Here is a 123,112-nt window from a genome sequence, read left to right as displayed (position 1 = left end):
AACTTTTTATAATGACAGTTTCAATAATTTATATTTATATTATTTTTAATATATTTGCATTTTTATATGTATATACTGTGGGCACACCTGACTTCTGTAGATGTCGGCGGGCCGCATAAAACACTCCGGCGGGCCGTATGTGGCCCGCGGTCCGTAATTTGCCCACCCCTGTTCTAGACAAAAAATAATGACATGATTGATTCAAATTAATTGATGCAATGTCACTCAATATAAAGTAAAATATTTACTTGTTTTTTTTTTTACATTTTCTCTCAATGTAGGTAGATTTTTTTAATGTCATGATCTCTAAGGAACATCCTAAACTTGACTGACACATAGGAGAGTGCTGGGCTAAAGTACATCACAATGTGACTTTGGTTCTAGACCTCTATGTGAAGTTCGTAGTAGGACATAATTTACAGAAGTGAAAAACAGTGAGTCGACGCAGGGAGGCCCCCACATTTCAAAATAATATTTTTATAACAAAATATACATATTAAAAGAAAGAAAATAAGGGTAATGAGTAATGAGGTTATATTATTATAATTTATAATGTCGTAACTCTACATTACCATTTAGACAGCCATGTCGTAATTTTACATTACCATTTAGACAGCCATGTCGTAACTCTACACTAGAATTTAGACAGCCATGTCGTAACTCTACACTAGAATTTAGTCAGCCATGTCGTAACTCTACACTAGAATTTAGACAGCCATGTCGTAACTCTACACTAGAATTTAGTCAGCCATGTCGTAACTCTACACTAGAATTTAGACAGCCATGTCGTAACTCTACACTAGAATTTAGTCAGCCATGTCGTAACTCTACACTAGAATTTAGACAGCCATGTCGTAACTCTACACTAGAATTTAGACAGCCATGTCGTAACTCTACACTACTATTTAGACAGCCATGTCGTAACTCTACACTAGCATTTAGTCAGCCATGTCGTTACTCTACACTACTATTTAGACAGCCATATCGTTACTCTACACTAGAATTTAGACAGCCATGTCGTAACTCTACACTACTATTTAGACAGCCATGTCGTTACTCTACACTAGCATTTAGTCAGCCATGTCGTAATTCTACCCTAGCATTTAGACAGCCATATCGTTACTCTACACTACTATTTAGACAGCCATGTCGTTACTCTACACTACCATTTAGACAGCCATATCGTTACTCTACACTACCATTTAGACAGCCATATCGTTACTCTACACTACCATTTAGACAGCCATATCGTTACTCTACACTACCATTTAGACAGCCATATCGTTACTCTACACTACTATTTAGACAGCCATATCGTTACTCTACACTACTATTTAGACAGCCATATCGTAACTCTACACTAGCATTTAGACAGCCATGTCGTAACTCTACACTACTATTTAGACAGCCATGTCGTAACTCTACACTACTATTTAGACAGCCATGTCGTAACTCTACACTACTATTTAGACAGCCATGTCGTAACTCTACACTACTATTTAGACAGCCATGACGTAACTCTACACTACTATTTAGACAGCCATGTCGTAACTCTACACTACTATTTAGACAGCCATGTCGTAACTCTACACTACTATTTAGACAGCCATATCGTTACTCTACACTACTATTTAGACAGCCATATCGTTACTCTACACTACTATTTAGACAGCCATATCGTTACTCTACACTACTATTTAGACAGCCATATCGTTACTCTACACTACCATTTAGACAGCCATATCGTTACTCTACACTACTATTTAGACAGCCATATCGTTACTCTACACTACTATTTAGACAGCCATGTCGTAACTCTACACTACTATTTAGACAGCCATGTCGTAACTCTACACTACTATTTAGACAGCCATGTCGTAACTCTACACTACTATTTAGACAGCCATGTCGTAACTCTACACTACTATTTAGACAGCCATGACGTAACTCTACACTAGAATTTAGTCAGCCATGTCGTAACTCTACACTAGAATTTAGTCAGCCATGTCGTAACTCTACACTAGAATTTAGACAGCCATGTCGTAACTCTACACTAGAATTTAGACAGCCATGTCGTAACTCTACACTAGCCAAGGCCTGACTCAAACGCTGCCCGAAACCTGGCTCCATGTCAGCATACAATACAGTAGAGATCTAGTGGGGAACAAAGAATAGGAACAGAAGATGGCTACTGTGATAATGGTGATATGTAGGCTAAAGCAAAAGTGTTTGTCTAGTAGTGTTTTCCAAACTGTGATCCGCGGAACCCTGGTGTTCCGCGAGGTCTGAATAGTCGTTCCACAAACTACTGGAATAATTAAATAATTGGTCACCACGTGAATTAATCTCTCTAAAAAATAAGCAAAGTGTTCCGCTAAATAGTCCGAAAGTGCGAAATGTTCCGTTAAGGAAAAGGTTTGGCAAACATTGGTCTAGTAATAACTATTCAAACTGGTGATACAGATTTTTAAAAGTTACAATTTATTATCTGGTGAGTACTTTGTAATCAGTTGAGCTTATACGTTAGTGCTTATGCGATCAAGTAGCCACTACGCAAGTAATTCGTGAAAGAAGCTTTTTGATGTTAACATTTATAAAGAATACAAAAACATTTGATATTCTCGATGTTGCTAAAAGCGTTCTTCAAGGAAACTATTTGGCACAAACACAAACATAAAGGAGGCTCCTCCGATGTCTTGAATGGGGATATCACATATATATGTTTGTATAGTACAAAGAACTTCTCACGTGACATAGCATTTTAAAGTGCAATGTTTTGCTTTTATTCATCTTTCAAATTCAGATAAGATAAAACAAAAATATATTCAATACAAATTATTTAAGTTTTTTAAGATTTCGTTGGTATTGTATTTTTTGTAACAGATATTTCACCAGCCTACCGACTCGACATTGATAAATGAAATACTTTACGTAATACTTGCTACGTTACGCAAGCTTACGCTTTTTTATCGACTCATTCTTCAACTTTACGAGAACAACTATAAATGGATGCCCATGATAAGCCCTCCCTTTTTTGGGATGGATTGTATGCTAATGCCAGGATCGATTATGACTCCCAGTGCGCCCCTGAGAGGTACTGTTATACGTTTCGGGCGTTCCTTCAGAACTGAAGATAAAGTACGTCCTTAGCCCGCACCTCCAACAGAACGTCAGGGGGGGGGGGGGTGGCAGCTGTGAGGGTTCGAACTCTGGATCATAGGTATAAAAGTCCGCCGCGCTTACCTCACGAGCTGCAGCCAGGCTTGTAGTAAATGTTCGTATTAATGTTCAAGGTATCAAAGATATCCTTGAGGCCAGTTGTCACCACCCCTCTGGGTAATTGTTAAAGCTTCCGCACGGTGTTGATTCTTGGCAATATGTCTAGTGTAGATCTGATTGGAAGTAACGCTGAACTAAACTACTTCAGTAACACCGGCGAAAGGCCGAAACAATCAAATATGTAGTCGACGCTGATATGTTGTTCTATAAAGATATTTAATACTCAAGAAGGGAATCGTCCGATGTCAATAATGTCGTACTCAAGTCTACTACTCTACAAGAAGCGTCTTCCTTTTAGCGTCACTTAGAGCGTTCTTATTTTTTAAAGATCTGTCACGTCACTTGTCGCTAATTAAAACTTTCCCCTTATTCCCGAAACAAATAACTAATTCCTAATCATGTCATAACAACTCCTCCCCCTCCCGCTAAAAAAAATTGCCTGTCAATTTTTCAATCTACTGTCTTAGTCTTACAATGTGCAAGGACCAAAATGTAGGGAAACATAAAAGACAACACAACTTGAGTCTTGATTGCGATTTCAACTTCTCTTTCTGTGTCCACAATCAAGTTCCTCTGAACACATATTTCCCTCAAGTGTCACTAACTGATACTGTCCAATGTGATGTGTCATAGGTGACCGCAGACATAGTTCGTTTGCGCTGACACTATAGGTGTGTCTATCTATACTTCATCACATCACGTTCCAGAGGTTACACCGCTTTCCCTCACACGTCAGGACAGATAATTTACCTAATATGACAAATTCATATTTATCAATACTCGTTCTCCCACTATACACCTAACGTTCTTTCGGGCATTTACAAGTGTATTTTATTTCCTCTCTCCACTTACTTGTCCCCGATGTCGTCCTTGTCTTCCGCAAACGGTTGGATTTTCTTTTTCATCCATGCGGCGCTACTATGGCTTTCTATGTTGGCACTATTGTTGCTGTTTCCTTCGGTGGGCACACTTACACCAGCCTCTATCCTCATCTGTTCAACTTGAATTCTCACTTTTCTGTCCGCCTCTTCTTTCTTCTCCCTCTCTACACGTTCCGCCTCTCTAACCTTCTCCCGTTCTACACGGTCTGCCTCTTCTTTTTCTCTGGCTCTCTCAGCTTCTCTGACTCGTTCCCGCTCTCTGCGGTCTGCCTCTTCTTTTTCTTTTTCTCTGGCTCTTTCAGCTTCTCTGACTCGTTCCCGCTCTCTGCGGTCTGTTTCTCTTATCCTCTCCTTCTCTAAGCGTTCTGTTTCTGCCGCCACCATCTGCTGCACATAGGCGGCCAGTTCTTTGCCGCGTAGTTCCAGTTCTGTCTTGGCCTCTTGGATTAGCTTTTTCCTAAACTCTTCTAGGTCGTACCCTGGAGCAGTTGCCATATTACCTTTATGTTACTTTACCTCGCTTTTTATTTAAATTGTCTTACACAAAAGCCTAATAGCTTCTATTACCTATGTTCTATAAATCAAATTATCTTTTGAGCGTATCCTCGCTCCGCGGCTTCCTAATATCTCTTAATTCAAATGAATTAAATTCGTCACTCTACCCTTGGAGTCTAGACTACCAACTCCGACTTATAATAACTTCTGTACTTTCCAAGATACACTTAGTATCCTTGGTACCAGTGTGTAGGCTACACTCTGACCCGACTGAATACGCCGTGCGACACACGCACACTCAAGTGACTACGTGTTACTTACACGAGTCGCCGGTAAATAGACCAACCTGTCTATTTACAAATACTAAAATTACAAATGGGCAATCAGGCTTCACCTCGATTGTTCCCCAGATCTAGTCTAGATCTTAGTTACTTCTTACCTGCTTACACAGCCAGGAGTGTATATAACTTACTCATACAAATAAACTATGAAAATAAACTTAAATACGATAAACACCAAACTATAGATCTAGTTCTAATAAATGAGACTTTCGTCTGACAGTAAGACTTAAGACGGGAGTATTGCAAACAATTAATACACAACGTTGCTACAACAAAAAAAATGCTTAACTAAATGATTCACATTCACATACAGGACGAATTAACAGCTAAACGTATTTCTGGACCTCTTGCTATATTACACCTAATTTTAAGGATATCCCCAATCCACCACGATTTAACCTGGTAGTGATAATCTAGCGAGTGGTCACTTCCCTACAGACTCTAATTAATCTAAGGAGAAAGTAGTTAAATAACACTTGACTTATCTGTCTAAGAAGCGGCGATAACTCCACAGTCAGTCTCGGGTCCACTCTTCCTACGCTAATGTCTGTCCCGGCGGCAAGTCTCACGGCGATGTCTTCCCTAGCGGTGAGATAAGGACAGCGAACGTTTCGGCTCTCCAAGGTTCTTCGGTACTGGTCTGCAACGGCTCCGGTTCTTCGGTGGTACGGCGTCTGGTTCTGGTTCACGGTGATCTGTCGTCTGGCTCAGGTTCGTCGGTGACGTAGAGTCTGGTTCCGGTTGCTGGTTCCAAGGCAGGTACGGTGGTTCCAGGTGGTCGTCTGTCCAAAGTGAAACTGGAACGGTCCAACAGTTGACACAGCGACAAAGTCAAAGTCCAGTGCTAAAATACCGGCTATCTGGCTATCTAACGTGTAGCACAGATTCAGCCGAGACGTAGATCAAATTAGCACTACTGTACTTAAGTGCCGTAGGCAGTAAGATGGCTCCTACGTCAAAAGTTCTTTGACGTGACCTCAACGGTCGATCTTGGCCTTGCAAAGGTGACCTTCACGTTCGTTCTCAAGATGCCGGGCAGGCGATATCTCTTCAATACGGCTTCGACAGGACGGTTTTCTTCCCTTCCACAAACTGTAGCCTTCTCGATACCGAACTACAGGCTTCAATACGATGCCCCAACGTATGGGCGTTTACAAATTACAAATGTAGATCTAGATCTATATTTCGTTACCTCCTAGGTCTACGAGTCCAGGATCTCACTGGCTTTCCTTCGCCGACGTGGCTGTATAATCAGGGTCTAGCTGCAGACTAGGCCGATGACGTAACTTCTGCCTCCTCCTAACAGAGGGCTTCTATCCTTCTGGATGTTGCTGCCAGTGAGCTCCGAGTCTGGGGTCGCCACGTTGTTAAAGCTTCCGCACGGTGTTGATTCTTGGCAATATGTCTAGTGTAGATCTGACTGGAAGTAACGCTGAACTAAACTACTTCGGTAACACCGGCGAAAGGCCGAAACAATCAAATATGTAGTCGACGCTGATATGTTGTTCTATAAAGATATTTAATACTCAAGAAGGGAATCGTCCGATGTCAATAATGTCGTACTCAAGTCTACTACTCTACAAGAAGCGTCTTCCTTTTAGCGTCACTTAGAGCGTTCTTATTTTTTAAAGATCTGTCACGTCACTTGTCGCTAATTAAAACTTTCCCCTTATTCCCGAAACAAATAACTAATTCCTAATCATGTCATAACAACTATCACCATTGGGAACGTTAATAATAATAGTAATAATAATAATAGTAATAACAGGGGCGTAGCTAAGGATTTGGGATCCCGGGGGGCTTGACCACTTTAGATGCCCCTGCATTTTGATATATGACATCATGACATGATAAGGATGTAATATTTAATGTAAAATTTCAGATACTCATTTGTGGATCCCTTAAGTGGGGGCCCAGGAGGATTTTCAAATTTGGACCCCTCCCCCCACTCTAGCTACGCCAGTGAGTTATAATAATAGTAACAATAAATTAATAATACAACTAGTAATAATAAAAATGTAAATTATACTAGTTCTCTGGGTCCTGGCACTACCAGGATAGAGTGATTTAGAAATTAAATTGGATTCTGCATCTACGGTAGTTGTAGATCTAATCTAAGTGTCTTTGGATTCTAGATGAGTTTGCTTTCAAAGTTATTTTTAGAAATAAGGTCCATCAAGTGAAAGATTGCAATTAACGTCTTGTTAACCTCATTTACTTATAAATTTGTTTCGTCACAACTTTTTAAAAATATTTCCTTATGATCGATTATGAGTAAAATAAGAAAAAGAAGGTTGGAGGCTTGGAGCAGGCTTTTTTTTTTTTTTTTTTATATTTCATAGGACCAAATAAAACTTGACCCTCGTTCTCTCGCTTGGCAAGAAACTTCCTGTCCAGACGTTCGAAAAAAAACAGACAGACATCTTGCAATCACGCAGACGTTACTAAGGTAACCATGTCGGCGTCCGCAACACCTAAGGGAAATCCCGCTGTCAAAGCAGCTGTTGACGGCTCTTGTCCCCGTAATCTTATATTTAGACAATGGATCGTGAAAATAACGTTTTGTCATCAAAGTCGGAAGAAAATAGACCAATCTTGGTCATTGAATGAAGAACACTTGAAATAATCAAAAGAGATCGTCTATATTTAGACAAATATTTACGTAATGTCATTTGTAACAATTGTCCGAGTTCTGCTTCACAATTCCCGTCACACACTAAACCTTGCACTGAGGCTTACATATTTTAAGATAATTGATAATTATTTTCCAGTTCTTTTGAGGTAGATAGAACTAGGTAATCTATAGTGTTATATAGAAATACAGACTGTGGGTGGCGTGATGACATAGAGGTCAATACGAGGAAAGCGTAAAAAAGGACGTCCTCGTATAACTTGGCGCCCGGGCATCGTGCCCCTCTCTCACTACGCCTCTGAGTTCTTGTAGTTTCATGATTGCCAGATGTCTTTCTGCTGATCTTTGCACAATCATTAATGTAGTTTAGTTTTTTTTTTTTTATTTTCAAAACATTCCTGGAGTTTACACTTGCTGTTCAGCAACAGACAAATAAACTTAAGATACTGTACCAAATCTTCAAGTCTACATTTGACGATACTCAAAGTCTGAATTTAAGTTTATTTATTAATTGAATACAAAGAAACATTTAAGTCGAGTGCTGTAATTCTAGCTGAAGCCAAGCGACATAATATGTTCCAAGAAATCTTTTTTTTTTCTCGTTCTTTGACGTCATTCCGAACAAAAGACTTATTTAGACTCGATCCTGCCTCACCGTTCTATCACTGCCGCTATCTGAAACCTTGTGCTACCTGGTGTCCACTGCTTTGAGGTCCTCCATGAAAGTGTGGCGCCAAGTTATACGAGAAAGTCGTTGTTTACGCTTTCCTCGTATTGGCCTCCATGTCATTGCAACTCTTTGTATGCTGAGCGGAGGACATGTCCCGCAAACCTTATGCGACGCTCATTAAGTGGTCGACTCCCGGTCTGACATAGGTTTTTCCAAGGATGTCCAGCCGTTATGACTCAAGCCCTTTTAAATGTTGGGTCAGTTTAACGCACTGGTTCAGGGTTCTTATGTTCCATGTACCGAGTAGGGTCAGTTTCTTTGCATTGAAGGGCTTGAAATGTATCGGGCATTAGACGTCCTGTTGGATTTGATCCAATATCCTCTTCGGGGAGATGGCCGTCCTCGACGCATGCAAAATTATCTTTTTGATCAAAAGACGTTAACCAAATTTTATTTTAAGATGATTAAATAACCAGAGTTTTCATTGTGTGACCGATTAGCTAGTGATTTTTTTTCAAAGATATTTTACCTTTACTTTTCCTATTCCTTAGGCTGTTGGACCGTTGGGGCACCATGCAAGATTTGTCAACCGTCTTTCTCCATTCTTTTCCTTGGAACCTCTTTCAATGGCAGGCCTGCCCATTCTTTTATGTTGTTTTCCCATCACTTTCTCTGTCTGCCTTTTCTTCTTTTTCCTGGTACTGTTACTGAAGGAAGGTCTTTGCTAGCCCGGGAGACCTTGTAATGTGGCCATAGATTTTTAGCTTGCGTTGCGTTTTTTTACGATAGTTAGCAGGGCATAATGGGGTCCAATCGCTGCAGTAACCCTGTCTTAAATCTCTAGGTTTGTGATGCGGTCTTTAAATGTGATACCTAAGATCCTTCTGTAGCATCTCAATTCAATTGCTAGGATCCTCCTCAATAGCTCTGCAGTCAGCGTCCAAGACTCACAAGCATATAAGAATGTGGACATGACCAGGGAGCGCATCAGTCCGATTTTGGTGCCGATGGGTATGCCTTTGTCTTTCCATATCATTTTAATTTTTGAAAGTGCTGCTGATATAGGACTACATAAACTGTCATAGTTCTAGAAAAATTGTTACAGCCATGTTTTAAATACAATAACTTGTTATTTCCACCGATCTTTTTCCACCGATCAAGGGAGTGTATGCAAGCTAATAGAAGAGTCAATAATACTTTCTGTAGATGTTGGCAAGTAAGTGGCTTTCCATTGGGCTTCATTAAGCTCAAAAATCCATATATTAGTTTGTGCTCTTTGTTATTTCTCACGGCATCTTGGAGACTTTAACTTATAGACCACACTATTTGTTAACATCGCTATAGGGGGCCATATAAAAGAAATTATTATGTTTGAACCAAATGACTATTCATTCTTTGGCACTGCCTAGTGATGGGCAAAAGTTAACTAAAAAGTTGCTAACTTTTAGTTTAACTAAAAAAAAATAGTTAAGGCCAAAGTTTAATTAAAAAAAAATAGTTTAGTTAAAATCCTAGTTTAATTAATTTTTTTTAGTTACAAACTAAAAAGTTTAATTACAAATTTTACAAACTTTTTTTTAACATACATACCAATAAATATTTAGATCTATGTAATTCTGAGAATATATATTATATAATGAATGACAGAGAGGAGAATAAACTAGATGGTGCACAGGTCACTAGAAAGCCTTTTGACCTTTACCCTATAATGGTCGCTATTCCCGCCAATTCAAGGTATTTGAAAGGCGAGAAAAATAAACGTGTTCATTATATTTCTAGCAAGTTTCGCTGCTTGATAAATCCTGATTACTCCTTGCTTCTATAGATCTACATTTTGTTGCTTTTTATTAAACACCAGTGTGTACCTGTATAGCTGCAGGCAAAGAATTTTGCTTTACTATAGATCTAAAAGAATTGTCGACTCTTTTTATTTTAAAACTTTTTACTAGATAGATCTAAAGTTAGAGTCTAGTGATGTCTAGTCTATTAGTATTAGTCTATTACTACAATTAGATCTATAAACATAATAGTCTATATTTAATTATTTTAGTCTTAAGTAGAGTCTAACTCTTAGTAGTCTTAGTCTTAGATCTATGATAGATCTATAGCCTAATATTAATGACTATAATAGGCCTACTAATAATAGTCGTCACTATACTAGATCTAATACTAAATTAACTAAATTTTACTAAATCTAGAATAGATCTACATCTACTTCTATTATAATTATACTTATAGATCTATCTACTATCTAAAGTATATAGATTTAAATACCCATATCTAGTTATAGGTCTAATCATAATTATAATAATCTAAAATCTCTAGATAGATCTAGAGTTACTAAGATATCTACTAGACTCTATTTAGATCTAGTAGTAGTAGTAGTAACTAGTATTTCATAAATTATTTTTAGATTAAAATATTAATTATTTGATCTGGCTCTAGATCTAATTCTAGATCCAGATTATATAAATCTGATCATTTCGTTTGTAGAAGATATTAGATCCAGAATATTCTAGAGTTAGTTAGTGAGTCAACATGCAATTTTATCATTACTTCTAAAAAGGTAACTTATATTAGAACTTGGACAATTACTTCTAATTTCTTTCTATAATACTAATAATAGTATCATTCTAGTCTAATCTAGTGATTCTATTAAGATCTACATCTATCCCATAAAGACATTTAAATCTTTTTTCATGTGCACAAACTAATGTTTATTACATTTTGCGAAAGAGATTGGTTCTTGTTTGTATTTTTCATGTTTGGCTGTTTCGTCCTTAAAAAAGGTTAAAATAGTTAGTAAAAGTTTAACTAAAGTTTCTTAGTTTAGTTTAACTAATTTTTTCAATTTGTGATTAACTAAAAGTTTAATTACTTTTTTTTAGTTCAAACTTAGTTTTAGTTTAACTAAAAAAAATTAGTTTAGTTCCCATCACTAGCACTGCCAGAGTTGAGTTTCGTTAAAGAGAAACAAAAATCATTGTAGTCCCTTTATCAGTGTCCACTGAGGAATTTTCTGGATGTGGCAGGTCTGCAGCAGTACCGCCCTCTGACAGGCAACGAGAATCTTATTGTTATTATTGAGTAAGCCTACTCTTTAGACTATTATATATGCTTTAGACCACAGACCTATATATATTATACCTAGACTGGAAAACTGAAACAAATTCTTATCCGATGATGATCTGATCACAGATCTATAGATTGTTAGTTACGTAGCTCTTTTTCAGGCTATAAAGGAAGTCGCCACGAATCTAGGAAAATTGATCTTTTCTAAGAAAAGTAGGCCCAATGATCTTTAGTTTTCAAATTTTAGAAATAATGTAATCCCATTTTTCGAATTTTAAATAGAATGGGCTATTAATCACAGAACTATATTTTCACGCAAATCTATGATATAAAGTCATTTCTTGTTCGTTTCCATTGAGATAACATTTTTAAAATCCTATATCGAAATAATTTAAGCCTGTTGATTTTAATCATCTTATCATCATAGATTGTACATTTAAATAGATTGACTACCTAGATATTTCTAGATCTAGATTATGTCCATTCTAAATATAACATATATAGGTCTGTGCTTTAGACAAATGTACTGAAACTTCCAAATCGAAACAAAAATTGTGTACCATTTCATATATATATAGAGAGAGAAGTAAAATGTTAAAGACTGCAAGACGTTTTGTTATAAGAAGCTCTGGACATTTTCAACTGAAATAAGCTCTGAACATTCAGAAATGACAAATGCTCAGTCCTGGAAGTTCTGAACTGAAATAAGCTCTGAACAAATGCTCAGAGCGATATGTAAAATAAACTCTAAATATCCAACACCGACATTCACGGCTCAGCGCCATGAATAGTAATTATGGGCCAGCATTCCTTGTAGAAACTCTTTGAGCATGTTTGTAGTGCATCGCTTATGTTGGCCTCCTTCCAAAGCAATGGAAAAAAAAATTCGCTTTGGGAGTCGATTACTAGAGAGTACTTTATCTCTAAGTTTAGGTTTTCATATTTTTTTCCGTTTTTCTTAGATTGTGGATTTATTATTATTATTATTACTATGCTAAAAACAAACGAATATTCATTCTCCGGCACTGCCAGGGTCGAACTTCGTTAAAGAAAAACAAAATTCATTGTAGTCTCCCTTTATCAGTGTCCACTGAAGAATTTTCTGGCAGGTCTGCAGCAGTACCGCCCTTTGACAGGCAACGAAAATCTTCTTAGGGACGTTAAGGGCCTTGAAGGTATCTGTAAGGTCAATTGCTATTAACCCTCCCCCCCCCCCAACCCTCGGTTGATATAACAACAGGGTGTATTGTTATTTTAGATAACTCAAACGCATAAGCTTCAAGCCTAGGTTCCCATATTTTCTTTGTTTTTCCATTTCAGTTTTCCTTATATTATGAGACAGTGGTACGGCGATGTTAATAATAATAATATTATTAATTGTAGTAGAAGTAGTAGTTGTTGTATAAAACATGTTTCAAATTCTCTACCACTGCAAGATCAAGACTCATTAAATGGAACAAGGGAAATAATTCTTTGTAGTCCCCTTTTGTAAGGCTGTTATTTCGTAGTTTAAAAAAATGTTTGTTTGTAAAATGTTTTACATGTTTCGGATGTTCCTTCAGAGTTGAAGATAGTTTACTTCCTAGTCCAAACCTCCCGCAGGACGACGGGGGATGCCAGCGGGCAGGGTTTGAACCCTCGACCGTCGATAAATCCGAACGACAGTCCAGCGCGCAAACCGCACGACAGGCAGCCATCGAGGACTCATCACTCATAAACTTATTATCATCATTTTGTATCTTGATTGTAAGTTCTATTTGATAACGCTGCTTTTATTTATTTTAAATCACTTAGGCTAGGGTACTAGTCCTGATTTTAGCTACACCTGAAAAGACTTGCGCCCACGAAAAGTGTAATTATACAGAGGAGCCACTTGACTTAAATAACATAGGTAAGTAATAAAAGTAAAGCTCCCCTTTCAGACCACGATCTTAAGGTAATTGTTGTTAAGTCTCTCTCGTCCCCTCCCGCTCTCTCTCTCGGTCACTCCATGTATGTACGTGTGATTTGGGTTTAATAATCGGGGGCAAAAACTTAAGAAAAATGTAAACCAATTACTACCATTGTGGTTGCTTCCCTTATTTTAAAAAAATATTTATTTATTTTTTGTTTAATATAATAATAATGTTTAATATAAATAGAAAAAAAAAACAAAAAAAAAAAAAAACAACAAGATTACAAAGAGAGTTTGTGTTACACAAACTCAGAGGCGGCCCCCGTCGAAGTCGGATCCCTGTCGGATCTGCATATTCGCAAATAATATTCAAGAGGTGATTTAATTTTGATGGTCAAAAGTAATAATGTTTCAAAGATTCATTTGCCGTAAATTTAAATTTAATTAAATAAAAATTAGTAGATTAGTTTTACTATATTATAACATTGCAATATTGATCAAAACGTTTGGAAATGAAAATCTAAACTATTTTTTACACTTTTAAGTTTAGAAATTGAAATTCTACATCTTAATCTAGTCTATTTTAGTCTAAACTAGATCTAGAAATTCTAGATCTAGACTTTAAAATAATTTTAATTAGAATATAAATCCAGATCTAGATATACTGTAATAAAAATCTAGATCTAGTTTAAAAAATCTAGATTAGATCTAAATCAAGATATCATTCCTTTTTTAAATGCAATTCACATAACGAGGCTTAATAAACATTACTATACCGAGTTCTTTTAGCATTTCATTTGAAGAATTAATTCCATATAACGTCAGAGGGAAAAAATAACACTACGTCACACGGCCTAGCTAGAATAAAAATCGCCTTCATCAATTTTAGCCATTTATCGAGTGTTCATAGACATTGGTGCACCGAGTGCGTTCTTTTAGCATTTCTTTTAAAGAATTCATTCCATATGACGTCAAAGGACAAAAAAACACTACGTCACACGGCTTAGTTAGACTAAAATATTATGTTTATTAATTAGAAGAGGGAGTTCAAACAATTATTTGGCGTTAGTAGATTTTTAAATAAATTCGGAAATTTCTGGCGACGATTTGTAAGAAACAAAATCCGAAACATTCTTTATCGATTACAAAACTTCTATGTTATGTTTCAGCAAGAAAATTAAATGTCTAAAAAGTAATTTTCAGTAATCAATTCTAGTAAATTACTTTTTTTTAAAGCCCTGAACAACCTATTGTCGATATTTTTAAAATTTTGTTTAAAGATGAAAATACGGAACAATTTGATATTGATAACCAAATTATAGTGACGCATTGACAAATAATATAATTTAAGTGTAATATTAGTAAATTATGCGATTTCAAACAATCATTGGGCATAATTCATGTTTTATAAAACAATATCCGGAACATTTTTACACTTAATGAAATATAAGTCAGTATAGAGATTTTGATTTAGCATTAATATGCTATTTACATAAAAAACGGAACAAGATATTATTGATAATGTGTTTTTCCAACGTTTAAGCATGGAAATTGAATGTAATATAAGTTAGAAGAGCAAACAAACATTTGTTGGCGTTGATTAGTTTTGCACAAAAAAATCCGGAACACTCAATTTTAGATACTTAAAACTATTGAGATGTTACGGGAGGAACATTAAAGGGTAAATCAGATTTTCAATAGCTTTTAGAGTTCTAGTTTTTTTTAATCTAATCGTGACGGACAGACCGACCAACAGACAAAACGCACAAAAATAATCTTCTTTTATTCGGATGGGGGTACTAAACAAAAAATAAATAAAATCAGATTTAAAAAAAAAAGTTTAAGGAATTGGTTTAGCACCTGATCATGTTGCGACGTTACGCTACTGCACGAAAATCGCTGCAAAAAAAAAAAAGTCCATTTAAAAAAAAATGTGCGTGATATTTACATACAAAATGCATTATTAGCCTTTATAAACAAACATAAATGTTTTCTTTTAATTTTAGAAGCTAGTTGACCAGAAAAAAAACATCTTTAACTATTATTTATATTTGTTGTAAACATTTCCTGCACATTTTAAAAATATATTTGACTTAGTGATACTGAAAATACAAAAGAATAGTCCATCATTGATTGCATATTGTAACATTGCCTCCCTTACATTTACGTAATTGTTTTAGAATTGGTGTATTTTTAAGAAAAAATCGCTTGCATAATTAATTTTATAAATTAAACGGTTTGCTTTTAGAAAACCAAAAGTAGCCATTGCACCTAAACTTTTCAAGCCGCATTTAATGATGAAATAATATTTTTCATATCTCTTCTAGTTTTCGAGATCTGAGTGTGACAGACGGACAGACGGACATTTTGCACAAACCTAATAGCGGCTTTTTCCCCTTACGGGGCCCGCTAAAAATGGAACTAAAAATTTGTAGTTGTAGCCCTTTATATTGGTAAAGTCTATTATAGGCAAGGCGAAGGTTTCCTGGGAGTAAGGTCTATTTCTTCTTGTAAATGTGTGACACATTATTCAATCTCCAGAACGTTAGCGAAGTATCGTCAGAAATTTTATATAATATGTTTTATATAAAATAACATATATTTATATATCTTTTGTTAGGTAGCCTACTGTAATTAATTAGTTATATATTTCCTTATTTTACATTTTATAAATAGATAATGAACTTCAAGATCTTGGTGAAGCATAATACTTAATAGATCTAAATTATAATCAATTAGTCTATAATTTTAATAATTACACATTTATCGATTTCAATAGCCTAAAGATCTATAAGTGAATATTGGCATATAGAAATCTAGATCTATGCGTACATGTATATCATGGGCGTAGCCAGGATTTTTTTTTGGGGGGGGGGTTGTATTTCTGGTATTGAAAGCCAACTAAATGCATATTCTGAGGTACCTACTGTGCATTATATTTCTATTAAAAAGTTATATTTCAAAAACCTAATGTGCTATATTCTTACTGACTTAGACCCTCCCGCGCCGTTCGGCGCATTTGCTGGCAAGCTGTTTCCACAAAAATCTGTCACTGGCAATGTCTGAAGCCTCTTCCCACCTGCTCTGAGGACCCCCATGAAAGTGTGGCGCCAAATTGTACTAGGATGTCATCGCAACTCTTATTGTGCGTAATTCATTTTGTAGGAGAACATGTCCCGCAAACATCATGCGACGCTCTGTCACAACCTTACTAAGGGGTCGACTCCCATTTCGGCATAGGATTTCCTTGATTTAGACCCGATCTCTATAACTGACTCCTAAAATCCGTCTTAGCCATCTTTGTAGAGACACATTTAGTGCTTTTCAATTTGATTTTTTAATTCAAAACCACATTTAGCTAGGGTCATAGAATTTGGTGACTGTAGTTTGCTTTAGAAATAATATTGAAGAGAGACTCTTTCAACCTAAAAACGCTCTGTAGGGGGATTTTAAACTCCTTATTAGCTTGGCTACGCTCAAAGAATTTTAGTGTGTAATTTTCTTTTTTTTTTTTTATATTGAAGAGGTATTTTTTAGCATCAGACCCCTCTGAAGGGAAATTTAAACTAAAAAAAAAAAAAACAAATAGGCTTGGCTACGCTCATAGCATTTTGATTGCGAAATTTTTTATTTTTTTTTTAAATTTTGAAGATTTATTTTTTAGCTTCAAACCACGCTTTAAACTAAAAAAAAAAAAACTTTGGCTATGCTCGTAGCATTTTGAGTGCGTAATTTGCTTTTTTTTTTTATATTGAAGAGGTATTTTTAGCTTCAAACCCAGCTGAAGAGGGGTTTAAACTCAAAACCCCTTTGGCTACTCTCATATAATTTTGAGTGTGTAATTTGCTTTTTTTATATTGAAGAGGGGTATATCGTAAAATTTTAAGTGGGGTTTAAAATCAAAATCTTCATTAGATGTGCTCTTGGAATTTTTGGGTTGTCGTTTGCATTTTGTTTTTGTTTTATAGAAGAGGGGGATTTAAACTTAAAACCTCCTGTAGGGGATTTTAAACTTAAAACCCCCTGGTAGGGGTTTTCAAACTCAAGGCCCCTGGTAGGGGGTTTTAAACTCAAAACACCTGGTAGGGGATTTTAAACTTTAAACCCCCCCCCCCTGGTAGGGGGTTTTAAACTCAAAACCCCCTTGGCTGTGCTAGATCAAGTGAATGTTTAGTTTTAAAATTTCACTTAAAATAAACAAAATTAAAGCAAAAGATCAGTCACTAAACTCCGACCCCCCCCCCCCCCCCCCCGACGGGGCCGGGTTTGAACCCTAAAATTTCCCTCGACTTTCTCTCCCCCTCCTCCCCCTGCTACGCCCATGATGTAAATACAAATTAATCTATATACTCTGTTATAGGATACATGTAAAATTAATTTAAATTAAAAAGACTGTGATCTAGAATGGATCAAGTAGATCTACAATCTACAATTTAATAATCTTGGAGTTTGTTAGAGTTATCTAACTTGACGACACTGATCTTTTATTGTAAAAAATATTTAAATGTGAATGAACTAGATCTAGATCTATCTATCTATCTATCTAGATCTAGATCTAGACTAGATTCTAGGAAAGGGAAAGTTAGATTCTCTAGATCTAGAGTCTACACTAATCTAGAGGCTACATTATTTAGATTCTATCTAATCTATGCCCTAGATTGAATACAAGACTACTAGATAACTAGACTCTAGTAAGTCTCTACTAATCTATAGATATCTAGATCTATATTAGATCTATAGATTAATTAATTAAAGGTAATTTCCGCATTATGATTTTTAGCTATGTGTATCATGTATGCTATACTTAACTTATACTAGATTGAATACAAGACTACTAGATAACTAGACTCTACTATAGATATCTAGATCTATATTAGATCTATAGATTAATTAATTAAAGGTAATTTCCGCATTATGATTTTTAGCTATGTGTATCATGTATGCTATACTTAACTTATACTAGATTGAATACAAGACTACTAGATAACTAGACTCTACTATAGATATCTAGATCTAGATCTATATTAGATCTATAGATTAATTAATTAAAGGTAATTTCCGCATTATGATTTTTAGCTATGTGTATCATGTATGCTATACTTAACTTATACTTTAAGTATAGACTATACTATCAGGCTGATAATCAGCAGACTCTCAGCAGAGCTATCTTATACTAACTTATAGTATAATATACTAGAGTAGTTTATGCTATTCGGACACCTATAGCCCCAAATTTGAAAGTTTGACTTTGACAGCGCATTATTTGACAATCACACAATGGTTCGACATAGAAAAGAAAATGAAGTATCAAAATCTTCTGTAGTTTAAGGAGAATATGAATGACTACTTATATTTGTACCCCTAACCTATATTTGTTATTATATTTAAGGTCAAAGAGAATGTGTGTTTTCATTCAATTCATTAATTCTGACAAATTTGACCCACATTATTTGATTCCGGACACCATTAAATTATTTATTTCGGACAGTCTCTATATTTAGGCCTCAATAAACTCAGATTTTAATTCTTTACTAACATTAACTAAATTTTAAGATCCCCAGGCATAACCCTTCACATTAAATCATTAAGATGTATTGTAATTATGCATAAATACGAACACAAAAAGTAAAAATATGAACACACTTATTCTACCAAAATTAGGTCTATTAGTGACCTCTATACTGACTTTTAGATTTATTTTATGTTTGAATTGTTTGCATGATTAGATGTGTGTTGAATGTTTGTGTTTTTTGTTTATTAATTTAATACATTTCTAATACAGATGTCAGATGATCTTTTGTAGTATAGTACATGTTAGGATAGCCATTCTTGCCTAACTGAATCCTCTATATTCTCTCTATATAAATCTAGATCTATCTAGTAGGTCTAGATCTAAGCATTTAACTTCATTCAATGTACAAAGCTCACTCCAAACATTTGCCCATTTATTCTCTATTAAAAAAAACAACAACAAACGAACAAATATAATATAAGATCATTTTTATTCATGTCCAAAACTGGCTGTCCGAAATAAATTTTGGTAAGAAAATCGTAATTTAATTCGGACACCCTATTAATTTTTTATTTGTATGGAATCATACAACTTGGCTTATAAATCAAATAAATCAGCTCCAAAAACAGAATAAATATTGCCGGACTCATTAGTATAGACTTAGCCAATCAAAAAATATAGTCTTAACCCTAGGAAGAGGTAAAGTCATCCGGGCAACATAGGAAAAAACAACAACCTGACTAACAAATTTGAAATTCGTTTTTCTTACATAAAAAGACAGCTAATTGGAAGGAAATCAGGTCAGAATCATTGGAAAATGGACAAGCACATTATACAGTGCGCTAGTTTTATAATAAATATTAAAATAATTATTTAATGACCACAAAAGCATCGAATGTCTGAATTCATGTAATGTCAGAAATAAATAAACTACTATAAATAGTATCTAGACTAGATGTAGAATGTAGATCTAAACCTAGACTGTAGATCTAGATCTATATAGATAGAATAATGAAATCTATTCTAGGCTAAGATTACTAAGAAATATTTGTATCTTGTTATATATAGCTTTCATGAATCCTATCAGACTATCACCTTTTTTAAATAAATGAATTAAATGTGATGAAAATTACACACTTTAAAATGAAAGCATCATCATTTGAAAAAAAAATGTACTGAAATTATCTGATAGTAGTGATAGTTGATAGGATTCAGGATAAATTTATTCTATGGTAAATAATCTAAATCTAGATTCTTAGACACTTTAGTCTTTACTGACTTTACTTTAGACTTTAGTTTAGTACTTTAGTCAGTTTAGTTTTAGACTTTACTCTAGAGATTATTCTAGATTCGTAGAGATCTAAACTGTCTAAATCTAAAATAAAAACGAGTCTATAAGAAATAATAATAGATTATAGAAATAGATCTAGATTCTAGATAGAATTCTAGATCTAGATCTATAAATAGTATAAATTATTATAAAATATAGAGATCTAGAATAGATCTATCTAGAATCTAGACATTATAGATTAAATATAGATTAATATAGATATCTAGGTTTTTTAGTATTTAAAGTTTTATAGTAACAGTGACTACTACTACAGCTAGATGACTAGGTATAGATTATAGTCTATGATTATGATCTAATCTAGTACTAGATGAAGATCTCTTGTAGATTTTAGTAGCTAAGTAAAGTTAAAGTACTAATATTACTAATAGTAGACTTACTAAGACTCTTAGTACTCTTACTCTTAGTGCCAGGTATCTAGAATATAAAATCTACTAGATTAACTAGATCTAGACTCTACTAGAAAAGTTATAATTATAATATCTAGTATCTATCTAGATATCTAAGAGTGTAATATAAGTTATTGGACTAGATATGGTCTAGATCTAGGATCTAGGTCAGCGGTTCTGAACCTTTTTGGCTTGGTGACCCCTTTTTACAATTCTCCACTATGCAGCGACCCCAGGCCCAAGCATAAGAAATCGTAACATTAATCCTAATGTAAATATCCGATTATATGTATTGCCAAAGTTTTATGTTTAATTACAAAACATACGTCAAATGTATTGCTCTTTATAATTAGATTACAAATATATTAGATTGTATCTTTGACTTTCATTTGTTTACATATTTATTTCTTATTCACCATATTTGTGTTGCATACTTATGTGACAATTTTAAAAGTATGACAGAACAATAGGCTGACTATGCCATGTTTTTTTATTGAATAACTCCAATGATAGGCCAATTAAAACAATTTATTTAACTCTTAAATCATTAATGCTGTACATTTAGAAATTCCCAAACCTTATAGTCCTTTCAAGAATGTGATTGTCCTTTCAAAACTGATGTTGGCTCTAGATCTAAGTCTAGTTCTCAAGCCTAATTTACATTTATTTATTCTTTACTTTGAAAAATTATAACAGTCAAACTAGAGTTTTCCCCATGTGGCCAACATGCTAGTAATTCTTTTCTCAGCGATATACATCAACTTTTAAATTTATAAGAAAAATTTTAGAGCCATTTTTGATATCAGCGTTCCATGTTTCTTGAAGTTCTGACTTGAATAGTGGTACTGTAAAAAATTAACTAGATCTAGGTTAAACAACACCTAAGACTACTAACAGATCTAGATGGGTTAGGTTTAGACATGATCACTAGACTATCCGACCATGGTGTCGTTAAAATAATTAATATGAATACATTAAAAAATCTCTAAAGATAATCTATAAGTAAAGTTTTCCTTTCAGACCTTGTGAACTTTGTGGCAAATGATGTAAAGGTCATCTGTTTTTGTGGCCAACAGTTAACAATAGTGAAATTTGGCCAGCACAATGACCAACCGCCTTTACTTTTCCCCAACTAATGTAAGGTACCAGTTAGAGCTGGATGGAGTCAGAGGCACCTAAAGATCCAAAAATTCCCAGTCTTCAGGATTCAAACCCTGGATCTCCAGTTTGGAAGCAAAGCAGTTAACCATTCAGCGGTGCCTCCAAGATAATCTATGGTCATTCATTATATCTCAGAAATGGGAAAGAATAGATCCATAACAAGAATTTACTTGACCCATAATGAAACTAAAGCAACATTCTAAATTAATACTCTGCATCAGCATTCTTACTTCCAGGTGACAAAGAATACATTTTAATTTAAACCAAGCCAAAATTTAGCCATAGCCGTGAGAAATATGAGCTAACAGGACAGTGGCCTGTCCTGCACTGTGCTATAATAGCTTTCTTAGGCCTGGGCAGCCTCCACATGGGAAAGTGCAGTCCTAGACTCCACTAGCTTTTGGGACTTGTCCCAGCACTAAAATTTATTTGGACTTCTCTAAGGTATTAGGCAAAGTTACCACCATAGCTTTCTAAAAAAAAAAAAGGAAAAATATCTTGATATTATTGGTCAATTACACCAATGAATTCAGGAATTCCAAAAAGGTTAAGGTGTAAACTGTAATGATAAATAGTTTCAAATCAACATCAATAAAAGTAAACTCTGTTGTAGATCAAGGAATAGCATTAGGTCCATTACTGTTTCTAATTTATATTTATAAGTAAGCTATCTAATTGAATTAAAAGTTAATGCTGTTTACAGATTGTTGCACAATATATAGAAAAAAAAAGGTACTGTAATTTTCAAATGATCATACAGAAATGTTATCAAATTGGAGAATGTCTTTCCACCTTGTAAAATACCAATTATTATGGGCAATTATAAAAAATAACAAGGAAAAAAAACAACACTTTTTTTTATCTTATTCAGTTAAACAGACTTAAAAACTCAGAAAGCCCAGGCGTTATAATAAATGTAATGTAATGTCATAAAAGAAAAGTTGTATATATATAATTGACCATTGGTGGACAATGGTTATGCTTGCCCTGGGTGTTGCAAAAAATATAGGTCACAGCTGGGTGTGTGTAGCCATTGGAAATACTGCATTCCTCGTTAATCTTTGGACTCTAAGACAAGCCTTATTGTATATATATATTTATATGTTGTTGTTAAGGAAGTAAACAAAGCACTAGGACAGGGTTTTCCAAACTTTCATTTGGGCCTTCCTTAGCTAGCTAGGGACCCAGGCGAATGCTGTAGTGGAGTGCGAAAGGGCTTTTAGAATAAAATGGAAAATAAAAGAAACTTAATTGTAGCACAATTTGGCATAAATATTTTCAATATGTTTAGAATCGAAATTACATATTAAATGTTTATTAAAGCTAGAAGGTCTAGCTTACAGTGCTCCCCCAGCGAGGTTCGGGGACTGTGCTCAGGCGCCAAGCATTTTGAGCTTCAGAACTCATTTTTTCTCATCATAACATCATCTTCGTGTTAAGTAAAATGTCTTGTCTGGACCTTTTTATTTTTTACCATTCTGTTATAAATTAAAAAAGAACCACGTTAGCAGAGACATTTTGAAATGCTTTCTTCAAAAAGTTCTTAGTATATAATGATACAGATGCCTCTCACAACAATGGTATACCTTATGAAAAATGTGCTTATTAGAAGATGTCATGGCATTTAAAATATTTGAATCTGTTAAAAATTGTTTATAATGTAATTTTACTTAATATTCGAGCATGGATTGATAGCTACAATGAAAATACAACTTTTTTCCTTGCTTCTTGAAAAAGAAATTGACCAGCTCTGCCCCCCCCCTTTTTTTTTTCTTCTCTGGACATCCCCCCCCTCCCCCCCTTTGTAATTACTGGGGAACGACTTTCTACAGTTTGAGAAAAGTTGCATTAAGGTTTATTAAAAGTGTTACAAATCAAACAAAATTTTTTTTTAGAGAAATGCTTTTTAGAGTATGCTGTTCATAGAACTAACTTAAAATAAATGGGAGTCTGATAAATTTAACATATAGATATCATACAGTTTAAGTTTTTTATATTAAACATCATACTTTCTGTATATATAAAATTTATCTATTATCTATAATATCTTTTATCCATCTGTTCAATTACAAGTTTAGCTTATATTTAAATGCAATATTTTTTTCATTACAAGAGCCTAGCTATTCTTGTTAAAGAATTGCTAATCTCAGCTTTGTTTCTTTGCCAGAGAATATGCCTTGTTGTGAGTTTTTTTTTTTCAAAGAAGTAGAATTCATGCTTCCAAATGTGGCCATCCAATTACTTTCTTCATCAGATTTCAACAACACACCATAGATAAGACCATATATATTCTGTTCAAATCTTTAGTAAAAATCTAAAGTTCCATGTGGATTTGATTGAAAAACTTACAGGGTGGTAGATATTTTCTCTATACTCTTCCATGACTTTTAAGTTGATAATATGTTCACTAATTGTAATGAAAGTAAGAAATAGCGATATTTTAGAAAATTTCCTATGCATTTTTTTAACATTATAAGCTTCACATGGGCCTGAGATAATGTTTTAAAAAATATAAAATTTTAATAGAGAAGCCTTCATGCAATCAACCCCTAAAAAAATGTATTCAATATGTAGTTGTGAACTAAGCAGAGGTGGGCATTAAGCCAGTGATAAAGCACACAATCAGACTTATGATAACATGGTTTTACTGATAATGTTAATGGCCTCAAAAGGAGACCATTGCTGGGGACATAGTAAAAGTGTCAACACAGTACATCTACTTTGCTACAGATATCAAAGTAAGAAAACTCTTGATCACACAGCTACTTCACATAGGGAGTTATTTACCTTTACATCTTATAGTGTAGTGAAAAGGAAGAAATCATATCATCAAATATCTAAAACTATGGAGATCAAACTGTTTCGCATCTCCCGTAACATTAAAAAAGCATTGTGTATTTTTTTAATATGCATGTCAAGGTTAGTTAATTTGTATTAATGAGCAACGCCTTGTACATAAATATAAGATTGTTGAAAATATAATTGAATATTGTTGATGTTAAATTTTATATCCTCTATCTAAATGTGGTGTTGTTGTTTTTTCCCCAGTTTTTTAATTATCAGGATATTTTTCTGTGCAAAACTGCCAATTGATGCTCACAGTGGATATATTCATGCACAGCTAACTTGTTTTGTTAGAACACAACCTATTATGTCCATAAACGCTGTAAGTATATATACTTTAAATATATCTGTGATGTTGTCTGCTAGTTTTTTAGAGAAATGGGAATTTTTTTTTTGTCTATAGTCAGAATAACATGAAAAAGTCTGCAATACTTCACCTTATGCTATTGATAGTATGATCATTTAAACCAGTTATGCCCAAACTACTGCCCTTGGGCCATATCTGGCCCATGATGCAGTGCTATCTGGCCCTTTAAAACTTCTGCCTCCATTACATAATGAGCCATGTGAAATGTATGTGGCCCACAGACCAGAAATGGTTGGCATCACTGATTTAAACTTCAATAATTATCTTGTACATTTCTTAGCTTAAGGTTTGTAAAGGTAACAAATTATCTTATTTTCTAAGTCAGTGATGTCCAACCTAATTCGATCTGCGGGCCCTTTTAATTTTCGATATTCTTGTTATGGGCCATATGACCGAAAACGTACAAAACAAAATGAAACTGACCTGAAACAATTTTATTAGAAACTTGTGGATCTAGTACTTAATTAATTAATGTGATATTGGAAGTCTATCTTTTTTTTTTAATGCCTTGGAAACTGGCTTCATTTCTCTACTTAAAATGTGAGCTACATTATAGATAGCTTTACCAAATACTCATTTTCTTGTTTCTTTTTGCTTAATATTCCCATCAATCCATCCAATTTCTAGGCATTTATTAAAAATCTTTTATTCGCGGCTCAAACCAAGAATGTCTTCATGTTTTTTTTTTTATAATCCGTTTATATGTTGTTTTTTTTAAACAAAAAAATATGTTTGCTCCATGCTCCAAAAGAAAAGTAAAGTTCACTTTTCCTGGTAGATTCTAAATTCAGAGTTCACTTGTAGTTTCTTCAAGCACCCCATTTCATAAGGCATAAGCCTAAAACTTTTAAATGTCATAGTATAAATCCATCAGAGAAAAAGTCAGAGCCTAAACGTAGGTAAAGATACATTTTTCAACCTTTTTTTTTCAGGAAAAAAAAAGGGCATTTTCTACACTTTGTAAGTTTACTGACATTTCAGCGGGCTGTATTTTGGGCATCACTGTTCTAAGTGTATATATTTCTTTACCACCTTGTGCCATCAACACCTATTACCACACATAGGTGTCAGCTCATCAATACAGTCAAAATTTGTACAATAACTTGACTAAAAGCCCTTTAGTGACAAAGGGCTGAGACTTATTCAGAAATTGAGCAGTGTATTTTAATGTCTCCATGTCCCCATACAATGAATAACCTGTAGTTGAATTTGAACCAGTCCTTTCTCTCCTCAACACCTTGTCTAGGACATTTTCCCAAAATCTGGTCTTTTGTTTCTTCATCCTTCTGCAATGGTGACATTGTGCCGCTCTCCATGGATCTCTCCAAGTGCACACCAATTGGGCCATGATAGACTCTTAACTGGGCTAAGACAGTCTGTTTTTTTAAACAAAGCTTACATCAACTCACTTTGTTTGTCTGGTAAAAAGTTTGTACATGTTATTTCTCCCATACCCAATCTTGGATCAATCTGAAATTTTGCACAGTTATTTAGAACTTTTACTTGCCAACATAAAAATCAATTTAAAAAATTAGTCAAATAGTTAATTAACTATTGGTAATTGACTATTTTGTTGGTAATTAACTATTTTGTTTGGTATCTCGAACTAGGAAAAGAAATTGCACTTGACTGATATTGTGGTATAAGTTAAATTAGTCCCCTTTATTATTTGTAGAAAGAAAAATGTGTAAATAACTGAAAAACCTATTTTCATAAGCAGCTCCCTGGCACATTGGTTACCATATTGGTTTAGGGAGGCTGATGAGGCCTTAACCCTCCAGTTATTCAGGTCGCAACCTTTTTTTTTTTTTTTTACAAATCTTGTATCAACTCATCTGTCTGTAAAAGGTTTGTACATGTTATTTCAATAATTTCTCCCACAAGCAATCTCGGATCAAGCTGAAATTTTGCATAATTATATCTTTCACCTGACAACACAAGATTCAATAAAAAAAAATCCTATTAGTTGATTAACTATTGGTAATAAATAATTTTGTTTGGTATCTCGAACAAGGGAAAGAAATAGAAATTGACTGAAGTGGTGGTAGAAGCTGAATTAGTCCCCTTTATAGGTCGTCATCTATGTCTTAGTGAACACAAACCTGAAAAATAATATGAGACTATAGAAACAATAGATAGCTTCCATGTTCCCTCTCCACTAGCACAGTGGTTACTTTGTTTGCTTGAGAAGTCTGAGAAGACTTGAGCCATGAGTTTGAATTCAAGTTGTTCCCCCCTTTTTTTTTTTAATTTATAAATGCTTTTTTTTATTGTAGTCTAGATCTATTACAAATTTAATTACGATTGATCCAAACTAAATTAATACAACTATGCATAACATACGTTTTTTTTTTTTAGAAAAAAAATTTTTAAAAACATTTTCTTGTTTTATAAATACATTTAAAAAGCGATCACCCAGATACCCCCTTCTTTCTGCCCCTACCCCTTTCCAACTGGTCCAGACAAGTGATACTGTGAAAGCTAAAAGCATGAAATTGCGCTAAAAAAAACCAATTGGTACAATTACATGACTGATCCAAACTAATTGATACAACTACACTTAATATAAGCTTTTTTTTTATTTTTTATGTTGCTTGTTCTGCATCAGTTCTTATTTTAATTGCTCTGCATCATTGTGATCTTGTCTCTTTATCTGCCTCTATAATTCCTTGCCTTTTTTGTGCAGTACCAGGATATGGCAGAAATTCTGGTTAAGGTTTCAGAATGTTTTGGTGACAAGATCATTATTTCTTATAGTCCAAAGTTCAGCCATTTCTTTGTTTAATATTAAAAAATAAAGCTTTATAAATGTATCTCTAAATTATGAATGCTAAGATACACTTTCTTAAATGCCTAAATGTTCAAAGTTGTCCATAAAACTAAAATAAATTATATTGTAATTGAAGCAGAGCTAGTAGAGCTAGTACCCTTGACCTACTAAACACTTAATCTTTTCACTAAAGTCTAATTGATTCTATAACGCTAAATTTTATTTGTCATTAACTCTTGTCAATGAGAGTTCGGTGGCATCAGATAGAGTCAAAGGAAGTAATTTCTGTATCATTAAAAGCTAGCTTTTGTAAAATAAAAAAAAATAAAATAAAAAGTATCTTATACAAATTGTTGTTAAAACTCCTAATGAAAATGTATACAATATGTCATTGTAATAGTAATGTTAGACTTATAATAAAAAGTTTATGAAATGCACATGAAATTATGACCAATGTTCTATTTAACACTCATATAGGCTTCTTGTTTGTTACTAAAAATTAAAATTAAAAATAATTTTTGTAGAAAACTCTGGTTCCGTATTCAGTTTTTGAAATCTTTATCATTGGGTCATTAATATACCACAGATACGAATTATTCTTTAATAGATTTAATATTCGTGTGCAGGTCACAACTAGGTTTTCAGAATGAGCACTCATCCCTAATCTTTGGAATCGAAGACATTGCCATTATTATTATTATTATTCATGTTCTACCATTACAAATCCATTTTATTAATGTCTGTTTTCTCTCACCTTTACTAAACTCTGCCGGGTGTTTTTCTATTACCAAACAACTCTGCCAGGTGTTTTTCTATTACCAAACAACTCTGCCAGGTGTTTTTCTATTACCAAACAACTCTGCCAGATGTTTTTCTATTACCAAACAACTCTGCCAGGTGTTTTTCTATTACCAAACAAGTCTGTCAGGTGTTTTTCTATTACCAAACAACTCTGCCAGGTGTTTTTCCATTACCAAAGAACTCTGCCAGGTGTTTTTCTATTACCAAACAAGTCTGTCAGGTGTTTTTCTATTACCAAACAACTCTGCCAGGTGTTTTTCCATTACCAAAGAACTCTGCCAGGTGTTTTTCTATTACCAAACAAGTCTGTCAGGTGTTTTTCTATTACCAAACAACTCTGCCAGGTGTTTTTCTATTACCAAACAACTCTGCCAGGTGTTTTTCTATTACCAAACAACTCTGCCAGGTGTTTTTCTATTACCAAACAACTCTGCCGGGTGTTTTTCTATTACCAAACAACTCTGCCAGGTGTTTTTCTATTACCAAACAACTCTGCCAGTTGTTTTTTACATTTTTTCTTAAGAGAACTTTTGATATTTGAAGCTTCCTCCCCAGTTCATGATTCTGTGTGGAATCAGTAGCCATTATTTCAAAGTTTGTATTTCCACACAATTTAATGCATCACTGTGGGAGTGTCAAGTACAAATACAGTAATTCTGTTTGTGTCATTGTATTAGATTCAAACAAAGACTGGAATATATGTGTAACATTTGTTGGTCTTCACAAATCATAGCCAGAATCTTTTTTGTTTTTATAAACATGAAACAAATCTTGGACAATTTTTTGAAAAAAAAAAATTCCTACCATATAATATGTTTTAAAATGTCTATTTTTATTTCATTGCGGGAAAAAACAAACCTCTATTGTTTTATTTTGAGATTTTACTTTGTTAAAATAATTTCAATAGCAGCCCTTTTGCAACATTTGTACACAGCCAATTTATCACCTAACAGAAAGATATGACAGTTTGATTGGCCTAATTTTTATCAGGTCAATTATCAGCTTAGTAATCATAATTATTTTAGAACATACATCTGTCAGGAGTAACTTATTTGTGTTTTTCAGAGTTGATTGGGGCTGTAAAGAAAAGCCATTTGATCTTGAACACAAGCATACTTCTGTAGCAAAGTTAATTTTGTTGAGATATTTTCCTTTTCAATTTTCCAGCTTTTGCTTTTGTTTTCTTTAGGGATAGCTCAAAGATCTAGTATTGTCATTTTATTGGTTGTGGGCTGTGACATTTAGGTCATAAAAACTAAAAGCACTATTTAAAATCTAAATTCAAAATCACATTTATCATGCTAGAATATTTTCCTGCAAGCAAACCATTTTCTTTTTTAAATATGACAACAGTATTACATATACGAACTTACTACATACAAAACATTAACATTTTTATTTGTTTTTTTTTAAATTAGATGATTGTTGTTACCAGTCATTGACTTGTAGCACCAAACTGCTGGTAGACAAGTAAACCATTGTAGGCGTATTATATCTTAATTAATAAACTTGAAACAAGTATTTTCATTCTGAGCCTTACTAGATAACTTTATTAAGAATGTAGACTAAATCAACTTGTGATAAAATGAATTAGATGTAGTAGCCTTAGTAATAATATTTTTTTAAACAAAATCTAACTCACTGCAATAACACAACCTGTCAGTCTCACGTTCTGGAATCGTCTGTCCTAAATAAGACCAAATGACAACACTGCCATCTATGTAGCATCATACACAACCAATCGCTAACTTCCTCCCACGTCACCATAGAAACACACACACTCCATAACAATAAGGTGAATAGTTGTTTTTTTTTTTTTTTTGGGGGGGGGGGGGGGGGGGTTATTTAGAAGGACATAAATAAAAGTCTAATTGTTAAAAAAAAATTGTTATGTTGTATAGTAAAAACGTTTATCTAAAAATAATGTGATTAGACGTTCTATGCTGCAACAGCTCCCATACTAATGGTAGATACGGAGGTGGACCATTATGCGAGTTCGACTGATCAGCAGACATCACCTCTTTCCTTCATTTTCAAGCGAGTTATGTTGGTTGTGAGTGGTTGAATTAAAGAAAGACCTCGGCTCCATTCCTCGTCTGTTGGACATTAGAGCATACTTTCCAGACTTAAGAGTCAGCCAAACCTGTTCCACTGGCGGATCCAGAACTTTTGAGTGTGGGGGGGCGATTTTTTTCCAAACCCTAACCCTAATGCCCAGTAAACCCTAACCCTATGCATAAACGTGCGTATATATATATATATATATATATATATATATATATATATATATATATATATATATATATATGAGAATTTTTAAAAAGCAGCATTTCTCAACCTTTGGTGAAAAACAAAACAACTGGGGCATCGCTATAAGCTTTTCAAGTGGGGTTCGGGGCGACGACAAAAGCGTTTTCTTGCTTTTTTTACTGCAGAAAAGTATTCTCCTGACATTTACAGCTTATTATTCATCAATGGAGTTCGGGGCGAAGCCCCGACGACAAAAGCGTTTTCTTGCTTTTTTCACTGCAGAAAAGTATTCTCCTGACATTTGCAGCTCATTATTCATCAGTGGAGTTCGGGGGCGAAGCCCCCCCCCCCCCCCCCCCCCCCCCCCCGCCAAAAGCGTTTTCTTGCATTCTTCACTGTAGAAACGCATTCTCCTGACATCTACAACTCATTATTTATCAAAGGAGTTCGGGGCGAAGCCCCGACACCAAAAGTGTTTTATTGCATTATTCATTGCAGTAACGCATTCTCCTGACATGTACAGCTCATTATTCATCAATGGAGTTCGTTGCGAAGCCCCGCCGCCAAAAGAGTTTTCTTGCATACTTCACAGAAGAAACGTATTCTCCTGACCTAAAACTCATTATTCATACTATTAAAAAGGACCTTTTGAATAATGTTGTACTTGAAAAATATTCTAATATGAATTTATAGGCCCTTAATACATTGCAAAAAATCCGATTTGTTCCTTGAAAAGATAAGATACCCCACATATTTAGATTTTGGCTTTGAGGATCTCCGCCGAAAAAAAATTATTCGATAAATAATATTCAATAAAATTAAAGTATAAATTGTGAGTTATAGTCCCAAATTTATTTAACTAGAAAAATATCAGATTGAGTAAAGGTTAGAAAAAGGCGACTATGAAAAAATGATTTGGTTTAGAACTCATCTCAATCGTGACTCTTATACTGAAAAATTTCGTTTGAATTCTAATTTTTTGAATGCAAAGTCTTTCTTAAAATAGTTATGATAAATTCATGTGAAATTACATAAACTCTGTCTGGAAATGGGAGGGGCGGTAGAGTGAAAACGATTAATCCTCGCTCCTTTAATAATTTCTGCTAAAGATTGCATTTTGCATTAAAGAATAGGGGTGTGGCGACTCGATATAAATATTTAATTTATAGTATATATAAATTATATTAGTGACAGATGTTTTTGTTTTGTAATTTCCTAACTGTAATACAAAAAGAAAAAGTATTGGTTTGTCCGATGGGGGAAAGGCGATTGCATGAATCGCCCCTCCCACCTGGTACAACCCGTTTTCATTTAAATTTTACTAATGATAAAATTTGAGATTAGAGTGTGGTACTACATAATATACAATGAGTCCACATATCAATATGTAGTTTATATTATATAGATATTAAACTAATTTTGTTCACAAACTATGATTCTCCATAAAAATAGGACCGCCCCCCCACTCAGAGGGCTAGAGTGGGAAGGGCAGTACATGCAATTTCCCCCTCCCCCAACCTCACCGAAACGGCCAAGATACAAGAAGGCGAGCGACATAATATAAATCTATATATTAATTCAACTAATTTTGTTCACAAACTATGATTTCTCCATTAAAGTAGGACCGCCCCCCCTCAAAAGGTTTAGGTGGGAAGGGCAGTAGAGATAAAGTGGCAAACAGGGAACGACATAATACAAAGATCGGTTAAAATATCAATAACAAGTTTTAATCACATAGATATTTAATTGATTCTGTTAGCAAGCTGTGATTTCTACAAAGAAATTGGACCGCCCCCCCCCCCACTCGAAAGACTATGGGGGGGGGGGGGGCGGGATTGATACCATCGCCCCCTCCCGACCCCACCAAATCGGCCAACATACTAGAAGGGGGGGGGGCGAAATAATCTAAAAATAGGTTGAAATATAAATAATTAGTATATATTATTAACATTAGTAATGAATTCGTATACCAATTGTGTGAATTCTATACTAAAATTCGTCCGCTTGCTTGTGTGTGTGTTTTTTGTTGACTTTTTGACTCGTTCGCTTAAGACGCCACTGTGTCTTGCACACATTCTTTCTCTAGTCTTGTTCAGTAATATGTGACTGAGGGGCAAAAACCGATTGGCTCGAGCTCAAATCCCATCTCAAACTGAGCTGAGTGCCTAAAGGCAGCATGAAAAGCTCCCAGATAACCCCTCCACCACATGGTTTACAAAAAAAATAAGTACCGTAATTACAAAAAAAAAAAAACTTACATAAATAAACTGGTATATCACTATTGTTTCAAAATCGTCACCACAATACTCACAGATTGTTCTACAAACCATTAATTATCAATGTATACAAACTAACTATTGCAGTAGATATACTTATAATGGCAACAGAAAATTAATTAATAAATATACAACTTTATTTCAATCAATAATCATTATAACACTCACACGCTTAAAAGAAACACCTTTAAAAAATACAAACCACCCTAGAAATTACCGTGGCCTAAAGAATGTTGGTGAGAGGACAGGTTTGTATTTTAGACGCAACTCAATGATTATCGACCTACGTGTATATTATTTGGAATTGCGAAGTTTATTTCTTTTAACCTGGAACTTCCCTGACTTATTGAACAGTTCAGTGTGGTAGTCAAATGATTGACAATTCAGCTTTCGAAAAGTCCCAATAACGCACCTGACCCTTCCAGTTACAAGGATGTTTCGGCATGGCTGATGACTCTTTGTCCACATCACCAAACATCGTGATCCGATGACTTTTGATGATCCTGTTTTGTGATACTTGAGAATGTTATGTTAATGGCGGTCAAGGTTGTAAAATCTCCATGTTTGAACTAGTGTATCTACAGTGTTAAATAGGGAAACAGGTTCTTGACGAACTCTTTGTTTATTGTTAGTGATGCTTGATTAAAGTACTTGAGTCTCTGAAATCTGAATTTAGTCATGAAAAGCTAAGTGATAGCCCGAATCGTTTCTATTTCATTCAACTGTTACAAAATTTCAATACCAATACCTTTTTTAGCGACATCTGTATGGGGGGGGGGGGGAAGGAAACGTGACTTTTTTTTTTAAGCGTTCACATTTAGGCCTCGAAATCAAAAGTCTGAGAAATCCAAAGCGATAATGAACATCTCATTTCACCGTCGCCCGTTGGTTCTCTGTGAAAACTCGGCGTTACAGTACCACCTCATCGTGGTCGCCGAGTGAACACTCCGCTCTCCTGGGGTGGCCAAGGGTACTGGTTGCTTGCTGCTGATGAATGAGCAGCCGGCAAGTGTAAAAGGCAATCAAAGGGTTATTGTCCAGCCCCCCCCCCCCCCTCCCGTGGGGCCCTGGGCAACGGTGAGTAAGAGACCTAACGGGATCTCCGAAAAGCGTATAGCGCTGGACACCAACTCGAGGGTTGGTCGGGTTCTCCTGGGACCCGGCTGATTCGCGGGTCTCTCTTTGGGCAAAGACTGGACTGACTGGCGCGGCCTTAACGGGCTGTGTCGGCGGACTGGTTGGCGCTCACGAGCTAGGTTCTAACTAGCGCGTTCCCTGGTGCGCTAGTGGAGGAATTCGCCGCGAAAAATGGTAGTTCCAATACTGGGAATGTCAAAAAACGTGCCACCCCACTCCTGCCCTGCAGGAAACTTAAGCCGAATGGCTAAGTTTCTTGCCAGAGCACTACGGGAGGATTAGTCCTTCCTGCTCTGTTTTTTCAATAGGAGTTCATCTCAGGTTCTGTGAAAACGAACCCTTCTGTTGTTGACATTCGGTATGCATGTCTACACACATCATTTTAAAATAAAATAAAAAATTGGTTTTGTTCAATGTTTTAAAGTGGTCTAGGAGCTTACCAAAGGAGGGAGTAATTCAACATTTTTGGTTCTTGTGATGTTTTGATATTTATAAAACAATTGCATTAATAAAATTCCAAATATCTATTCGTAGGCGCAACATCTACTTGCTGTGTTAGTTTTGCATGTTTGTATGCACACCCTTTTTAACTTCTTAAACCAATGTTTAAAAGAGACTTCATGTTAATCCGCAACTGTTTTGGGTGGCGTTCGTGTATTTGTGACGTAACGTGTGAGCATAATCTAACCACATGGACGCCTATGAGTTTGTGTGTAACTAAACTCCCTTTATTATTATTTTATTTCTTGAAGTCAAAAGAGTTCGATGTCTTAATTACAACATGTCTGACCAGATTCCAACAGATTTCTGTTTGATCTAGCTGCGTATATCCTTCTCTTGTGAATTGTCAGGACTTGGCTGTTAGTTTAAGAGGGTTGGAACGAGGCTATGCATTTAAATTAGTTAGGTCATTGAAATGAAAGGTCAATCACCAGGAAATTGTTTCTAGTAGAATAAGACGACTAAAATGTGTGTGTGTTTTTATAGAATTACAAAAAATGAAATTATTAGTGACAAGGTTGACAGTTATTCCCCCTCCCCCACCCCCACTTTAACCGGATGTTCTAGATAGCTGGGGAATTCCCCCGTTGATTTTCTCATTGTCACATGGGGGAATAGAGGGCAAAGAGAGCGTTATGAACGGAAATCAAAGCTTTAATCCTCTCACCAGAGGTAAGACTACTGCGGCCCACTCGAATAGGTAATGAGGCCCAATCCAATAATACTAATAATCTTTATTATCCTTGCGGACATTAGTTTTACACTTGTGCATTCCGAAGAACAGTACGGGATTAGAGCAAACATTTGTACACAAGATCTAACGTACATGGCCCAGCTTCTCTTGAACATTACATGCGACCATTCACAACTGTAAGTTACATGTTTGTTCAATCATTTATTGGCCAAAGGAACACAAACGTTTCTGTGATCGGTGTCTTATATCTTCACGTTAATAAAACGTCATCTACGCTCTGACTTGAATAGAAACATTGTTCTGAAATCCGAGAACTGTTAGAAGACTCGACTGATGCACATCCCTTTTCCTAGAGCTGAGCTAATTATCAACTGAATAATCAGTGTTCGTTATCTTGACTTTGTGCAAAGATTGACTGCCCTATGTAACAGAAACAGTACAGACTGGCTGTAATAACTTACATAATGGAAATACAAGATGTTATTATCTGAACACTCGGTTTCCATACCAAAGTACTTTAACCCATATCGTGTTGGCTTGGTTGAAAATCATTAGATCTAGCTGTCTATTTTTGAAAGGAGGCCTTGTTGTTATAACCCTCCTTGTTAGTGTATCAATACATTGCGGAAAGACAGGAAGTGAGAGAGATAGAGCTTGGGAGTAAGAAGGAAAATAACTCCAGAGAGAGAGAGAGATATAATAAGGATGTAAATTGAAACTAAAAACAATTAGGGTTTAATACTTATCTAAGTTGTTTTGTTTTTTTTTTAACTAGATATCTATGTGGAAAATAGGATCACTACCCAACAGATCATGTGCTGATGGTCGCTGTGTTCTAATAATATTCATCGCGACTCATCCATGTATGTTGCGTGAATCAGGCCCTGGAAAATAACGTTCCCATTAGCCCACTTTACACATTGTTTTCTTTCTGTATTGGATATGGCACCTAGAAGTCTGTACTGCATACGTTCTGGTCGCGGCAACTTTCACTTCTTCATTCGAGAGAACGTACGGAACGTGTACATTTGGCGACTAGGTGTTTCAGTTTGAAGGTGTTTAAAGCTTGAGGGTGTTTCAGTTTGAAGATGTTTAAAGCTTGAGGGTGTTTCAGTTTGAAGGTGTTTCAGTTTGAAGGTGTTTAAGCTTAAAAGAGATTTTGGTAGATCAAGTTTGTGCTGTTCACGTGTTACGAAAGGTGATAGGAATTATCAGACATCCGTTGGATCTCTTTCGTTCAGCTCTAACAGTTTGGTGCATGCTTTGTTTCGTGTGTGGTGCCTGTGTGGGCTCTGAGGATTCTGTAGAAACGGATGCCTCTAGTTTGAGTTCCGGCGTCTCATCTCTGGGATTCCCCGGACACGATGTGAGTAGACTTGAGAAGTGTGGACTAAATGACGTTGTCTCTTGGCTCACTTCATGCATCGGTCGCTCATTCAGCATGACCAACGTGAGCAGATTGCACCTCGGGGCTCTGTTGTGTACGTTCGATGTTTGAGCGTAAGTGTTTTTTTTTTTGTTTTTTTTTATTTTGTTCTGTTTTCTCAAAGTTCAAATGATTCTATCAACTGTCTCACTGTAAACAAGTACGCAGTATGTTTCTGTATATCCGTGACATCAAGGTCTAGATTGTTACTGTTGATGAAGACGAAGGCCAATATTTTAATCACCTCAGTCTTTTCATTTGATGTTTGTTTTTGAACTATGCTTTTATTTATATTGATACAAATAGTTTCATAAAAAAAATAATTTAGTCATGATAATAAAAGGGAAAGCAATGCGTTGATATTAGCGAGTATCTTACACATCTTTAGTGGACGTTTGTATGCGCAGAAGGAAACCCATAAATAACAATGTTATCGTGAAAGTCTCTAATCTACAGCCAAGTCTTTTGTGACTTGTCGATTCTTCAGCACATGTTTTAAATGTATCAAAGTGTGAGACATTCCTGCCGTCAATTATTTTTGTAACCGCTCTAACAATTGGATCCCATGTGGGGGAGTTTCGATAAATTCTATAAATATAAAACTTGTTGGTGTTAACAGAATATAGAAGTATAGGTAAGCCATGTGAATTAAATAGAATATTTTTGTATTTACAATTTGTAGAGAGATAGGTTGCCCCACCATGCGTCTAATAGCGCTTGGGGAGGGTGGGGTAAGTAGTACTAAAAATCAAATAAAGCTTTTCTCGTTTGCTGCAAAGTAATTTTGATTTTAAAGTTTGCAAAACATGAATCTTTGACTATGAAGTGCTTCAGTTTATGTATCTATTTCTTTCCACATTTCTCCCAATCTTTATTTTAGACGTTTTTCTTTGTGTTCCGTTATGTCCCCAACATTTCTCTATATCGCTCTCTGGTCTTTTTCTTTATTTTATTGCTTAAAAAAGATGGACCTCATTCACCAATCGTAAACAAAACAACATTTACCCACGTGATAATATTGATAAAACAACGAAAAAAAAAACGTATCACGTCACAGCCTGTGTGTATTATGTAATTTGTATAGAAGAAATAGAGAATCACGTGGCTAAATGTTGTCTGTTTACGATTGGTGAATGAGGTCCTAGTGGATGAAGTCCATGAAAGACAAATATGCCTAGCTTCCTTAGTACTTGTATACAAGCATCAACCCTAGTGGTTCGTGTAGTGTCAAGTGTTGATGGATAGAAAAGGAAGTGTTTCATTGTTTCCATTTTTCTGATGTAATTTTCTAGGAAATGTACAAATGAACTCTGTCCGCTTTTGTTTCTATAACCAATCGTTAGATTTCCTCTGCACACGCCACTAAAAGCGTCATCTGGGCGACTCTTTTATTACATCTGGATATTTTTTTGTTTTCTCACTTTAACTACGCCTCGCAGACTCTTATCAATTATTGGGAAGAAAAGGAGGAGGGGGGGGGGGGACGAACTTTTGAGTACTGGTTCGGTCATGGTTGAGTCGGACTTCGACCCAAGTTATAAACGTGAGAGCTCCTTCTGAATGACACGCTCCTGCTGAACAAGAAGAAGATTTCTATCTCCAGCACAAAGTGAACACATTGCTTTCTACGTTTCTAGTAGAGTCCCTTCGTGATCACGTTTGGTTGGCCAGTTTAGTTTTTACCATTCCTCCTATTAGCTTTCAAACTGGCTGGACGGGTGTCTCGAAAACGGCTCTTATTTTTTTTTAATTTTATTTATTTGTTTAAAAAAATAAGAGCCGTTTTCGAAATTTAAAAGATTATAGATAATTTTTGAGAAAAATAACAACGTAGTGAAACAAAGCTTAATTAATGGAAAAGACACTAACTATTGCCATTTATTTAAAAAGTGGGCAGGGTTTACCCCCTTTCTGTCATGTAAATTAAAATTAATTGATTAACTAATTGGTTAATTTGTGGATTTATTCGTGTATTCTCATCGACTGTGAATAGTTATGCAAAATTTCAACTTAATCCTAGAATAGGAAGTTGTAGAAAACAACGTCCAAACGTAATGAGGGAATTTAATCCATACAGTCACATTAAGTAGCAGTTATTCCCCTTATTTCGATATCAAACAAAATAATTAACCACAAATAATTGATTAACTAATTGGTTACTTTTTCTTTTCATTGATTCATGTCTTGTCAGGTTCAATGAATAATTGTGCCAAGTATCAACTTGATCCGAGAATGGAAAATGGGAGAAAAACATGTCAAAACTTTTTACCAGACAGAGTGAGCTGATATAAGATTTGAAAAAAAAAACATGTCAAAACTTTTTACCAGTCAGAGTGAGCTGATATAAGATTTGAAAAAAAAAACATGTCAAAACTTTTTACCAGTCAGAGTGAGCTGATATTTGAACAAAAAAAATGCACGTAAGCCTGCATGAACATTTAGCGCACCGTGTTACGTTGATATAATGTTCCAGTCCTCATGCCCTTTTAAAAGCATTAGCTGGACTGTTACTAGAAGAACTAGATGCTATGCTCACTGGAAAGACTTCTTGCAATAATGAAGCATCAGAAGACATCCATAGAATCAGATATCATTGGCCATCATCAGCTTCATAAAGGAGGAATTGATTTAAAAATAAACTTTTTGAAATTTTTCTTGCTTTATCATCAATCCTGCTCATGATATTTCTGACATGACCAACGCATCATTTTTTTACTCAGAACCGGACACAACAGAATGAAACAACATATGTTCCGGAAGCTAAAAGGCGGGACTAGCGAAACCTGCCCTTGTGGAGCATCATCAGAGACTGCTTACCAGCTTAGCTTCTACAAAGCTGCTTACTCTACCAAGAGGCCAGAACAAGACTCTGCCCCCAAAACCCTCCTATAAAAAAAATATACTAAGAACTGCCTGATCAGGAAACCACTGCGCGAGTCATCTCAGGTATAGGATTACTGATCTGAAGCCTCCGACATGGAAAATGAGAACGAAGAAGAAGAAATAATGTTTCTCTGCTGGTATATATTTCAAACGTGATCAAAATTAACTTTATTATCGATGTTGTTTTAGCCCAGATACACTGAACGCTGGATCTCACAGCTCTAACAGAAACGATCGGAAACTTGGAATTTAAAAGTAGCCTGTTTTTTTTTGTTGTTGTTTTATGTAATATGTGATGTAGTTGTTAATTACCTCTGACCTCTGCTCATTAGAGCTAATGAGTCACATACCACCATGCTTATACAATTCAGACTTACACTATTGTGAATGGGTATTGGATGTGCTGACATCCTATTTATCTAACCTTGTGCAGAAAGCCAGCACACTACACATTAACTCATGTATAGGCCCACTACGAGCTGTTTGGAGGTCAAAGTTTGAGACGGGACATATCACTGGAGTGGATATTGATACTTACCGTGGCACTGTTGTCATTCTGTGAAGTCTTGTACGGTCTAGAGAGCGAGTCTGTTAACTGAAGTGAGTTCATTTGTTGATCTTTCAGTTGGATCGCTTGTTGTTTTGTACATCTTTGTCTAGGTTTCATTTAGGGAGTAAGTCATAGCAAGCATGTTGAAAGAATTCCTTGGATAGTGCCAAGAACAATGTTACACTTTGTACCGTTGTTGTTGGCGTAGTAAGTGGTCATGTTGACACTTCTTGGGTGACTGCCTACCAACACTCAGCCCAGTATTTTTTTTTCTGTAGTCTTCTTTCCTTGTAGTCTGGTTTTTTCTTAATAAGGCCATAGAAACCAGACGGCATGGGAGAGAAAAAAAAACCCCGTCTTCTGAGCTCCTTTGGCATTACAACCTTCTTCACTGTAATTTTTGTGTAACTAGGAAACACTGAACTTAAGCCAAAAAAAAAAAAAAAGACAAACAAACAGGAATCTAAATGTCTATGCAGAATCAAAGTTTAATGAAACACTAAAACCCTATACACAATTTAAAAATATGGCCAAAAAAAAAAAGTCATTATCACTATGAAAAATCATTCTAAAACTCGTATAAGCCATCAAAACTTCTGTATGAATGTAGCCTTTACCTTTATACGTCATCAAACTTCTGTGGGAATGTAGCTGTCACCCTTATTTAGAAGTCAACATTCCTTCATTCTTTAGTATGAAGGTAGCCTTCTTGGGTATGAATGTAGCCTTCACCCTTGTGACCACAACTTGGATATATATGAATGTAGCCTTCACCTTTGTTAGTGACCACAACTTGGATATGAAGGTAGCCTTCACCTTTGTAAGTGACCACAACTTGGATATGACTGTAGCCTTCACCCTTGTGACCACAACTTGGATATGAATGTAGCCTTCACCTTTGTAAGTGACCACAACTTGGATATGAATGTAGCCTTCACCTTTGTAAGTGACCACAACTTGGATATGAATGTAGCCTTCACCTTTGTAAGTGACCACAACTTGGATATGAATGTAGCCTTCACCCTTGTGACCACAACTTGGATATGAATGTAGCCTTCACCTTTGTAAGTGACCACAACTTGGATATGAATGTAACCTTCACCTTTGTAAGTAACCACAACTTGGATATGAATGTAGCCTTCACCTTTGTAAGTGACCACAACTTGGATATGAATGTAGCCTTCACCTTTGTTAGTGACCACAACTTGGATATGAATGTAGCCTTCACCTTTGTAAGTGACCACAACTTGGATATAAATGTAGCCTTCACCCTTGTGACCACAACTTGGATATGAATGTAGCCTTCACCTTTGTAAGTGACCACAACTTGGATATGAATGTAACCTTCACCTTTGTAAGTAACCACAACTTGGATATGAATGTAGCCTTCACCTTTGTAAGTGACCACAACTTGGATATGAATGTAGCCTTCACCTTTGTTAGTGACCACAACTTGGATTTGAATGTAGCCTTCACCTTTGTAAGTAACCACAACTTGGATATGAATGTAGCCTTCACCTTTGTAAGTGACCACAACTTGGATATAAATGTAGCCTTCACCCTTGTGACCACAACTTGGATATGAATGTAGCCTTCACCTTTGTAAGTGACCACAACTTGGATATGAATGTAACCTTCACCTTTGTAAGTAACCACAACTTGGATATGAATGTAGCCTTCACCTTTGTAAGTGACCACAACTTGGATATGAATGTAGCCTTCACCTTTGTTAGTGACCACAACTTGGATATGAATGTAGCCTTCACCTTTGTAAGTGACCACAACTTGGATATAAATGTAGCCTTCACCCTTGTGACCACAACTTGGATATGAATGTAGCCTTCACCTTTGTAAGTGACCACAACTTGGATATGAATGTAACCTTCACCTTTGTAAGTAACCACAACTTGGATATGAATGTAGCCTTCACCTTTGTAAGTGACCACAACTTGGATATGAATGTAGCCTTCACCTTTGTTAGTGACCACAACTTGGATTTGAATGTAGCCTTCACCTTTGTAAGTAACCACAACTTGGATATGAATGTAGCCTTCACCTTTGTAAGTGACCACAACTTGGATATGAATGTAGCCTTCACCTTTATAAGTGACCACAACTTGGATATGAATGTAACCTTCACCTTTGTAAGTGACCACAAATTGGATATGAATGTAACCTTCACGCTTGTGACCACAACTTGGATATTAATGTAACCTTCACCCTTTGTAAATTAACACAACCTAGGTGTTAATGTAGCCTTCACCTTTGTGAGTGACCACAACTTAGGTATGTGAATGTAGCCTTCAAACTTGTAAGTCACCACAACTTAGGTATGAATGTAGCCTTCACCTTTATTAAGTGACCACAACTTGAGTTCCATTGGATCTCTGACCATTACAGTTATTGTATTGTTTAACCCTGAAGTTTCTTCCCCCAGTATGATCAGCCTGAGACATTGCCTTTTCCTCAAGATTTACTGACTTAGAAGTCTGTGTTTTTGTTTTGTTGCTGTTTAATATTTGTCCATCATTGTTTATGTTAATAGTTTAGTTTTTGTCTTATCAAAATTCTTTTTTTTTTAGCAGGATGTGAGGCTTGTAGATAGTGACAGGGATCAACAAGCCAAGGAGGCAGGCCATTTGATCTACAGCAGTATACGCAGTGACACTGATAGCAGTGTTGTGTAAGTATAGTTTATAGTAGCAAGGGTTTAAAAAAAAACAACCTTTGTATTATATTATAAATTACAGATGTCCTATGGGTATTCATGTGTTAAGTGCTAATCTAGTCATGCATGTTAATTAGAGACTTAAAATATTCTAAGTCATTCAATTTCCTGGTTGATTCAGGCAAAATATTTCATGCTCTAATTGCACTAGGTAAAAAGCACTGAAAAGAATTGGTACTACCATCTGGAATAAGAAAATTGCCTTTATCTTTGTGTCTCTGAGTATTTAATTTAATTTTTTTGTTTTTGTATTTGTATGTTATTGTTTAGTGTTTTACTTTACTTTTTAGCCTTGTGTCCTAGAGTGTCTCTTTGTTTTACTAAGGTGCCACTGTAATCAAATGTTAATATTTAATTTTTATAAACCTCAAGGTTCTATTTAGTGTTATTAACATTCCTCTATGTAAGTCAGAACTTCATGGAACTTGCAATGCTGATCTGTATAGAGCTTTAAAAAGAATTACTAGCTCGTTGGCCTGATGTGGAAAACTCTAGTTTGACCATTATAATTTTTCAAAGTAAAAAATAAATAAATGTAAATTTGACTTGAGAACTAGCCTAAGATCTAGAGCCCACATAAATTTGACTTGAGAACTAGCCTAAGATCTAGAGCCCACATCAGTTTTGAAAGAACTATTGCATTCTTGAAAGGACTACCGCGTTCTGGAATTTCGGAATGTAAGACATTTTTTAATCAACAGTTAAATAAATAAATGTTTAGGAAAATTGCGTACATTGTCTTCTAAATTTAGATTTAAAGACCTGTCATTGGAATTATTCAACAAAAATAAACGTGGCGTAGTCAGCCGTGGTGTACTAATAACTAAGTTGTTTATTAAATTTCAAGTTGCTTAAAGTTCATTGATAGATTACCTAAGCTGTGCTTATATTTTTGCTTTTATTTTTACATAAATCTAATAAAGATTCTAGATCTAGTTAAAGCTTTAAACAATTATTTATTGTACCTAACTAAACATGGGTCAATAAACAAAATACCCTATTAATTAATAATTGGTAATTAATTATTTTGTTTGATGTTCAATAAGGGAAATTACTTGTACATTATTGATAGATATAGTTTTTAAAGGTGGAGCTCTTCCCCTTTAGATAAGTTTTGTTGGTTTTTTTTAAAGGGTTTTTTAAAAATTTGCTTGTTTTTATGAATTAGGTTAAAATATTTGATCAGTCTTCACTTTTTTTCTTAGTTCAAACATATGACAGTAACAGCAAGGATTCATTATATTTAACTTGGTGATTTGCTGGTTCTATTTGTACTCTATAGTCTACTATAGACTCAATCCTTTGAACCCATAAAAACTTATCAATATATTGAAAGAGTAGACCATTCTCTTCCTCATTGTATCAAGTCTAAAAATGAATTATTTTTTTAAGTTAATGAAAGAAGCTAAAGGAGAAGTAACTCCAACCATGAATTATTTAATAGAATTGTTTCTTGTTTTCCTTGCACAGAACATTACCAACCAATAGCCATCCAGCCAGAATGCCTCCTCCTGTACCAGAGGTCAGATCAGAGAGATACTCACTGGGTCAAGGCCGGATGTCAACTGTCAGGAGGACCTTCTGCCTTTTTGTGTTGTTTGACCTGATACTGACCTTTATATTGTGGGTCATTTATACACAGGTAAATTGACAAATCTGTTGAAGTTATTTCAGGGGATACTTTTGATTGCTAATTTTGTAATTATTCTAATTCTTTACATGCTTTATCATTTGGAAAATTTGTGTTGCCAATTCTGTGGGTTTTGTTACCAGTTTGTAGATTCGAATGATTAGGGTTTGGCACATGTTTGGAAGAGTATTACTAAATAACTAAATTTTAAAAAGTAGTTATACATATTGATAACAATAACAGAAAGACAACTTAACTTTTTTTTTGTTATTGAAAGCTTTTTTAAACCATTGGTTGTTTACTTATCATATTAAACAAAATACTTTCATAGGTTTACTACGATAAGATGATTGTTTAAAAAATATTGAGAATATATTAAGTTTAAAAAAGTCTTCAAACATGAACATTAAAAACTAACAATCTTTGATAGCAGTCTAGAATTTTCTTTTAATTCAAACATTTAATGGAATTTTGCAGCTGATTGGACTGGATGGCTACAAGGCCTTTGATGATCAAGTATTACATTATGATTTTAAGTTCTCCCTTTTTGACTCAGTGGTAAGACTTTTTTTTTAATAAGGCTTCACATTATCAGCATCTTAGTTTATAAAAATGTTTTAAACTTATTAACATTGAGATTAACATAGTCAGCATAAAGTTAAAGTTCAACTGCTGAAATACTAGATACTAGGGAAATAAGTGAATTAGGCCAAACCAATTCAAATATTGGCTTAGCGGTTCAATATTTCCTCATAAGGAATGTTTATTATTTCCCTTAGAGAGTCTTCACTTTTGTCCTTTCATCATCTTTTTTTTTCTCCCATGTTGTGCTTTGCAGATGTTGGCTGTGTATAGATTTACTCTCTTGTTATTGGCCTATGCTTTATTTAAGCTACAGCATTGGTGGGTGATAGCTGTAAGTATTAAGATGTGGTTTACAGTGATGTAGCTATTGAGAGTCTATATGTTGTAGACCCAAATCCAATAGTTTAAATGAGTCTGAATTGTGATTTAATGTAACAATTCTGTAATAACAACAGTATTAAATTATTTTTTTTTCACACTTTTTTTTTTAAATAAAGAAATAGAAGACTTAGTAACCTTATTATTTTTGCATTGTATAGATTTCTGAGTATAAATAATGCTCAAGATCTTAATGCAGTAATATTGACTTTTCAAAAATCTTATAATAAAAAAAAAGTAGTTTTATATAGTAGAAAACTTTAGAGTAAATTTTAAAAAGACACACAGAACTCATGATGCATTTTTACAAATTCATATGGATAAAGAAAATATTAATTTAACTTTCTTTGTTCCAGATAACTACAGCCACCACGTGTGCAGTACTAATAGCCAAAATTTTTGTATTTGATGTAAGTTGAAATCCTAGTGCATCATATATCTTTAAAATAAATGTTAGTTTTTTTACATCTGTCATGTTATTAGAGGCTTTAACTAACTACTGTTCATGTTGGACAACTGTAGGACTTCAGTATCTGGAATGTGGTCAGACCAATGCACCTTATGAATTTTCCTTAGACAGCGTAGGTGGAAGGAGTTTAGTTTTTGATGTGGCCGGAATATAAGGTCCAGGACTCTGATGCATGTAAGAGTGAAGGGAGGACTACAGCACTGTAGACTTTCAGTTTTGTGGATATGCTGAGTCCTCTCTGTTGCCACAGTAAAAACGTCCTAGTTTCAATGGGCGGGACATGTAATCCGCATGCCAGACATCGCCTTCCCATACGATTTATGTTCAGGGAGCTGTGTGTAGGAAAGTGCTCCCATGGGGGTCAATATAAGGGCTATAAAGACACTCTTAAGAGCTTCTTATATAGTTCCTCCTTCGTAATCGAAGATGAGCACATTTCTCATATCGCTATGAACTCGAAGATGACTGTAAAATCATATATATGACTAACTACAGTGAAAATTGTTTCATTATGGTGAAAATGTTTTTGTTATAGTGAACTGCATTGTTTTCAAAACTATTGAAAGTTTGTTGTAATCCAATAATTCTGAAAGAAAAAATTTTTGGATTTTTCATTAACCCTTAAAACGCGTGTGGTAGATTAGCCTTTAAATATCAAAAATTGTAATTCCAATTTTTATGCACTCATTGTTAAACAGCTCAGCACTTTAAGGGTTAAACAAAATGTTTCTAGATCTATTTTTAGATTGAAAAGCATTAAAATGGCAAAAGAGAAAAATCCTAAATTTGAAAACCATCACTGTGAAATTATTATTTATTTATATTCTAATTTTCTAGCTGAAAGTATTGCGTGTCTTTATTTATTCTACGTTTTAAGTTATTAAGTTTTCTAAAGTGGATTTGTATTCTTTAAATTTTATTCATGGATCCCTGGCATACACTTGAATGTTTTGTCAATAGAATTTCATCAAGGATTACTACAATGTAATATCCATATTAAGTCAGAAATTGTGTAAGAAGAATATTGAACTTGAAAAAAAAATTAATAAATGGTTTCAATTTTTGAAAATTTCTATCTTAAAATTATTTAATTATTATTTTAAAATCAGTTGTTGTTACCTGAAAGTTAAGGCTTTTACTATTTTTCTTACTTGAATATAGAATCAACTGATTATCTGCCTTTTTTGTCCTCAGTTTCAAGGTTCTAAAACCAACAATAATCCTTTGAGCTATTGCCTGATTATAATTTCTTTTGTTCTGGCTTGGGCTGAAACATGGTTTTTGGACTTTAAAGTCCTCCCTCAAGAACAGAAGGCTTTAGATAGGCTTCGTCTATCAAGTGCACGTAGGTCTTTTGATCCCTATTTAGACTTTCTTTTGAAAGTGAAAACAATTATTGACATAAGATTTAAGTGTTTTAAAAGCCAAGTTCATTCTGCATAGCAGACAAGTAAATTGATAAAAAAGATTTTGTTAAAGTTTTACATTTTTAATTCTTGTCTATTTTAATTAGAAAATAGTAACTACATATAGAAATGTATTGTACCTAACAAAACATGAATCAATAAACAATATTATTCAATCAGTCAATTAATTAATGGTGATTATTTTGTTTGATATTGAATAAGGGAAATAACTTGTACATTATTAGTAGATATAGTTTTAGGAACGGAGCTCTTTCCCTTTAGATAAGCTTTGTTGTTGTTTTTTTTTTTTGAAAAAAGGGTTTTTATAATTTGCTTGTTTGAGATTTATCTTGATCAGCATGGAAAGGTAGCACAGAAGCCCTTTTCCCAGATTCACTCTCCTCATATCCAGAAAGAGATTAAGCCAGAATGCTCTAAGCATGTTAAGTAACAACCAATCGGGTGTGCTGTAAATAAAATATTTTAAGGAAATATTACATTTTTGTAATTGAGGTCAGCACATAATATATAGTTGAAATTTATCCAGAATCAAATTTTTAATATTTTTTTTACTAAACTCAGGTTCATTAAACATTATAGATAATGTGGGTGTTCATTTTGACCTTTTTGTACAGCAAACTATGGATCTATTTATATTCCTGTCCAAGCAAGTGGTCTCCGTCCTGATGACATGCAATCTCTCATCACTGAAGACAACCAGTTCTACTCACCTGTTGAATCACCTGCAGGTCAGAAGTTAATATTATAACTAGAAATGTGTTTAATAGATTTAGTAAGATAAGTTTTTATAGAAACTGGAAGTAGAAATAGTAAATTATGGCACAAGAATATAAGGAACAACTAAATTATATTACTAGAAGAAGAGTTACTAAAATAAAAAGGGGAAATTAAGCTTATTGGCTAATCAGTCATTATATAGTTGACCCTTGATAGTCCGACACTCTCAGCGGCAATGTATGCTTCTGCTGCACATGTGTGTCAAGTATGTCTTGACGGGCCAATCTTGCTTCCTCTCGTGTTAAGTGGTGATACATTCATGGTTGTCTTTCTGTGATTACTTTTAGACAGTTTAATGGACACATTTTTTTAGTGTTTAGATTTTGAATGTTGGCAATCTAAAGTTGACAAATGTAAATTGGAAATTATTCAGAGGTATGACTGAGGGGTAACTCCCACTGCTATGTTAGATTAGATTTTTGGCAATTGTCGAGTTACCATTTATGACATTATGAGTAATAGGTAGAAAATAGAACAATCTGTGAAATCCATATAAGACCATAACTCCTTCTCTCCTAACTGACGATACCAGCGTTGATTCCACCAGAATGTGGTAAATAATTACGGAGAGAAATAGTTTAAAAAAAACAATTATGATGAGATAAAATATTGTTGATCCTGTCAAGTTTGTAATAGATCTTAATTTTTAATTAAAACCAATACATTGTATTATTTGATAAATTTCACCTCACTAGATAATTATTTTAAAAAAGAATATACTTATTATCCTGGAGGAGCTTTCTCTTACAATATTCCATGTTACTCTGAAACATGATATAAACATTTAGACAACAGTCTCACTCTAACTTTACAGTTTACAATAGCAGTTGATTTTATTTAATAATTTAAGATCCACTAATAAATACATTCTATGAATATTGAATGTTAAATGTAATTAGCTTGTTGCCTCTACCCTAATCTTACTCCCATTCTCAGATTCTGATGCTGAGGAAGAGCCACAGGGAGTGACCAAAGGGGACAGGACTTCTGAGTACCTGAGTGCCCAGTCTTCCAAACAACCAACCAGACAGGCAAGCGCTGTGTCCATAAACTCTCAAACTATTGAGGTAGAGGGCGTTGGGTGGTCTCCCTCTTCCATGATTGCCTCCCCTCAGTCCTGCTTGGTACCATCCTAGCCCAGGAGTTTCAACTATCATTTCCAAATTAGTAGTTGTTATGTTTAAAAATCATTTTATATATTTGGGCATCATAATTAAAATTTTAAAAAAAGGTTAACTTCCAATGAAGGCTGTAAGATTATAAAAGTAATTAGTACAGTTGACAATTTATTTTCCAATTTTTGTTTGGATGAAATAATTGTGGTCAATCGTATTATTCCTAATTCACTTCCAATGAAAGGTAATACCTGGCATAGTGTGGAGGTGAAATAAATTGTATTATCTCAGTATTTCATCCAATTTGAACAGGACTATGTAAACTCAATCAGCTCATAGTCTAGTATAAATCAATAAAAGTCATAACAACTTTCTTATATAATCTCTATGATTATACCAAAGTTCTTGTTTTCCTTTTTTATAAAGAGTATTACACCCTCATTAAGAAGCCCAATGACCTAATTTTTTTATTTTTTTTTTCTCAATTTGGCTTTTTTTTTTCCTTTTCAAAATGTGTTTTCCCCTTCCTTGAAATAAAAATAATATTGAATTGTAAGAACCAATGTATAAACATTTGGTACCTTACCTCTGTTAGCTGTGACAACTATTACTTAAGTCATTCACAATTTAACCCTTAAAAATGATTTTTCTTTTACAAGTGGTAGCAAGAGATAACATCAGATAGTCAGAAATGTTGGACCCACTAAATTAATAATATACCCTTTTTTTTTTTCTGGAGTGAGCTAGGGGACTTAAATTATATATGGCCTAAGCTCCCTTGCCCACCTTTTATTCTCCCCTGATTGCCTCCTCCCTAAAAAAAATTTTTCAAGGTATTTCCAAGCTGGCCTAGAGTCTATTGCCCAGACCGGCCCAGAGTCTATTGCCCAGACTGGCCTTAAGTCTACTGCTTGGGTGGCCCGGAGTCTATTGCCTAGGCTTGCCCAGATGGTATTGCCTGGGCTGGCCCCTGGTCCATAATCTTCTGCCTAGTTTTACATGGGAATGCATTACATTTATTCCCTACTTTAATTTTCTCACATCATTTGATAAGAACGTGCTGGAGGATATGAATGGTCATTTCGATTGATTCTTTTGTTGTCTCTATTTTTCTAACATCATCTAATGCTTTGCAAATATAGTTTGAAGATTTGAAATTAAATTAAATTAGTATTTAGTGTAACTGTATTTTATCAAATAGATAACTGCCAACTTTAACCATGAACCATATTGATATTCTCAATCTAAATTATCATTGCTAAAGTCTTTTCTTTGAACATCGACCTGAATTTTTTTTTGTATTGGTCCCTTAGAATCTGTCATTTGAGAACCATTGTGGTAAGTCGGTGTTCCTCAAACAAATTCTAAATATAGAATGTCAGAGTCAGGCGAAGAACGGGATCACATGATGGTGTCATAACGTTTGTGGGTCACAGGGTCATTGGTTTTGGTTCGGTAAAGTCACTGGCTGATCCTGTCTTACCGTTATGGCTCCAATCTACGCGCGTATCAATAACACTGAGACGATATCTGTGAATAAACGCAACTAGGCTTGGGTACTGCCCCCTAATTTCTGGACAATGATATTCACGTTGATTTCTTGGTAACATCTGTCGATTTGTGAGCTGGTATATCTAGTCATGCCAACAGTTGATATTAACAAAGAGCCCTTTGTCTCACTTTAGAGTTGTTTGACTTTCAACACACTCTCGGGCTAGGCCATACTGTCGAACTGAGTCTATCAATACCTCAAAGGTCACAATCTGTAACTCTTTGTAAATCGAATTTTTAACTAGGCGTGCTAATCAGTCTGTGGCTATACTAAATTTGTGTTTGAAGTCTTCTGTCAGGGGCGACACCTGAATGGTTAATGATATATTATGGTGTTACAGTAAATATCGGATGTTAGTAAAGAAAGGGTTCCTAAAAAAAATGTTTCCTCTGACATTGATTGCATTGCTGTTTCCTCTGACATTGATTGCATTGCTGTTTCCTCTGACATTGATTGCATTGCTGCACTTCTCTCCGGCTTGTCTTTTCCTCGCCTTTAATGACGCCATTGAATCATCTCTCCTTCGAGTCCATGTTTTGTATGTGGGCTAACAAACGAGTATAGTAAGGGCGTTTGACTGTATCCGTACAACAAAGATAATCCAAGATTTCCTAGACATGACTAAAAATGAACACATTTCTAATAAGAGCTAGACTAGCTCACAGCCACACGACCACTTACATTTTCCAGTTCCGCTGTACAGATAAGTATGTTGTATATTGTATATCAAACAGAGTTCTCAGGGCCGGATTCAGGTGTGTGGGGGCCCCGGGGCAAGATTTTTGTGGAGACCCCTACACTCTTTCGAAATCTTTAATAAAGATCCACTAATGAATAAAAGAACTTATATCTAAAAGCTTCGCATATTTTATAAGAAAGAAGTAGAGTTCTTGCTGATTGGAGCCCCATTTATTTTTTATTCTAACAAATATTTAATATGCATATTTTAGTTTTTATAAAGGTGTATATGGTAGAGTTTGTGTAGGGTAAGACCATTGGTTGACTCAGTGCCGTAAATCCGGAGCTGTATCGGTATTTACATATTCCGAGCATGCTACAACTACAAAACTCAAACTCACTTCTTAATCACGAAAGATTTAAATTGTTAGCAAGACTTAAAGTGTTAGCGTCAAAAAAATGAGAACAAAATACTTTAAAGTTTCTGACACGTCTAAATTCCGATTCATTTTTCTCGTTTGTGGAGTTCCCTTTCTTGTGGAGTCCCCGGGGCTATTTCCCCCTGCCCCCCCCCCCCCTTAAATCCGGCCATGATAGTAATGAATATTTTAATAGCTCATTACTACACACTAGACTTCTCTTCTTGGAAAACTTAAATGCCTTGATTCAGTGTTTCTGTGCACCCCAGCTTGACCGTGATGTCATCAATCACGGCTAAGTACTACGTACTGAGTGTAGAATCACGGCTAAGTACTACGTACTGAGTGTAGAATCATGGCTACGTACTGAGTGTAGAGTGATACAGTCCACTGTGTAAACAAGTAATGGTCAAGATGTAGAGCAAAGGCTTGATTATTGTCAGTTTTTCCAGTTTCTTTCTCTTATTTGTCCTTTGTGTGTTCTCAGCTCGTCTACCCAGATCTAGCTCCAAAATACCCCCCCCCCAACAAAATGTACATGTAGGAGAAATATATTTTGTTACGATCTTTTCTTTCTATGTTTGGTTCTGATCCTCTCTGCCGCGTTGTCAAAAAAAAAATGGAAGACTCAATCTTGCAATAAACAAACACAATACTTTGTTGTTGATGTCAAAGGTACGTGTATTTGTCAACATTCCAAACACAGATAAAGAAAGACATTGTCAAGTCTTACTTTTCCCCTTTCTTTCCGTAATACCATCAAAAACGTCTTTGTAGGACATCGATCACTTGTACATATTGGACAATACCATTCTCAATTGATCTACACAGACGTAAAGGATTGACGTAATAAAGAGATAGAATGTAAAGACTAAGTCAAGATGTTACCAACCGTAATCCCACAGGACTGTCTCTAGTTTATTTCAATGGAAAGGTTTACATCTTTGCAATTCTGAATCCTATTTTTTTTTTACTCTACAAATATACAAGTATTGCTTTAAAAATACTTTATTGGTTACATATTTCTATTTAAGCTTTCTAATTAAGACTGCGGCATTTTGGGAAAATACCGAAAATAAAATACAAAGGTTTGTTAGGGCTTGCGGTTTTTCGCGAATAGCGGCGGTCAGGTTACGTATTTGTCAAAAAGAGTTCTTCTAGGACTAGGAGGTAAAAAGAACCTGTGTACGAAATTTGATGCGGATACGTACGATAGTTTAACGAGATCTCGTGATAGACCTGTGGTGTTTTCGAATATATATATAGATTATAAAAACACTCTTTGTTCAGTACGTCTGTAGAATTGTCGCGTGTGATGTCTCAATACTCATTTCAACAAAAAAAAAGTATTCATAATTTGGGTTTTTCACAACATTGGTTGAGGTCTCAGACTGACAAAACGAAGCTAATCTATCGTCACAATAACAATGCTCCATTTCTATCTCTTTTTATCTGTCTGTCTGTCTGTCTATCTATCTATCTATCTATCTATCTGTTTATCTAATCTTTCTGTCTGTCTGTCGTGATGTTTGTTTAGCTATCTATCTGACTATAATATCTGTATTTCTGTCTGTCACTCTCTTAATTTTATTAGCATCTGTAATCTGTCTGTTTCTTAGTCCATATTTCTGTCTTTATTTTAAAAGTGTCGGTAGTTCTAATATTTTACTATTTCATCGTCGTTTTTTTTAATCGTTAAATCTTTTTTTTTACTTTGGGTGGATGTTATATGAATACTTATGAGTGTTATCCCTTATTGTGACTCTTCTACCGCATTAAATACAAACAGATACAAAAGACCGATCTGGCTAAGTGCTTTTTGGCACAACATCTAGACACTATCGTGTCAGTCAAAATTATAGGAGCTCAATCTGGTCTCCAGTGTAAATCATCCAAAGTACAGAGATTATTTTTTTTTTAGTAAACTAGGTTTTTGTCCGACTTGTTTCATTTTAACTATTTCCCCCTCCCCTCCTTCCCGGCCCTGAGCTGGACGCAAGGAGGTTTTCAAGTAAAAAATTTTCATTGCATCGCTTTTTTATCAAGGTTTTTTCATAAGGCGATTTTATGGTCTACCTTTTAATCTGCACAGGAGTTATGGCACTTGCGGGCTTCTGTTAGATTCTGTTGAATCATTGACGTCATATTTTGCACTTAGATTACTGAAATTGAAAGTGTTTGTGGGGGGGGGGGGGTGACCACAGTGACGTAACACTTTGTGAATGAACATGTAGCTGGTGTGGAGAGTTCATCCATAGAAGCCATGTTCTCTTTGACCTTGCTTACTGGTTTCTTGTCCTGCTCTTTGAAAGTCTCTGGGGACTGAGCGTATGCTTATGATACAACTTTCAAATGGTAGGTTGATGAGTTATAATTGAGTTTCTGTTTCTGTCCATCTGTCCGCTGTTAGCTCTGCCTCCGTTCATTATGAACACCATGAAACCCTGCGGCTGTGAGCTATGTCCATACATACAAGCCTAGAACATGAGGCTGCCAAGACCTGTCGACATTGAATACGGCTCTAGTCTGGGCCAGTCAAAAAGAATTATGAGAAAAGTTTTCCACTTTCTCTTCGTATGGGGGGCACCGGAGGGTCGAAGTTAGGCCCGAACCGTGCTAAGTAAGAACCAGCGGGACATTGACCCATTCTGCAATTGGCTATAATAACTTGTTCAGGTTCAGGCCTGTGTAGCCTTCCAGCACGGGAAGGTCCAGTCGGGCGAAGGACGATTGGGACAAGGATTAGATAGAGAGATAACTGGTTCATGGCCGACACAGAGGCTGTCCTTGTACGGGGACAAGGCGACCTTAAGACTCACTGCTCGCTTCCTCGCACGTGCTCTAAGGGAGGTAATTCTCAGCATGTTGTTCGTTGTTAATGGGGTTTCTGACTCTGTCCTGTCGGGGCACCCCGTGTGTCTGGGAGCATAAGAAGCTCATCCAGTGACGTAACCGGTGCATCAATTCATTGACGTCTGGCTTAATGTTCACAAGGCCTGTCCATCTAGCGCGACATTTGTGTAACAGCGTATAGTGGGCTGAAAAGGCCTGGACTGATACCTACTAACTAACTGCAATTTGAACTTCCTGACTCGATCTAATAGGAATGTATAGTGTGTCTGCTTCACTCAAGTGAGAATAAACCAAGATTTATTTTTAGAATAGATATAGATTATAGATCTATGCTTCACAACCTTTTAAACGTGACTTTTTGAAGTCTTCTGTGGTGAACTAGTCATTCCAGTCAGATCGCCCGTTTCTTGGGTTACATCAACGCTAAGTATTCTTAAGACGACATTTTGTCCATTTAGAAGCTCAACTCTAGAACTTTGGACTTTTTTTTTTTTGGGTCGGTGCATGTGTACCCTATATCCAGTTCAAAGCCCAAACACATTCGGATTTGTCCGCGTGTGTAAACGTTTAAAATGACATAAAACTTTTAATTCCAATTTTTTTAACGTGTGGACTATTCTGTCGCCATGGAGATATGGAAATAGTACCATACCGTGAAGAATGCTGGGAATTAATTACGTGGAAGTCACGTCGGCAGTAAGATTTTTACAATGTAGATTTATAATAATTTTTTTTTTAGTGTGGGTGCTTATTAAGTTGTTTTTTTTTTTTTAAAGAATCATTTGCATCATAGAAATGAATTATTATTCGTTCACTGGCACGTCAGGGTCGAGATTTACAAAAGAAAACTAAAACTCATTGTAGTCCTCTAAACGTAATATTATTGTCTTTGTGGACGTGACCTTCAAAACGTTGGGTTTGTGACTGCGTTTGTTAGGCTTGGACTTGAAGTTTCATGTTTAAAGTACTACTAACAACTTAGTCAAAGTCTTAGTCTTTCATTTTTACAAAGTATTTATCAACTCACTCTTGTTCAAATCTGGTACACGTTATTTCTCCCACTTCGAAATCTCGTATCAAGTTGAACCTTTGCAGTAATTCATTGTCCCTAACAAAACATGAATCAATTTAAAAAGTAACCAATTGTTGAATAATTATAATTTTTTAGAAAAGGGGAGATAAATCGTGCAGTAATGAGATATTGTAGTAATTTATTCTGTTCTTTTCCTTACCTAAACTTTGCATTTAAAAAATATTCCGAGTTCAGTGATGGGTCGTCGCAATGCTCGAGATCTAATATGTTTACAAACTCTGGTTCTATCCCATTCCCATATATAGGCAAAAATGTTGGGGAAAAAAAGGGGGGGGTTACACTACTGGCTTTGTTTCAGAGACATAGAGCTCGGTCTCAGTTCAATATCGAAGTAACCGAACACCGTAAGAGACCTTGGAGTGGTGCGGGAATAATTTCGTATTTGAAGACTCGGCCTTACGTAACTGCACGCCGTTGCAATCCTTCGTAATAAAAGTCGTTTTGGTGACAAGGGGAACAACTAGACGTTCTGTGTGCCTGCGTGTTTCTGTGTAACTTCTGTAAGCGAGCTTGGTGAGGACTGACACTTGATTGAGATCCAGATTTCTTTATAGCTTAAGATCCACAGTCCTATGTTTGTGATGGAACGTTTGATTTTAATAAGATGGCCTACAGAAACTCTCGTGTGCTTTAGGTACATTAGGAATCAATTGCGTGCTAGGCCTTGAGATCATCTTCAAGGGGTCACGTGTTAGTTCATATTTGTTCCGTTTTCAACTTGTCTTAATCTTCGTAGTCCGGGGGGGGGGGGGGGGAGTTATTTGATCTTTGACCACCCCCTCTCCTCAGCACACAGCTTCCACAATGTGTTCCCAGCCATTGTTTATTATATCGGTATGGGCCTAACGTAGTGTGCTATTGTTGTACGGGTTACTGTAGGCTTGAATGATTACTGGAATAGGTTTCAGAATAGGCCTACTAGGAATGACGAATTACAGTGCAGTTGATTACTACATTACTACAACTACTTGTCAGCAAACTTACCACAATAAAGAACATATAGAGCGATGTCTTTTCATAGTTTCAATGCAAACCGGTCGAACTGTCTGAGTCTTTATCTTCAATGGTTGAAGAATGTCAGCTATTTAGTTTATTATCTACTTACTTTAAAATGTTTTTTTTATGAGCTGTTCTACTTCTAATACATCACACTATTGCATAAGATCCCCGTCTAAACATTCTTTGGGATATCAAAAACTTCTATTAGTTTTTAAGTTTAAATCACTAGGGTGGCTCCTTACTTTGATAAATTCATACATGTTGTCATAATTCTATTTGGCTGATTGTCTTTCATTCATACATGTTGTCATAATTCTATTTGGGTGATTGTCTTTCATTCATACATGTTGTCATAATTCTATTTGGCAGATTGTCTTTCATTCATACATGTTGTCATAATTCTATTTGGCTGATTGTCTTTCATTCATACATGTTGTCATAATTCTATTTGGCTGATTGTCTTTCATTCATACATGTTGTCATAATTCTATTTGGCTGATTGTCTTTCATTCATACATGTTGTCATAATTCTATTTGGCTGATTGTCTTTCATTCATACATGTTGCCATAATTCTATTTGGCTGATTGTCTTTCATTCATACATGTTGCCATAATTCTATTTGGCTGATTGTCTTTCATTCATGCATGTACTCAAACTTCTATTTGCTGATTGTCTTTCATTCACACATGTCAGTTCTATTGGTGACCCCCACCGATCCATTGTGTGCTTGCCCACTGGGCCAGTCCGCCTCTGCTAATCACCATTGACAGCTTTAGAGTTATGTATGTTATAGGTATGTTCTCTATAAATGTATATTTGAATTTAAAAAGTGAAAGTGGCTCTGTTCACAAATAGTAACTAGTTACAAATCAGAAGATCTTCTTGACAAAGTGTATAGTGTGCAATATAGAGATCTTTATTGTAGTTTTTAGTTGGTATAGATCAATACAGTATTTTATATTTTTAAGCCCTTTTTTCCTCCATAGTAAAATATGACATTGCATAATTTTTCGCCTTTTTTTCCCCTTGTTTTTATTTCTCCTGAACATACAGAGTTACATGCAGTACAACATACAGAGTTACATGCAGTACAACATACAGAGTTACATGCAGTACAACATACAGAGTTACATGCAGTACAACATACAGAGTTACATGCAGTACAACATACAGAGTTACATACAGTACAACATACAGAGTTACATGCAGTACAACATACAGAGTTACATGCAGTACAACATACAGAGTTACATGCAGTACAACATACAGAGTTACATGCAGTACAACATACAGAGTTACATGCAGTACAACATACAGAGTTACATGCAGTACAACATACAGAGTTACATGCAGTACAACATACAGAGTTACATGCAGTACAACATACAGAGTTACATGCAGTACAACATACAGAGTTACATGCAGTACAACATACAGAGTTACATGCAGTACAACATACAGAGTTACATGCAGTACAACATACAGAGTTACATGCAGTACAACATACAGAGTTACATGCAGTACAACATACAGAGTTACATGCAGTACAACATACAGAGTTACATGCAGTACAACATACAGAGTTACATGCAGTACAACATACAGAGTTACATGCAGTACAACATACAGAGTTACATGCAGTACAATGTACAGAGTTACATGCAGTACAACATACAGAGTTACATGCAGTACAACATACAGAGTTACATGCAGTACAACTTCAGAGTTACATGCAGTACAACATACAGAGTTACATGCAGTACAACATACAGAGTTACATGCAGTACAACATACAGAGTTACATGCAGTACAACTTCAGAGTTACATGCAGTACAACATACAGAGTTACATGCAGTACAATGTACAGAGTTACATGCAGTACAACATACAGAGTTACATGCAGTACAACATACAGAGTTACATGCAGTACAACTTCAGAGTTACATGCAGTACAACATACAGAGTTACATGCAGTACAACATACAGAGTTACATGCAGTACAACATACAGAGTTACATGCAGTACAATGTACAGAGTTACATGCAGTACAACATACAGAGTTACATGCAGTACAACATACAGAGTTACATGCAGTACAACATACAGAGTTACATGCAGTACAATGTACAGAGTTACATGCAGTACAACATACAGAGTTACATGCAGTACAACATACAGAGTTACATGCAGTACAACATACAGAGTTACATGCAGTACAATGTACAGAGTTACATGCAGTACAACATACAGAGTTACATGCAGTACAACATACAGAGTTACATGCAGTACAACATACAGAGTTACATGCAGTACAACATACAGAGTTACATGCAGTACAACATACAGAGTTACATGCAGTACAACATACAGAGTTACATGCAGTACAACATACAGAGTTACATGCAGTACAACATACAGAGTTACATGCAGTACAACATACAGAGTTACATGCAGTACAACATACAGAGTTACATGCAGTACAACGTACAGAGTTACATGCAGTACAATGTACAGAGTTACATGCAGTACAACATACAGAGTTACATGCAGTACAACATACAGAGTTACATGCAGTACAACATACAGAGTTACATGCAGTACAACATACAGAGTTACATGCAGTACAACATACAGAGTTACATGCAGTACAACGTACAGAGTTACATGCAGTACAACATACAGAGTTACATGCAGTACAACATACAGAGTTACATGCAGTACAACATACAGAGTTACATGCAGTACAACATACAGAGTTACATGCAGTACAACATACAGAGTTACATGCAGTACAACATACAGAGTTACATGCAGTACAACATACAGAGTTACATGCAGTACAACATACAGAGTTACATGCAGTACAACATACAGAGTTACATGCAGTACAACATACAGAGTTACATGCAGTACAACATACAGAGTTACATGCAGTACAACATACAGAGTTACATGCAGTACAACATACAGAGTTACATGCAGTACAACATACAGAGTTACATGCAGTACAACATACAGAGTTACATGCAGTACAACATACAGAGTTACATGCAGTACAACATACAGAGTTACATGCAGTACAACATACAGAGTTACATGCAGTACAACGTACAGAGTTACATGCAGTACAATGTACAGAGTTACATGCAGTACAACATACAGAGTTACATGCAGTACAACATACAGAGTTACATGCAGTACAACATACAGAGTTACATGCAGTACAACATACAGAGTTACATGCAGTACAACGTACAGAGTTACATGCAGTACAATGTACAGAGTTACATGCAGTACAACATACAGAGTTACATGCAGTACAACATACAGAGTTACATGCAGTACAACATACAGAGTTACATGCAGTACAACGTACAGAGTTACATGCAGTACAACATACAGAGTTACATGCAGTACAACATACAGAGTTACATGCAGTACAACATACAGAGTTACATGCAGTACAACATACAGAGTTACATGCAGTACAACATACAGAGTTACATGCAGTACAACATACAGAGTTACATGCAGTACAATGTACAGAGTTACATGCAGTACAACATACAGAGTTACATGCAGTACAACATACAGAGTTACATGCAGTACAACATACAGAGTTACATGCAGTACAACATACAGAGTTACATGCAGTACAACATACAGAGTTACATGCAGTACAACATACAGAGTTACATGCAGTACAACATACAGAGTTACATGCAGTACAACATACAGAGTTACATGCAGTACAACATACAGAGTTACATGCAGTACAACATACAGAGTTACATGCAGTACAACATACAGAGTTACATGCAGTACAACATACAGAGTTACATGCAGTACAACATACAGAGTTACATGCAGTACAACATACAGAGTTACATGCAGTACAACATACAGAGTTACATGCAGTACAACATACAGAGTTACATGCAGTACAACATACAGAGTTACATGCAGTACAACATACAGAGTTACATACAGTACAACATACAGAGTTACATACAGTACAACATACAGAGTTACATGCAGTACAACATACAGAGTTACATACAGTACAACATACAGAGTTACATGCAGTACAACATACAGAGTTACATGCAGTACAATGTATTGTTTCCTAGTGTTGCCATTTAAACACTACATTAATAAGTAAATCTTTTAAACTTTGGGAAGTCTTTGGGGCTAGTGAGCTATAACCTATTTCTGCATTTATACTTACTTGGATGAGTCAATTGGATTATGAAAACAAATTGAACCATTACATCAGAGTTTGACTTTGCTGGCTACACAAGGTTTTAGTCACAACAGTTTTATGGGTCACCACCAATTCTGTAACATGTAAATTAAGCATTTTAAAAAGTTAAAAAAGAAGAAAAAAAAGCCCTTTTGTTTAATTACAACTTTAAAAAGAGAGTCTAATGATAACTTTTATTTGTGATGCTTGTGCCTTGTATTGACATTTTGATGGTCCAAATTTTAAGTCACCCTGTCCCCTTGTCATCCTCTAGACAGTGGTCAATGTGAGACAAAACTTTTTTTCAATTGTGACATTCATGCATTTATCAGAAAAACAGGTTTCTTACACTTATGTCATCATGTGTGGACATCATTATAACATTTCTTCATGGACAATGGATTTAGAGCAGGGTGGGCTCAAGGCTAGAAATGTAGTCCTGTCCTAAAGCCTTGAGCCAACTATTGCTTGGACCTCAGATCCTTTGTTTAGTAGAAATTACCTTGACCACCAGATCCTGAAATCTTTTTTAAAATTAATTATTGTACTTCTTGAAATGCCTTATTGCTGTGCATGTGTTTAGACTTGTTGACTTTATAGTTTAGTGTTATATTCTGACATATATGTGGGTGTTTAAACTTGTTGACTTTATAGTTTAGTGTTATATTCTGACATATATGTGGGTGTTTAGACTTGTTGACTTTTATGTTGATTGCTATGTTGTCTCCAGGAGAGTGAGTACATGAAGCTAGCCAAACATTCCTGGGAGGTGCTGTGGACTTATCTGAACAGCCCAGAGTCAGACTGGACAGTAGAGACTGGTGTTGATGAGATGACAGGAGTTGTACACAGCAAGAGGGTGAAAGGAGTGGGCAAAGTGTTTAGATTGAAGGTTGGTCCTTCACAACTACATACAATTAAACATATTGAAGCCTCTGAATCTGATTTATTTCATCTTTGTATTGTGTATGTGCTATGTCTTTGTGCCTTTTAATTTATAGATTTTTTTCTGCTTTAATAGTTTAATTTCTATGTCAAAAAACATGGTTATACTGGTAACATATTTCATATCTCATTGTAAATGCTATATTCATTTCATATTTGGTAAATGAAAGATTATTGTGCACATGTATTAAAATAGAGAGTAGTTATATCTAAAACAGAGTAGTTTTATCCCAATCTGAGAAACTTATGATCTGCTTGATCAAGTGTTTAACTTTTATTTTCTCAATCCCCAGGGTATTGTAGACCTGCCATTCAAACAGTTATACGAGGAGTTGACATTCAAACCAGAGCAACAGCCAAGGTGGAACAAAGCTCTTAAAGAAAGTAGGGTAAGTATTGGTTGTTTGTTTGGAATAGTTAGTTGGTAAATGTTTGGAATAGTTAGTTGGTAAATGTTTGGAATAGTTAGTTGGTGAATGTTTGGAATAGTTAGTTGGTAAATGTTTGGAATAGTTAGTTGATAAATGTTTGGAATAGTTAGTTGGTGAATGTTTGGAATAGTTTGGTGGTGATTGTTTGGAATAGTTAGTTGGTAAATGTTTGGAATAGTTAGTTGGTAAATGTAATTTGCAAAAACCTGTGTCACAGTTAGTTGTTTGAAATAGGTATCTAGTATATTGTGTGGCTAATACAATGCCTTTATTTCTAGATTGAAACCCAATGACATAATGTCAAAGCATAGGCCAAGGGTTGTTGAAATATGAAAGTGCTGAACAGTTGAAGGATGTAGAATATTGAATATTTTAATAGCACAATACTTAAATCACAAACACTCAAAGTGATCAAGTCGTAAATGCACACTATTAATGTAAATGCACACTATTAATGTAAATGCACACTATTAATGTAAATGCACACTATTAATGTAAATGCACACTATTAATGTAAATGCACACTATTAATAAACTAAAATATAATTTCACAAAAAAAAAAAAAGTCAGGTTAACAAGTAAATGACTATATTGGACTCAACTGAACTGAATTTTCTCTCTTCTTAGTTATTTATATTCTTAGTTTGGTTTTGAAAAAAAAACATCAATACTTGTGAATATTCCAGACACTAAAGTAAAACAAAACTTTAACTATTTAATTTTGTGTGCCATAACCTGAACTGTTTTTAGCCTTGAGCCCACACTGCTCTAAATCCATTGCATTGTTAAGAATGATGAGTAAGATAATGTATGAATTTGTGACAATATTCAAAACAAGACACTCTATGTAATTAGTACTTGGAGTATGTTCATTTTGTATGCTTGAGTCTTCAAGGAAGTTTTCTTGTACTTTTTTAACAAATAATTTATACTGCATCATATATTTTTTTATATAAATGGTTGGCCTCTTCTGTCTTGTTCCCTTTAGGTCCTTCAAGTTGTGGATGACCACACAGATGTACTGTACAATATTGCTGCAGAGATTGCAGGCGGAGTCATCACCAGCAGGGATTTTGTCAGTTTGAGGTCGTGGGGTCAGCGTGATGGTATCTATCTAGGTGCTGGCATGGCAGTCACCCATCCAGACATGCCGCCTCAAAAGAGCTATGTTAGGTCTGTATCATTAAAAAATGGGGGAATTATTTTCATTAGCTTTGTGGGCTAGTTCTATAAAATACTGTATTGCCTCCAGCATGCACAAAGTATTTTTAAAGTGATTATTGGGTAGTGCAGGCCAATGCCACTCTTTAATTAGTTTTAAGGGGGTGTAAACAAACTTAATATTCTATGATTGTGTACCAATGAAGGCATTAATAATGTTATGGGTTAAAGAAAAGTTTTATGAACAAGAAATAAATGAATATTGAATTTCTTAATTATAGTTTCAGGATTTTCTAAGATATACATGTCTAGCATCATATTTTAAACATCTGGCATTAAATCTGAAAACAAAACAATTTGTTAAAAATAAATGTTGATATATTTTCTCAGTCTACATGTGTATTTAACCTTATAGTGACCAGTGTTCTTTATTCTTTCTCCACCTCCCACACCTGTCCCTTCTCTATTATCTGGTTCAGTAAGATACATTTACTTCCTACTTGTTTCACTTTATCTCTCCCAGTACTAAACATTCTTAGATAAAATTCAAACCTTAAGACGATAGCACCATTTTTGGCGGAAAAATCTTTCATTCCGAAATATGAGAAATGCAAAAGTACTATGCATAAAAAGTACATAAAAAAGCTAGAAAACTGAAACTCTGAACAATTTTTTTCATAAGCATTTCACTTGCTTAAAATGTTGACCCTAAAATATCCTACTCGAAAACATCCTGTCTAATTGAAATCTAATAGACAACAGTAACAAAAAAAATACAAGACAGTAAACACTACATGATGCTCCTGCCCTCTTGAAAAAACAAACCAAACTTGATCTTGTTCTCTACACCAGCCACCAACAAGTTACACTTACTACCTTAGGTAATATTTACAAAATTGATTATATGTTTTGTTTTTTCTGATTTGACATCAACTTTTTCTGGAGCCAATTGAGGCAACAAAACCAAATTTTAAGTGCTTTTGATTTCTATCAGTCCTTAGATTTATTCAGTAGAACAAAAGAGACTGCATTTCATAATAATAATCTTTATAATCCGTAAGGAAATTTGTCTTACAATTTGTGCATTACACCAAACAAAACATTATAACTATATAAAACAATAATGTACATTCACATCAGACTCACTCATAATTTACATGTGAAAAGTTTATCAGTTTCTATTTAATGATTTGATTGCCAGGGTAACCAAAAAGTTTTTGTGTCTGTTTGTCTTTGCTATCGGTGTCTTATAGCTTTTTTGTGATGGTAAAATCTTGTGCTTATTAATTTTGAATCTTGAGTAGATCAACATCATAACTAAAATGTATCTGATCTTAGCCTGCATCGTAATGTCAATGAAATCCTCATGTACAAGTGCAGTACATTTTGTTTTTTAACTTCCCACACCAATCCAAGTCTTCAGTACACTGACATTTTTTTTTACTTTTTAAATAAATGAAGTGATGTACTTTTTGTCTTTTTTTTTTAATGTCTTTTTTTTTATTATTATTTCAGGGGTACAAATGGAGTTGGTGGCTGGGTATATAAAAGTTACCAAGGAGACCCCAAGAAAACATTATTTTTCTGGTTTATGAACACAGATATAAAAGTAAGTGATCAGTTTTGTGATGTTGAAGTAGTCTTGTAGTGCTTCTGTGAAAAAGTGATTGCACATGTAGTACCAGTATTTAGAACAAGTATATGTTCATTGTGGTGATTAATAGGCCTGATGTTAGATGGTGGCCCATGGAAAAGTAGCCCACCTCCTATATACAGCCATATATAAACATGGACTGTAACAGTTCATAGACATGGAAGGTGCATGTCCATAAATTATCAATAACCTGGACACTGCTTATTCTTCATGGAAAAATATTGATAGAAAGGGGATACCCTTGGCTTCATCTTTTCAGAGTGAGGGTCCTAGATATGCAAGGCATGCTACTTTTCCATGGGCCAACCTGTAAAAAGAGAAAATATCACCTCAAACAGCAAACAACAAAATAATTAAAACTAATTATTGTAGTCAGCATCATCACCAAGATCAAGCATTTCAACACCATTGTTAAACCAATTCTACTGTATGAAGCAGAAATCTGGACAACCATCTTCGCCTCAGTGAAAAAAAATCAAGGTATATATATCAATACCTGCCTCAGGAAGATTCTCATTATCTCAAATGAGGAACAGTGGTAAAGAACAAAGTAGCAGCCTATTGATGTAGATATCCTTCAGAGATATTGAAGGTGGATAGGCTACACTTTTCGCAAGCCTGCATCCAACATTACAATGCAAGCCCTCCCCCTGGAACCCCCAAGGAAAGAGGAAGAGGGGATGGCAGAGGAATACATGGCACTGTTATTTGGAAGCAGATACCAAGCAAATGGGCAAGATGTGGGGTCAGCTGTAGAGACTCGCCCAGAACTGAGATGCCTGGATGAAGCTTGTTGGTGGCCAATGACCCAGATAGAACCCCAGGCAGAAATGAGATGAAATGAGTGTAGTAAGAATAGAATTAGATGGCTCTTTACAATTTTTATTTTTAAAAAAACGACAAGAATTCTGTCTGTTTTATGTTTCTCTGATGTCATCTCTTATTCATGTTTATGAGTGTTGTTCTACTGTACTACACAATTCAAACTAAAGGGAAGTATACATAAAAAGATGCAGTTTAAGGATGAAGCTTGCTTGCACCTAATTTGCCTTCCATATTTTCTTGCTTAGATAGTGATATCCATTAATCAGTGTTGACTTGTATTTAGAGCCTGTAGTGTAGTTTATGTTTAATATCTTTTATATTTTCTTTTACCTTTTTATTATTTTTTTGTCTTTCTGTTCAGTCCACTTTAGTTTATACTAATTAGTCTTGTTCTGAAAATGTAACCTACGTAACAAATCTGAAATTATCAAACCTGGGACGAAATGGTGGCAGATACTTACCAGTCTTGCCACTTGGGCTCAATTATATATAGACCATTGTAATAAGTCTGTTGAAGGGGTACCACACTAGATCTGTCGACTGTCTTTCTTCATTCCTCTCTGTCTGTTGCCTTGGATAGAATTTCATTCTTTTAATGTTGTCTTCCAATCCCTAAGTTATTGAAAAAACAAATAATTCAAATCAGACAGGATTTTTTACTTGGATTTTAGGAAATATCTGACCTTCGTCTCAAATTGAAGCCTGATGCTTGATGAGAAAAATAAAACAGTAGATCATGCTGTGTTCATGAGGTCCTAGTTAGATGGGCCAATGACTTTTATTTACCAGCAACCTAACAAAATTTTTACTTCAGACAAACTTTAGGATTGCGTTCTCTTAAGACTGGCTAGACAGTGTTATAATCTTTTTACAAATTATTTCTGGTTACACTGTAGTGTGGTGGATGAGTGGTAAAACATTTGGCTTCCGAACTGAGGGATCCTGGGTTCGAATCTTGGATTTTTAATTTCAGGATATTAAGGGCTCCTCTGAGTCCACCCAGCTCTTAAGCAATGGGTACCTGACATTAGTTAAGGGAAGTAAATGTGATTGTTTGTTGGGGTTAGGGTTACTGGCCACTTGACACCCTTGTTAATTTTGGGTCACGGAAGCAGATGACCTTTACATCATCTGCCCCATAGATCACTAAGGGAACTTACTATTTTCTTTACTGTATTACAAAATCTCAAAATTAATATCCTTTAAGTGTATTGTAAGTCGACTAGCCAGATAAATTTAAAGACGACTTTGTATTTGCATCTAAATCATGTTTTTTTTTAAATATCATTTCCAGGGCTGGTTTCCTCAAGCATTGATTGATGCCAACATGGCCAAAGTGTTAATGGATTTCTTAAATGACCTGCGAGCCCATGTGAAAGATATGTCACCAAGCTCCTAGCCGTCAGCCTGTGTGTGTGTGTGTGATAGCTATTTTAAAATTATTCAACTATTTATTTGAAGGACTTGTTGACTGACTCTGTGATGTTCTTTGACACTTCTTCCCTTAAGGGAAATAACTGCACATCTTCAGCATCAGAACTAAGGGTTGGTACTGAAAACTTGGCTGTAATACAAAAACTGTAAAGTGCTCAACTAAAAAAAATATTTTCCTGAGATAGATTTTCATCAATAACACATATGAAGGCAGCACTTTTTTTTTTCAGGGGCTTTCAATAAAATGAGGTAATTAGTAGGAACTCTTCTGAGCAATGAATTGTTTTTCCACACTTCTATAATGTGGTTGCTTAGCTACCCTTTAGTATATCCAAAATATCATTCTTATATGTGATAGGACACATTAATTATGTTACAGTACATTTCTAAGACATCTTTCACAAAGGTTATTATTTTTTTCTCGTTATTTAACTTCATCTGTAGCTCTCTAAGCAAGCTTTTCTTATGGGATCAACCATTCTTTTATTGAGATGTTTCTCTGTGGTAAATACATATCTCTCTTTTTTAGGGTCCTGCACCAAAGGGTTAATTTAGTTTCCCATACATGGTTGTGTACTAATTGCAATTAGTAAACCAATAATTATTCATCTAATGAATACTTTGCCCACAATTTCTATGCCGAATACTTTTTCTTTTAAGGAAACATAGACTGTTTTTATTTGGAGCATATGTTGACATTTTATTGCTTAATTAGAACAATATTAAAGATATATGTACCCTATACTTAAGGTTATAGCTACTGGATACATTATTTGCTCATTAAAATATGATGTTAACATCACAGCACATCAAACAGAATGAGCCTAATCCTTATAAGGAGAGTTTCTTTTAGATTTATTTGCGTTTTTTTCTGTATTGTTTTTGAGCATCTACAAAATAAAATGCAGTTATTTACCATATAATTATTTATGTTTATCATCAGGTCCTTAGTTAGACTAAGTGTCCGCCAGCATAAGTTCCATCTTCACTGTGTGCAATGCTAGGTTTTAAAAATTGATTTGCGATAAAGTTGTATTTTTGTTCCATCTCACTGGAGGTGGCTCTGTTGTTTTATTTTTACTTTGTATAACTACTTTTGAAACATAATAATTGCTTGCTGACAACAGTAGACAATCTTGAAGTCCTATTGATGCTTTGTATTTGTTGTTCTCTTGAAAATGGCATTGGTTATATTCTTTTTAAATAGGAAGCTGTGAGAAATAATTGACTTTTGTTGCAGGTCACAGTAAGTAGTGGAGAGTATCTAGAAAAAAAATGAAACTTTGTATGTCTATTTTGTATTTTAATTCTTCTGTTTTTGTAAACATTTGTTTTTAGCTCTTAAGTTTGTGTGTTGGCTTTTGTTTCCCTGGTCTTTCACTGCTCTAAATATGAATGCCATCACTCATCATTTGTTGTTTATGATGCAGCCTGTTGATATCTGCTGCTGTTGTCTAAATACATTCATACATTTCATATTGAACTTCTAGGCTCATGTTTCATGTCAGTTTAATTTTTTAAAAATTTTCTTTCTTTGCCTTTCCTTAGCATTTGTACTAGAGTAAGAAATTTTATTATATGATATATAATGTTACTTTTAAATTGATGTATTTGTTTTGAAAGTTTCACCATTTTAATTATTATATAGAACAAAAAAAAATACTTTTATTTCATTCTTTAGAGTGTTTTTAAAATATGTATTGTCAATCATATTGTTTTTGTTGTTTGTGCATTGAAAAAAAAATGTTTTTGTAAATATATACACATTTTTGATAGGTTTACACTTTTCAAAAGTTGGACTTTGCTGAGTGAAAAATTGAAATGCTATGCTAATTTTATTTTTTCAGAATTATGTACATTTTTAGTATATTAATAAATTTTTAAGCAGTTAATTTTTTAAAAGTCTGTTAGACATACAATATATATAATATTACTTTATTTTATGGCCTTTAATTTTTTTTTAATGGTCAAAATCCCAATCTTCACCAGAATTCAAATCCCCAGTTTGGAAGCAAAGCACTTTACTACACAGCCCTCATAAAACAAAGACATATATTCAAAAGCTGTTTTGGATAGCTACCAGAAATAAAGCTTTTAAGAATGGCAGGCATCCTTTCTTGTACATCCCCCTTGACCTGATCCTTTTGGAGCTTTGCAAATTTTGGTAAGAGGCACACATACTCTACATACATATACAAACTTGTGTGGACTCTTGTAGTCTATAGACTGGTATACAAGTCAGAAGTGTCTAGCTTGTTGGTAGAATCTTCTTGAGTCACAGTTTCTAAGATACTCCTGTAGTCTACAGACTCAAACAAGATGCTGAGAGGAGTTTTGATCACATAAAGCGATGACATAGTTTTGATTTTTTTTCTGCATAATCGATTTTAGAGTTTGTTTTTCAATTGTCTGTTAAAATAAATACATTGTTCAAGATATAAATACAAAATGTGATGCTAAGTGCTGAGACAATGAATAGATGCGTACAAATATGAAATATGAAGCATAGTTTTGATTTTTTTTCTGCATAATCGATTTTAGAGTTTGTTTTTCAATTGTTTGTTAAAATAAATACATTGTTCAAGATATAAATACAAAATGTGATGCTAAGTGCTGAGACAATGAATAGATGCGTACAAATATGAAATATGAAGCCTGGTTAAAGACATTATGAAAGTATATTTTGAGTTATTAGTCCTATACTATATATGTGATTGTACTGACTTGTGTTGTATTCATTTTGAAGCAAAATACAAATGTATAGGAACTAACAGAGTTCCTTGGGCTTATTTGGAACATTTGAATGTTTGTGCTTTAAAATGTTTTTTTTATATCTATGAGACTAGGTTTACTTAATGTTTTATTACTTATTATATGTTAAGTAAAGCTTGATACTACTACAAAATGATGTGAACAGCTATATATATATATTGAATATATATTGTACACTGATATAAAGCTAGAACATGCATTAAATTTTGTTTTATTCTCAATACAATGTACATTCTTGCTTCTTTATCATGTTTCTTTCTCTCATGAATTTGAACAAAAGAAAGTGTTTTATAGGTTGTGTCTGTAGTGAACACCTGTATCTTAAGGAATGCTCAATTCTCTGACATCTGTAAGCTCAAAGTTTTTCTTCATTTCATCTATTGTCATTTCTTTTTTAAATTGATGACCATTGTTTTATAGTTCATATTATATGTATATATAAATAATATCATACCTGAAAATCAAGCTATGTTCATAATGAACAGTATGTACGTTAAAGATATACACAAGTCTTTGAATGCCATCAAGTATACAGACTTTCACTTGATTTAGAGAGAATCCATCCATTTTTTGTTTTATGCCAATCATAACTGACAGAGATTGTTTAATGATTAAATCATAAGATTTTTTACAATCGTAAAGCTTTTTGAAATTTGAATGTATACAATTATTTAGATATTTCATGAGTGTGTCCTTTTTGTTGAATTGTCAGAATGTAATTTAGACCACACAGGGAAAAAAACAGTTTGTTCTCTTTTTTTTTAAAACTTTGAAACAAACAAAATTTGGGTAATCATTTTTATTGTAATTATTTATTTTTATTTCAATAATGATATTGTGTAAATATATTTTTCATTTAACATAAATAGTTTCAAAACCTGACTACTAAATCTAAGTATGTAGTCAGTGGAACAATGAATTCATTTTTTGAACCAAAAGTGAATGTGGTCATCATATGGACATGTGTGTTAGATGTGGTCTTCTTATGAACATTTGTGTTAGATGTGGTCTTCATTTGAGCATGTTTTATATGTGGTCTTCTTATGAACATCTGTTATGTGTGGTCTTCATATGAACATTTGTTATGTGTGGTCTTCATATGAACATCTGTTATGTGTGGTCTTCATATGAACATTTGTTATGTGTGGTCTTCATATGAACATTTTGTTATGTGTGGTCTTCATATAAACATCTGTTATGTGTGGTCTTCATATGATCATTTGTTATGTGTGGTCTTCATATAAACATCTGTTATATGTGGTCTTCATATGGAAACCTGTTTGTGAGTCATTTTAAACTTTGACAAAAAAAAATGTTTTTTTTAGTTTTTTTTTTAAATAAATATGAAATGCTTGTTTTTCCAGTAATATAAATTGTAAGTTTTTGTTATAAATATAAACTGCAAGCTTGACTTAATAAAATAAAATGAAAGTTTTATTGTTTAAAAAAAAATGTTTTGTTATATTTCTATACTCTGTAAGCTAGCAACTCGCACAAGTTGAAAGTAATTTAAACAGGCAAAAATTTTTTTAAATCCTTAAAAAAAAAACAAAGCTTATCTAAGGGAAAAAACTCTGCACTCACAACTATATCTCTCAATAATGTAGATGTTCTTCCCTTATTTGATATTACATAAAATAATTAATTACATGTGATTAATTGACTAATTTTTTTTTTTATTGATTCATGTCTTGTCTATGCCAATAAATAATTGTGCAAAGTATCAAGTTGATCCGAGAATGGGTGTGGAAGAAATTATGTGTATACAATTTTTACCAGACAGACAGAGTTGATATAAGCTTTTTAATATAAAGAAATTATTCAGATGATCTTATTAACAAATTATACTGAAACCAGTTAAGTAGCATGCAAAATCTTACTTTGTAGTAGTCAGACATGAAGCACATTTCTCATTTCCTATGAAATCTAAGATGGCTTTAGAGTTCAATCCTCGTTTTAAAAAGCCAGCCACTTTCATGGCATGTGTAGATTTAATCTGAGACAATCTTGGACGCTGACTGCAGAGCTAGAGAGGAGGATCCTAGCAATGGAATTGAGATGCTACAGAAGGATCCTAGATATCACATTAACATATCGCTTCACAAACCAAGTCATTAGCAACAGGGTTTCTGAGGCTTATGGAACCCACGATGACCTGCTAACTATCCTAAAAAACACAAGCTAAAAATCTATGGCCATATTACAAGATCTTCGGGGGCTCGCAAAGACCTTCCTTCAGGGAACAGTACCAGGTAAAAGAAGAAGAGGCAGACATATAGCGATGGATGGACAACCTAAAAGAATGGATGGACCTGCCATTGAAAGAGGTTCTAACTAATGCAAAAGACAGACGAATGGAGAAAGACGGTCGACGAATCTTGCATGGTGCCCCAACGGTCCAACAGACTAAGGTTTAATCTACTACAGATATGCCTGCTTGTAAGATCAGCGTTCTTTGCTTTTAGTTGATCTTCTCGCCTCTTATCCTGACTTCACGCCATGAAGAGCGATCGAGAACTATCGCTTCCCTGTCGTGAATGCCAATCTCATACTTCTTATGGATGTCTTTGCTTGTGTTGCTGAGAGCGTATTTGTATTACAATGTGTTTATCTTCTATTTTTAACACCTGATACTTCAAGTGGCTGCCTTGCTGCAAGTGTAAAACTTGTTTCAGTATTTATTTGACCCCCTTTTTCCTAACAGAAGTTATGCTCGAAAAGTTTCACATTTTTCAGAAAACTGGGAACTTAAAAAAATAATTTTAGTGCGCAATGGTTAGAACCATATTTTATGTCTATGGTTAGAACCATAGACTTATATATAGGCCTACTATATCTAGACTAAACATGGATACTTTTTAACACTACAAAAAATGTCGTGAAAATCTTTTTGAAAAGTTGGATCAAGGCGTTGTTTTGTAAAGTAGCTGAAAGAAGTAATGTATTTTTTTCAAGCCTAACCTACGTAACATGTAATTTAATTTTTAGATCTAGATCTAGTAATTGAACATCAAAAATAAGAGTACTCTCGTCTCATAATTATTATTTTACAATTTTTAGATACATAATCTAGAAAGATCTAGGTAATCAATCTATTTAAATGTACATAAGATGATTTAAATCAACATGAATTATTTCGATCTAGGATTTTTAAAACATTATCTCAAAGAAAGACAACATGAAATGGCTTCATATATTTGCGTGAATATCCGAGATGATAGGGTGTGAGTCGATCAGTCACAACCCTCAGTTTGAGAAACAATCACATAGAATGTCATAAAACATGATAAACTGATGAAAACGCTTTTTTTCTCTGACAAAGGAAACAAAATCTATGCAGTGTATCGTGTCACTAAACCTCCTACTCAATATATCTAGAAAGTTTTCGGTAGGTCTATTTAGTGCACTAAGTGACTAACCATAGGGTTGGGCAGAGAAGAATGTGAATGTTAATTGGAAGTATTCTAATTTCATGAACGTTTTCTCGGAGGTTCTCGCGAATCTATTTAAGTCCAAACATTGATGTCAAGTGTAGGGGGGACGGGCAACACTGACATTCACCACCCGTATACTACAATGACATCTCTCAATTATACGTGGCAATCATACGACAAAACAGGATCCAGTTTCAGTCAGCGCAGACGCATGCAGCTCAAACAAATCCATAACAAAATTATTCAGACTTAGGGCAGATAGAATTTTAGGACAGTGAAGAAAGAAAAAAAAAAAGACCGACGATAGACACAAGTGATGACCATACAGACAGACAAATAAATGACAGACAGATAATAGACAGACAGACAATGAAAAGACAGTCAGATAGAAGACATACAGACGATAGACATACAGACGATGTACAGACAGATAGACAGACAAACAGAAGACATGCAGACGATGAACAGACAGATAGAAGACATGCAGACGATGGACAGACAGACACATAGACAGACAGATAGAAGACATAAAGACAATGATTAGAAAGACAGATAAAAGACAGACAGACAGATTGAAGACATACGGACGTTAAACTGACACACGGATAGACAGACAGAAGGATAGAAGACATACAGACGATTAACAGATAGACAGATATATAGAAGACTTACAGACGATTGATAGACAGACAGATAAATACAGACACTAGACTGGCAGACAGATAGACAAATAGATAGAAGACATACATACGATAGACAGACAAATAGACAGACAAACAAATAGACAGACAGATAAATACAGACACTAGACTGGCAAACAGATAGACAAATAGATAGAAGACATACATACGATAGACAGACAAATAGACAGACAGATAAATACAGACACTAGACTGGCAGACAGATAGACAAATAGATAGAAGACATACATACGATAGACAGACAAATAGACAGACAAACAAATAGACAGACAGATAAATACAGACACTAGACTGGCAGACAGATAGACAAATAGATAGAAGACATACATACGATAGACAGACAAATAGACAGACAGATAAATACAGACACTAGACTGGCAGACAGATAGAAGACATACATACGATAGACAGACAAACAAATAAACAGACAGATAAATACAGACACTAGACTAGCAGACAGATAGACAAATAGATAGACAGATAAATACAGACACTAGACTGGCAGACAGATAGACAAATAGATAGAAGACATACATACGATAGACAGACAAATAGACAGACAAATAGACAGACAAAAAATAGACAGACAGATAAATACAGACACTAGTCTGGCAGACAGATAGACAAATAGATAGAAGACATGCATACGATAGACAGACAAATAGACAGACAGACAAATAAACAGACAGATAAATACAGACACTAGACTAGCAGACAGATAGACAAATAGATAGAAGACATACATACGATAGACAGACAAATAGACAGACAGACAAATAGACAGACAGATAAATACAGACACTATACTGGCAGACAGATAGACAAATAGATAGAAGACATACATACGATAGACAGACAAATAGACAGACAGATAACATACAGACAGATAGAAGACATACAGACCATGGACTGACAGAAAGAAGACCTACAGACGATAGACAGACAGATAGAAGACATACAGACGATGGACTGACAGACAGATAGTAAGACAGACAGACCGAACAGTAGGCTCACAATCACTACTGAACAATTCTAGCACGCACTCCAGGACACGAGAATATGCAATGGACGTAAATAACTTCTCTTTTCTCTTTGTAATTCATAAGATTTAGAAGACAGAAGACAAACATACTAGACAGACGACCGACAGAAAAACAGTAATCAGAAAGAAGACGAAAAGATTGATAATGGACAGACCATAGACCTATATATTATACTAGACATATATTACCCGCGGCCTGCGGGTCTTAATTTGCGTATCACTGTCAAATAAGCAAATTCACGAGTCACTGACTGTTTTGTAATCAATTAAACGAAATGATAATGTTATAAGTAAAGCGAATGCGTGAATGTAAAAATAGTATGAATGAAGCTATCAAAATAGCTAATCGACCTAACTCCATTTTTTCAAATAAAAATATTTGCTTGTAAGCCTATATAATATATTTATAATATATGGCTCCTTTTGTCTCGAAAGGCAATGGATGCGCCCAAATGAGTCACTGGTTTTGGCTTAATCTTGAGACGGGGCAGAATCTGGTGTGGCTAATCAAGCCAATTCTAGAACGGCAGACTTTGCCACAATTCGTACATGTGTATGCCTCTGATTTAGGGCTAGCAGACAGGACAGCTTTCTTTTTATCCCTCTTGATTAAAGCCGCTTCAATTCTTTTGTTCTCAGCAAGGGTTGTCCCAGCACGCACAGTCTGTCTCCATGCACTCCGGTCTTTGGCTATGTTTTCCCACATACTTTCGCTGATGCCTGAGGCTCTCATGTCTCGCTTGCAGACATCTCTATATGTTAGTCTTGGGCGGCCCTTGGGTCTGACTCCTTCCACAAGCTCAGCATATAAGATATCTTTCGGGATTCTGCCATCTGGCATGCGGGTGACATGTCCGAGCCAGCGTAATCTTCTTTGTGTCAGGAGAGCATACATGCTGTTCATATTGGCCAATCTTAAAACTTCCTGATTGGAGACATGGTCCCTCCAAGAGATGCCCATTATGCGTCTCAGGCAGCGCAAGTGGAAACTATTCAATCTGTGCTCTTGGTACATGTATGTTGACCAGCTCTCACTGCCATAAAGGAGAGTGCTCACAACACAGGCGTTGTAGACTAGGATTTTGGTCGCTGTGGTCAATTTACCATTTTCCCAGACGCGCTTGGAGAGTTTTGCCAATGCTGTGGTAGCTTTTCCTATCCTTTTTGTCAGCTCAATGTCTAAGTCTAGGCTACTGACAATTGTTGAACCCAAGTAGGTAAATTCCTGCACCACTGAAAGGGTGTGGTTCCCAATTTGTATTATAGGTATTTCTGCGACGTCTTGTGCCAGGATTTCGGTCTTGGAGAGACTTATAGTAAGGCTAAACTCTTGACAAGCAGCTGCTAAGGCGTTCACTAGCTTCTGTAGACCTCCTTGTGAGTGAGATACGAGTGCCGCGTCATCGGCAAACAGCAGCTCCCTTATCAAGATACGACGCCTTTTCGTTTTGGCTTTAAGACGTGCCAGGTTAAAGAGCCTTCCATCGGATCTGCTATGGATGTATATTCCGTCTTCCAGGGATTTAAAAGCACTGGATAGTACGACTGAGAAGAAGATGCCAAATAGTGTAGGGGCCAGTACACATCCTTGTTTGACACCGCTCTTAATGGAGAATGGCCTGGAGGAAGAACTTTCAAACTGAACGGTGCCCTGCATATTTTCGTGAAAAGCTGACACTAGTTTTCTTAACTTATTTGGGCAGCCGATTCTCTCTAGTACAGCAAACAGACCGCTTCTGCTAACAAGGTCAAAGGCCTTGGTCAAATCAATAAATGCTATGAAGAGGGGCTGCTTTTGTTCTCTGCTCTTCTCCTGTAGCTGCCGAAGAGAGAAAATCATATCTGTTGTAGATCTACCTGCCCTAAAGCCACACTGCGACTCTGGATAAACACGATCTGCCAGGATCTGTAATCGCTTTAGTAATACTCTAGCAAAAGCCTTTCCGACTATGCTAAGCAGTGAGATGCCTCTGTAATTGTTACAATCAGAGCGGTCGCCTTTATTTTTATAAATTGTAACAATGTTGGAGTCTTTCAATTCCTGGGGGACCATTCCTTGTTCCCAGCACAAGCTTAGCAGTTCATGGAGTGGTTTGATTAGGGCATGTTTTCCAGCCTGAATTACTTCAGCAGGAATGCCATCTCCTCCGGGTGTTTTCCCATGTGCAAGCATGTCAATGGCAATGCTCAGCTCCTTTACTTTACTTCAGAACAAAACCACAGCACTGTGTCTCATGGAGGCACCCTAGGTCTGGGCACTGGCACCAGCTGGATATGATACTGACACGAAAAAAGGACATTGGAAATATACTGCTGACACGTAGCTACCAAAGCGCGGATTGTGATACTATCATACTTTAGTGTCCTGCCGGACAAGACTGCTGCCAACTAAGATCCACACATCACAGGGAAAAAGAAAATCACGCCTGAATACTACTAGCACAAAAAATCCTGATCTTTGCACAGAATTTGAGAACAAATTAGAGGAAGCTTTTAAAAACTTCTCTGTGACTGAGGTAGAAAAAAGCTGGACGTTTATGCGTGATACAATCTACCAAACATCATCACTGGTCTTTGGAAACAAAACCAAGAAAAGCGAAGACTGGTTTGAAGCTAGTCTACCAGAAATGGAAACTGCCACTACGAACAAGAGAGCAGCCATGCTAATCTACAAGAAGGATCCCACCCCAAGCAACTTAAAAAGGCTCAGAGCTGCACGTAACAATGCCCAAAGAGTAGCGAGACAATGTGCTAACAAATACTGGCAGGAGCTATGCGAAGATATTCAATCTTGTGCCGACTGTGGTAACATAAGAGGACTATATGAGGGCACGAGAAAAGCCTTTGGACCTCACACCAGCAAGTGTGCTCCGCTCAAGTCAAAAGATGGCTCAATCATCAGCGATCGTGCGCTGCAAATGGAACGATGGGTTGAACACTATGCAGAACTCTACCAGATTGAAAACGCCATCTCACCAAATGCTGTTTCCAACTTCCCATCACTTCCAGTTTTGACGGAATTAGATTTATAATAATAATAATAATAATAATAATAATAATAATAATAATAATAATAATAATAATAATAATCTTTATTATCCGTAAGGAAATTTGTCTTACAATGTGTGCATTACACCAAACAAAAAACATTATAACTATAAGAAACCAAAGTGTACATTCACACCAGACTCACTCATAATTTGATTAAGATATGAAATAAATAGACTTAATTTTGTATGTTCATGTGTTAAAGTATAAAGTAGATCTTGAGGTAGACATAGATCTAGAATCTAGATCTAGACTATAATATATAAGTCTACTAGCCTGACATTACCCGCGGCCTGCGGGTCTAAGTTTGTGTTTACTAATCTAGTGGATTGGATTTAGATGTATGTTAAACTTAGCTAATGATCCTTTCAAGTTTTTTTCTCTTTCGCTACGAAAATAAAATTAGTTTTCGAAAATGGGTTCACCCAAAGCCGATACATTCATATCTATTAAAAACGAAAAGAGCGATAGCTTTGTTAAATGAATGGGATTATAAAGTGAACAATTAAACGAAATAATTTTTAGTACGCGATTCATGAATGAATATAGATCTAGGTCTATCTCAACTCGGCTTCGCAGCTTTCGTAAACGAATGTAGTCTATTAAAAATGCTTTAGAAAACCAAATTTGAATGCTTATTTGATCAAAATAGGAAATGAATGGACCATAATTAGTAGTATAGTATAAAACTATATGTGCTAAGAGAAGTTTTATCATCTTAGAGTTGAATTAGAGTTTTAGATCTAGGGATGGGATTATAAAGTAAACAATTAAACGAATTAATTTTTAGTAAGCGATTCATTACGGTATTGTCTAATGAAAGAATGTTTGTCAGGAAATCTACAGTCACAGATATAACGAACTAATTAATTCAAAAAATGCTTTTGAAACACAAAATTGAAGGTTAATTTATTATATAATAAAATCAATGGATCTTCTTTTGTATTTTCATGTGTCAAAGTAAAAAACTATCTGCGCAAAGTGTATTTCTAAAAATTAGATCTAGGTCTAAATCCTTTCGATCTTTTCTATGTCAACATTGTAGACATGGCCTAGATCCATAAAATACTATAGCTGTATTAGAATTGGACAACTTTTTTTTTTAGGGTCTTAAGTTTGTTTTAGGGCTACAATACATACACTAAGGTCTAAGTTGGTACCTAAGAAACATTCCTGCCAAGTTTTATCAAGATTGGTCAAGCGGTTTTGATGTCTATAAGTAACATACATACATACACCTCACATTCTACTTTATAGTATAGATGGTTAGAACATTTTCACTCCATAAAATAGCACGCTATGCACGACATTGTACCTCAATTGAACTTTTAATAATCGTGATATTTGCTTGCCGAATGTAAACAAGAAACAGTTTAGAAACTGAACATCTTGAAGTTTAAAAAAAAATACCACAGAATATTAATTCTACCATGATTACTTAAATTTTTCTTATCGAAAATGCTACCTACGTATACACCTGTCACTAGCAGCTACACATGGCCTAGATCTAATTCGTTTGCGAAGTCCAATACTTACGCTTTCCCTTTTAATCCTCGTTTTGGATACCAGCAGCCACAGCCCCAGGCATCATTTATTCCCCGTCTAGCTATTCCCCCGTATCTACGTCCCAATGCAGATTATGACCGGATGGGCAGGTACATTAGAAAACCTACAAACCAAAGCGTCCCAATGGACTTGCCAACTAAGATGACGGAAGCGGCCGTGTCGCAGAGAGTGCCAGCAGCCAAGCAGACTCAAGAACATGACTGCACCTTGTGTCAAGAACTTGTGGATAACTCACAGCCAGGGATTTTCTACTCACAGTTGAGATATTCCCCATGGATGCCAAATAAAACTGTTAAAAACGCAGCTATGAAGTCAAGGGTAAGTAGACTGTGCGGTCCAATGCAACAACAGATTCATAAAGTTTAGAATCTGGGAATGAAAGATCTCTTTCCCTCTCTTTATCTTATTTTCTTATCTTATAAATTACAGATGTTCCTTCTAAACAGAATATAATTACGTCATATCCATGTGTTCTTATGTAAGTTTTGTCCACTAAAATTCGCCTGCACCCACCAGGAAGAGGGATCGGTCGAATGACCTTGAATGGCACAATGGAAAAAAGAACACTTGCACAAATTAGTCCTAGCCTATGGAATAAGAAATGTATCTTTGTGTCATTCATTCTGAGTATTTTATTAACGGCCCCCGAATGGGGAAAAGACGCTATTAGTTTTGTGTGGAATGTCTGTCCGTCCGTCCCGTTTAGATCTCGTAAACTAGAAAAGATAGTAAACATTCGACATCATAATATCTCAATTTTCAAAGTTCTGATGTAACGGCTACTTTTTTCTTTTCTGAAAGCGAAAAATCTAATTTTTTAAATCACTTATGCAAGCAGCTTTTTCATAAAAAATACACCACTTTTACAACTATTCACTATTAATAGGAACAAACACTAGAGGCTCTTTAGTAAGGGAGATGACCATAGACCATATTTTCAACACATTTATGAAAATGGTTTTAGATTTTTTTTATCAAAAATTTTTTTTTACAAATTTATTGCTTAATTAAAGTAAGTTCTGTAATACTAACTATTACATTTACACATCAAATGTTTACTTTTTTTAAAGAGAAAAAAATTATTTTGTGTGCATATAAGTTAGACATAATTTAAAACAACAATAATAAGTAGTTTTCTTATTATCGCGTGAACTGCAGTGATGCCAATGACGTGCAAATACTCAACTAAAGGAATTATTATTTTTTTTACGGAAATGTTTTTTTTTCTTGTGGATTTGACCCTTTACAAAACAATTAGATATTCATTATAAGACATTATTAGGCCAGGTTTACATCCAACTTCACATTCACAGTCACCTATCCTTTGGTCTGCTATACCGCAGGGGCACCACATAAGATCTGTCAACCTTCTTTCTCCATTCTTCTCTGTCATTTGTCTTTGATAAAATTTCATTCTGATATTCTTTCTTAAAATATTGAAACCTGCCTTTTTACCTGCCTGGGTGGACCACTTCGGGGGCCGATTTTGAGTTTGTGTTTCCACACAAACTGTTTTTGTAACCTTGTTTGATTGTATTTCTGTATTTGCAAATTATGGTTTGTTGTTTATGTATTAGTCCCTATTGCTACTTTACATTTTAGTCTGTCCTAAAGTGTCACTAAAAAAATGTTGTGATTTTGCTAAAACTCTCTCTCTCTCTCTCTATCTCTTTCTCTGCAAGATCTTACTTCGAATCCCGGTGAGACATGTATTTTGACTTAAAGAGTTTTACAACGCCACTGTGTCCGCCCAACTCTAAAGGCTACACGACTTACGTCGAGAAAGCATAGGTAGTATGTTGTTATGCTGGCCACATGATACCCAAGTTAACCGTCTGCCATAGAACATCTGTCAAAATAAAAATTAAGGTCTGGAATGTGTATCTTTATAAGGTTATAAGCCTACCTTATATCATAGATATTTACCTTCAACCTAAGTCTTGGGTGTTTCTACCTACGTTTAAAAAAAAACACAAAGTCTATTGGCGATGTATTGTTTATTAATTAATCAATTTATTTATTTTGTTTTTTCATCAGGCGCCATGTGTAGTCATGTGTCATACCAAAGAAAGAAAAGGTCAGAAAAAAATTGTTTGGCTTAACTAATCGTTTTAATATTCAATTATCTGTAGTAAATAAATATTAAATGTCATTGTAACCAAGATCTATATGTAGCCGAGATCTGTGTGTACCCTAGATTTATATTTATGTAACCTAAATCTATTGTGATCAACATATGTAAGAAAAAATTAAGTTAATTAACAGAGTGGACGCCCGTAGGAGAGAAAAAAAAGTTCCCCTTTCAGACCTTGTGGTCTTTATGGCAGATGATGTCATCTGTTTTTGTGGCCTACGGTTAACAAGGGTGTCATGTGGCCAGCACCTTTACTTTTCCCAACTAATGTCAGGTACCCATTAGAGCTGGGTGGACTCAGAGGCGCCGAAAGATCCCGAAATTAAAAATCCAAGTGTCCACCAGGATTCGAACCTTGGATCCCCGTTCGGAAGACTAGCGCATTACCGCTCAGCAACTGCGCCACTAGGAGAACAAACAAATGCTTACAAAAAGAAAACTTATCATGAATAACATGAAGCAATGCGACCCCAAATAGAAGGATGTGCCCTCATTTAGCTGGACGTCTGCTAAGCGAAAAAGTAGTATAGCAAGGTACTCATGGGCCCGGGTTCAAAAATAGGATGGAAGCCTCCTCCCCTCCCGTAGTGTTGTAAAAAAAATCGAGTTACCTTGTCATCCATCAGTAGATGTACAAAAAGGCATTCCAGTGTAGGAACTACCTTAAACCAGTAATCTAACAAATAGCTTTAATACGTGATCTAAATTCAATATATGTAAATTCTTACAAACATTATTTTCGATTTATTTTTCATGTGGGCTCCAAATACTCCTTGTGCCCTGGCCCAATGAGTCTTATCACGCCATTGTTGCTACGCCATTTTATCAACCATTCTCTTCTCTCCCAAGAGATCTTTTTTTTTTTTTGTATGCAATTTCAGATCTTTTACTTCGTGTGTATCTGATGTTGTTAGTCAAACTGGTATTATGCTTGATATTCTGTACAGTTTTTCAATTTGGGTAAGTAGTCAAGGTCAGAAACACGCTTGTATTTCGAAGTAGCGCTTAAGTAGGCCTACTTTCAATTTTATCAGACATATGCATTTGGTGTATATTTTGGTTTTCTATAGTTATCATGTTTTGTTTGGTGTAATGCATAAATTGTAACACACGTTTCCATATGGATATTAAAGATTATTATTATTATTAAATAAAATATTATATTATAATGCTTTTTTTCTGACACCATAAATTCTATATGATTTAAAAAAAAAAAGAAAAGATTAATGTTACCTTTCATGCGATAGTAAGACTGCGCTATAAATAGCGATGCTCTAGTGAATTTGTGAATGGATTACTTACTGTTCGGCAGCTAGACTGGAGGGGAAATGAAAAGGAGGGCTGCAGGAGGGTACGACCGTATTCAAAATGAAATCATCTCAGCAGGCTTAAAGGAGGAAAATATAAAAAAGGTAACATTCAGAAAGCTTTGAAGACCAACTCAGAGCACCTGGCAGCAGATGGTTTTCAACAGAAACAGCTGGAGTTTTTAAAAGTCACGTGAGACACTTTTGAGACCAAAAAGAAAACTACTAGGCGTACACGACGGAGAGAAAAACTGAAAATCAGCCCAAAGCGAGGATGACCACTTTTGTCATCTCGTGGTCTGAAGGCTTTTCGAAGGGGGTTAGTGCCTCCTCGTGTGGCTGGTGAGATCTATATGAGCCCGGAAAGTTCGGCTGCACACTGGGCAGGTTAATCCAGCTGGAGCTAGTGTCGTTGGCCTTGTTTTTTTTTTCTCTGACGTTATTATATGCCAGCGCTGTTCTCTTGTCGTTTGCAATTTGTGCTCCAGTTTTCACAGCGCGACGCCATGATGTTCTATCTCCCATATATATTTGTCTGTCTCTCTCTTTCTCTCTCTCTATGTCGTCTCTCTTTAGATAGATGGATGGATGGACGGACGGGCAACTGACATAGTTGATTGATTTAGAGATAGATAGATAGATAGATAGATAGATAGATAGATAGATAGATAAACAGATAGATGGATGGATGGATGGATGGATGGATGGGTGGGTGGGTGGGTTGGTGGATGGGCGGACGGACGGACGGACGGACGGACGGACGGACGGACAGACAGACAGACAGACAGTCAGACAGACAGACAGACAGACAGACAGACAGACAGATAGACAGACAGACAGACAGATAGATAGATAGATAGATAGATAGATAGATAGATAGATAGATAGATAGATAGATAGATAGATAGATAGATAGATAGATAGATAGATAAATAGATAGATAGATAGATAGATAGATGGATGGATGGATGGATGGATGGATGGATGGGTGGGTGGGTGGGTGGGTTGGTGGATGGGCGGACGGACGGACGGACGGACGGACAGACAGACAGACAGACAGTCAGACAGACAGACAGACAGACAGACAGACAGACAGACAGATAGACAGACAGACAGACAGACAGACAGACAGATAGATAGATAGATAGATAGATAGATAGATAGATAGACTATTATATTATTATTAGGCCTATAATGTTTTCTTTAGTATATAACGTTTTACATGCCCCAATGGCATGCTCAGTGCACTTTAGTCCATTCTCATTTAAGGTCATGTGTTGGTGGGAGGGGTATCAGGTTTCCGTGCTAAGGTTTCAGTTAAAACTTATGAACTTTAAATTTTAACATCCATCATAATGCATTTTTTTTAAATATATTATCATCATTATTTAAAACAAATTATTTGGTATTAGGATGAAGTCAGAAGTGACAGAATTGAAAAATGAATATCCCTGGTTAGTATGGATGCCCATGTAAGTGTCACTATTAAATGTATATTTAAATATCAAATATATTTTAGGAAAATAGCCCACCTTACTCTGCTGGAGCAAATGGTTGTCGTTAAGCGATGCCCGGCTATCAGAAGTATGACTGATCCCCTTTTTTTTCAGAAATTAAATTTACATGATTATAATATAATGTGTTTTCAATGACAACTTTTTTTTTTACTGACGAACCCGTATCAAAGCTTTCACACATGAACAGAGATTTTCTTAAAATGAAGGCAATCTTTTTGGTGCATCCGGTGTACAGACTATGGAAGTATTGATAGACAAGAATAATTGTGTGTGTGCCTTCTTGAAGCGCTGTAGAATACATTGAAAATCAGATGAGTAAACAAAGAGACCATAACTTTGGATAACCCTTAATCAGATTATCTTCAAAAGAGACTAAACATGTGTCAGCAACCATGGCTGAGACGAATCCTAATAATAAGATAACGAGATCATGTGCCCAATTGAGAAAACGTTTACCACATGGGGACTTCCCCTACCCAATGAAGTTGTGATAATAGCAGGACCAGATACGAAACACGTTCCCTAAAGACAGCCATGACATGAATGCAGACAAGAGGAAAACGAAACTAGGGCCGTCCCAGTCGAAGAAAGTACCATGGCGGTGCCCCTCCTTGTAGACCTAAAATCCGATGGCACCAGCTGGGATGTTGCTTGTGAGAGACCTCTGTGGTAAAGAGCTAGCCACCCAATTCTTCAAACGTAAGTCTAAGAAACTCATAAACTCATTGGTGATTAGCCTGCTTTTGCTCTGCAATAATCATTGAGTTGTATGACATGCTCTGACTTAAAAAACAAACATCTGCAATGCACATGAAGGATTAAGAAGTAATCAAAAAGTTTCCAGGTTGAAGGGAACTTGCTCACCTGTGTTAAGCGCTTGGAGAACTACTGAAGCAACAAACAACAAAAAAAAAAGTACAGACCTTCATCAACAGATGTCAGAAAAATATCTTTAAAATACACTGGTACTACAAAGTAAAAAACACCCAAATGTGGGAGATGTGTGGACAGAAAAATATAGAGCTGCAGATCTTAGAGAGGAAGTGGAGATGGATTGGTCACACCTTTAGAAAAGATACCAACAACAGAGCTAGATAGGCCTTAGAGTGGAACCCCCCCCCCCTCTCCCAGAGAACAAGACGTAGAGGAAGACCGAAAAGAACATGGAAACGCAGTATACTAGATGAAGCCGAAAGGACAGGAAAGAGCTGGGAAGCCATTAAAAAAAACTAGCAAGAGACCGTGGAGAGTGGCGTGTTTTTACTCAGGCCCTATGTTCCACGAGGAACTCAGATGATGATGATTATGTTAAACACTGTTCATCTTTCCGAAGAAAATGCATTTATGCAGCTCAGACACTGCTTCCCCCCCCCCCTCCCCTGACTTGAAACTGAAATGGTTGATTCATCCCCGATAGATTAAAGAAGGAACAAAGTCAATTAATCGTCAAGTATTTGTATACCTTTCAGAATAATCTATAGTTTTTGCTGTTTATTCTTCACCTTTTCACCGGAAAGAGTCATCAAATACCGAGCTGTTAGCTATTTGATGATAGTAGCCATTGTGAGTACATTCTAGACATACATAGCCTCTATGTATTATTTGTATTATTTAATACATAGTTATTGTTTTTGAACTAATGGTACTTTTACTTTACACTGATATGGTCGAGGTTCGTTAAAGTAAAAGCGAAATTGACTGTTGTCCTCTTTTTAAAAAAGAATCCACTGAAATATTTTCTTATTGTACGTCAAGTCTACAGCAGTACCACCCCTCTGACTGGAAACACACATTTTCTCAAGGCTACGAAGATATCAATCTGGGGTAATCAGGTATGCTATCATCACAGCTATTTTTTCAATGCCTCGAAGATTTCAATCAGGGGTAATCATCCGAGATCACGAGAAGCCGAGGTCCAAGTTTTTGTGTAGCAGTTCATGTGGCTTAAGATGGCTTACTGTGTTCGGGAGTGTTCATTGTTCTTAAGAGATTTGCTGTTAAGGGCATACATGACTTTCTAATGCAGTGTTTTTGATGGCAAAGTTAATATGCAACTCGCTCCAAAATTCTAGAAGAGTGTTTTTGAATCGTGCTTTTCGTTACTCTCTAGCTAAAAAGAGAAAGTTTTATCTGAAAGCTGGATTTATCCATTCTGTGAATTTACAAGACAGTTTGACCGACAGATCTGATGTTTTAGTTCTTTTTTAAAATCATTTATTATCTTTTTATCCTTTTTAGATCTAATTTATCTTATTAAATTGTTTTATTTTGCAGACATACTCCATTTGTCTTGGAGCAGGGTCTTTGGCTATGTAAGTGAAAATGTCACTAGTTTTATGCATACTATAAAGTCCTTTTGGTTTGAGTTTTACCTTATATCATTTGTTATCGTGCACAAAGTACGATGCTAACACTAAAATGACTTATAACGTTACAGTCGATCTATAATTTGATATTATTTTATGATACATTACGGTTCAGATAACAATCGCTATAAATATTTAAAAAAATGTTTCCTTAGTTTGAAAAAAAAAAGTCTTTAGAATAATTTGTCAAATATCTTTAAACTACGATACCGAGCATGGGCGTAGCCATGGGGGGGGGTCTTGGCGTACACCCCCCCCCCCGAAATGGGGGGGGGGTCGGAGTTTAATGACTAATTTGTAATTTTGGTTATTTTAGGTGAAATTTTAACACTAAAACATCACTTCCCTAGCACAGTCAAGGGGGGTTTTGAGTTTAAAAACCCCTACCAGGGGTTTTGAGGGGTTTTGAGTTTGAAACCCCTACCAGGGGTTTTTTAGTCTAAAAACCTTCTACCAGGGGTTTTGAGTTTAAAACCTTCTACCAGGGGGTTTTTGAGTTTGGAAACCCCTACCAGGGGGGTTTGAGTTTGAAACCCCCTACCAGGGGATTTTGCATTTAAATCCCTCTTCTATAAAACAAAAAAAGTGCAAACAACAATCTCCAAATTCCAAGAGCACATCTGAGGAAGATTCTTATTTTAAACCCCTCTCCAAAATTTACGATAAACCCCTCTTCAATATAAAAAAATAAATTACACTCTCAAAATTGTATGAGCGTAGCCAAAGGGATTTTGAGTTTAAACCCCTCTTCAGCTGGGTTTGAAGCTAAAAATACCTATTCAATATAAAAAAAAGCAAATTATGCACTCAAAATAATATGAGCATAGCCATAGCGGGGTTTGAAGCTAAAAAATAAATCTTTAAAATTAAAAAATAACAAATTTCGCAATCAAAATGCTATGAGCGTAGCCAAGCCTTGAGTTTAAATTTTCCAGGTGTTTGATGTAAAAAAAATACCTCTTCAAAATAAAATTAAAAAAAACAACAACTCCAGATATATATATTAGTTTAACCCTCCCCTCCCCCACTTAACAGATGATTTTGACGATAAAACATCCCTTTTCGATATAACAACTTAAGCAAAATAGTCACCTAATTCCAATATCGTAGTCAAGAGAAGTTACACATGTCTACCAGTGGCTGGGCTCCATTGATAAAGTGCAATGAAATTGAAAAGCACTAAATGTGTCTCTACAAAGATGGCTAAGACGGATTTTAGGAGTCAGTTATAGAGTTTGGGTCTAAATCAAGGAAATCCTATGCAGAAGTGGGAGTCGACCCCTTAGTAAGGTTGTCACAGAGCGTCGCATGAGGTTTGCGGGACATGTTCTCCGACAAAATGCATTACGCATAATAAGAGTTGCGATGACATCCTAGTACAACTTGGCGCCACACTTTCATGGAGGTCCTCAGAGCAGATGGGAAGAGACTTTAGACATTGCTAGTGACAGATTTTTGTGGAAACAGCTTGACAGCAAATGCGCCGAACGGTGCGGGAGGGTCTAAGTCAGTAAGAATAGCACATTATGTTTTTGAAATAAAACTTTTTAATAGCAAAATAATGCACTGTAGGTATATTGGAATGTGCATTTAGTTGTCTTTCAATACCAGAAATAGTGCTTGGAGGTAGCCCCGCCGTGGGGAAGCTCTCGCGGCTCCCCCCAGACCCCTTGCTGGCAAGGGCGAGAATTCTACAATTTTTTCACTAACTCCAGGAAGAACCTATTCAAGGGCACAATAAACGTCTTCCAAACGAATGAAGGGTCAGATTAATTATGTACACACACACACACACACACATCCGTCCATACAAACATATATATGTATAAAATTTTCGGGGGTGGGGGGGGTGGGGGGGTTGGGGGGAATTTTTTTCCTGGCTACGCCTATGATACCGAGTAACATTAGATCTAGAATCTAGATAAATGTGTTTCATAAATTCCAAACAATCTGTCGCAGACTTCTACATGCATCGAGCACAAATTTTGAAGGATTAATCAAAACTGAACACAGCATCGCATTGTGCGTTTTATTGTATTATTTCATCACTAATCAAAACAATTGTTAATTAATTTAGTTAATTAAGCATATGTCTAGTTTTGTCTTTAATGTATTTAATATAATCAATGAGCCGAATGTCTTTCTTATTTGTATTTCAGTGACTACTTCTGGGAAGTTGTTTCCCTACTCATCTGTATCATAGTAAGTAGATATCTGTTTCATACAACAAGAAAAACATGAAAAGTACTGGTTTTAAAAAAAAAAGCTTATACGATTAAAAAAAGAGAAAGAAAGATGATTTCTGGACGAATTTGACCGTAATCGTTTTTTTTAAAGCATTTATTTTTAAAAAAAGGAGGGGGGGGGACGACCTGAATTCAAACTCATGACTCAAGCCGACATTCAAACCACTCTGCTAGTGAGGTGTGTATGAGAATAGAAGATTGTATTGCTATATATTGTTTGTTTCAAACTTACTTTAAAGCGTCGATCTATAAAGGGGACTAATTCATCTTATACCACAATATCAGTCAAGTACAATTTCTTTCCCTTGTTCGATGCCAAACAAAATATTGAATTACCAATAGTTAATGAACTAGTTGATTAATGTTTTTCATCGTTTCTTGTGATGTCAGGTCAAATAATTAAGCCTAGCCTAATGGTGCAAAATTTTAGCTTAATCCGAAACTGAGTGTGGGAGAAATAACATCTACATACTAGTAACAGACATTTCTAAAAAAAAAGTAATGGACTTTTGGAAACTAATTTTGCGTGTAATAAAGAACGATGACCTCATTTTTCAATATTAAACAAATATTTGATAGTCAACACATCACAAACAGGGGAACAGCTATAATGTAGGCCTAATTGGGATATATATCTAAATGTTTGGAACACTTAGGTAGGCCCTATAGACTTCCTTTTCACTTTGAATATTGTTCTAGGCTATTGTCTTGTTTCTGATGGCACTTATGTGTTGTCTGCCCCTCGGTGATGTCATATCGCCCATAGGCTTTGGTCTGACCGAATCCTTCCTGTTGATTTTCTTCGGGATCGTCACATTGATTCTCAAATATGCATACTTCGTAAGTTGATCCAGTAGTCCATGTTTGTCGTATGCTTCACTGTTTAGTGCAGACGTGAAATTCTTTCTCTTTTTATCAATAATCTTTGCCGTGACACGTACGTTTCTATCGAGTTCCTTTTATTTCTAATCAGATGAACATTAAAACTTTAATTCTTGTCTACCTGGTGGCTTTAATCATTCCAATGGTAAGTATACAAACTCACAGGACAATTTACGTTGAAAATATTAGTTACAACCATACACGTTTTATCAAGAGTTTCTTGCATTGTTGCGATTGTAGCTAAATGCATATTACACAGCTTGGTTCACGCGCTCTCTAGACACTAGAATACTAGACCTGGAGGCTAAATAGTTCTAGATGTATGTGTAGTCTCCTTTTTCAAGAATTCATATTAATTAAAAATAATTAATGCTTATTTTATCGTGCAAATGTAGATCTAGTGGCTTTTAGTCGATTGTGACTAGGGTAACATTTCTGACCCTCAATAAGGATTGATAACAAAAGAAATGATAAGTTCGGTTTTCCGAAGTAGAAAACACACGACTCCATCATTCTTTTATTTTTTGTTGCTTTTTATTGTATGGTATATATATATATATATATATATATATATATATATATATATATATATATATATATATATATATATATATATATATATATATATATATATATATATATATATATATATATATATTGCCTCCTTCAGTAGGAAAACAACTATGGATCATCTCATGGAAATTAGCATTAGCTATGGCTGGAGAGACTCGCTCAGAACCGAGATGCCTGGAGGAAGCTGGTTGGTGGCCAATGTCCCAGTAGGGACCACAGACAGAGATGCCTGGAGGAAGCTGGTTGGTGGCCAATGCCCCAGTAGGGACCACAGACAGAGATGCCTGGAGGAAGCTGGTTGGTGGCCAATGTCCCAGTAGGGACCACAGACAGAGATGCCTGGAGGAAGCTGGTTGGTGGCCAATGCCCCAGTAGGGACCACAGACAGAGATGCCTGGAGGAAGCTGGTTGGTGGCCAATGTCCCAGTAGGGACCACAGACAGAGATGCCTGGAGGAAGCTGGTTGGTGGCCAATGCCCCAGTAGGGACCACAGACAGAGATGCCTGGAGGAAGCTGGTTGGTGGCCAATGTCCCAGTAGGGACCACAGACAGAGATGCCTGGAGGAAGCTGGTTGGTGGCCAATGCCCCAGTAGGGACCACAGACAGAGATGCCTGGAGGAAGCTGGTTGGTGGCCAATGTCCCAGTAGGGACCACAGACAGAGATGCCTGGAGGAAGCTGGTTGGTGGCCAATGCCCCAGTAGGGACCACAGACAGAGATGATGATGATGGGATGGTCAGAACGATGTTTCACACTCAGCAGTCCCCCCCCCCCCGTCCACGCAGCTGATTTATCCAAAGGAACGGCAAGTGGCGATACAATTTGAGGTCAGCGGCGTCGCGGGCTCTGCCAGGGTTTAGAACTGTGTAGTGCAAACTGCCTAAGGGTCGCAGACTCCTGATATTTCCCTCAGGATTGACCCCCGAAGCCATTTCCAAGACTGGGTATAGCTGTAAGGCGTTTGAATTTCTCCTAGGTGGGTAGCCAGTCACCTCCTACCCGAAGTTTACCGATTCTGCAAGGTTGTCATTGCCAGAAGTGGTAATGATATAAGCACTCCACTCAAAAAACCTCTGACAACCAGCCCAACTCCTGGCCTTCACGTGTGGCTCAGATATTGAGTCTGGCGGAACTGTTTTCACTAACAGGAGAAGGGGCGAAGGCAAGTAACTGGTGCATTAATCAGTAAGTTTTGACACAACAAAATTTAAAAAAAAGGACAGTGTTGTCGAATTAAGAAATTTAAACACTCACACACAGAAACATGATCTACAAAGATGGATATTTATTTAAGTGCCTAATTTGCATTCTTCGTCATGCTAGCTATACTTACTTATAGATAAATAGATCATCATTTTTTGTTATGCTTGCAGTACTTACTAATAGACACGTGGTTGATCATTGGTGGTATGAGGTTCTCATTGGTCCCCATAGAGTCTGTGGTAGCCATGAGTATCACTATATGCACGGATGCGGTGCTGCTGCCGTTGATAGTTACCATGTTCTTCTTCAAGAGGCCTTGTTATATAGAGATTGAGGAAAGAGTGGAAAAACCTTACTGAGAAGAGAGGTCAAGCATGTAACAGAAGAGTTTTTGTGGAGTGACCTTACCCAGCAGAGATCAAGCATGTTACCATATTCAATAATTTCATAAATAAAAGTGTAATGTTCTGATTTGGTCTTAATTGATGCTGCATTTAATTATAGATCTTTAACTAATAACTTACAGTGGACTTCGAGGATATTATACTTACTGAATAATTACTTTGTCTGGTCCTAATGCCCATATATTGACTTAACTTGCCTATTAATTCGTACTATGGGAAAAGAGTGGAATCAAAAGTCACAAAACAGGCCCTTCAAATGGCTTCATGGCCCACAATGACTCTTTGGCCTCTGCAACTCTTTGTTTAGTTCTGAGTTAAATTGTGTGAGTCATTTAGATCTAATTATTATGAATCCTTTGATTTTTGTTACATCTCCAATGTTTTCAAAATGATGTATGGTCAAGCTATTTCAAAATGATATAAGGGTCACACTATTTCAACATGATGTTAGGGTCACTCTATTTCAATATGATGTTAGTGTGACACTATTTCTTCTGATCAAAATATTTTACAACCATGTAACATTAAAACTAAAAATAATTCTGAAAAAAAAAAAAGCATAATGCAATTTATATTATAATATGTTACATATTTTAAAATACTTGTAGGCTATATATTTTAAAAGAATAATGTGTACCTATTATGTCAGCAAATGGTGTGCGACCCAGTTACTTAAAAGAACCTTTTCTGTGTGGCCTTATTATTGATTTTAATCAATCTGAAATGTAAATAAATGTGTGTGCACAGATAGCATCACATAATGAAAAGAAATATCAAGGTAGCAGTAGAATTATTGATTATCTTCAAGAAAACAAGTTTACCAACAAATGGCATTGTTCATGAGATGATGTTGAGAACAGGATTAAGATTTGGGCAATGGTTTGGATAGACATGCATTATATAGACATTTCCACTTCATCTAAACACTACAGATTTGCAAAAAGCTAAAAAGTTGTTGTTTTTTTAATTGGCCTTTATTTGTTTTGATTTAAGACAAATTAAAAATGTTTTTGTTAACATAAGAAACTGACAAAATAATGAAAGATAAGTACTTCAACAAGTTTATATCACAGCTGAGGCCAACATAACAAAAATCTATTTTAAATCAAAGCTAAAGTAATAACATATAGTTAAAACAATGACATGTTAACATGTCTAAACTTAGCATGAAGTATAATTATGTACACTTTTTAATTTTTCAGCAGCTGGCTGACAATTTAAAAAAAATAATTTTGTTTGCATTCTCATTTTAAAAGTACAATTTATTACATCTAATATTTGTCAATGTATTAGATTATCAGCAGTATAACATCAAATTATTCACAAATAAAAAAATGAGACTGAAATTGGAAACTATATTGATAAAGTTTTGGCAAAATATACAATCTAGTACATAAGTGTGCAGGGTCACTTGACCATATTATTTTTAAGTTATTTAAATATATAAAATATATAGTATCAAATAATAATAGATATTATTGCACACATCATGTGAATAATTCATGTACTTGTAGTTTCATTATAACAGTAAATTCAAAGTATAAATTGATAGTGCAAGTTGAACAGTTTTGAAATCAAGTTTAAAAAAAAATTGCTTTCATTTTGAAATAATCAAGAAAGAAAATTCTAATACAATGAGACACTGAATTTGTAATGCACTTAACACAATGAGACACTGAATCTGTTTTAAATGTACAAGAAAAATTTTTTTTGTAAGGAACCGTTACAGTATTAAAAGTAACTGTTGTACTATTTTTAGTTTGGCACCAATTATAAGTGTTATAAAAAAATAAACTTAAAAGAGCACATGTTGTATTATGAAACTATAAATGACTTGTGCAGATCATGCAAAGGTCAGATGCAGCACTGGCTGAGCCGTAAAGCGCTTGGCTTCCGAACCTTATGTCCTGGTGAAGTCTAGGATTTTTAATTTCTGGGTTCTTTGTGTGCCCCTGAGTCCACCCAGCTCTAATGGGTACCTGACATTAGATGGGTAAAAGTAAAGATGATTGGTCTTTATGCTGGCCACATGACACCTTTGTTAACCGTAGGCCACAGAAACAGATAAATGACATATCACATCAAAAACTTTCAACTGTACATACAAAAATATGAAAAACAAAATTTCAAGAGACTAACTTAAGGACAAATGTACAATAAATGGTAAGATACTGAGTTCGATTTAAAGTGTTATCAGTCAATAAATAATTTATCTACACATTGTTTATGTACAAGCACATATCATTTGAAATAATATTACAAGAGCTAGAATCAGTTATGTAGTATTGTAAATGATTACAGAACAACGCAGAGTGAAGATTTTTTAGATTCTGAACTCGGACTTTTTGAATTTTTTCTAGATGAATCTTCTTTCTTTTTTTCCTTGCCATTTGATGTGGTTTTCGGTTTATCTTCATTGTCAGAATCGGAGTCTGAGCTTGAGTCATCATCATCTATAAATATTACACATGAAGATATATATATATATATATATATATATGTGTGTGTGTGAATATATATATATATATAGAGAGAGAGAGAGAGAGAAAGAGAGAGAGATGTTTAATTGACCAGAATACTTAGCTGCAGTGGTTCTCATCTTTTTTTTTACACTACTACAAAATATATATTCCATTGATTGTAATATTTTAACATTTTAATGATGTTAACTCACTTATCTCTTTATCAATAAACTATTTTTTTTTAAAGTGATTAAGGTCTCATTTTTAAGAATGAAGTTTTTGGATAACAGCTTAAAGCCCTAGCCAAAGGCTAAGAAATATTTGTATCTTGTTATAGCTTTCATGGATCCTATCACCTTTTTTAAACAAATGTGATGACAATTACACACTTTGAAAGCATCATTGGAAAAAAAAAATGTACTGAAATTATCTGATAGGATAAATTTATTCCATGGGACTGTGGTGAAGCCAAAGTAATCATATTAATCTTAAATATAAATTATTTTACAAGTCCTTATTTATATTCATTTATACTTTATTCTATGTGGCGGCTGATGTTTTTTTGTTTTAATTATTATAAATAATTTTTTAACTTTTTATACTAGTCACATAGAAACAGTAATTTGAGTAATGTAAATGATTATATCAGGAAAATAAAGATATTATAATTATATTAAAAAAACTTAAAAATAATAATTAATAAAAAATACAAAACCCAAAAGAAAAATCTTACTCTGGAATAAATGTAACCTAACACAACTACATCAAGCTGCACTAAACTTTCAACAAACATTCTTATTAGAAAAAGACATTAACCAACCAGTCGATGACCTCTGGAATTTCATTAAAAACCATCTTAAAAGCATAATAGAAAATCATATACCAACTAAATACACATGAAACAAAATAAATAAATGCTGGTTTAATAATAGACTAAAGAAGCTTTGTAAACAGAAGGAAAACCTCTATAGAAAATTTAAAGAAACTAATGCAGAAAGAGTTTACAAAAAGTATATAAAAATTAAACACTTAACCCAAAAAGTAAGCAGACAGCTGCAGAGTGAATACATAAACAATGTAATATCTAAAGATAACAACAAAAACCTATGGTCATACATTAAGTCTAAGAAAATGGAAACAACAGGCGTAGCGCCATTAAAAGATGAACATAACATAATACATAATGATAATGAAACTAAAGCAAACATTCTAAACAAATACTTTGCATCAGCATTCTCAGCCCCAGGAGACAAAGACATATTACTGAATTTGAACCAAGTAGACAACATAGAAGATATAGTAGTACAAGAAAATGGAATTCAAAAACTATTAGCCAACACCAAACCAAATAAAGCTTCTGGACCTGATGGAATTCCAGCTAGATTACTCAAAGAACTAAGTAATGAGCTAGCCCCAGTGTTCAAAATACTCTTTCAGGCTTCACTTAACCAGGGCAGAGTACCAAAGGACTGGAAAGAAGCTAATGTCACCCCCCTATTTAAAAAAGGAGAAAAATCTGACCCAGGGAACTACAGACCAGTATCACTTACCAGCATCACATGTAAAATCCTAGAACACATAATATGTAGCAACATCATAAACCACTTAGACAAACATAATGTCCTCACACCATACCAACATGGCTTTAGGAAATATAGATCATGTGAAACACAACTAATAGGACTAATTGATGATTTTTCAAAAGGTTTAGATAATAGTGAACAAATAGATGCTATCTTACTAGATTTTTCTAAGGCTTTTGACAAAGTTCACCACCATAGTTTGCTTAAAAAATTAAAATATTTCGGCATTAATGGTCCACTGCATCAGTGGATTAAAGACTTTCTGATAGGGAGAGAACAAACTGTAATAATAAATGGCTCTAAATCAACACCGATAACAGTAAACTCAGGTGTACCTCAAGGTACAGTCTTGGGTCCACTACTATTTTTAATTTACATAAATGATTTACCAAATTGCATTAGTTCAGGAACAAAAGTCAGATTATTTGCAGACGATTGCATAATATATAGAACAATAAAAACAACACAAGACACAGATATTTTACAAAGAGAATTAGATGAATTACAGAAATGGGAATCAAATTGGAGCATGTCTTTCCACCCAGAAAAATGTCAGTTGTTAAGAGTAACAAAAAAACTAAAACAAATTAATTCCACTTATCTTATTCATGGCAAACCAGTATCACAGACTAAAAACGCAAAATACCTAGGTGTTATAATAAATGAAAAACTATCATGGAATCCACATATTGATGAAACTACAAAAAAATCAAACAAAGCATTAGGATTTATTAAAAGAAATTTCTATAAATCAAATAAGAACATAAAACTAAAATGTTACTTAACCTTGGTTAGGCCAATAATAGAATATGCATCCTCCGTTTGGGACCCCTCAACTCAAGAAAACATTAAGAAACTGGAACAGACACAAAATAGAGCAGTGAGATTCATAACAAACGAATATTCACGTTTGACTAGAGTAACACCTTTAGTAAAATCACTAAATTTAGAAAGCCTTCAGGACAGAAGGCTCAAAAGTAAAGTAGCAATCATACATAAAACACTGAACCATAATCTTCAAATACAAAAACAAAATTTAATAAAATACTCTGAAAGACACAAAGATAAATGTACATTCCTCGTCCCATATGCTAGGACAAATTTGTACAAATACTCCTTCTTCCCTAGTGCTATTAGAGCATGGAATGGGTTGCCTGAGCTAGCCAGGAAAACCAGTGACTTGGCAGAATTTAAGTCATTGGTTAATATGCATGACTAAATGCATGACGCGTAGGACGTAATCATCTTCTTTTTTGAAGTAACGTCTGTATTATATAAGATAAACTTTATTTTAATGTAAATAAATGACATAGTAAATGTAATGACATAGAAGTCCTTCTGCTACATTGACATTACAATCTTTACTTCATTTTAAAAGGCCAGCTATTCAGTGCACTAAGAGATTCAGAAAACTGATTTTTTTTTCCCTTTCAGTGTAGATAAGTAATACTTCTTTTCAAGGCAGGATATATTTTTGCTACAAGAACCAAAAGATGTGCAGCATTCACCAACTCTTAAGCTGTTTGACTAATTTTACATACTTTCTACTCTGACACCACTAGATTGAATTAATTCACCAACTCATAAGCAGTTTGTCTAATTCTACAAAATAATTTCTACTCTGACACCACTAAAATTGTATTAGCTACTGTTGGTACATCTAGAATGTGGAGTTATAAAGACGTACCAGTGTTTACCTTTTTCCTTGGGAATGAGACTGATACATTTCTGGGCCTGGTCTTCAGTGCCAGCTGTATAAATCTTAGAAATCAAATCTGTAGAAATTTTCTTCTTCTTGTGTTCAGTAGCTGCTTCCAGCATTTGTCGTATGTGCCGCTAAAAAAGCAAAATAATATTTATTATTATTTTCTTAGCAAAAATCCTAAAATTGAACTATGAAATGTAAAACTGATGTCAAAATATATCTTTAAAAAATGATGGTGTTTGTTAGTCAGAATATCACACACACATTTAATTCACTTTTCAGTGTGCAATTTATTTTTTTTTACTTTTTTTTTAAATATCAAATCTACAATATAAAAAAAAACCTACAAGTTTGTAAAGTAGCTGAAGTGATAACTCACCAACTTAGCTTCCATTTTTTCTTGTCGTTTCCTCAACATGCTGACTTCCATCATGTACTTCACTTTCTCTGCATCAAATCTCTAGAAACAAATATTGTGTAAATCAGCTGATTCAATTTGAGTCATAAAACATTTAGAATGCTTATTATTTGTTTATATTAATTTATCTGAACCATAAGTGTTTTCTTCAGAACTACACAAAAAAACATTTTAAAAAACTAGAATTTCCACTGGATGAATACAACAAAAAAAAAACATTACTCATATCTCAAAAGTAATTGCATATTATTGTGCATTTTCATTTATTGTAGTTTAGAATCTCTAGCATTTAACACAAATTCGAGGCCTTTTTATGATACAAAATGTGTATAATCCACTTTGGACTATTGTCATATTTTTTTGTTATATTTGTACTCATATTTTTGTTCAAACCTTGACTACATGTTATTAAAAGAAGAAGAATAAAAGAGACAGACACAAAGCAATAATAACAAACTTGAGAGACATGAACGCAATGACCATTAGAACAAGGGAGACTACAAAAGAAAAGGCAAAGCAAACACAACAGTTCTGAGTGTGAATTGCACAATCCTGCATGAAATTTGAGCTAAGATGTAATAATCTTCATTTCTGATGGAGCATCACATACATATAAAACAAACATATAAAACCAAAAAAACATCAAGAGATTGCAAACCTTCAAGTTATCATTTGCAGCTGCTACACCTCCTTTAGCTTTAGCATCTGCTAGGATGGCCATTTTAGTGTTGACACTTTTTTTCTCTTTAGGAGGTTTTTGTTTTCCCCAGATCTGAACCATCACAGCACTTTCTTTCAAGAAGTTGAGCAACTAGGATTGAAAGATTTCACAGTTGGAAATAAGCTTTGAATAATGTTTTTTATTAATGGAAATGAGATCATTCACTTTTATATTATGTCTACAGAGCTTGTGCGAGATTCAACCTTGTTGAGATGTCCAAAAAGGTTTAAAATAAATCTTTCTATGAACCTTTAACCAGGGAAAGGCTTTTATCCTGTGTAAAAGGTTGAAGGATTGGCTTTTCCCCAAACCTTCTGTTTGTTCTCATTTCTAACCTATCTGCTTCTCTACTGAGATGTCACACTAAGGCAATGGCTGGTATCCTGATTCAAGTAATTTGATTGTCATTTTTTTGAATTACGCTCTTAAAAGTATGACTTAAAAAAGAAATGTGAATGTGTGAATGGATGTATGCATCTCTGAAAATGACACCACAGGGTAAGAGAAAAAGAGGCAGATCAAAAGAAACATGGATAATGTCAATGAAAAATGTGCTGAAAAAAATGGTCAAACAATTTCAAAAGTCAGAGGTTATAAGCCTGAAATACTGTGAAATAGCAATCAGGTTAAATGTTCTGATGGTCAGTGAAAGTTATAATTGTTGCGATTTCAGAATAATGCATATGGCTTACACCTAAGTTACATTCATGTACATAAATACTGATGAATTACAAAATATGAACAACAGCCATTGTTGTTGACTTTTGAAAGTATAATACTGAATGTTACAATTTCAAAACTGTCCAACATCTTTGCTTATTGTGATGTTTCTAATTAAATTCAGCACGTGTGTAGATAATATTCTAATAATATAACCATTGATCAAAATGGTAATGGGCTGTTGATTTATTTTGAAAGATTTTTGTGCTGCTAAAAAATGTATTAAATAAATAAAAAAGGAATAGTGTCACAGGAAATGAAGATGATTAAAGATGTGCCCTTACTTCTAATTCTAAATACAAACAGCTTAGATTAGTTAGCATTTGGTGTCAATCAAAATATATAGTCAGACCCTTTCATTTTTTATAAGTTAGTAATTGTTTTATACTTGTATTATAATTGCTATTTTTATTAGTTATTTTTATACATATATGAAAGTGTGCTATCAAAATATGATGTAATTGTGTTGATTGGTATAAGGAAAAACAGCATGCATTAAAAAAATACTTTTAATAATCTTTTGCAAATTTTTTCTTCAAAAGGTTAGAATTTTTTCTCATTAGCTTACATCATCCTCAGCTTTAGGGAAGCTTAGAACTCTCTTGTGATTCCAGTCCGGGTTGCTGGTGTTTTTCACTATTTCTGTTGTAGTGAACTTTTCTTCTTTGTAAAAAACATACTTGGCATAAACATCCTGTCAGGGGAAAATGTGTGAGTGGTGCAGATTGTATTCTCTTGTTTAGATGCATAAACATAAATAATCCTATACCAACATAATAAATATAAAGTGGCATAAAAATAGCAGAGCAAATAATGTGTTTACACTTGAACATTTTAAATCACACATTCATAAATTTACTTTATTAAATGTAGCATAATGCATTCAATCATATAGCAACAATGAATTCTAAAAAGCAATTATCCAGATGTTGCTTGTCTCGATAGTTATGTATTCTATTGTACTGCATTTTGTTTCATGAGGTTATGTAGTATGCACTTCAGACATACATAATGATGGTCCTGAGTTCAAGCCCACTGCCATCCCTGTAGACTATCCAGTGAAATAATGGCTCATGCAGCAAGTGTTTACCCAGGACCTGCTAGGCAAACTTAGATAGCCATATTCAAAACAACTGCACTTACTGTAAAGTTGGTAGGTAGACCTCTGGCACTAACAATCTTGAACAGAAAATGGACAGGTTTATCTAATAACAACTTAGGATCTTCAACATAGACATCATCTTTTTCTGTGTATTCTTTACCCTTAGCATCACATGGACTGACTTCAACCTTTAGAAATATATAAGCAACAAATCAATTACTAAAACTTACACATCTTGGATTCAATAGTATCTTTACTTTAGACCATTTAGGTTTAACAGCATCTTTACTTTAGACCATTAAATTGAACAGAACCTTTATGTTAGAACATTAGGTTAAACAGAAACCTACTTTATACCATTAACTTATACAGTGTATTAACTTAAGACCATTAGGTTAGAATGGGATAAATAAAACAAAGTTTTTAAAAATTTTCTAATAACTTTTTTTTCACTGACTGTAAAGTTTCAAGACAATACATTGAGCAGTTATGCTGTATGATCCAAATATGACAGTCATTAAGGACTGTTTTATTTTTCTTTGAAAACTTAGTTGATTGGCTAAAAACTAAAATGTTTCTTGTCAAATGCTATTGGAAAATGTTGTCAATCATTTGCAGTTATCTACTTTTGAATGCTTTTATAAATATTTATGTTTTTACTTGCAGACTTAATGGCCATTCTAAAAAAGACTGCTGACTATCCTTTAATAAGTCATTTGGGAGTCACAACATTGCCTGTCAATAGTGCTGATATGCTCAAGAAAAAAATAAATGATGGAAGACTTCAGAACATCATGAATAATTAATTTGAAAACTAAATTTGAGTTCCAATAGCAAAAATTAAATACTCCTTCCACCTGACAATGGCCTAAAGTGATAGACTTGATACATTTTAGTGATTTGAACTGGGAGAGCTAACCATGAAAAATTGTAGCCTTATGACAATTAATAGAGAATTGATTAAAGAAATTAAATCAGATTGTTTCATCTTAAATGTAGAGCATCAGGCCATACTAACATATACACATATAAACTTACATTCAGCAGTCCAACCTTAGCACCTCTGAAGTCTGTAATATCAAGTTGTACCTTAGATTCAATCTAGAAGAAAAAAAAAGTATTTTGCAAGTAACAAAACTTTCATTTAGACATTAATTTTCAGCTGATATAATTATTTATTAGATTTTGAAATTTTAGAAATATCTTTTTCCCCAACATTTCAAATAAACAGTTAGATTATAAGATACTTAGACAAAGACTTTTTGACAGAGTTTGCAAAAAGCCTGAAATTTTATGTGTTCATATAGAAAAAAGTGGCAGATATACTTTAAATTACATCAACCTACCATGTAGGCCAAAGATTGCATCCAGACTTTAACACTACCAATATGAAAGTCAGCTGAGTAATCTTCATCAAATGGATCTTTCTCCTGTTTCACAGAGAGTAGCTGATTAACAATGAGTAACTAAAAAATTTTCTTTCTTATCAAGTTCTAGATATTTATCAACTTAACCAATAAATCTGAACTTCCAAAAGTTATTTTGTTAAATTAACCAATAACTTTACTTTTTACTATACATCTACAGTACTATTATAATTCATTTGTAATATAATTTATTCTTGTTATATGTATTAATATAAACTAATAAATGTCCTTAATTATGTAATACAAAAAAACATAAAATTACTTTGGGTAGGTCCCACGTCTCTCCATCTAAATAGTTCTGATACATTTCTTGCATAACAAATTTTCTATTGAGAAACTTCTCCCTTGGCCACACCCATTCATGTTTGGTTTCCAAGTTAATTACTCGTATCATAACCTTTAAAAAAAACAAACAAGTATTGTATAGTTAATACATTGATGAGTTGGCAATGCGATGGTAAAAATTGAACTTGTGTACATTTTAGCTGCTTTATATTTGAGCACTCAATAAAGATATAATGCATAAAGCTATTTTCCAAAAATACCCTTAACATCTTTTTAAACAAGTGAATAGCAAATTTCTTGCTTAGAATTTGTTTTAGAGTAAGAGCAAAGAACATATGTGGTCCATCAAATATGTTCTAGTTAGTTTGTACATAATTAGATCTATATTGGAATTATTCCAGGGCAAGCCCTGGATGTGACAAAATATGTAGGTCACAGCTGGGGCTGCGCAGCCACAGGAAATACTGCATTCCTTACTAATCTTCGGACTCAAAGACAAGCCTTATTATTATTATTATTATTGGAATTATTATATTTAACTATCCATCTATCCATTCACCTCAGTTCTTCCAGTCAGTTCACCCCTGGCCTCAGGGGAGACTATCATTAACTCAAACTTCATCTTTTTATCCAAGTCTTCACTAATGGAGTTGGCATTGTCTATAGCAGGCATTAGATCAAGCACATCTTCCTGGAGAAGTGCTTCCTCTGAAAGGCAATAAATACTGTTAGTATCTAGACTTACAAGTATGATTCTCATTCCAGTCATGCCCTACATATGTAGACCTACAATCATATGACCTACATCTACTTAAGATTTACTAAAAGTCCATATAATTGTTAAATCATTTATAGACGTGAACAAGGTAACTTCTTAATGACATGTCTCATTATACAACTATTACTCATTTTGATAAAAGACAATAAAAAAATATACTCTTAAATATCACTAAGGAGATGTTCACTGATAATAAAGTTATAAATTGTAAAAGGAAAGCATACAAAACCATTACAGAGATTATAAAAATAACATTTATCAAACTCCTAAGATAAAGGATAAATTATAGAATGCGTAAAGGCCAGGAGACGACAAAAAAACAACATGAAAATCAGATCTGATGTAAACCTAATATGTCTGCAAGGATTTTCATTTCATATTGTCTACCCTTTTATTTCACATTAACATTAGGTAATAAACAAAATTTAACATAGAGATGTAGATGCAAGCTAATAAATTATCAAGTTACCTTGAGATTTGTTGGAGCTGATGTCAAATCCAGAATGTTTGGCTATTTCCTCTTGCGCCATTTCAAATGTCACCTCTGGGTAAGTTTTCTTTGAGGCATCTCTTTCTTTAGGGTGCACAAACACAAAATACTGTGTTGTCCCAAACAGAACTCTAAATAAAATGTATAAATGAATACATCACATTAAAACTTGTGTCAGGCTCAAAGCTAGTATCCAAATCTAAACATTGATCACTATAAAAAAAAAAAAAAATAGCAGAAGAAAAATCTGCGCATAAAAAATATTTTTCTAAATATATACATGCAAAATAAAAATAGCTAATACTAATAAAATAAACAACCAAAACACAAAACTTATCGTTTGGTTGTTGTTTTTTTGTTAATAGATTTTTTTTTTTAATTCCTTTTATATAGCACACTTTTATGATGGAGCATGCTCAGTGTGCTATGGTTCAATTTCTCTTGTGAGGGAGAGGTGTATGTCTGGGAGGTTTTTCATGTTGTATTTAGGCCCTAAGTAAACACAAAGTAGTTTAATATGGGATTCAAACTCAAGCCATTTTGATAGGTAGCTAAGCAATTTATGTCACTCAGCCACACAGTATTATTCTAATCATATTAATGAATTCCTTCACTTTTCTTTGTACCAAGTTTTCCTATGCAAAAAGCTTAGTCTTTGGGAGAGCCCAAAATATTGATTCAATAGTAATTCCTATTAAAGTGCATACATGAAATCTACTAATAAGTTAGGTGATTCATAAAGCATGAATACTTTCACTCACCTGTCATTGTGGTGCAGCTCAACTTTATCTACAACAGCTTTACCATTATGCATCAATCTGACATTAGGTTCACCTGGTTCAAGTGTAAACTTATCTCCTTCCATCCTAACAATGGCATGTTTAGGAGCAATGCTGTGGAAACAATACACATTTTTGAAGAAGATATCCCTTAAAACTATGCTACCATTCCTTATCAACACCATCTCCATGTACTTTATGATCCCACATAAAAAAGAAAAAAACTCACCCAGGACCAGTTAAAATGAGTTCAGTCTCGCCTTCATCTTTGCCATTGCCAATTTTCTCCGCAGGTGTATCAAAGAAGTTGATGATGTGTCCAGTCAGGAGAGGGTCAGTATTGAGATTGTACATGTGTGCTGTGGTCTTCTTCTTAGCATTGATCTGTGCTTGGACATTGTCTCCCTAAGAGTCAAAATATCACTTTAAAAAATTTGATAAGGAAATAAAACTTACACAATTATAACTATAGTAATTTAATTTTAAAATGCCCAAAATTGGTACTTCATTGAAATTCATAATTTTTAAATACCATATTTTTTTTGTGTCAAACTGCTATTAACTGAATGCTTGAGCAAAATGTCTAATACATCTTGATAAAATGAACTTAAGCTGAATTAATTAAATAAAAAAAAAGGCATTATCATCTAGTTTCGTTTAAATATGAGGGAACAGGAATGTTAAGAAGATCCAGCTATAGCATACACTGTTCATCATATTTGACACAAGTTAAGTAGTAAAGTTCCCCTTTCAGACATTGCGATCTATAGGGTTAATGACGTAAAGGTCATTTGTTTATCACTTCTATGGTCATGGTTAACATGGGTGGCATGTGGCCAGCACAATGACCAGACACCATTATTTTTCCCCAACTAATGTCAGGTACCTATTAGAGCTGGGTGGAGTCAGAGCCGCCCTAAAGATCTTGAAATTCAAAAGCCCAGTCTTAACCAAGATCCAAACCCAGGACTTCCAGTTTGGCAGCCAAGCGCTTTACCACTCAACCACCCCGCCTCCAATATTTGACACAGGTGAAGATTTTTTATGATGGGGTTTTAACATCTGTATTCTGTTACCTTTCCTTTCATGGACTGTAGACTTTCTTCCATTTATTTCATTTGATGTTCTAAAATTTAGGATTATGAATGTAATTGTCAATTTTAAAAGTCTTACACTTAATAGTTGAGCTTCTTTCAGTTTCTCTTCAAAACTTTTTTTCATTTCTTCCATCTCTTTCTCATTATTGGAAAGTCTGGACTTGTACTCTTCTTCCATTTCTGCTTTTAATTTAGCAATTTCTGAAATAAACAAAATATATTAAATACTAAGTTAATTGTTTCATTTATTTTCTTAAAAAGAAAATACTTTGCATGAAGAGATGGCATACAAATTCTTGTTTTTTAATTTTGGTTTCACATTTTTAAATCAACATTTTTACTTGATGCCTTTGAGCTTTATTCCTAGTACAAAGTTTTATATTTTACTGCTTACACAATTCCAAGTTGAACTGCATGTTGATAAAGAATAAGCCCTCAAGCTAGGCACAAGACTGGAAAAGTCTGACCAACAACCTGATATACAACTTTTCATTTTTGCATGTCTTTTTAAAAATGACCTAAATTACAACTAAAACAAAACAAGATGAGAAACTTTAGAGACACTGACCTTCCTCACTGAGGTCCTCATCATCATCCTTCATGACTTCCATCTTCATGTTCCCACCCAGCATGGCTTTCAGCTTTTCATTCTCTTCCTGCAGCTCCCGAATCAGTTTGTCAGTTGGATCTTCATTCACAGTAGCAGATGTCTTAATCTGTTTAGCTCTGTCAGCTGCATGCAGGATTGATAGTGCAATGTAGAGGTGCTAGGGTTTTTCAATACACTAATATATAAGTCTAACTATTCTAAAATTATCTACAACTTTAAGTTTATTTTTATTTGATAATGTTTGTGTATATTAAAAATAAAAACATCACGGTGCCCCCGCTGCGGGGAAAAAGAGGAAACGTGCCTCATATTCTGTTTGACTGCCCCAGACTTGCTGATCTCTGTCTCGACAGGTCTGGGAAACCAAAAATTCTCGACCTGTATGCCGACATTTATGCACTGCGCAAGACAGCAGGGTTTCTGTTCAGGGCTTTTGCAAGAGAGGATTTGAGCCTCTCAAGCCCTCACTCAAATGTAGTTGGATGATGATGATGATGATTAAAAAGAAATAAGAAAAATAAAAAGAAAGTGTTTGAAGTAAAATAAAATACAACTAACCATATCGAAGTGTTGACAAAGATTCTTCATAATTAATGTCAGCTGGGCTGATTGCTGCAATCTATAAATGTTACAATTGATGTTAAACATTCATTCCATTTTTATTTCTTTTATTTTTTTAAAGTAACAAACAGATGTCTATGAACACACTGTATTCAGTTAACATGTTCAGTTTAATACTTTACTTTGGAATTCTAAAAAGGTCTCTATAAAAGAGCGTTTTAAAAAATAATTGACCAAGTAAAACATACTTTGAAAATATTTAAAAAGAAATGCATTGCCTATGTAAAATGTTTCATTTATTAAAAGATACAGATCTGGAGGTCTCAATAGATCTACAAACCATAATAGTTTTGCTGTTTCCACCCAAAGCATTTTTCAACAGTTTGGTCAGTACAGAATCTCGAAAAGGTACTGTAAAAAAGAAAATCGGCTTGAATTATAGTAAAAAAAAATAATTAATGCACATCATTATTGTATCCATCTTTATTGATATATTATGGATGCATGGTCGTGTGGTAGCATATGTCGAAACTGTTGTCTTAATGGTTCTGAGTTTGTACACTTCCATCCCCTGCTGACCTGCAGGAGATTTGCACTAAAATGTTATAATCTTCAGTTTCGAAGGAATGCCCAAAACTGGTAAATACAATGTCCTTTTTTAAAATAAGAAACTAGAGTGAACTAGATCTAATAAATGTAGGGTTGTAGGCATATCAAATCTTATTTATCTGCATTTCTATTAAAAATTAAAATGCCTTATAGCCTACTTATCATCTTACAGAGACTCAACTGCCTAAGTGGTTAAGAGATATACTTATGGGTTACTGTGAAGCAGCTGACAAAAAAAAAACAAGAACAGCAACTCACCCTTGACACTCAATTTTCCAGACGACTTGTCTGCTAAGGCTGCAATACAATTTCCAAGACATGACAAAGATTGGTTGATGGCAGCACCTTCCTTCAAGCGATCTCCTGTGGCGCCAGTACTCTCAGCTCTCTCACTGAAAGACATTAGATAGATTACATAGTACCTTTTTAAAATACAAACCTGGATCCCTAGATTCTAAAAAGCAAATGGCAAATGTACAAAAAAATAATTGATTTTAGATTCTAGAGTAGATAATATCTAGATACGTGTATAATTTTAAAAAAATATACATTTTTGAAAACTTTTGAAATCAAGCTGGGTAACTCTGGTCTATGAAAAGTAGATCTATCAAATGCAGATCTAGATCATCTAGATCTAGAAGAAACATGAACATTTTTGAATATTTTGTACATTTAGATATAGATCCATATAAAATCCTATATGTATTAATATTATATACTGTATATTGGTTCAGAAAGTCCTGATGAAATTGGATAAAATAGTGACACTACCTTCCAGCTAAATCGACCAAATTTATGAGTGCTGACTTGGTTGTGTCTTCTCCGGCAGCATTTCGAAACTTCTGCACAAAGGTGATTCCGACTATTGTGTGGGCGCGGCTTCAAAGTAGATAAAATTGTTATTATAGTAGAGTCTAGTAGCTCTTCATTATTTTAAAAAAATATGTTGCTAACATGGAGGGGGGGGGGAAGACAAATATTAAACAAACAATCATAACATCCTGCTAATGAGCCATCCCACAACCATTTTGTAGCATGCATAACTTGCTGTTCAACATGATTTGCTAATCAAAACTTTCTTCTTCCGGGTTGGGGCCGGCCTTAGGTAATTTACGGCCTTAGGTAATTTACGGCCTTAGGCAAGGTGAATTTGGGGGCTTCAAATGAAATAGAAAAAAAAAATAATGCAATTATTATTTCCATTTCTAATCTAAGGCCGGCCCTGACTAGGGTGAGAGTGGGGGTTGTTAAGAATCATACATTTGACACATCAAGCCATTTGTCATATTAGGCACCATATTAAGAAAGTGTGTATGATGAACTTAATAATTAATTTAATGTTTCAATATGTTAATTGGCTCTCTCTATATATCTATTTGATGTCATTTTAATGTATCAATTAATTTTTTTTCTCTGCTCACTCCTTTGGTGGCTGAAGGCTCCTTCTGCTTTCCTAACAGATGTTCCAAAACAATTTTAGTGCGAAATAAATCTATGACTGTAATTTGAATACATCAAAAAATCAATACTTAATTAGTATCGGCCTTTAAAGTAAAAGTACACAGATGGAGTGTTCTGTTTGATATTCTCAGAAGCATTTAAATAAGGTTTGAATGTCTAAAAATAATTCGCATGCTGATGTAAAGCATTCCATGCTTGCTCAGAAATTAATTATTCATATGGCATATAGATTGTCTTTTTAAGTAGCTGTTAAACTAACTCTACAGTTGTACGGGAGTGCATATGTCACGTTATAGGGAACGAAAAATATTGTATGCTCAGGGTAGCGCTCAAAAAAAAGGTTAGCTAACATCACAGCAGAATTGACCTCAGAGTGCCACTTAAAGCCTGTGTTGTATTCAATATTTACCATCTATCCATGGAACTAGTTGTATCGATTCAATGGGCTGGTCTTTGATTACAGAGATTGATCTCTTCCATTGATTGATCGCGTATTAGGACTTGATGGACAATAGGGTGTGGCTAACGGTCCTTCATTATTAAGCAAAGTTTTTTTTTTTAAAAATATGATACCTACGCCATTAAAAACATGAATATGGCAGAAAGAAAAAAAAAAACCTTTTAAAAAGCAATGCTGAAATTCAAACTTTGGAATATTTTTATGATCAGTATTGGGTGTAACCTTATTGTCTGCTCTGTTTTACTTTCCATTTCACTTTATTCTTTTTACAAAGCTTATTGCTCAGTCAACTCTGTCTGTCTGGTACAATTTTTGTACAAGTCATTTCTCCATAACCCATTCTCGGATCAAGTTGAAACTTTACACAATTGTTTATTGTACCTAACAATACACGAATCAATAAAAAATTAAACAATTAGTTAAATATTTAGGGGTGGTTAATTATTTTGCTTGGTATCGAAAAGGGAAAGAAATGGTACTTTTAGAGAGATATGAACTTATTTCCCTTATTATTTTTGTAATCGTTTTTTCTCCAACTTCCCATCCTCGGCTCAAGATAAAAGTAAAAAAAAAAAAAGATTATATTTATATTTATATATATGCTTTTAAATCTTTTTTTCTTAGGCCTATAATTCATTAGTCGAGAACAACACTTCGTTTAATTTAATTAATTGATGCAGTCATGCAGAACTGACAAATTTTCCAGAAAATGTATTGTGTGTGTGTGTCTCCAATATACGAGAATGTATTTTAAATACCTACCCACCATATTTCTCATTTCTAAAATTTCATCAGCATCGGATCACCTTGATATTAGGTTAAAACACCTGGCCAAAATAGAAGAATGAATAGCAATCGAAAACTCCTCTCTATCTAGAAGAAATGAAGAAAAACGATGACTAGCTATCCCGACAAGACCAACGTATTTGTCTTAGTACTCGACTTAACAGAATGAGACAACATATTGATCCGCAAGCTGAACATTGGGACGTGAAATAAGCCCTTGTGGATTGTCCCCACAGAATGCCGACCATGTCCTTCAAAGCAGCATACTCTATAGAGAGGCCCGAACAAGACTCTGGACCACAAAAGCACCACTAAAAAAGAAAAACTATATGGAGAGCTGCCTGTTGTGGAAACCACTGCACAGAGAAATTATCTGAACCCTCCTTAATAATTAAAAGAACGTAAAAAAAGATAAACCCCCAGAGTTAAGACTAGTGACCACTGATTGAATAATTTAATAACTCAGCTTAATGTTCAGTTTAAAAACATTATAGAATACTTTTCTAGTTGGCATGCGTTTTTTTTTTAAATGTATTGTTGTAACTCCGCTCCCTCGCCACACTGATGGTGCGCACCAGAGCACTATGGAACACAAGAAGTATAAGACATGTTTATACAGGAAGAAGAACTGTTGTAGATCCGACTAAAGTTATGGAGGTCTAGGCTGTCTTAACTCGAGAGAACGTCCTTTGTGCTATCTATGAACTGTGTTGAGGACCTGGGGCGGCACTGGGAAGTGTGTCGGTGGTCTGTATTGGTATTTAGGTAGGAAAGGACTGGTGTCACTTGAGATAGGACATTCTGGGACTTGATGGCTGAAGTGCATGCCTGTTTGTACTGTAAATAAATACCTAGTTTATTCAGTGCCTACCTTAGAGTTACAACAATATTTATCAATCATAGTCTCTTTACAGAAGTTCAGATAACCACGGGAAGTATGAGGTCATAAAATGTAGTCCATTGTATTCCCATAAACTGTAATATTTGCCATGTATTGTATTCCCATAAACTGTAATATTTGCCATGTATTTTATTCCCATAAACTGTAATATTTGCCATGTATTGTATTCCCATAAACTGTAATATTTGCCATGTATTGTATTCCCATAAACTGTAATATTTGCCATGTATTTTATTCCCATAAACTGTAATATTTGCCATGTATTTTATTCCCATAAAAATATTTGCCATGTATTTTAGTCCCATAAACTGTAATATTTGCCATGTATTGTATTCCCATAAACTGTAATATTTGCCATGTATTTTATTCCCATAAACTGTAATATTTGCCATGTATTTTATTCCCATAAACTGTAATATTTGCCATTTATTGTATTCCCATAAACTGTAATATTTGCCATGTATTGTATTCCCATAAACTGTAATATTTGCCATGTATTGTATTCCCATAAACTGTAATATTTGCCATTTATTGTATTCCCATAAACTGTATCTCAGTGGGTTTTTTTTTAAATAGCTTTAATAGCATGCCCAGTGTGCTTTAGTCCAAACTCTTTTTTCTTATGTTGGCAAGTGGGCAGAGAGGTATCCGGAAGAAGGTTTCAATGTTGTCTTGAGGTGCTCAGCACATAAAACTCAGATCGAGTCGGGATTCAAACTCTAGCCCTCTTGACAAGAAAACATTTTTTTAATATCTCTAAGCCACACTAAAGAAAATCAGATGGCAACAATCTGTTTTACGTAATCTTATCTTGTATGATACAGACGTTACTTAAAAAAAGATGATGATTACGTCCTACGCGTCATGCATCTTGTCATGCATGTTGACCAATTACTTAAATTCTGCCAAGCCATTGGTTTTCCTGGCTGGCTAAGTCAACCCATTCCATGCTCTAATAGCACTAAGGAAGAAGGAGCATTTGCACTAATTTGTCCTAGCAAATAGATAATAAAAATTAAATAACGTTTTAACTAGAGCGTGAATGTCCGATAAAATGTGTCATTCCATATCAGAGGTTACGATAAAGCATAATACAGGTCCAGGACCAAGTATCGCCATTTAAGACTGCGTGTCAACTAAAGCAATACAGTCTGTCACTCTAATGTCTATTCTTCGCCATGCCATGCTAAAAATACATTCCGCCAGGTGTAAGGGTTGAAGTTTCAGGTGCGAGTCCCCACGTTATAGTTCCAAATAAAGTCTTACGATTGTTTTAGATTTGGATGAATGGAAGTAGAAACAGTTTTGTGCCACACGACTTCGCCTTGCTTGAGTAGGTGCTACTTGGATCAGGTAGGTCTAACTTATAGGCTAGCTGTTTTGTAAAGGAGCCTCGTGACGTCTAACTTATAGGCTAGCTGTTTTGTAAAGGAGCCTCGTGACGTCTAACTTATAGGCTAGCTGTTTTGTAAAGGAGCCTCGTGACGTCTAACTTATAGGCTAGCTGTTTTGTAAAGGAGCCTCGTGACGTCTAACTTATAGGCTAGCTGTTTTGTAAAGGAGCCTCGTGACGTCTAGCTTATAGGCTAGCTGTTTTGTAAAGGAGCCTCGTGACGTCTAACTTATAGGCTAGCTGTTTTGTAAAGGAGCCTCGTGACGTCTAACTTATAGGCTAGCTGTTTTGTAAAGGAGCCTCGTGACGTCTAGCTTGGTCTATCGGTCTAATAATCAGAATTGCGTGTTACTCAGAATTGCGTGTTACGAGGTATAGAGAGAGAGAGAGAGAGGGAGAAAGAGAGAGAATCTAGAGAGAGAAAGAGAGAGAATCTGGAGAGAGAAATATAGAAAGACAGCATGAGAGAGGTAAAATAAGAGGGAGAGGGGGAAGTTTGAGAAAAAAATATAAAAGAAACATAGAATAAGAGAGAAAAGAGGGAGAGAAGGAGACAGAGATCTAGAGAGAGTGGGAGGGAGAGAAGGAGACAGAGAGATCTAGAGAGAGTGAGAGAGAGAAGGAGACAGAGAGATCTAGAGAGAGTGAGAGAGAGAAAGAGACAGAGAGATCTAGAGAGAGAGAGAGAAGGAGACAGAGAGATCTAGAGAGAGTGAGAGAAGAAGACAGAGAGATCTAGAGAGAGTGAGAGAGAGAAAGAGACAGAGAGATCTAGAGAGAGTGAAAGAGAGAAAGAGACAGAGAGATCTAGAGAGAGTGAGAGAGAGAGAGAAAGAGACAGAGAGATCTAGAGAGAGAGAGAGAGAAGGAGACAGAGAGATCTAGAGAGAGTGAGAGAGAGAAAGTAACAGAGAGATCTAGAGAGAGTGAGAAAGAGAAGGAGACAGAGAGATCTAGAGAGAGTGAGAGAGAGAAGGAGATAGATCTAGAGAGAGTGATGAGGGAGAGATGGGAAGAACGTAAAAGAGAAATATAGAAAGCTAAATAGAATGAGAGAAAATGGAGAGAGAAATGGAAAGAGAGAAAGGGGAACAGGACGAGAAAATAAAGAACGGATGGAAGAGAAACAGGGAGATAAGGAAAGAAGAAGAGATAGAGAGACAACGAAAAATAGAATATGAGAGAGAAAAGAGGGGGAGAATGATAGAGAAAAAAAAGAACGATTTAGAAAATGAGCGGACTTAGTTGTGCAATGTAAGTGTGGGGAAACAGCTGCCAATTGTTTGTGGTTACTCCATTACGACACAGCAGGTTGTCATCAACAAAACCCAATCCATACGTCACTTTATTTGATTCCATAGAAATTATCGACCTGATCGTTGAATCGTGTTTCCGTGCGTAGGACGGTAGGTGTAAGTTGATTGCCCTACCTTCTGGAAAGGACTTATTGAAATTAGGCAAGGGGCGGGAGAGGTGAAGATGAATGGGAAATGAACCAATTATACTACTGACACTTGTCATCAATTTATGGAGCATAGGGTATATTAAAAATACATTATAAATTACATTATTTTATGGCAAGTGTATCATGTGGCAAGTGTATAGTGTGGCAAGTGTATCGTGTGGCAAGTGTATAGTGTGGCAAGAGTATAGTGTGGCAATTGTATCGTGAGACAAGTGTGTCGTGTGACAAGTGTATTGTGTGTCAGGTGTATAGTGTGGCAAGTGTATAGTGTGGCAAGTGTGTCGTGTGGCAAGTGTGTCGTGTAGCAAGTGTATCGTGTAGCAAGTGTGTCATGTGGCAAGTGTATCGTGTGGCAAGTGTGTCGTGTAGCAAGTGTATCGTGTGGCAAGTGTGTCATGTGGCAAGTGTATCGTGTGGCAAGTGTGTCGTGTAGCAAGTGTATCGTGTGGCAAGTGTGTCATGTAGCAAGTGTATCGTGTGGCAAGTGTGTCGTGTAGCAAGTGTATCGTGTGGCAAGTGTGTCATGTAGCAAGTGTATCGTGTGGCAAGTGTGTCGTGTAGCAAGTGTATCGTGTGGCAAGTGTGTCGTGTGGCAAGTGTATAGTGTGGCAAGAGTATAGTGTGGCAATTGCATCGTGAGACAAGTGTGTCGTGTGACAAGTGTATTGTGTGGCAGGTGTATCGTGTGGCAAGTGTATCGTGTGGCAAGTGTGTCGTGTAGCAAGTGTATCGTGTGGCAAGTGTGTCATGTTGCAAGTGTATCGTGTGGCAAGTGTGTCGTGTAGCAAGTGTATCGTGTGGCAAGTGTGTCATGTAGCAAGTGTGTCGTGTGGCAAGAGTATAGGGTGGCAATTGTATCGTGAGACAAGTGTGTCGTGTGACAAGTGTATCGTGTGGAAAGTGTGTCTTGTGGCAAGTGTGTTGTGTGGCAAGTGTGTGGTGTGGCAAATGTATCGTGTGACAAGTGTATAGTGTTGCAAGTGTAAAGTGAGACAAGCGTGTCGTGTGTCAAGTGTGTCGTGTGACAAGTGTGTCGTGTGGCAAGTGTATCGTGTGGTTGGGAACAACAGCTTCAATTTTTTCCCTCTCTACAGCATATGGTTAAAGTGATAGGATCAGTCAGAATACTTAAGCGTCCAGTTCTTTACTAGCATTGAAATCCAGGATCCTTAGAGCAACAACCAAAGTGACATTTTTTTTGCCAGAAATGTTAAGATGTACCTGCTGGTTGCATTCATGTTGGTAGCAGCCACTGTCCTATTTCTTGTTCCTTCATCCATTTTCAGTTCAATATCTTTGTAACTCTGTACAGGAACGACCAGCAAGTCTTCAACTGTGTACCAGAAAAAAATAGAGATACAATTTAACCATTTTTGTACCAATAAACGCAGAGTTTTAGGTACCACTTTCACACATTGCGATCTATGGTAATGTAAAGTTCATATGATGATTGAACTCAGTTCATATGTTTCAATGGCCGAAGGTTAAAGTGGGTGTCACGTGGCCATAACAACGACCAACAGCTTTTACTTCCCCGACGTATGTCAGGTACCCAGTAAAGTTGGTTGAACTCAGAGGCGTCCTAAAATTTCCGATGGTTGAACTCAAAGGCGTCCTAAAATTTCCGATGGTTGAACTCAGAGGCGTCCTAAAATTTCCGATGGTTGAACTCAGAGGCGTCCTAAAATTTCCGATGGTTGAACTCAGAGGCGTCCTAAAATTTCCGAAGATCATAATGCTAGTTTTCAGCAGCTTTCGAATTCTAGACCCCTCGGTACAGAAGCCAAGCGCTTTAGCAGCCAGCTACAACGCCGCAACAGCTCTAATACTACATAGACTACTACAATATTTGATACAAGACCAGTGTTGCCCTGTATATTGGACAACTGATTTCAGCCAATGAGGACATTGAGATTATTGCAGTTGAATAGCAATCAATATCTCATTTAAATCTCTGTATTAAGCTTTATTTTATGTATTTTACCATCATCTTAATTTAATAAGGAGGACGATGTATATGTTAAAGCTTCTCATTCGAAACTTTTAAAGTTGTAAACGTCAGAATGGAAGACTATTAGGCTTACTTTATATCTGAAATAAAACGGACGGAACGGGACATGAAAGCTCCATCCGAAAGTTTATTAAATTAGAAATGCTTAAGTCTATATGGATATGATATGACTACGTGTAGATGTAGACCTATATGCCTAAGTCATGTAAGCCTATATGCATACGATTAGCTGTATATGTCTAAATCTAGATGTATGTGTCTATGTCTAGATGTGCATGCCTAGTTTTAATTGCGTACACTTTAAATTTTAAAAAAATACCATAGAATCCAGACTTGGGATGTTGTCTTATCCTAAGACCACCTCTCTTATTTCCGCCGTTTGGGTCAAGTAGATCTCTGACTTGTTCGTTATATATCTCCAGCATGCTAAAGGTGACCTTGAAAAAAAAAAGTAGGCTAGACAGTATGCATAGAATTTGATTTGATTTTGATTTTGGGCACATCGGCACAATTTAGGCCACGTCGTGCCTGCAGTATGCATAGAAAATAAATTAATTGTCTTATAGATTGTTTTTGATTTGTTATACATTTTTGTCAATGAAGCAAGACTCTTTTTGTTTCACTTTAAAGTTGTTTCTTTTAATTCAGTCTTCAACGCAGACACTTTTCATTTAGCACTAGGCTAAGCTAATTTTAACAGAAGTTGGTTCTTGGGTCTGTCGTGATACAACTCGATACACTGACATGTTTCTAAGCTATTAGCATACAATCAAAGTACAAACGCTGTTTCGATATGACAAAACTTACTTCAAACTCAGTTTTATCCCCAGATTTTTTTTTCTCGTCGATTCCTTTGAATATATTTTCACAGAACAATGGGACAACACCTGTTAATGAATATTAGACTTCAAATAACTGTACAAACTAAAGAAAATATCATGAGTTTTGTGTTTAAAAAGGAAGAAAAAAAAAGATTATCGAAAGCATTAAGAGCACCTTTATTGATCCCATATCCAACAATGGACCAGCTTTTGCCTGACCCGGTCTGACCATAGGCGAACAAGGTGGAATTGAAACCTTCCCATGCATTTTTTAGAACGCCGTCTCCCAGGTCTTGGTAAACTTTTTTCTATGGATACAAATACAAGTTAAAACATGATTTATGAACAGACTGTGTAGCAATCGTTAAGAGCTGCATCACGTGATTTCAGCAGAATGAAGTATTGCGTTAAAAAAAAAATTCAATATAGTTTTTTTGCGTTTTCTTTTTGTCTGTGATCTCTCTTTAGCTAGGAGCTCTTCACTAACATGTATGTGTCGTCAATTTAGCACAATGATGTCATAAGTAGTTCTATAAAGGTAAAAGTAAAGTGCCCTTGTCAAACATAGTATCAAAGGTATACGTTTACGATTAAGTAGCTGTTGGTATGGTGCCCAGAAAGACAAAAAGATAAAAGCACATTCCTAGTTCCATACGCTAGGACAGATTTGTACAAATACTCCTTCTTCCCTAGTGCTATTAGATCATGGAATGGGTTGCCGGAGTTAGCCAGGAAAACCAGTGACTTAGCAGAATTTAGATCACTGGTTAATATGCATGACTAAACGTATGACGCGTAGGACGTAATCATCTTCTTTTTTTTTAAGTAACGTCTGTATTATATAACATAAGATATCTAATTTTAAAACAAGCAACTTGCATCTTAAAATTTTCACGAACATCAAAACATGTGCAATAAATTACAATTTGTAATTATTTATATGAATGTTTTAAACGTAATGATTCGTGTACTTTAATGAAAACAAAACATTTTGGGTGTTGGACAGTTATAAGAGGTGTGTTTTATTTAGAATAGTAAAAACAATGTGAAAAAAATCATAAAATTTTTTGAACAAAAAAACTACATTGAGTTTTGAAAGGGAAAAACTTTCTCAAAACAAGACATCACCTGATCAGCAAACTTTTTCCCGTTTGGCTGTGAAGTATCTGGAACTATGGCTCCATCTGGCTGTTCCTTGAAGCCATCATGAGACCAGTAGCTGTAGTCAAAATTAAACTTTTTCTCCTCTCCGTTGGTTGGATTCCTGATGGCCGTACTCTGACCATTCATGTCAATAATAAGAGCAGCATTTCTGGTCTTCTCTCTTGAGTTGTTGGTTGTGTTAAGGAAAATTAAGTTACAAAGTCATCAAGTTACATTATGTGCCAATGAAATCACTTAGGAAAGCACACAAGTAACTCTTTTTTTTTCCCTAATTTTTTTCAGAGCTTGTTTCAAAACTATCAGTAATACGCATTGATATCATACAAAAGAAAAAAAAAGCAAACACACTAATAAAGTTTTAACCTTGATTAAAAATCTCCTGTTCATCTACAACAAAACCACCAAAATCGTGGAGACATCTGAGCTGCTTAATGGAGACTTTTTATGCTTGTAGTTTTAGATCATAACATTTTCAAGCGATGGTTAACAAATAGGCCTACAAATTTACTTTCCTTTATAAATTTTGCAATTATTTAAAAAAATTAAGAATTCATTGGGACTTTTATCTCCATTGTACTAATTGAAAATAATTAATATCGGCGGTATGAGCCCTCCCCCCCCCCCCCCCAAAAAAAAAAAATATGCGTAAGCCCATAAAAGAAAATAAAAATAAAAAAATGAATGATAAAAAAAGAAAATCTATTTGACGCTGGGCTACATACATACTTACCTATATAAGGCGGCAAATACTCACTCTGCACTCACAAATTCACACATGCACTCACCTATACACATAAACACACATCCAATAAAAAACGATATCAAGGATATGAAAGGCCTAACTCTGACAGCGACTTTCACGTTTTCTTCTGGCATCTTGTAAGATCAAAATTTTAAATCCTCAAAGAATATATTAAAAAGTCCTAAAGAATGTAGACCTAATCAGCTATTTGAATTCGCTCTAACTAGCAGACGTGCTTTTGACTGACGTTAATCTAGGGCACTTGGCGGGGAATACAGTGCCTGAGCACGCTGACAGCCATGTCGATACGGTTGTTGACAGTTTTCACGCTTGTTGCTAGGGACATGATGTCACAAGATAACAATAGCTTTTTTTTTTTCATGGTCTGTTTTGTTTACCTATCACTTTGACTATGACAATGGCTTCTTTCTACCCCCCAAGTTACTGCAACACCCACTTAAGTAGGCCTGTTAGGTTTACTTTCAGTAACGAGCCATTGAAAAGTAATGAAAGAAAATCAAGCTTTTGATAAGATGAACTAAATGATAAACTTAGAAAACAGGACACGGAGGTAATGACCTCTTCCTATTTTGAATAGCCTTAATGTGCTCGTGCAATCTACATATCTAGTTCTGTATTGATTGAATACATGAAATGCAGAGTAAACTAATTCACTAAGAACTGACCTATATCTCTTCTCAAGCCATTTACTTTGTAAGCATTGCATCGATCTATCGACCCGTAGTTTTTATACTAAAATGATTTTTTGGGCAAGTGGCGCGGGAAGGGGGGAGCGGGAAAAAAAAGGGGGGGGGGATACAATGCATAATTATCGTTCGTTGATCAGTAAGCTCCCCCTTTTCACATCGATATTATTATAATGCGAATTTCATGTTAGCCCATACACGCTTTTCTGTGAACATTCACTTTCAAGTGAATTGTCCTAAACTAATATCGAGACGGCTAAATCAGACTAGGTGGATTATAAAACATCATCAAGCATCTAAAAAAAAAGTATGGAAGGAGGCTTACAAATCTGATAACTGTGGCGGAGGGTAGTATAATGACATCAAATGTCGTTATATGTAGAGCAGATGGCTATTGTATTTATAACATAAACAATTATTACATTCTATGAATACATAGCATCGTCGATAGAAACGCATATGTAAAGTGTTTGTTACGGGTGAGCTCAGCATCTCACAACACAAGCCAGTTCCTGTCTTGGAGGTTAATATACATTCAATATAGAACGTCTGTTGTTCGCTACATATAGCCTTTGGATATGATGGAAAGTTATTTACAATAAGTAAATTGTTTGGATAACATGAATATAGAATAGACATATAACAGCAAATGCGTAAGCCAAATATATAGAAAGTATTGTTTTATCTCCGTAGTATTACGTTGGTGTCAAATTCTTGGTACTAATAGAGCATAAAGTTTAGAAAAAAAATGCTATACATTTATTCACAACTAAAGTAGAGTGTTACTGTCTTCTAAAAGAGAGTCATACTTTAAGTTTTTTTTCCTTCTACGCTTTTCAATTTTCTAGCCACTTCCGTACCTCGCGCCAGTCACGCTTGATTTATGAATTATTTGCATCAATGTTTTGAAGGAGTTCATTAAAAGAAAGAAAAAAGAAGTCTAGAATAAAAGTTTCTTCCGTACATTTTAGTCGTTGAATATTTCCCGGAAAGTGATTCTGTTTGTACCATTTTATATATTGTTACGATCTCATCTACTCAGGCCTTCTGTCAACATTGCTAAACACAACACAACAACACATCAAGAACTTGACAACAAGGCTCCAAATAATCTGGTACTTTAATAAGGGTCAAATAAAACAGCCAATATGACACAACTGGCAACACAATCAACTACTACAACGTTAGACTGCATATCACGTACAAAACTCATAAACTCTACTGTCTCTTCCTGGACTCGTACGTTTCACTGGAGGACTGCACCAGGACCGACTTCATGGTCGACTAACAGTCCCGGTCTCCGGTCTTTCTTACACACTGTGTCTCTGGTATGCGCAGGCTTATGATCAGATGACCATAACACGGGCGCTATTCACGTGCAAAGTTCATGCCAGTACTGTCGTGGCCTTTCAATATAGCACGCTAAACTGTATTACTGGCCTGTGTCACATATGTCAGCTGAACACACACAGTTAACCCTTTTGCGTCGCGAATAGGGTTATAACAATATATATATATATATATATATATATATATATATATATATATATATATATATATATATATATATATATATAATTATATATATATATATATATATATATATATATATATATATATATATATATATATATATATATATATATATATATATACAAAGGAAAGATAGTCAACGTATTGAAACACATTCATAAATATATGTTGTCCGCGGCCTTTTGGGTAAATATCGAAAATAAAATACATATCTTAAATAGAAAGCTTGTGGTTTTTCGCGAATAGTTGTCCAAAGGTTGCGATTCTGTCAAAAGCTGTTCTTATTGAGCATCTAGGAGGTAAAAGAAACCTGAGTACGAAATTTCATGCAAATACGTACTACAGTTTATGAGATTCCGTGATCAATGAGTCGATCAGTGAATCTGTGAGTGAGTGGTATTTTCACTTGTATATTGTAAATTACGAATTTGGCTCCAGAAAAACAGAAATATAAATACTAACGTTGATCGCTTTTGAGTAGAGAGTCCGTAAGCTGTAAATTATTGATACATTTAATAGTGTGTTTAAGATTGCTTCTTCTCGGTCTATTTTTTTAAATTGATAGTCTGAGATCAGTTAATAATACAGATGACATAATACGTGTGTAATATTAATTTTAATAGCAGGGAATTCTTTTCAACAGAATCATTTCAGAGTATGATCTGTTCTAAAGTTTGAAGAAACAGAAAAGAAACAAAAATTAATTTAAATTATAAACAAAAAATGGAACACAACATTGGACAGCTAGCTAAACAGAATTCATCTTGTCCAAGCTTGCCCTCACGGACAAATAGAAACCACGTGGTTGCTTCTTAATAGACATCTTGAGAATATACATTTGAGACCTAAATAAAAGTTACCGTTTAAGGCGAAGAAGGTTAAAAGAACATTCTAAATCGACCCACAACAGAATATTGTCTGGGCGAAAAATATCTGTCATGGCGGGGTCTACCTTACTAATTGCACTCATGCACTAAAAGACAAGCTTTCTCCAATTCTGCCAAGATCAAGATTTATTAAAAATAAAACTCAGTTAATCGTACTTTCGTAGAATCCCCCCTCCCTTTTTTTTAAAGTGTCCACTAAGAAATCATCTGATATTTTTTCATTATTAGTATAGTTAATAGTGGACATGAATTAATTCCATTCTCTGATGCTGCCAGGGTCGAGCTTCGTTAAAGAGAAACAAATTCATTGTAGTCCCCTTAACAGTGTCCACTGAGAAACCTTCTGAAACTGGCAGGCCTGCAGCTGTACAGTCCTAAGGCAGGTAATAAGGATCCTTCTAGGAATGCTCAGGGCTTCGAGTGTGTTTGTCACCATTACCTCGTTTGATATATAATATTGTTATTATAGAAATAACTCATTTTCATTCTCTGGCATTGCCAAGATCGAGCTCGTTATTATTCCTATTTCACGCTACAATTCTTTGCCAATATTTTCATTGTCTGTCATGAACAGGAGATCAGAATAGTAGAAAACAAGTCTCGTCTATTTTGGCAAATGTATTTTAATACTTTAATATCGTTTAACAAGACAATCTTTTTTTTTTTT

General features: G+C 35.1%; 4 protein-coding genes across 19 annotated transcripts; 2 read left to right on the top strand and 2 right to left on the bottom strand.

Annotated features, from left to right (window-relative positions):
• Positions 1 to 4,127: 4,127 nt before the first annotated feature.
• LOC129921736 (putative uncharacterized protein DDB_G0271982) lies at positions 4,128 to 4,655 on the bottom strand. The gene has a single exon (XM_056004328.1). It carries the CDS (start codon positions 4,653 to 4,655, stop codon positions 4,128 to 4,130), a length of 528 nt encoding a protein of 175 aa, XP_055860303.1.
• Positions 4,656 to 18,078: 13,423 nt separating this feature from the next.
• LOC106054827 (stAR-related lipid transfer protein 3-like) lies at positions 18,079 to 68,563 on the top strand. Of its 12 annotated transcripts, none has more exons than XM_056003586.1 (15): positions 18,079 to 18,164; positions 24,723 to 24,840; positions 42,756 to 42,856; positions 44,372 to 44,543; positions 45,009 to 45,089; positions 45,370 to 45,447; positions 45,851 to 45,904; positions 47,158 to 47,308; positions 48,005 to 48,118; positions 49,104 to 49,234; positions 61,851 to 62,012; positions 62,359 to 62,454; positions 63,485 to 63,669; positions 65,173 to 65,266; positions 67,431 to 68,563. In XM_056003586.1, the coding sequence occupies exons 2-15, from the start codon at positions 24,826 to 24,828 to the stop codon at positions 67,533 to 67,535; spliced, it is 1,539 nt and encodes a 512-aa protein (XP_055859561.1). In that variant the 5' UTR covers positions 18,079 to 18,164; positions 24,723 to 24,825; the 3' UTR covers positions 67,536 to 68,563. The 12 variants fall into 12 exon arrangements, with proteins under 12 accessions (XP_055859561.1, XP_055859558.1, XP_055859560.1 ...); XM_056003583.1 differs by lacking the exon at positions 18,079 to 18,164 and adding an exon at positions 18,288 to 18,315; XM_056003585.1 differs by lacking the exon at positions 18,079 to 18,164 and adding an exon at positions 19,293 to 19,576.
• Positions 68,564 to 73,307: 4,744 nt separating this feature from the next.
• On the top strand, positions 73,308 to 92,834 carry LOC106070305 (uncharacterized). Of its 4 annotated transcripts, XM_056004417.1 has the most exons (11): positions 73,308 to 73,425; positions 80,204 to 80,451; positions 82,171 to 82,210; positions 83,149 to 83,227; positions 84,987 to 85,046; positions 86,561 to 86,654; positions 87,366 to 87,403; positions 89,617 to 89,659; positions 90,403 to 90,543; positions 90,677 to 90,730; positions 92,534 to 92,834. In XM_056004417.1, the coding sequence occupies exons 2-11, from the start codon at positions 80,215 to 80,217 to the stop codon at positions 92,720 to 92,722; spliced, it is 975 nt and encodes a 324-aa protein (XP_055860392.1). In that variant the 5' UTR covers positions 73,308 to 73,425; positions 80,204 to 80,214; the 3' UTR covers positions 92,723 to 92,834. The 4 variants fall into 4 exon arrangements, with proteins under 4 accessions (XP_055860392.1, XP_055860393.1, XP_055860391.1 ...); XM_056004415.1 differs by lacking the exon at positions 73,308 to 73,425 and having other exon boundaries at positions 79,877 to 80,451; XM_056004416.1 differs by lacking the exons at positions 73,308 to 73,425; positions 84,987 to 85,046 and having other exon boundaries at positions 79,875 to 80,451.
• Positions 92,835 to 93,721: 887 nt separating this feature from the next.
• On the bottom strand, positions 93,722 to 119,663 carry LOC106054825 (kinesin-like protein KIF28P). 2 transcript variants are annotated; one of them, XM_056004413.1, is made up of 25 exons: positions 119,409 to 119,663; positions 118,541 to 118,745; positions 117,588 to 117,720; positions 117,399 to 117,478; positions 116,911 to 117,028; positions 115,802 to 115,913; positions 108,886 to 108,993; positions 108,373 to 108,506; positions 107,846 to 107,916; positions 107,503 to 107,563; positions 106,903 to 107,067; positions 106,411 to 106,535; positions 105,467 to 105,642; positions 105,220 to 105,351; positions 104,438 to 104,589; positions 103,750 to 103,898; positions 103,168 to 103,302; positions 102,825 to 102,908; positions 102,517 to 102,579; positions 101,520 to 101,666; positions 100,945 to 101,070; positions 99,594 to 99,746; positions 98,897 to 98,977; positions 98,510 to 98,648; positions 93,722 to 95,220 (listed from the first exon to the last, which is right to left on the bottom strand). In XM_056004413.1, exons 1-25 carry the CDS (start codon positions 119,450 to 119,452, stop codon positions 95,063 to 95,065), a joined length of 3,051 nt encoding a protein of 1,016 aa, XP_055860388.1. In that variant the 5' UTR covers positions 119,453 to 119,663; the 3' UTR covers positions 93,722 to 95,062. The 2 variants fall into 2 exon arrangements, with proteins under 2 accessions (XP_055860388.1, XP_055860389.1); XM_056004414.1 differs by having other exon boundaries at positions 95,081 to 95,220; positions 98,500 to 98,648.
• Between the last annotated feature and the right edge of the window lie 3,449 nt (positions 119,664 to 123,112).

Source organism: Biomphalaria glabrata, chromosome 11 (assembly GCF_947242115.1).
Source record: "Biomphalaria glabrata chromosome 11, xgBioGlab47.1, whole genome shotgun sequence".
In the NCBI taxonomy this organism is placed as follows: Eukaryota; Metazoa; Mollusca; class Gastropoda; family Planorbidae; genus Biomphalaria; species Biomphalaria glabrata.
This window is presented reverse-complemented; position numbering and strand designations above follow the sequence as displayed.

Excerpts from the sequence above, each read along its gene's own strand:
- LOC129921736 (XM_056004328.1), bottom strand. The coding sequence starts at position 4,655 with ATGGCAACTGCTCCAGGGTACGACCTAGAAGAGTTTAGGAAAAAGCTA.
- LOC106070305 (XM_056004415.1), top strand. The coding sequence starts at position 80,026 with ATGCTACCTACGTATACACCTGTCACTAGCAGCTACACATGGCCTAGA. Across the intron at positions 85,047-86,560 it reads TGGTTAGTATGGATGCCCAT|AATAATCTATAGTTTTTGCT; the intron begins GTAAGTGTCACT and ends TATACCTTTCAG. Across the intron at positions 90,731-92,533 it reads TGGCTTTAATCATTCCAATG|TACTTACTAATAGACACGTG; the intron begins GTAAGTATACAA and ends TTATGCTTGCAG.
- LOC106054827 (XM_056003575.1), top strand. The coding sequence starts at position 24,520 with ATGGAGATCAAACTGTTTCGCATCTCCCGTAACATTAAAAAAGCATTG. Across the intron at positions 42,857-44,371 it reads GACACTGATAGCAGTGTTGT|AACATTACCAACCAATAGCC; the intron begins GTAAGTATAGTT and ends TTCCTTGCACAG. Across the intron at positions 45,905-47,157 it reads CCAAAATTTTTGTATTTGAT|TTTCAAGGTTCTAAAACCAA; the intron begins GTAAGTTGAAAT and ends TTTTGTCCTCAG.
- LOC106054825 (XM_056004413.1), bottom strand. The coding sequence starts at position 119,452 with ATGCCAGAAGAAAACGTGAAAGTCGCTGTCAGAGTTAGGCCTTT. Across the intron at positions 118,746-119,408 it reads GCTGTCAGAGTTAGGCCTTT|CAACTCAAGAGAGAAGACCA; the intron begins CATATCCTTGAT and ends TAACACAACCAA. Across the intron at positions 106,536-106,902 it reads TGAGGACCTCAGTGAGGAAG|AAATTGCTAAATTAAAAGCA; the intron begins GTCAGTGTCTCT and ends TGTTTATTTCAG.